The sequence below is a fragment of the Mobula birostris genome, chromosome 30 (genome assembly GCF_030028105.1).
Source record: "Mobula birostris isolate sMobBir1 chromosome 30, sMobBir1.hap1, whole genome shotgun sequence".
In the NCBI taxonomy this organism is placed as follows: domain Eukaryota; kingdom Metazoa; phylum Chordata; class Chondrichthyes; order Myliobatiformes; family Myliobatidae; genus Mobula; species Mobula birostris.
In genome coordinates, this window is record NC_092399.1 from 35,374,529 (window position 1) to 35,518,707 (window position 144,179).

At 44.7% G+C, this 144,179-nt stretch overlaps 2 protein-coding genes across 4 annotated transcripts; both read left to right on the forward strand.

The window, feature by feature from the left end:
* Positions 1–35,897: 35,897 nt before the first annotated feature.
* Positions 35,898–44,509, forward strand: LOC140190500 (C-reactive protein-like). The gene is made up of 3 exons (XM_072247130.1): positions 35,898–35,929; positions 36,007–36,082; positions 43,191–44,509. Exons 2-3 carry the CDS (start codon positions 36,019–36,021, stop codon positions 43,805–43,807), a joined length of 681 nt encoding a protein of 226 aa, XP_072103231.1. The 5' UTR covers positions 35,898–35,929; positions 36,007–36,018; the 3' UTR covers positions 43,808–44,509.
* A 29,097-nt stretch (positions 44,510–73,606) lies between these two features.
* LOC140190439 (1-phosphatidylinositol 4,5-bisphosphate phosphodiesterase delta-4-like) lies at positions 73,607–107,372 on the forward strand. 3 transcript variants are annotated; one of them, XM_072247016.1, is made up of 7 exons: positions 73,607–73,683; positions 84,541–84,704; positions 86,249–86,587; positions 94,938–94,996; positions 103,516–103,645; positions 105,205–105,503; positions 107,129–107,372. In XM_072247016.1, exons 2-6 carry the CDS (start codon positions 84,611–84,613, stop codon positions 105,333–105,335), a joined length of 753 nt encoding a protein of 250 aa, XP_072103117.1. In that variant the 5' UTR covers positions 73,607–73,683; positions 84,541–84,610; the 3' UTR covers positions 105,336–105,503; positions 107,129–107,372. The 3 variants fall into 3 exon arrangements, with proteins under 3 accessions (XP_072103117.1, XP_072103119.1, XP_072103118.1); XM_072247018.1 differs by having other exon boundaries at positions 86,249–86,457; XM_072247017.1 differs by lacking the exons at positions 73,607–73,683; positions 84,541–84,704; positions 86,249–86,587 and adding an exon at positions 89,660–89,909.
* Positions 107,373–144,179: the final 36,807 nt, after the last annotated feature.

Genomic DNA, 144,179 nt, shown 5'->3' on the forward strand with positions numbered 1-144,179 from the left:
CGACTCTGTGGACACATTTTGGAGACCCGGATGGTAGTTTGCCTCCCTGGTGCCAGGGTCCGGGATATTTCTGATCGCGTCCAAGATATCCTGAAGTGGCAGGGTGAGGAGCCAGAGGTCGTGGTACATATAGGTACCAATGACATAGGTAGGAAAAGGGAAGAGGTCCTGAAAGGAGAATATAGGGATCTAGGAAGGGAGTTGAGAAGAAGAACTGTGAAGGTAATAATCTTGGGGTTACTGCCTGTGCCACGCGACAGTGGGAGTACGAATGCAATGAGGTGGAGGATGAATGCGTGGCTGAGGGACTGGAGCAGGGGGCAGGCATTCAAGTATTTGGATCATTGGGACCTCTTTTGGCGCAGGTATGACCTGTTCAAAAAGGACGGGTTACACTTGAATCCTAGGGGGACCAATATCCTGGCGGGGAGATTTGCGAGGGCTACTGAGTTGACTTTAAACTAGAATGGTTGGCGGGGTGGGAATCAAATTAAAGAGACTAGGAGAGAGGAGGTTAGTTCACAACAGGGGAATGGGAACAAGTGCAGAGAGACAGAGGGGTGTAAAATGAGGGTAGAAGCAAAAAGTAGTAAGGTGAAAAGTAAAAGTGGCAGGCCGGAAAATCCAGGGCAAAAATCAAAAAGGGCCACTTTTCAACATAATTGTCTAAGGGCTAGGAGTGTTGTAAAAACAAGCCTGAAGGCTTTGTGTGTCAATGCAAGGAGCATTTGTAACAAGGTGGATGAATTAAAAGTGCAGATAGTTATTAATGAATATGATATAGTTGGGATCACAGAGACATGGCTCCAGGGTGACCAAGGGTGGGAGCTCATCATCCAGGGATATTCAATATTCAGGAGTGATAGTCAGGAAACAAAAGGAGGTGGGGTAGCATTGTTGGTTGGAGATGAGATTAACGCAATAGAAAGGAAGGACATTAGCCTGGAGGATGTGGAATCGATATGGGTAGAGCTGCATAACACTAAGGGGCAGAAAATGCAGGTGGGAGTTGTGTACAGGCCACATAACCGTAGTAGTGAGGTTGGGGATGGCATTAAACAGGAAATTCGAAATGCAGGCAATAAAGGAAAAGCAGTTATAATGGGTGACTTCAATATAGATTGGGTGAACCAAATTGGTAAGGGTGCTGAGGAAGAGGATTGCTTGGAATGCTTGGAACGTATGTGGGATGGTTTTTTGAACGAACATGTCGAGGAACCAACTAGACAGCAGGCTATTCTAGACTGGGTATTGAGCAATGAGGAAGGGTTAATTAGCAATCTTGTCGTGAGAGGCCCCTTAGGTAAGAGTAACCATAATATGGTGGAATTCTTCATTAAGATGGAGAGTGACATAGTTAATTCAGAAACAAAGGTTCTGAAATTAAAGAAGGGTAACTTTGAAGGTATGAGACGTGAATTAGCTAATTTAGACTGACAAATGATACTTAACGGGTTGACGGTGGATATGCAATGGCAAACAATTGTTCATCCCACTTTGGCAAAAGAATAAATCAGGGAAGGTAGTGCACCCATGGCTGACAAGGGAAATTAGGGATAGTATCAATTCCAAAGAAGAAGCATACAAATTAGCCAGAAAAAGCGGCTCACCTGAGGACTGGGAGAAATTCAGAGTCCAACAGAGGAGGACAAAGGGCTTAGTTAGGAAAGGGAAAAAAGATTATGAGAGAAAACTGGCAAAAACTGACTGTAAAAACTTTTATAGATATGTGAAAAGAAAAAGATTGGTTAAGACAAATGTAGGTCTGCTACAGACAGAAACAGGTGAATTGATTATGGGGAACAAGGATATGGCGGACCAATTGAATAACTACTTTGGTTCTGTCTTCACTAAGGAGGACATAAATAAGCTTCCGGAAATAGTAGGGGACCGAGGGTCCAGTGAGATGGAGGAACTGAGGGAAATACATGTTAGTAGGGAAGTGTTGTTAGGTAAATTGAAGGAATTAAAGGCAGATAAATCCCCAGGGCCAGATGGTCTGCATCCCAGATTGCTTAAGGAAGTAGCCCAAGAAATAGTGGATGCATTAGTGATAATTTTTCAAAACTCTATAGATTCTGGACTAGTTCCTAAGGATTGGAGGGTGGCTGATGTAACCCCACTTTTTAAAAAAGGAGGGAGCGAGAAACCAGGGCACTATAGACCGGTTAGCCTAACATCGGTGGTGGGGAAAATGCTAGAGTCAGTTATCAAACATGTGATAACAGCACATTTGGAAAGCTGCGAAATCATCGGACAGAGTCAGCATGGATTTGTGAAAGGAAAATCATGTCTGATGAATCTCATAGAATTTTTTAAGGATGTAACTAGTAGAGTGGATAGGGGAGAACCAGTGGATGTGGTATATTTGGATTTTCAAAAGGCTTTTGACAAGGTCCCACACAGGAGATTAGTGTGCAAACTTAAAGCACACGGTATTAGGGGTAAGGTATTGATGTGAATAGAGAATTGGTTGGCAGACAGGAAGCAAAGAGTGGGAATAAATGGAACGTTTTCAGAATGGCAGGCAGTGACTAGTGGGGTACCGCAAGGCTCAGTGCTGGGACCCCAGTTGTTTACAATATTTATTAATGACTTGGATGAGAGAATTAAATGCAGCATCTCCAAGTTTGCGGATGACATGAAGCTGGGCGGCAGTGTTAGCTGTGAGGAGGATGCTAAGAGGATGCAGGGTGACTTGGAAAGGTTAGGTGAGTGGGCAAATTCATGGCAGATGCAATTTAATGTGGATAAATGTGAGGTTATCCACTTTGGTGGCAAGAACAGGAAAACAGATTGTTATCTGAATGGTGACGATTAGGAAAAGGGGAGGTGCAACGAGACCTGGGTGTCATTATACACCAGTCATTGAAAGTGGGCATGCAGGTACAGCAGGCGGTGAAAAAGCCAAGTGGTATGCCAGCATTCATAGCAAGAGGATTCGAGTACAGGAGCAGGGAGGTACTACTGCAGTTGTACAAGGCCTTGGTGAGACCACACCTGGAGTATCGTGTGCAATTTTGGTCCCCTAATCTGAGGAAAGACATTCTTGCCATAGAGGGAGTACAAAGAAGGTTCACCAGATTGATTCCTGGGATGGCAGGACTTTCATATGATGAAAGACTGGATCGACTAGGCTTATACTCGCTGGAATTTAGAAGATTGAGGGGGGATCTTATTGAAACGTATAAAATCCTAAAGGGATTGGACAGGCTAGATGCAGGAAGATTGTTCCCGATGTTGGGGAAGTCCAGAACGAGGGGTCACAGTTTGAGGATAAAGGGGAAGCCTTTTAGGACCGAGATGAGGAAAAACTTCTTCACACAGAGAGTGGTGAATCTGTGGAATTCTCTGTCACAGGAAATGGTTGAGGCCAGTTCATTGGCTATATTTAGGAGGGAGTTAGATATGGCCCTTGTGACTAAAGGGATCAGGGGGTATGGGGGGAAGGCTGGTACAGGGTTCTGAGTTGGATGATCAGCCATGATCATACTGAATGGCGGTGCAGGCTTGAAGGGCTGAATGGCCTACTCCTGCACCTATTTTCTATGTTTCTATGTTTCTCTGTTTCACCTAATAGTCAGTGAGAATTGGAGGAGCAAATCTGCAGAGAGATAGCAGGCAACTGCAGGAAACATAAAGTTGTGGTCGTAGGGGATTTTAATTTTCCACATATTGACTGGGACTCCCATACTGTTAGGGGTCTAGATGGGTTAGAGTTTGTAAGATATGTTCAGGAAAGTTTTCTAAATCAACATATAGAGCTACCGACTAGAGGAGATGCAATATTAGATCTCCTATTAGGAAATGAGTTAGAACAAGTGATGGAAGTGTGTGTAGGGGAGTACATTGGTTCCAGTGATCATTACACCATTAGTTTCAACTTGATCATGGATAAAGGTAGATCTGGTTATAGGGTTGAGGTTCTAAACTGGAAGAAGGCCAAATTTGAAGAAATGAGAAAGGATCTAAATAGCGTGGATTGGGACAGGTTGTTCTTTGGCAAGGATGTGATCGGTAAGTGGGAAGCTAGCATGAAGTCTATGGAATTAAGGGAAACAAGTAGTGAGATTATGGAAACTGTACAGATTGAAAAGGAGGAGGTGCTTGCTATCTTGAGGCAAATTAAAGTGGATAAATCCCCAGGAGCTGACAGGGTATTCCCTTCGACCTCAAAGGAGACTAGTGTTGAAATTGCAGGGGCCTTGGCAGATATATTTAAAATGTCAGTGTCTATGGATGAGGTGCCGGAGGATTGGAGAATGGCTCATGTTGTTCCGTTGTTTATAAAAGGATCGAAAAACAATCCGGGAAATTATAGGCCAGTAAGTTCGACGTCGGTAGTGGGTAAGTTATTGGAGAGAGTACTAAGTCTCTGTCTATCCTAATGCTTGTAGATTCTGGAGACTTATTAGGGAGAGTCAACATGGCTTTGTGTGTGGTAGGACATGTTTGACCAATCTATTTGCAATTTTTCGAGGAGGTTACCAGGAAAGTGGATGAAGGGAAGGCAGTGGATGTTGTCTACATGGACTTCAGTAAGGCCTTTGACAAGGTCCTGCATGGGGGAGGGTTAGTTAGGAAAATTCATTCGCTGGGTATACATGGAGAGGTGGTAAATTGGATTAGACATTGGCTCAATGGAAGAAGCCAAAAAATGGTAGTGGAGGATTGCTTCTTAGAGTGGAGGCCTGTGACCAGTGGTGTGCCACAAGGATCAGTGCTGGGTCCCTTGTTATTTGTCATCTATATCAATGATCTGGATGATAATGTGGTAAACTGGATCAGCAAATTTGCAGATGATACAAAGATTGGAGGTGTAGTGGACAGTGAGGAAGGTTTTCAAAGCTTGCAGAGGGATTTGGACCAGCTGGAAAAATGGGCTGAAAAATGGCAGATGGAGTTTAATACAGGCAAGTGTGAAGTGGAAGGACAAACCAAGGTAGAACATACAGGGTAAATGGTAAGGCACTGAGGAGTGCAGTAGAACAGAGGGATCTGGGAATACAGATACATAATTCCCTAAAAGTGGCGTCACAGGTAGACTGGGTCATAAAGAGAGTTTTTGGTACATTGGCCTTTATTGATCAAAGTATTGAGTATAAGAGCTGGAATGTTATGATTCGGTTGTATAAGGTATTGGTGAGGCCGAATCTGGAGTATTGTGTTCAGTTTTGGTCACTAAATTACAGGAAGGATATAAATAAGGTTGAAAGAGTGCAGAGAAGGTTTACAAGGATGTTGCCGGGACTTGAGAAACTCAGTTACAGAGAAAGGTTGAACAGGTTAGGACTTTATTCCCTGGAGCGTCGAAGAATGAGGGGAGATTTGATAGAGGTATATAAAATTATGATGGGTATAGATAGAGTGAATGCAAGCAGGCTTTTTCCACTGAGGCAAGGGGAGAAAAAAACCAGAGGACATGGGTTAAGGGTGAAGGGGGAAAAGTTTAAAGGGAACATCAGGGGGGGCTTCTTCACACAGAGAGTGGTGGGAGTATGGAATGAGCTGCCAGATGAGGTGGTAAATGCGGGTTCTTTTTTAACATTTAAAAATAAATTGGACAGATACATGGATAGGAGGTGTATGGAGGGATATGGTCCGTGTGCAGGTCAGTGGGACTAGGCAGAAAGTGGTTTGGCACAGCCAAGAAGGGCCAAACAGCCTGTTTCTGTGCCGTCGTTTTCTAGGGTGGAAGAATTTCATGAAAAGATCCCCTCTCCAACTGTTAAGCACGGGGGTGGATCGATCATGCTCTGGGCTTGTGTTGCAGCCAGTGGCAAGGAGAACATTTACTGGTAGAGGGAAGAATGAATTCAATTAAATGCAAGCAAATTCTGGAAGCAAACATCACACCATCTGTAAAAAAGCCAAAGATGAAAAGAGAATGGCTTCTACACCAGGATAATGAAAACACACCTCAAAATCCATAATGGACTTCCTCAAGAGGTGCAATCTGAAGGTTTTGCCATGGCCTTCACAGTCCCCTGACATAAACATCATCGAGAATCTGTGGATAGACTCAAGAGAGCAGTGCATGCAAGACAGCCCAAGAATCTCACAGAACTAGAAGCCTTTTGCAAGGAATTATGGGTGAAAATCCCCTAAACAAGAATTGAAAGACTCTCAGCTGGCTACAAAATGCATTTAGAAGCTGTGATACTTGCCAAGGGGGGTGTTACTAAGTACTGCAATGCAGGGTGCCCAAACTGTTGCTTCGGGCACTTTTCCTTTTTTGTTATTTTGAAACTGTAAAAGATAGAAATAAAGAAGTTTTCTTGCTTAAAATATTAAAGAAATGTGCCATCTTTAACTTTATGCCTTTTGTAAATCAGTTCTTCTTTTACTCGCTTAGCTGTTCACAGTCACAGAAATTTTGACCAGGGGTGCCCAAACTTCTGCATACCACTGTATACTAAACCCAAATAATAAACCTTTGAATATATTAGCTAAGCATCAGCATTGGCTAGGTTCCCAAATCAGCTTTAAAAAAATGATCTCCCTCCTTCCAAAGAAAGAAAATCGGTCAAAGAACAACCGCTACCTACCCCCACTGAAAACATCCCCTTAAAAACCCTGTTGGAACCGCTCCGAAGAATTCAGGGTTATTTACTGTTTCAACCAAGACTAATTAATATTGAGTAAAAACAAATTTAGACAGGTTTCTCAAACGGAAAGAGGTATTATTCATACTGAGAAATATAAAACAGTCATTTTCATTTTTTATAATATGTAGTATTTCTGTTTTTGTAAGATTTTTAATCTATTCAATATATGTATACAGTCAATTTTTTGAATCTAAAAATTCTTGCACCTGCTCCTTCATAAAAAACCATTTAAATGATTCATCTTTCATTGTGATTCTCAATTGAGCCGGAGAACGAAGGGAGGGTTCAAAATTTTGGCTGTATAGCTCAGCCATGACTTTTTTAAACTTTACACATTGTGCCATAACTTCTGATGAAAAATCTTCAACAATACGAATCTTCTGACCTTGGTAGTCAATCATACCTTTTCCAGGGGCATCACGAATCAGACGGTCCTTTAGTTGAAATTCATGGAAACATATAATATCTGATCTTATTTTGGATTTGGAAGTCAATCCGTAGAGAGGTGATTTGTGAGCATGATAAATCAAAGGCAGAGACTTTATAATATCAGGGAATAATTCCATCAAAAGGTTTGCAAAGAATTCTTTAGGATTATCTCCTTCCGTTTGCTCTTTAAGTCCCAAGATTTGGAAGCTGTTTCTCCTACTCCTCTTTTCCAAATCGATAATCTTCTGTCTCAGTATTTCGTTGGAATTGGATTGTTTTTCATACAGCTTTTGCAAACCATCCATTCTCTCATTATAGTAATAATGTCTTCCTGTTCCTTTCTCTTCTTATCATGTTCAGTTAGAGTTGCTTGAATATCGTCTAATATCGTACCTATTTGTTTAATTTCAGCGCTGATTTGTTGTGAATCAGCTGACGCTTCTTTTCTGAACTGTTTAGACTCCTCAGTAAGCTTTTGAATTGAGCCTGTTATAGCTTCCAACGTTGATTTGGTAGTCATAGTAATATAATAACCCGTCTAACAGTAGTATTTCAACATATTATGGTCACTCTTACCCAAGGGGCCTCACACGACAAGATTGCTAATTAACCCTTCCTCATTGCTCATTACCCAGTCTAGAATGGCCTGCTCTCTAGTTGGTTCCTCGACATGTTGGTTCAAAAAACCATCCTGCATACATACCAAGAAATCCTCTTCCTCAGCACCCTTACCAATTTGGTTCACCCAATCTATATGTAGATTGAAGCCACCCATTATAACTGCTGTTCCTTTATTGCATGCATTTCTAATTTCCTGTTTAATGTCATCCCCAACCTCACTGCTGCTGTTAGGTGGCCTGTACACAACTCCCACCAGCGTTTTCTGCCACTTAGTGTTATGTAGCTCTACCCATATCAATTCCACATCCTCCAGGCTAATGTCCTTCCTTTCTATTGCGTTAATCTCCTCTCTAACCAGCAACGCTACCCCACCTCCTTTTCTTTCCTGTCTATCCCTCCTGAATATTGAATGTCCCTGGATGTTGAGCTCCCATCCTTGGTCACCCTGGAGCTGTGTCTCTGTGATCCCAACTATATCATATTCATTAATAACAATCTGCACATTCAATTCATCCACCTTGTTATGAATGCTCCTTGCATTGACACACAAAGCCTTCAGACTTGTTTTTACAACACTCTTAGCCCTTATACAATTATGTTGAAAAGTGGCCCTTTTTGATTTTGCCCTGGATTTTCCAGCCTGCCACTTTTACTTTTCACCTTACTACTTTTTGCTTCCACCCTCATTTTACACCCCTCTGTCTCTCTGTACTTGTTCCCATTCCCCTGCCACATTAGTTTAAATCCTCCTGAACAACAGTAGCAAACGCTCCCCCAGGACATTGGTGCCAGACCAGCCCAGGTGCAGACCGTCCTGCTTGTAGCGGTCCCACCTCCCCAGAACTGGTTCCAATGCCCCAGAAATTTGAATCCCTCCCCCTTGTACCATTTTTCAAGCCACGTATTCATCTGAAATATCCTCCTATTTCTACTCTGACTAGCACATGGTACTGGTAGTAATCCAGAGATTATTACCTTTGTGGTCCTACTGTTTAGTTTATCTCCTAACTCCCTAAATTCACCTTGTAGGACCTCATCCCGTTTTTTACCTATATCGTCGGTACCTCTGTGCACCACGACCACTGGCTGTTCACCACTTCCTTCCCACTCCAGAATGTCCTGCAGCTGCTCAGAGACATCCTTGACCCTTGCACCAGGGAGGCAACATACCCTCCTGGAGTCTCATTTGCAACTGCAGAAACACCTTTCTATTCCCCTTACAATCAAATCCCCTATCACTATAGCTCTCCCACTCCTTTTCCTTCCCTCCTGTGCTGCAGAGCCACCCATGGTGCCATGAACTCGGCTGCTGCTGCCTTCCCCTGATGAGACATCTCCCCCCAACAGTGTCCAAAACAGTAAATCTGTTTAGGAGGGAGACGACCTCAGGGGACTCCTGCACTACCTGCCTACTGCTACACTGTCTAGTGGCCACCCATCCCCTTTCTGCCTGTGTAGCCTTTACCTGAGGTGAGGCCAACTCACTGAACGTGCTATTCACGACTGTCTCAGCATCGCGGATGCTCCAGTATGAATCCAGTCACAGATCCAGCTGCTCAATGCGGTCTGCCAGAAGCTGCAGCTGGACACATTTCCTGCACACATAGCCGTCAGGGACATTGGAGGTATCTCTGATTTCCCACATGCTGCAGGAGGAACAAACCATGGGGCCGAGCATGTTCTAACAGGAAATATGTCATTTTTGAACACCTGTGAAATTCAATGTTTCAGATACATAACATATTCAGCAGAGAAACATTTGGCACATTTTGTGAGAGCTTGTGTTTCCTCTTCAAGAGAGGAGTTATGTATCAATTACACCTGCCTGCCCTCGGCTGTTTTTCAGATACTTACAGGGGGTGGAAGAGTTAAAGGTGGAGGAACAGGGTGAGTGTAAATTTCCAAATTGATTGAAGCTGACACAATCCATTGTTTGTAAAACCTGTTTAACCACACTGAATTTGATTGCTGAATTCCTTGTTTCTAACTCCTCCTACTCAGCAGCAGAAATAACTGGAGACTTTATAAAACAATAGGTATGACATTTTCAAGTGTATTTAGTTCATTCTTGGAATATTCTTGGGTGGTGTGCTTTTCTTGGTAAGAGATGGAATTACATCTCTAGAAAGAGCTGCTGTAGGGTCAGAGAATGTCAAATCTTTGTGGGTGAGTTAAGAAACTGTAAGGGTAAAAGAACCATAACGAGAATCATAAATAGGCCTCCAAATAGTAGCCAAGATGTGGGGTTAAGATTGCAAAAGGTTGCTGGAAAAGGCATCTAATAATGGTAATGTCACAATTGTAATGGAGGACTTCAATATGCGAGGGGATTGGGAAAATCAGGTTGGTGCTGAATCATAGGAGAGGGAATTTGTGCAATGCCTACAAGATGACTTTTTAGAGCAGATTGTGCTTGAACGTACTCAGAGAAAGGTTATCTTAGGTTGGGTGTTGCGTAATAACCCAAATCTAATTTGGGAGCTTAATGTAAAATAACCCTTCGGAGACAGTGATCATAACATGATTGAATTCATACTGCAATTTGAGAGGGAGAAGCTTAAATCACATGTATCAGTATCACAATGGAATGAAGGGAATTACAGAGGCATGAGAGAGGAGCTTACCCAGGCTGACTGGAGGAGGGTACTGGTGGGGATGATAGCAGAGCATAGATACTGAAGTTTCTGGGAATAGTTCACAAGGCACAAGCTAGATATGTCCTAGTGGAAGAAGTTTTCAAATGGCAAGTGTAGGCAACCGTGGCTGAAAAAGAATTTAAGAACTGTGTAAAAGCCAAGGAAGAGGCATATAAAGTAGCAAAGGTGAGATGAAGTTCGATGATTGAGAAGACTAAAATACAACAAAAGGCAACTAAAAAGCTATAAGAAGGGAAAAGATGAAATATGAGGGCAGACTAGCCAATAATATAAAGCAGGATACAAAAAGTATTTTTCAATTACATAAAGAGTAAGAGGGAAGTGGGAGTTGATATTGGACCTCTGGAAAATGATGCTGGTGGGGTAGTAATGGGGGACAAAGAAATGGCAGATGAACTTAATGGGTACTTTACATCAGTCGATATGGGTAATGTGTGTATTACAGGTTTAGGTCATCATCACAAACAAGGTGACAGCCGAGGTTCAGGATTCCTCTTCAGCAGCCAAGTGTACGAGAGAGCAAAATGATTTGTTACTCCAGATCCAATGTAGCATGAAAAACACATGAAATATAAATATTAAACAAATCATATAAAATGCTGCAGCAGTAACGGAGTGAGGCCTGAAATACATAGCATTATCTTATATTCACAGACTGATTGTACATAAAGTGACGTGAAGTTCAGCAATATCTGTACGTCAGGTGACTCTGACAAGAAATGGTAACGTGACAAAGTGACTCTCGGCAAGTGGAACTCTTCTGGGTGGTAGCAGGACAGGTGAACACAGTAGGACAGTGACTGTCAGTGTAGATATGAGGTGTGGAGTGTCAGGGTAATGTGGTAGTGCTGGAGGGGAAAGGGTGCTGAGGGTCTGGAGAGGAGTGACTGATATGGATGGAGTGGTGGTGAGGTGGAGGTATTGATTAGCGTGATGGTTTGGGGGAAGTAAATTTTTGAGATCAGTGGTCCTGGCGTGGATGTTTGTAGCCTCTTCCCTGACAGGAATGGGACAAACAGACCATAACAGGTTGGGTGGGATGGCCTTTTTCTGACACGTTATATATCCCTGATGGGGGGTAGGCTGGTGTCTGTGATGTGTTGGGCTGTTTAAACTCCCTGTCTGCTGCAGTGCAGTTTCCCTACCACACAGTGATGCAGCATATTAGGATGCTCCCAATTACACATCTGTAGAAAGCTGGGAGTATGATGTGCATAGTCCAGCTCTTTTCAGCCTCCTCAGAAAGGAAAGGCACTGCTGAGCTTTTTCAACGTGGACGATGTGTCCATGAAAGGATTTGAGAGATGTGCACTCCCAGGAATGTAAAACTGATGCAAAAAGGGATGTGCGTGATGTGTGTTCTCCTGAAGTTGATAACCATCTCCTTTGTGTTGCTAACAATGAGGAAATGTCTGTCAGCCTGTCACCAGGCCTCGAGCTCTCTAGGCAGTCCCATTGTTGTTTATGAGCCCCAAGCAGCATTGTGTCATCAATGAACTTAACAATGTGATTGATTGTTTGTCTGTTTGGCCTTTTTTGACAGGAAACAAATGTCCATATAGTTTCTAAACTCAAACAGATTTTGAGATGAGATACTGTACTGTGTTATCAGAAGTTTGTAAATTTTGAAGGATGTTTGGAAGCTGACATTTTGAGAACAATTCCTGAGAAAGCTTTGACACCTGGAGGTACAGATGCTGATGATGCAACTGTTTGGCCTTTGAAATTATTGGGGATATTCTGGAGTCCACTGACAGAGAATTGGAGATGCAGTTTCTCTGAAAAAGATGGGCACAACAGTGGAGGAATATGAGAACCAGGGTGAGGGTTAAATTAGTATTATTGGACCAGGAGTTGTATAGATGATAAACACAAGAAATTCTGCAGATGTTGGCAATTCAAAGCAACACACACAATGTACTGGAGGAACTCAGCAGGCCAGGCAGCATCTATGGAAAGAACAAAGAGTTGACGTTGACCCTTCTTCAGGACTGGAATATGCCAGAATAAACTGGTGGGCAGAGTGGACGTTGGATAGGTAGAAGATGTTAGGTGAAACAAGGTGTGTGGGAAAAGTCAATGGCTGAAGAGGAAGGAATCTGATGGGAGAGGAGAGTGGACCACTGGAGAAAAGGAAGAAGGAGGAGCATCAGGGGGTGGTGATAGGCAGGAGAGAAGAGGAATGGGCATCTTCCCCCTACCTTTCCAGTCCTGAAGAAGGTTTTTGGTCAGAAATGTTGACTGATTCTCCACGGATGCTGCCTGATCTGCTTTGTTCCTCCAGCATTTTGTGTTTTGATCCGTGAACACAGGTGTGAAGTTACAGGTGTAATGCCCTGGATAAGATTTTTACTGCTGTGCTGTAGATATTTCATTTAGCAGTTCTGTAAGAGCAGTCTGTTCTGCTTTCAGCCTGTTCGGGTTTGAGCCGAGATAAAGAGCTTTGTTGGTCAACTGAGGAATGTGGTGTCAGCCAGTCAGGATGGTGGAACTTGGAGAAGGTTCTGGAGAACACTGGGTTGAATGCCTCTGTTGGTGGGAGCTGCGAGAAGACGGGGGAAAGATGGCTGAGGATGCCATCTCTGTTGCACAGGGTGCTTTGTGCAGTTGAATGGCTCAAGGAAGAATGACAAATACTCTTGTGGGAGACCCATTTTGTCAAGAAGGATTTCAAATGACATTTGGAAGGTGATGTGCGCTTCACGCAGACCGAGGGTCCAATGTGTGAGCAACAGACAAGTTCAAGATGAGATCCAACTTAAGTGCACATTTGACTGTTTAAGAATAATGGGCCCTTTTTCATATTTTTTCTTTCTTTCCTTTAATAATTATTTCCTTAAGTTAACATTCTTAAATATACTTCTTCATAATTGCATGCAGCGTACGATCTGTTATTTCTTGCCCACGGGCGATTGCCGGGGGCAGTATTTCACACAGCATTCACAGAAGCCGGGGTTTGGGTTGGTGAGACATCCCAGCCTCGCTGATTTGGTGAGACCAAAGTCGTATACACCCTGACATACAAGGCCTGAGACAGGTGGGTTTCTCACCACACAGTCCAGTGGCTGTCAGCGAGGGGCCAACGAGCCACATTTCTGTAGATGGGTTTCACAGGTGTAACCCTGAGGTTCGGCCAGTATGTTTTTGTCTTGGGTAAGAGAGTCTCTAGCCTGGCCAAACTGAGAAATCTCGTTTGTGTGGATGCTGAGTGATGTGTTGCCCGGTTCCAAACCCAAACCGCAAAAAATCAGACAGTCAAACACAATTAAATGATTGAGCTTTATAAATCTTAATCTGACTACTTGGTTAGTAAAGAAAATAAACAGAAAAAGGGCCCATTCTCATGAAACAGTCTAATGTGCACGTTGGAGCTCACGGTTCCATCCATTCATTCCCCATCGACCCCCTCCGAGTGTCGCTGAACCTTGGCCCCTCCTTCTGAGTCCACTCCGCCCGGCAGTCACCAACTCTTCCAACTCTTTCCATTCGCGTCTTCTCCCTTCATCTCCCCCCGACAAAAGACCACAGAATCCCTGCTCCCAGACCCACAAGAAAGAACAACATGTCTCATTGGCTAGCATACATTCCAAAGCCCCCATTATCTCTGGTCATAACCCAAACATTGCTGCTACAGAGAAACCATTACCTTAGCAGTGAAATAATACAGAGAGGCCATTACATGAGCAGTGAAACCTGACAGTGCATTACACAGGTAACAGGGTTTTGGTTAGACACTCATTTATGGAGGGTGGGAGACCATCGCCTGGAGGTAGGTTAGACGTAGGTGAGAACCTCAGTAGCGATAAGCTGAGGTGAGGATGTCTGGGGGGTGGGGGGAGGTAATTTAGGTGATGGTACAGATACATGGGTAAGAAAGACCCATTGGGACCATATACGACATATATCTCTAAGCAATCAAAGTCATCCTCAGTTGCCAGGGAGATGGGGGTGTACTTTGTTCATTTTTCTTCAATGTTTACTTGAAAGAAACATGAACAGAACAATTGAAAGCAACACACGTAAAAGTTGTTGGTGAACACAGCAGGCAAGGCAGCCACTCTAGGAAGAGGTACAGTTGACGTTTCGGGCCGAGACCCTTCGTCAGGACTAACTGAAAGAAGAGCTAGTAAGAGATTTGAAAGTGGGAGGGGGAGGGGGAGATCCGAAATGATAGGAGAAGACAGGAGGGGGAGGGATGGAGCCAAGAGCTGGACAGTTGATTGGCAAAAGGGATATGAGAGGATCATGGGACAGGAGGCCCAGGGTGAAGGAAAAGGGGGAGAGGGGGAAAACCGCCGATAGGGGGGGGTGCTGTTGTAACTTGGCGTACTGACCTCTACATTGTCGAGACACAGAGACAACTCGCGGATGCCTCCTCTTATTTACCCCTCGATCATGACCCCACTAAGGAGCACCAGGCCATTGTCTCCCACACCATCACCGACTTTATCCGCTCAGGGGATTTCCCATCCACTGCTACCAACCTTATAGTTCCACACCCCGCACTTCCCGTTTCTACCTCCTACCCAAGGTCCACAAACCTGCCTGTCAAGGTAGACCTATTGTCTCAGTTTGCTCCTGCCCCATCGAACTCGTTTCTGCATACCTCGACATGGTTTTATCCCCCCTTGTTCAATCCCTTCCTGCCTATGTTCGTGACACTTCTCACGCTCTTAAACTTTTCGATGATTTTAAGTTCCCTGGCCCCCAACGCTTTATTTTCACCATGGATGTCCAGTCCCTATATACTTCCATCCCCCATCAGGAAGGTCTCAAAGCTCTTCGCTTCTTTTTGGATTCCAGACCTAACCTCTACCACCACTCTGCTCCGTCTAGCGGAATTAGTCCTTACTCTTCATAATTTCTCCTTTGTCTCCTCCCACTTCCTCCAAACTAAAGGTGTAGCCATGGGCGCCCGTATGGGTCCTAGCTATGCCTTTTTGTTGGCTTTGTGGAACAATCTATGCTCCAAACCTATTCTGGTATCTGTCCCCTACTTTTCCTTCGCTACATCGACAACTGCATTGGTGCTGCTTCCTGCATGTATGCTGAGCTCGTTGACTTCATTAACTTTGCCTCCAACTTTCACCCTGCCCTCAAGTTTACCTGGTCCATTTCTGACACCTCCCTCTCCTTTCTAGATCGTTCTGCCTCTATCCCTGGAGACAGCTTATCTACTGATGTCTACTATAAGCCTACTGACTCTCACAGCTATCTGGACTATTCCTCTTCTCACCCTGTCTCTTGCAAAAATGCCATCCCCTTCTCGCAATTCCTCCGTCTCCACCACATCTGCTCTCAGGATGAGGCTTTTCATTCCTCCACCATCAACTCTGCTCTCAAACGCATCCCCCCCATTTCACGCACATCTGCTCTCACTCCATCCTCCTGCCACCCCACTAGGAATAGGGTTCTCCTTGTCCTCACCTACCACCCCAGCAGCCTCTGGGTCCAATACATAATTCTCCATAATTTCCGCTACCTCCAACGGGATCCCACCACTAAGCACATCTTTCCTTCCCCCCTCTCTCTGCTTTCCGCAGGGATCGCTCCCCACGCGACTCCCTTGTCCATTCGCTCCCCCCATCCCTTCCCACTGATCTCTCTCCTGGCATTTATCCTTGTAAGTGGAACAAGTGCTACACATGCCCGTACACTTCCTCCCTTACCACCATTCAGGGCCCCAGACAGTCCTTCCAGGTGAGACGACACTTCACCTGTGAGTCGGCTGGGGTGATATACTGCGTCCGGTGCTCCCGGTGCGGCCTTCTATATATTGGCGAGACCCGATGCAGACTGGGAGATCGTTTCACTGAACATCTACGCTCTGTCCGCCAGAGAAAGCAGGATCTCCCAGTGACCACACGTTTTAATTCCACGTCCTATTCCCAGTCTGATATGTCTATCCACGGCCTCCTCTACTGTAAAGGTGAAGCCACACTCAGGTTGGAGGAACAACACCTTATATTCCGTCTGGGTAGCCTCCAACCTGATGGCATGAACATTGACCTTTCAAACTTCCGCTAATGCCCCACCTCCCTCTCGTACCCTATCCGTTATTTATTTATATACACACATTCTTTTTCTCTCTCTCCTTTTTCTCCCTCTGTCCCTCTGACTATTCCCCTTGCCCATCCTCTGGGTTTCCCCCCCTCCCCCTTTTCTTTCTCCCTAGGCCTCCTGTCCCATGATCCTCTCATATCCCTTTTGCCAATCACCTGTCCAGCTCTTGACTCCATCCCTCCCCCTCCTGTCTTCTCCTATCATTTCAGATCTCCCCTCCCCTCCCACTTTCAAATCTCTTACTAGCTCTTCTTTCATTTAGTCCTGACGAAGGGTCTCGGCTCAAAATGTCGACTGTACCTCTTCCTAGAGATGCTGCCTGGCCTGCTGCATTCACCAGCAACTTTTATGTGTGTTGCTTGAAATTCCAGCATCTGCAGATTTCCTCGTGTTTGCGTTTTTTAAGAACAATTGAGCATACGTTTTCAACAGGAGGCAAATGCACTGAGTTTCATGATCTGAATCTTTAGTTCGGAAAAGCCTCTGCTCATTCTATTCTGATGGCAGGCAGTGTAATAAGCTGGAGACAATGGGGTCAAAAGAGGTATTAATGAGTTAAAACTGGATGTTTTCATAAAGCCGATGTCCATTCAAGGAGTGTTCTGTTTTGAAAATATTAGTTAACAAACTAAACTCAAAGAAGTGAAGTCAAAAGACGAATCAGTCCTCAGCTAACCTCCCTGCAAGAATATTGGTCCCAAGTAGTTCAGGTGTAACTCGTCTCTCTTGTACAGGTCCCACCTGCCCCAAAGGAAGTCCCAATGATCTTGGCTGGTCTCTGGATGAAGTTAGCACTGGGAATTCTCTGAACAATTCCCAGTTTAGCCTTGACATACCGCCTCGAAGGGATTCACATTTTAGCTCTGATTTCTCTCAAACATTGTACATTCACACTAGCCCTGGGATATTGCTGAAACATAGATCTGTTGACCATAGATCTACTTCCATTACATAATCTAGTTTAATCCAGGGAGGAGGCAGTTTATGTTGAATGCCAGGGTATTAAAAAGAGAAAAAGTTCCTTCAAGTGCATTGGCAGCAACCTTGCCTTTTCTTTAGCACTTGTTTGTTTAACGAGATCGAGCTGTGAGCTCGACGCTCAACCCAGCACAGGTGGGACTCGTGCACAGAGCCGCCTGGATTCAAACCCAGGACCTCTCTCTGGAAAATCCCGGTGCAGATACCACTACACCGTGAGCCAGGATGTAGTAAGAGGTTAAATGAAGGTCAGCAAGAGGAGCCAGGGAAAGGAAGTATTGGGGCTCTCAGTACAGAATATTTGGTCAGTAAGACGACACTTGTAATGAGGAGTGTAATATTTTTAATAAAAGTTGAAAAAAAGTAATGCAAATCAATTGCTTCACTCTTGAGACACAGCGGCTGAAATGTAATTCAGGGATCAGACAGAAAGTGCATCTGGCCCCTTAGCTCAGCAAACTGCAGGGCTGGATACAGGTGTAGGGAGGAGAATTGGTGTCATACAGGGGGAGAATGCAGGGGCTGGCTCAGGTAGAGGGAGAATGCAGGGGTGGTGTCTCAGAGGGAGAGAGAAGGCAGGGGTGGGGGCTCAGGTAGAGGGAGAATACAGAGATGAGATGTGGGCTCAGGTAGAGGCAGAATGAATGTTCTAACAGGAAATGCTGTCATTTTTGAACACCTATGAAATTCAATGTTTCAGATTCATAACATATTCAGCAGAGAAACAATTGGCACACTTTGTCAAAGTTGCTGGTGTGTTTTGATGTGTGTTGCTTGAATTTCCAGCATCTGCAGAATTCCTTGTGTTTATGTGGCACATTTTGTGAGAACTTCTGTTTCCTCTTCAAGAAAGGAGTTAACTATCAATTACACCTGTCTGCCCTCGGCTGTTTTTCAGATACTTACAGGGGGTGGAAGAGATAAAGGTGGAGGAACAAGGTGAGTGTAAATTTCCAATTGATTGAAGCTGATTGTAAAACCTGCTTAACCACACTGAATTTAACTGCTGAGTCCCTTGTTTCTCACTCCTCCTACTCAGCGGCAGAAATAACTGGAGACTTTGTAAAACAATAGGTATGAGAGATTCAAGTGTATTTAGCTCATTCTTGGAATATTCTTGGGTGGTGTGCTTTTCTTGGTAAGAGATGGAATTACATCTCTAGAAAGAGCTGATGTAGGGTCAGAGAATGTTGAATTTTTGTGAGTGAGTTAAGAAACTGTAAGGGTAAAAGAACCATAATTGGAATCATAAATAGGCCTCCAAATAGTAGCCAAGATGTAGGGTTAAGATTACAAAAGATTGCTGGAAAAGGCATCTAAAGGCGTGTGACGTCAGGGAGTGAAGCGCGGAAGATTTAGAAGGACACAAATCCTGATTCGGGTTTATTTCTGAGAAGGAAGTCTGAGAATCGGAGCGGGAGTGCGGAGGAAGCCATTTTTGAATTTTTCGGTTTTGTTTCATTGGCGTTCAGAGAGGCAGGACTGCGCAGGCGTGTGACGTTGGGGAGTGAAGAGTGGAAGATATAAAAGGAACACAGCAGAACACAGTGGGTAGCAGAGTGAGCCGGGAGCAAAGTGAAGGCTTAAGGGCTTTAGCTCAATGGGCTTAGGCAGAAACGGGCGAGGCGAGGAAGGTTTGGTATTCATTTTTTGTTGTTATTTGAGGAGAGGGGGAAGCATGAGTGTTAGGGCAACTTGTTGTCCTCATTGCAGGATGTGGGAGGTCGTGGAGTCTCCCAGCCTCCCGGACGTCCACATCTGCACCAGGTGCGTCAAGATGCAGCTCCTAAGAGACCGCGTTAGGGAACAGGAGCTGCAGCTCGATGACCGTCGTCTGGTCAGAGAGAGTGAGGAGTTGATAGAGAGGAGTTACAGGCAGGTGGTCACACCGGGGCCACGGGAGGCAGACCAGTGGGTCACGGTTAGGAGGGGGAAGAGGAAGAATCAGGGAATAGACAGTACCCGTGTGGCTGTGCCCCTTGACATAAGTACTCCTGTTTGAGTACTGTTGGGGGGGGACAGCACACCTGGGGGAAGCGACAATGGCTGTGCCTCCGGCACAGAGTCCGGCCCTGTAGCTAAGAAGGGTAGGGAAAGGAAGAAGAGGGCAGTAGTAATAGGGGATTCAATAGTTAGGGTGTCAGATAGTAAAGCGCACCTTCAATAACTCCAAAAGACTGAAGTTGGGTAAAATACTGAAAGGATTTTATTCGCTGTACAATACGACCTCCATGCTGAGTGTCTGCACCTAGACTATGGGGGAGGGGCAAGGCGAAACACCTTTATACAGGAACTGTGGGAGGAGCCACAGGGGCAGTCAGCAGAGGGTTGTGTCCAGACAGTTAACCCAGTTACAACATATATATGGTTTACCACATTCACCCCTCCTTTTTAAAAAAAGAGTCCCGCGGGGTGAAGTAACTGACAATATTTAAAACAGGTATATTTACAGGTCAAGTCTATCAGGCGGTCGAGTCCGTCGCTGTGATCTACGTAGCACGAGTGGTGATTGCATCGGTGATGGCGGTTGTGCTGGCTCCGGCCTGACTTGAGGTGCCAGCACGTTAAGCATTGGTAATCCCTCATGCGTGTGCATTGCGCCGGGTATGGGAGTGTCGTGTGGTGTCTGTGTAGGGCTTCGAGTGCGCGGTGTCTCGTGGGTATATATATCGGTGGATACGGGATCAATAGTCAGAGTAGGGGCCCGATGCTCCTGCGGGCGCCAGGTCGCGGATGGAGACCGTGTCCTCCCGCCCATCAGGTAAAACCACATAGGCATACTGAGGGTTCGCATGAAGTAAGTGAACCCTCTCAACCATCTGGGAGTATTTATTGCCCCTCACATATTTCCGGAGCAGTACTGGCCCCGGGGACGTCAGCCAAGTTGGTAGGGTGGTCCCAGTGGTCGACTTTCTTGGAAAAGAAAAGAGCCGCTCATGAGGGGTGGCATTGATGGCTGTGCATAACAGGGAGCGGATGGAGTGGAGTGCCTCGGGAAGGACATCCTGCCAGCGGGAGACCGGCAGTCCCTTTGACCTGAGGGCTAAGAGTGTGGCTTTCCACACCGTGTCATTCTCCTTCTCCACCTGTATTTTAGCTCGTGGTCTGACTAGTTGCAATTCCCCTAGCCAGTAGGTATTGGCGCATCTCGTCACTCATAAACGAGGACCCTCTGTCACTGTGGATATAGCATGGGTATCCGAACAGAGTGAGGAGCTTGCGTAGGGCTGTTATAACTGACGTGGTAGTGGTGTCGGGGCAGGGGATGGCGAAGGAGAACCGCGAGTACACGTCAATAATGTACACATTATAAATACAATAAAGTACACATTGCGGTCAGTGGAGGGAATGGGGCCCTTAAAGTCAACACTCAGTTGCTCAAAAGGGCCGGTGGCCTTGATTAGTTGTGCCTTATCGGGTTGGTAGAAGTGCGGTTTGCACTCTGCGCAGACTTGGCAGTCCTTGGTCAACGTCCTGATCTCCTCAAGGGACTAAGGCAGGTTCCGGGCTTTCACAAAGTGGAAAAGCCGGGTGACCCCTGGGTGGCAAAGATTGAAATGTAGGGCATATAGCCGGTCGATCTTGCCAGGGTCCGGGACGTTTCTGATCGCGTTCAAGAGATCCTGAAGTAGGAGGGAGAGGAGCCAGAGGTCGTGGTACATATAGGTACCAATGATATAGGTAGGAAAAGGGGAGAGGTCCTGAAAGAAGAATATAGGGAGTTAGGAAGGGAGTGGTAAAAAGGACCGCAAAGGTAGTAATCTCGGGATTACTGCCTGTGCCACGCGACAGTGAGAGTAGGAATGCAATGATGTGGAGGATAAGTGCGTGGCTGAGGGATTGGAGCAGGGGGCAGGGTTTCAAGTATTTGGATCATTGGGACCTCTTTTGGCGCAGGCGTGACCTGTACAAAAAGGACGAATTACGCTTGAATCCTAGGGGGACCAATATCCTGGCAGGGAGATTTGCGAGGGCTACTGAGGTGACTTTAAACTAGAATGGTTGGGGAGAGGGAATCAAATTAAAGAGACTAGAAGAGAGGAGGTTAGTTCACAAATAGAGAAAGCAGGTCGACAGTGTGTGAGGGAGGACAGGCAGGGGACAGAGATCAGGAGCACCTAGACCAAAGATGTAGGGGACAAGGAAGAAAAAGATAACAAAGTTGTTTGCTTCATTAAGGATAAATGGAGAGTAGGAGGTGGAGAGTTTCTTAAATGCATTTATTTTAATGCTAGGAGCATTGTAAGAATGGTGGGTGAGCTTAGAGCATGGATTGATAGCTGGAAATATGATGTTGTAGCTATCAGTGAAAGGTGGTTGCAGGAGGGGTGTGATTGGCAACTACAATATTCCAGGATTTGCATTCCTTGTCAGAGAATATATAACAGTGGTGCCCTGGCAGGATAGATTAGTGGACTCGTCTAGGGAGGCTATTTGGGTGGAACTGAGGAATAGGAAAGGTGTTGTGACACTTATAGGGCTGTATTATGGACCACCTAATGGGGACTGAGAACTGGAGGAGCAAATTTGTAAGAAGATAGCAGATATTTGTAGTAAGCGCAAGGTTGTGATTGTGGGAGAGAGTTTAATTTTCCACACATAGACTGGGAAGCCCATTCTGTAAAAGGGCTGGATGGTTTGGAGTTTGTCAAATGTATGCAAGATAGTTTTTTGGAGCAATACATAGAGGTACCAACTAGAGAAGGGGCAGTGTTGGATCTCCTGTTAGGGAATGAGATAGGGCAGGTGACGGAGGTATGTGTTGGGGAGCACTTCAGGTCCAGTGATCACAATACCATTAGTTTCAATATAATTATGGAGAAGGATAGGACTGGTCCTAGGATTGAGATTTTTGATTGGAGAAAGGCTAACTTTGAGGAGATGCGAAAGGATTTAGAAGGAGTGGATTGGGACAAATTGTTTTATGGGAAGGATGTAACAGAGAAATAGAGGTCATTTAAAGGTGAAATTTTGAGGGTACAGGATCTTTATGTTCCTGTTAGGTTGAAAGGAAAGGTTAAAAGTTTGAGAGAGCCATGGTTTTCAAGGGATATTGGAAACTTCGTTCGGAAAAAGAGAGGGATCAACAATAAATAGAGGCAGCTTGGAGTTAAAGAGGTGCTCGAGGAATATAAAGAATGTAAAAAGAATCTTAAGAAAGAAATTAGAAAAGCTAAAAGAAGATATGAGGCTGCTTTGGCAAGTCAGGTGAAAATAAATCCAAGGGGTTTCTACAGTTATGTTAATAGCAAAAGGATAGTGAGGGAAAAAATTGCTCCCTTAGAGAATCAGAGTGGATGGCTATGTGCGGAGCCAAAAGAGATGGGGGAGATTTTCAACAATTTCCTTTCTTCGGTATTCACCAAGGAGAAGATATTGAATTGTGTAAGGTAAAGGAAACTAGAAGGGTAGTTATAGAAAGTATGACGATTAGTGAAGAGGAAGTATTGGCACTTTTAAGGAATATAAAAGTGGATAAGTCTCCGGGTCCAGACAAGATATTCCCTAGGACCTTGAGGGAAGTTAGTGTGGAAATAGCAGGGGTCTGACAGAAATATTTCAAATGTCATTAGAAATGGGGATGGTGCCGGAGAATTGGTGTATTGCTCATGTGGTTCCATTGTTTAAAAAGGGTTCTAAGAGTAAACCTAGCAATTATCGGCTGGTGAGTTTGACGTCATTGATCGAATTGATCGGAAGTATTCTTAGAGATGGTATACATAATTATCTGGATAGACAACATTAGGAACAGTCAACATGGATTTGTGCGTGGAAGGTCATTTTTGACAAATCTTATTGAATTTTTTGATGAGATTACTAGGTAAGTTCACAAGGGTAAAGTGGTGCATGTTGTCTATATGGACTTCAGTAAGGCCTTTGACAAAGTTCCACACGGAAAGTTAGTTAGGAAGGTTCAATCGTTAGGCAGTAATATCGGAGTAGAAAAATGGATTCAGAAGTGGCTGGATGGGAGACGCCAGAGAGTAGTGGTGGATAACTGTTTGTCAGGTTGGAGGCCGGTGACTAGTGGTGTGCCTCAGGGATCTGTACTGGGTCCAATGTTGTTTGTCATATATATTAACGATCTGGATGATGGGGTGGTAAATTGGATTAGTAAGTATGCAGATGATACTAATATAGGTGGCGTTGTGGATAATGAAGTAGGTTTTCAAAACTTACAGAGAGATTTAGGCCAGTAAAAAGAGTGGGCTGAAAGATGGCAGATGGAGTTTAATGCTGAAAAATGTGAGGTGCTACATTTTGGTAGGACTAATCAAAATAGGACATAAATGGTAATTGGTAGGGCATTGAAGAATGCAGTAGAACAGAGGGATCTAGGAATAATGGTGCATAGTTCCCTGAAGGTGGAATCTCATGTGGATAGGGTGATGAAGAAAGCTTTTGGTTTGCTGGCCTTTATTAAACAGAGCATTGAGTATAGGAGTTGGGATGTAATGTTGAAATTGTGTAAGGCATTGGTAAGGCCTATTTGGCATATTATGTACAGTTCTGGTCACTGAATTATAGGAAAAATGTCAATAAAACTGAGAGAGTACAGAGCGGGTTTACTAAAATGTTGCCAGGGTTTCATCTCCTAAGTTACAGAGAAAGGTTGAACAAGTTAGGTCTGTATTCTTTGGAGCATAGAAGGTTGAGGGGGGACTTGATAGAGGTGTTTAAAATTATGAGGGGATTGATAGAGTTAACGTGGATAGGCTTTTTCCATTGAGAATGGGGGAGGTTCAAACAAGAGGACATAAGTTGAGAGTTAAAGGGGAAAAGTTTAGGGGTAACATGAGGGGGAATTTCTTTACTCAGAAAATGGTGGCTGTGTGGAACGAGCTTCCAGCAGAAGTGGTTGAGGCAGGTTCAATGATGTTGTTTAAAGTTAAATGGGATAGATATATGGAGAGGAAAGGAATGGAGGGTTATGGGCTGAGTGCAGGTCGGTGGGACTAGGTGAGGGTAAGAGTTCGGCACGGACCAGAAGGGCTGAGATGACCTGTTTCCGTGCTGTAATTGTTATATATGGTTATGGTTAATAAGGGTAATGTCACAATTGTAATGGAGTACTTCAACATGCAAGGGGATTGGAAAAATCAGGTTGGTGCTGAATCACAAGAGAGGGAATTTGTTGAATGCCTACAAGATGACTTTTTAGAGCAGATTGTGCTTGAGTGCACTCAGAGAAAGGCTATCTTAGATTGGGTGTTGCATAATAACCCAAATCTTATTTGGGAGCTTAATGTAAAATAACCCTTAGGAGACAGTGATCATAATATGATTGAATTCATACTTCAATTTGAGAGGGAGAAGCTTAAGTCACATGTATCAATATCGCAATGGAATGAAGGAAATTACAGAGGGATGAGAGAGGAGCTTGCCCAGGTTGACTGGAGGAGGATACTGGTGGGGATGATAGCAGAGCATAGATACTGAAGTTTCTGGGAATAGTTCACAAGGAACAAGGTAGATATGTCCTAGTGGAAGAAGTTCTCAAATGGCAAGGGTAGGCAACCATGGCTGAAAAAGAAGTTAAGAACTGTGCAAAAGCCAAGGAAGAGGCATATAAGGTAGCAAAAGTGAGATGAAGTTCGATGATTGAGAAGACTAAAATACAACAAAAGGTAACTAAAAAGCTATAAGAAGGGAAAAGATGAAAGATGAAATATGAGGGCAGACTAGCCCTCATATAAAGCAGGACACAAAAAGTATTTTTCAATTACATGAAGAGTAAGAGGGAAGTGGGAGTTGATATTGGACCTCTGGAAAATGATGCTGGTGGGGTAGTAATGGGGGACAAAGAAATGGCAGATGAACTTAATGGATACTTTACATCAGTCGATATGGGTAATGTGTGTATTACAGGTTTAGGACATCATCACAAACAAGGTGACGGCCGAGGTTCAGGATTCATCTTCAACAGCCAAGTGTACGAGAGAGCAAAATGATTTGTTACTCCAGATCCAATGTAGCATGAAAAACACATGAAATATAAATATTAAACAAATCATATAAAATGCTGCAGCAGTAACGGAGTGAGGCCTGAAATACATAGCATTATCTTATATTAACAGACTGATTGTACATAAAGTGACGTGAAGTTCAGCAATATCTGTACGTCAGGTGACTCTGACAAGAAATGGTAACGTGACAAAGTGACTCTCGGCAAGTGGAGCTCTTCTGGGTGGTAGCAGGACAGGTGAACACAGTAGGACAGTGACTGTCAGTGTAGATATGAGGTGTGGAGTGTAAGGGTAATGTGGTAGTGCTGGATGGGGAGGGTGCTGAGGGTCTGGAGAGGAGTGACTGATATGGATGGAGTGGTGGTGAGGTGGAGGTATTGATTAGCGTGACGGTTTGGGGGAAGTAAATTTTTGAGATCAGTGGTCCTGGCGTGGATGTTTGTAGCCTCTTCCCTGACAGGAATGGGACAAACAGACCATAACAGGTTGGGTGGGATGGCCTTTTTCTGACACGTTATATATCCCTAATGGTGGGTAGGCTGGTGTCCGTGATGTGTTGGGCTGTTTAAACTCCCTGTCTGCCGCAGTGCAGTTTCCCTACCACACAGTGATGCAGCATATTAGGATGCTCTCAATTACACATCTGTAGAAGGCTGGGAGTATGATGTGCATAGTCCAGCTCTTTTCAGCCTCCTCAGAAAGGAAAGGCACTGCTGAGCTTTTTCAACGTGGACGATGTGTCCATGAAAGGATTTGAAAGATGTGCACGCCCAGGAATGTAAAACTGATGCAAAGAGGGATGTGCGTGATGTGTGTTCTCCTGAAGTTGATAACCATCTCCTTTGTGTTGTTAACAATGAGGAAATGTCTGTCAGCCTGTCACCAGGCCTCGAACTCTCTAGACGGTCTCATTGTTGTTTATGAGCCCCAAGCAGCATTGTGTCATCGATGAACTTAACAATGTGATTGATTGTTTGTCTGTTTGGCCTTTTTTGACAGGAAACAAATGTCCATATAGTTTCTAAACTCAAACAGATTTTGATATGAGATACTGTACTGTTATCAGAAGTTTGTAAATTTTGAAGGATGTTTGGTAGCTGACGTTTTGAGAACAATTCCTGAGAAAGCTTTGACACCTGGAGGTACAGATGCTGATGATGCAACTGTTTGGCCTTTGAAATTATTGGGGATATTCTGGAGTCCACTGACAGAGAATTGGAGATGCAGTTTCTCTGAAAAAGATGGGCACAACAGTGGAGGAATATGAGAACCAGGGTGAGGGTTTTAAATTAGTATTATTGGACCAGGAGTTGTATAGATGATAAACACAAGAAATTCTGCAGATGTTGGCAATTCAAAGCAACATATACAAAGTACTGGAGGAACTCAGCAGGCCAGGCAGCATCTATGGAAAGAACAAAGAGTTGACGTTGACCCTTCTTCAGGACTGGAATATGCCAGAATAAACTGGTGGGCAGAGTGGACGTTGGATAGGTAGAAGGTGACAGGTGAAACAAGGTGTGTGGGAAAAGTCAATGGCTAAAGAGGAAGGAATCTGATGGGAGAGGAGAGTGGACCACTGGAGAAAGGGAGAAAGGAGGAGCATCAGGGGGTGGTGATAGGCAGGAGAGAAGAGGAATGGGCATCTTCCCCCTTCCTTTCCAGTCCTAAAGAAGGTTTTTGGTCAGAAATGTTGACTGATTCTCCACGGATGCTGCCTGATCTGCTTTGTTCCTCCAGCATTTTGTGTTTTGATCCGTGAACACAGGTGTGAAGTTACAGGTGTAATGCCCTGCCAAAGATTTTTACTGCTGTGCTGTAGCTGCTCCCTAGGGATCTGAAAGAGATAGAGTAAGAGATTGTGGCGGCACTAGAAATGATCTTTCAAAAATCATTGGATTCTGACATGATGCCAGAGGACTGGGAAGTTGTGAATGTCACTCCACTATTTAGGAAAGGAGGAAGGCAGCAGAAAGGAAATTATATATCAGTTAGCCTGACCTCAGTGATTGGGAAGATGTTCGAGTCAATTGTTAAGGATGAGTTGATGGAGTACTTGGTGACACAAGACAAGATAGTATGAAGTCAGCATGGTTTCCTTAAGGGAAAATCATGCCTGACGAACCTGTTGGAACTCTTTGAGGAGATTACAAGTAGGATAGATAAAGGGGATGTAGTGGATATTGTATATTTGGACTTTCAGAAGGCCTTTGATGTGCTGCCATACATGAGGCTGCTTACCAAGTTAAAAGTCCATGGTATTACAGCAAAGTTACTAAAATGGTTAGAGCATTGGCTGATTGGTAGGAGGCAGTGAGGGAGAATAAAAGGATCCATGTCTGGTTGGCTGCCAGTGACTAGTGGTGTTCTGCTGTGGTGTTGGGACCACTTTTTTAATGCTGTATATAAACTATTTAGATGATGGAATAGATGGCTTTGTTGCCAAGTTTGCAGGTGATATGAAGTTAGTGTTGAGGAAACAGGTAGGATGCAGAAGGACTTTGACAGATTAGGAGAATGGGCAAGAAAGTGGCAAATGAAATACAATGTTGGAAAATGCATGGTAATGCACTTTGATAGTAGAAATAAATGTGAGGACTATTTTCTAAATCGGGAGAAAATCAAGACATCCTATATGCAAAGAAATTTAGGAGTCCTTGTGCAGAATACCCTTACGGTTAACTTGCAGGTTGAGTAGGCGTTGAGGAAGGCAAATGGAATGTTAGCATTCATTTCTAAGAGGTCCAGAATACAAGAGCAGGGATGTGATACTGAGGCTTTATAAGGCACTGGTGAGGCCTCACCTTGAGTATCGTGAACAGTTTTGGGCCCCTCATCTTAGAAAAGATGTGCTGGCATTGGAGAGGGTCCAGAGGAAGTTCACAAGAATGATTCCAGGAATGAAAAGGTTATCAGACGAGGAACGTTTGATGGCTCTGGGTCTGTACTCGCTGGAATTCTGAAGGATGCGGGGGGGGGGGGGGAGGGGGGAGCTCATTTAATCGTTTCAAATGTTGAAAGACCTGGACAGAGTAGATGTGGAAAGGATGTTTCCCATGGTGGGAGAGTCGAGGACAAGAGGGCACAGCCTCAGGATAGAGGGGCGCCCTTTCAAAACAGATGTGGAGAAATTTCTTTAGCCAGAGGGTGGTGAATTTGTGGAATTTGTTGCCTCATGCAGCTGTGGAGGACAGATCACTGTATTTCAGGCAGAGATTGATAGGTTCTTGATTGGACATGGCATCAAATGGTACGGGGAGAAGGTCGGGAACTGGGGTTGAAGAGGAGGGAAAAAAAGGATCAGCCATGACTGAATGGCGGAGCACTCGAATGGCCAAATGGCCTAATTCTGCTCCTCAGGCTTATGCTCTTATATTCTTCTTGAAATGGAAAAGGCAGGGTAATATTTTCAGTAACAGCTGAAGGCAGCAATAATGAGAAATTACATTGATCCTCTGAGCCAATTTGAGTGCAGCTATGAAACAGCAAGGTATGGAAAATATGAGTCATCTGTAGGTCAAATAGAACTGGTAATTTCAGGGATGGCAGAGGACATAGAGTTGTACATAAACCTTTTTTTCTCATCTACACATCCAATTTGCCATTATTAGGTCCTTATCCTTCTATATCTTGACTATTCAAGTGTCTGTCTAAATGTTTCTTAAAAGTAGTGATTGCACCTGATTGATCCATTTTCTCTGGCAGGAATTTCCAGATATCAATCATTCACTGTGTTTTGAAAAACTTCCATCTCAACTGCTCTTTAAAACTTCTTCCTCTCACCTTAAACCTGCACCTTTTTTTTGATAACTCTACCACAGGAAAAAGATTTTGACTTCCTTCTGTACCTGTGCCTCTGAGTATTTTATAGACGAGGGGTGATTGATAAGTTTGTGCCCGAAGGTAGAAGGAGATGAGTTCTTAACTTCAAACTTTCTACATGATTACTCAAAGAGTTGAACTGCATAGGCATGTAACGAGGGCAGTATAACTCATCTCCTTCTACCTTCGGCCATGAACTTATCAATCAGCCCTGCTGTGGACCACTTCTACAAAGAAGGGATCCGTATGCGCTCTACGACCGCTGGACTAAGTGTGTAAATGTAGGAGGGGCCTATGTGGAAAAATAAATATGCTAGGTTTTCTAAAATTGACTCCTCCTATCTTAGGCCACGAACTTATCAGTCACCCCTCGTATTATTTTATTATGTCTCCCCTCTGCTCCAGGAGAAGCAAGCCCAGGGTATCCAATTTCTCCCCATAACTAAGGTTGTCCAAATCCAGGGCAACACCCTGGTGACTTCCTTGTGCATTCTCTCCAGTGCAACCCTGTTCTTCCAATACTATGGTGACCAGAACTGCACACACTATTCCAGGTGCTGTTTAACACCCAACTCTATGGTGAATTGGGGAAAGGCGATTACAGTGGTGTTAGACAGAAGCTGCGGAGAGTAGATTGGCAGTAGGTGTTCACATCTGATATGGGAGGCATTTGAAGGCCAGCTGGCCCAAATTCTGGATTAACATCTTCCAGTGTGGAAGAAGGACAAGGCAGGCCAAGTTGAAAAACAGGACCTCAAGAAGAACAGGACCTCAAGGGTGACGTTCTCAGAATAGCTGCCAGTGCTACGTGACAGAGACGGTAAGAATTGGAGGAGATGGCAGTTGAATGCGTGGCTGAGGAGTTGGTGCAGGGAGCAGGGTTTTAGATTTTTAGATCACTGGGATCTCTTCTGGAGAAGGTGGGACCTGTACAGATTGAATGTACACCTGAACTCGAGGGGGAGCAATATCCTTGCAGGTAGGTTTGCTAGCATGGTTCGGGAGGGTTTAAACTAATTTGCGAGGGGGATGGGACCCAGAGCGATAGAGCAGTGAAAGAAGTGCGTGGAGTAAAGCCAGGTCTAACATACAGAGAGGCTTTGAGGAAAGAGAAGCAGAATAAACGGTGTAAAGACAGTAAGGTAGAAGGGCTGAAATGTGTGTACCTCAATGCAAGAAGCATCAGGAACAAAGGTGATGAACTGAGAGCTTGGATACATACATGGAATTATGATGTAGTGGCCATTACAGAGACTTGGTTGGCACCAGTGCAGGAATGGATTCTCAATATTCCAGGATTTCAGTGCTTTAAAAGGGATAGAGAGGGCGGAAAAAGGGGAGGAGGGGTGGCATTACTGGTCAGGGATACTATTACAGCTACAGAAAGGGTGGGTAATGTAGCAGGATCCTCTTTTGAGTCAATATGGGTGGAAGTCAGGAACAGGAAGGGAGCAGTTACTCTATTGGGGGTATTCTATAGGCCCCCTGGTAGCAGCAGAGATACAGAGGAGCAGATTGGGAGGCAGATTTTGGAAAGGTGCAAAAATAACAGGGTTGTTATCATGGGTGACTTTAACTTCCCTAATATTGATTGGCACCTGATTAGTTCCAAGGGTTTAGATGAGGCAGAGTTTCTTAAGTGTGTCCAGGATGGATTCCTGTCACAGTATGTGGACAGGCCGACCGGGGGAATGCCATACTAGATCTAGTACTAGGTAATGAACCGGGTCAGGTCACAGACCTCTCAGTGGGTGAGCATCTGGGGGACAGTGACCACCGCTCCCTGGCCTTTATAATTATCATGGAAAACAATAGAATCAAAGAGGACAGGAAAATCTTTAATTGGGGAAAGGCAAATTATGAGACAATAAGGCTAGAACTTGCGGGTGTGAATTGGGATGATGTTTTTGCAGGGAAATGTACTATGGACATGTGGTCGATGTCTAGAGATCTCTTGCGGGATGTAAGGGATAAATTTGTCCCGGTGAGGAAGATAAAGAATGGTAGGGTGAAGGAACCATGGGTGACAAGTGAGGTGGAAAATCTAGTCAGGAGGAAGAAGGCAGCATACATGAGGTTTAGGAAGCAAGGATCAGATGGGTCCATTGAGGAAAATAGGGAAGCAAGAAAGGAGCTTAAGAAGGGGCTGAGAAGAGCAAGAAGGGGGCATGAGAAGGCCTTGGCGAGTAGGGTAAAGGAAAACCCCAAGGCATTCTTCAATAATGTGAAGAAAAAAAGGATGACAGGAGTGAAGGTAGGACCGATTAGAGATAAAGGTGGGAAGATGTGCCTGGAGGCTGTGGAAGTGAGCGAGGTCCTCAATGAACACTTCTCTTCGGTATTCACCAATGAGAGGGAACTTGATGATGGTGAGGACAATATGAGTGAGGTTGATGTTCTGGAACATGCTGATATTACGGGAGAGGAGGTGTTGGAGTTGTTAAAATACATTAGGACAGATAAGTCCCCGGGGCCTGACGGAATATTCCCCAGGCTGCTCCATGAGACGAGAGAAGAGATTGCTGAGCCTTTGGCTAGATCTTTATGTCCTCGTTATCCACGGGAATGGTACCGGAGGATTGGAGGGAGGCGAATGTTGTTCCCTTGTTCAAAAATGGTAGTAGGGATAGTCCGGGCAATTATAGACCAGTGAGCCTTACGTCTGTGGTGGGAAAGCTGTTGGAAAAGATTCTTAGAGATAGGATCTATAGGCATTTAGAGAATCATGGTCTGATCAGGGACAGTCAGCATGGCTTTGTGAAAGGCAGATCGTGTCTAACAAGCCTGATAGAGTTCTTTGAGGAGGTGACCAGGCATATAGATGAGGGTAGTGCAGTGGATGTGATCTATATGGATTTTAGTAAGGCATTTGACAAGGTTCCACACAGTAGGCTTATTCAGAAAGTTAGAAGGCATGGGATCCAGGGAAGTTTGGCCAGGTGGATTCAGAATTGGCTTGCCTGCAGAAGGCAGAGGGTGGTGGTGGAGGGAGTACATTCAGATTGGAGGATTGTGACTACTGGTGTCCCACAAGGATCTGTTCTGGGACCTCTACTTTTCGTGATTTTTATTAACGATCTGGATGTGGGGGTAGAAGGGTGGGTTGGCAAGTTTGCAGATGACACAAAGGTTGGTGGTGTTGTAGATAGTGTAGAGGATTGTCAAATATTACAGAGAGACATTGATAGGATGCAGAAGTGGGCTGAGAAGTGGCAGATGGAGTTTAACCCGGAGAAGTGTGAGGTGGTACACTTTGGAAGGACAAACTCCAAGGCAGAGTACAAAGTAAATGGCAGGATACTTGGTAGTGTGAAGGAGGAGAGGGATCTCGGGGTACATGTCCACAGATCCCTGAAAGTTGCCTCACAGGTGGATAGGGTAGTTAAGAAAGCTTATGGGGTGTTAGCTTTCATAAGTCGAGGGATAGAGTTTCAGAGTCGCGATGTAATGATGCAGCTCTATAAAACTCTGGTTAGGCCACACTTAGAGTATTGTGTCCAGTTCTGGTCACCTCACTATAGGAAGGATGTGGAAGCATTGGAAAGGGTACAGAGGAGATTTACCAGGATGCTGCCTGGTTTAGAGAGTATGCATTATGATCAAAGATTAAGGGAGCTAGGGCTTTACTCTTTGGAGAGAAGGAGGATGAGAGGAGACATGATAGAGGTGTACAAGATAATAGAGGAATAGATAGAGTGGATAGCCAGCGCCTCTTCCCCAGGGCACCACCACTCAATACAAGAGGACATGGCTTCCCACAGGGGTGGGAAGTTCAAAGGGGATATTAGAGGGAGGTTTTTTACTCAGAGAGTGGTTGGTGCGTGGAATGCACTGCCTGAGTCAGTGGTAGAGGCAGATACACTAGTGAAGTTTAAGAGACTACTAGACAGGTATATGGAGGAATTTAAAGTGGGGGCTTATATGGGAGGCAGGGTTTGAGGGTCGGCACAACATTGTGGGCTGAAGGGCCTGTACTGTGCTGTACTGTTCTATGTTCTATGTTCTGAAAAACCTTGGATGATGAGAAATGTAATTTTAATAAAAAAGATGAAGTATCTGAGTGTAGGAAGCTGAAATCAGTGGAATGTGAAGGAAATAGGAAAGAACTTAAACAGGGACTCAGGAGGGCAAAAAGAGCCTGCAGAATGTCCTTAATCCCACCCACGAAGGACACTTTCAAAGGCAATTTAAGCATACATTAAAAACAGAAGGGTAGCTAGGGAGAGAGTATGACAGTTCAAGGATATAGGAGGAAATTATCCATGGAGCCAGAGGAAGTGATCATGATACCAGATGAGTACTTTGGATCACTGTTCCCCAAGCAGAAGGATAAAGACAATGGTGGGATGCTGCCCGGATATGGGACTGTTAGCTATAAGTAGAGGCTGGACAAACCCGCGTTATTTCCTCTGGAGCTTCAGAAGGACACCTGATGGAACTGTGTAAGATTTTGTGAACCATGAATAGGATAAGTGATCAGTCGTTTCAAAGGTAGAAATGTCAGATACTGGGGGGCATAGGTTTAAGGCTGGAATGTGAAAGGTGAAAGGAGATTAAAAGGAAAGATTTTGTTTGACATTGTGTTGTAGGTTTCCAGAATGTGCTGCCATGGAAGGTGATACAAGCAGATTGGATAACAAGGGGTCAAACGGGATAACAATTAGCCGTGATCTAATGGTGGAGGAGACTCGATGGGCTGAATGGCCTAATTCTGCTCCTATGTCTATGGTGTTTAGATCGGCATATGAACAAGAAGTATGTCGACCACGTGCAGACAGATACCAATTCAACATCGTGGTCAGCATAGATGTTGTGGACAGAAGGGCCTGCTCCTGCTCCTGTGCTGTACAGTCCTGTTTCCTATGCTAATCGTCCCATATCCTGTGTCTTTATCATCTACGTGGCCACTTTCAGGACTACGGACCATGTCTTGCCGTCGTACCATTAACTGTAAATGTCTTACCTGAATTTGACTTCTCAGAGTGGAAATGCAGGTAACAAGTCTACTGAAGTCATGTGTGACTTTAATCTGATTATATAAACCATGAACTCCCAGGGGGTAAGGGATTATTTTTGGACTATTGACTGTTTATCTCTGAACAGGTAATCCTAGGCTGAATATTTACACTGAGTTGTTGAAAATCTTGTTCTGCCACAGATAAGGAGGAGAATCTGCAGAATTTGTTGCCACAGAGGGCTGTGGTGTTGTCTTTAGGACCTTGATTGGCATACGGATTAAATGTTACGAGGAAATGTAGGAGGATGGGGTTGATAAATGGGGAAGATAATTCAGTTTAACATATGGCTAAGGAGATGGTACAGGACAAAAGATTTCATATTTAGGGATCATTTGGCTCTCTCAGGGAAGGTGGATCTGCACAGACAACACAGTTTGCACCTGAACTGGAGGGGGACTAATATCCTTGTGGGAAGGTTTCTACTGCTACTCCAGGGGGTTTAAACGAGTTGCTGTGGGAAGGGAACCAGAGTGCCGGGGTAGATAGTGGAAAGAAGTCAAAATGTTCAGCATGGGAGAATAATGTCCCGAGTTGCATCTATTTTAATACAAAGTGTATTATAGGAAAGGCAGTTGAGCGTAGAATTATGACCCTGCAGCCATTAGTGAGATTTGGTTGCGGGAGGGATAGGATTGGCAGCTCAATGTTCCAGGAGTGTTTCCGTTGTTTTGGACATGGTAGAGTGGGAGGGAATAAAGGGAGAGAGATGGCATCATTAGTTCGGGAAAATATCACAGCAGTGCTCAGACAGGATTGGCTGGGTAGCTCATCTACTGAGACTCTGTGTGTGGAACTGAGGAATAAGAAATGTGACTGGGATAATATTATAGGTCACCCAATTGTCCGCATGATGTAGAGGAGCAAATTTGTAAAGAGATCTCACAGCTTCAAGAAACAAGGTTGCGTTAGGTGATTTTAACTTTCCACTATTGACTGAGAATCCCATACTGTAAAAAGGCAGGATGAGATAAAGTTTGTCAAATGTGTTCATGAAAGTTTCCTTAATTAATATTAGACAATAAGGGCACAAGATACAAGAGCAGAATTCGGCCATTTGTCCCATCGAGTCTGCTCCGCCGTTTCATCATGGCTGATCCAATTTTTCTCTCAGCCCCAGTCTCCTGCCTTCTCCTTGTATCCCTTCATGCCCTGACCAATCAAGAATCTTTCAACCTCTGCCCTAAATATACATAAAGACCTGGCCTCCACAGGAATTCCACAGAATCAGGGCTCCTGTTCCCCCTTTACGATGGCAGCATTAAGAAGGGAGCATGGCCTGGATGATGGGGTCTGTGATGATGGATGTTGCTTTATTTTTGGCAGCAATCCGTGTAGATGTGTTCAGAGTGGGGAGAGCTTTTCCTGTGATTGTGAGGCTGTATCTATGACTTTTTGTAGGCTTTTCTATTCTTGGGCTTCACAGCATGCGAAGTACAGACTGTGACAGCTTCCTTCTCTGGGCAAAATGTTGTAGGTCTTTGCTGGTCCATGACTCATGTTTGTTCTGGAAGAGCCAAGGCCTGGCAAGACTCAGTATGAAATTTATCACCTCCCTCATTCTCAGGTGCTGACCGTACAAAGTGCTGATGTAAACACTGAGGCCAGTGACAGTTCTCTGAGTATTGAACGGCAGCAGAGTTTGCTCCGCCCCTTTGTTCCTTCCTACAATTGACTGACCGAGCTCAGCAGAATATAAATTGCAGCCGTTTGTGCCCAGGGTACTGGATGCACCTGAGGTGAGGCTGGCCTGTTGGAGACGGATCACAGTGAGTACCAGAGGGACTATCTGGGTGTTGCTGACACACACGAATGGGAGTTAATTGGGATTGCTTTGTTTTAACAGGCTGGAGACAGGATGAATTACTTCATCCCCATTGTGCTCATGGTCTGCATTTACCTGCCGGAATCTGACAGTGCAGGTATGTACTTGTTCTGATATGAAATATTCCTGTGTGCAAACACCATTCAAGGTGCATCTTAGCACAGTGGTACTGAGGATCACGAGACATAGGAGCAGAATTAAACCATTCAGCACATCCATTCTGCTCTGCCAGTCCATCATGGCTGATTTATTATCCCTCTCAACCCCATTCTCCAGGCTTCTCCCCATGTGGCGCAGCAGATCCCAGATTCCATTCCCAGTCTGCACTGAGGCATCTGACCTCATCTTGTGTCCTGAGATTCCAGCTTCTCCCCCAGCTGGTTAGTTACTACAGGAATGGGACACATACATTTCAAACTCTTGCTGGTTTGTGAACCAGGGTTCTGCATGAAATCATTAGCTGTAGGAAATGAAAAATGGTAACTACAGTGAGTGATCAACTCCCAGAGGTTGTTGTTCTTCAGTACACTGAAATTATTGGGATCTTTTTAAAGTTATTCCCAGTAGTGAAGAATGTCTCGTTTTAGCTGGTTAGGAAGAGGCGATGGGTCAGGTCAACTGGGACAAGATGTATTTTGATCAAATGCTGAAACAGTCACTTAATTGTCTTCAAACCTTCTGGTCAGAACCTGTTTCTTCAGGTTGATGAATGGATTGTACATAGAACAGTACAGTGCAGTAATCGGCTCTTCATCAGATCTACGGCTGGTCTAAACCGATCACATCTGCCTGTGTAAGATGTGTTTGCCTCTACTCCCTGCCTGTTGATGTGTGGCTCTGAATGCCTCTCAGCTTTGCTATTGTATGTGTTTCCACTAACTCCCCTCGCAGGGCATTCCTGGTATCTTATGGTCTGTGTAAGAAGAAAATCTATCTCACAAATCTTTAAGCTTTCTACCTCTTACAGTAAACCTTGGCTCTTTAGTATTTGAAATCTAAACCTTGCATAAAAGACTCTGAGTATCTGCACTATCTATGCCTCTCTTGATTTGACTGACGTCTCAGGAACCTCCTCAGCCTCTGAAACTCCAATGAAAATGATCCAAGTTTCTTTAACCCCTCCTCATGTTGAATAGTTTCTAACTCAGGCAACATCCAGATTAACCTCTTCTGCACTTTCTCTGAAGTTTCCACATCCTTTCTAATGGGACAGCTGGGAATGATGGATCAGTTTGCTCCAGTCTTTACCCATCACCCATTGTGACAGAATGTTCTGCTGATCCAACATGGATTTGGATAGAGTCGGTCACGGCTCATGACCTCAATTGGATGTTTTAAAGTCACACCATGTTGGAGTTTATTCCCTCATGACAGACTGTCAGCTACAGTCAAACCTCATGGAAATGGACAGAATTCATTGGTCTGATCTGGAAACTGCCCTCGTGACAGGAACGGAGTGGGGATAATGAGCAGGTGTTGCTCTTCGATGGGAGTAACGAGTGGTTTTGTGCAAGGATTATGTTGGTCTGTAACTATTCACTGCACTTGTTGACATCTGATCTGATCAGAGGGAAGGACAAATGAGCCAGTTTGCCAACGACACAGGGTGGGGAGTTGCATTGAATGCAGTCTGCAGAGCATTGGACGAGCACTGGATGAAATGAGGAGACAGGTTGGGCTCTGGGTGGAAACCTCAATGTCCATCACACAAAGTGACACGGAGTGTCTACACTTCTTGCTGCCTCAGTAAAGCAGGCAGTAAAAGTAAAGACCTCTCCCACCCCAGACATTCTCTCTTCTCCCCTCTCCCATCAGGCAGAAGATATAAAAGCCCAGGAGCATGTACCACCAGGCTCGAGGACAGCTTCTATCCCGCTGTGATAAGACTATCAAACAGTTCCCTACTATAATAAAACAGACTTCTGACTTTACAATGTTCGTCATCGTGACCCTTGCATGCCTTATTGTTACCTGTACTGCACTCTCTCTGTAACCGTTATACTTCATTCTGCATTGTGTTATTGTTTGACCTTGTTCTAGCTCAATATACTGAACTGATGAATTGTTACTTAGGGACAGTATGAAACACAGTGACCCTCAGTACATGTGACAATAATAAGCTAATTTATCAGTTTACAAGTGACTCTGCCACCCGGAAGGAGAAGGGAAGTGAATACATGTGAGCACCCTCAGCTCCAAGACCCCACAGTCCCCTTTGGGTTTCCTTCACCATCACTGGGTCAGAGTCATTCCCAGTGGAAGGGGTTGCTGCCAGCCACTCTCACCTGGTTTATCCGCCTGTCGAAGTGGTGCACGGAGAGTTGCTGCTGTAGCAGGCAAAGAGCTACTTGGTGCCACAGTTGTGAACCGAGTGTGTAGTGGGGCCAAAGGAGAGTGAACTGGTGTGACAAGCCCCTTCACCAGAAGTGCTACCCTCCCTGGACACCTCATACACCTCTGAGCTCCTTAGATCCATGCAATTAGAGACCACCCCTGTTGTGTTCCCTTCAATATCACGTTCAGTTCTAAACTCAGCTCCCTATTGCACCATCAGATGGAATCTCTCCCACTGCTACTCCTGATGATGCCTGTTCCCATCCCAGGCTATCAAAGGATAATTGGGGAGAACACTCCAAAAACTTCAAAACTTCCGTGGTATATGTTGTAGTGTGGATGAAATCACTGGAGAGACAGAGTTACTGGTAGATACAAAGCAGCTTCTGTATTCGACACAACTAGGTACAGCAGGCATCACAGGGGTGAAGATGGAAAGGTCTGCTAGCCCAATGTGGGCTCAATATTTATTTGCTAAACACAAAAGGCAATGCCTATTTTCAAAGTATAGACAATACATAGACAATGCTTTCTTTTGAAGCTTCATACAAAACATTACACCTTCTGACTTCATCCTTTCCTCCTGACGCCCACATGTCTAGGCTGGTATCCACAGCCTTCAGGAATTCAAGTTAAACCAGAATACATGTATTTGGTATTTTACCTGCTAACAGAGGACAATTCATATCTTTGAAGTATAGATAATGTTGTCTTCAAAACTGCCTGTAAACTTCATCCCAGAGGCGTCAGCAGCATCCGGTATTCACAGCTTTTAGGAAATTCATTGTTATGAACTCAATCCACAGTACTTTGTCAAACAAGACTGGTGGCCAGAGTCATTTACGTGTAAATGAATCATCTACCCAAAAACTCACTCTAACTGTATACATGACATTATCTTCACCCATTCAGTCTCTGTGTAACTATAAGACATTTGAGTATGACTGCCAGGGGTTACTGCGTCGACAAAAGACACCGAATGGGTTATTTCACTCAAAAGACGGCTATGACAAAGCTTTTGATCCTGTCCACTGAATAGTTTGGGGTGGTCTCTATTCGAATGACCTCTCAGCCTCCCTGTGTTCAGGTCTACAGGTGGTGTGAGGAGTTTACAGAATGAGCTGTCCCACTATCACTACAGGCTCGCTAACCTGCACCGCACAACCTAAAGCTGCTGTGTAGTGGGGAACTCCAACAGCAGGGGTCCCTTCTGTCGACTAATATAGCACTGGTTTTCTCGTGTCCCCGGCAATGCACACCTCTACAGCATCGTAATACACTCCATCCTTCTGTGGTAAAGGAGAATGTGGCAGGCCACGTCTGATCACCCTAAACCAGGCGCAGAGACCACAGCTTTTTCAACTCTTTAAAAGCCCCCTCCTCACCCAGCCCCACATTACTTCCTCCAGACGGGGATTCCCCCCTTTGATTAAAACCTGTAAGAGAGCCACTGGGTCTAATAACCCCGGTATGAAATTACAGTTGTAATTAAATAGCCCCATTATCTTCCTCACTCCCCTATCACTGACGGGATGGGGCATACAGTTGATTGTCGAACATCTGTTAGCTGGTAATTCATTCATCCTCTGTGAAATTCTGTGTCCTGGGTACTGTCTATTTGTTTCCCAATGTGAGCCTATGAGAGCTGATCTGAAACCCCTGCTCCGCAGTATTTCTACAACACCTGGCTGTCATCCCTGAGTGACCTCCTTCATCCCCTGAGGCGATCAGTAGATCATCTAAGGTTTTACTGTGTCGGGTGCCAGACTGACTTCCCCAAAGTGTGTGCCGTGGCTTTATGGAATCTGTGGGGAGTCTCATCCATGTGTACTGTTGTGACTGTGACCTGAGTCACTGGAAAACACTGAAACTGGTGGTCTGAAGGTCTGTGTTCATCACAACAAACAGGCACTCTTCTGCAGATCCCCTCTGGAGTCTCTCAGGCTCAATGTACATCACCTTTTATACCCTTAAGATCAAAGGTAACAGCTCATGATTCAATACAATTTCAGTAGTTACAATGACATTGTTTACTTCAATATATTGCGGTGACAATGACTCATTTGAATTGTGTATTACAGTGGGAGACTCCCCTGAATGTTCAAATATCACTGCTGGGACAAATTAATTCACATGGATGGTGTAACAACTTCTGGGGACAGAGATCCCAGACACCCAAAATGAATGTTTTCAAGGGCTGTCTCTGTACACAGCGACACCAGATATTGATTGATCAGCTATGTCGCGTTTGATGTGTTAAGTGATACCATCAGTCTGGTCTACCATTTTGAGCTCAGTCACAATGGTGCAAAATAATGTAATGATGTTAATTGTTAGTAAATGGTTAAAGACTACATTTGCAGCATGTAACCACCCACACTGGACCCCCTACCATTCACCTAGTGATGGAACCGGTCTATCGATGACGCCATAGCCTCACCACTACACACCGTCCTCACTCACCTGGAGAAGAGGGATGCATACATTAGAATTTTGTTCCTGGACTACAGTTCAGCATTCAACACCATAATTCTCTACAGACTTGACAGGAAGCTCAACCAGTCTTGTGCAGCTGGATCCTGGACTTCCTATCAGATCGCCGACAGGTGGTAAGGATGGGCTCCCTCACCTCTGCCCCTCTGACCCTCAACACAGGTGCCCCTGGTATTGTGTCCTGAGTCCCCTCCTCTACTCCCTTTACACCCACGACTGTCCTGCCACACACAGCTCCAATCTGCTGATCAAATTTGCAGATGACACGACACTTATTGACCTTATTTCTAGCTGTAATGAGACAGCCTACAGAGGAGAGGTTAACACCCTAACACAGTGGTGCCAAGACAACAACCTCTCCCTCAGTATCCAAAAGCACAGCAGTGTCTCTTCCACTCAGGCGACTGAAGAAGGTCAGCATGAGCCCCCAAATCCTCAAGAGTTTCTGCAGGGTCCCATTGAGAGCATCCTGACTGGCTGTATCACTGCCTGATACGGGAGCTGCACCAAGCTTGATGGCTGGGCACTGCAGAGAGTGGTACAGACAGCCCACATCATCGGTGGTCGTGAATGTCCCTCTATTGAGGACATTTACAGCAGCAGGTGCATAAAGAAGGCCTGGAAGATCATTCGGAACACCAGTCACTCCAACCATAAACTGTTTCAGCTGCTTCCGTCTGGCAAATGCTATCACAGCATGAACGCCAGGACCAATAGACTACAGGACAGCTTTTTTCTACAAGCCAGTAGACTTAAATATTCACATGTCTGTATATTGCAACAGAGTCATAATACAGAGATTTTAACTCCTTCACGTTGTGGGACAGATGTAAGATGTAAATAAATTCAAATTCACATTCAAATAATAATGTTGCCTGGTTTGATGCAGACAGGTGAATATAACACCATTGTTTTACATTTTCATGATGCAGATGACAATGTCTCATGGTCAGTTCACTTTGCAAACCATATTTCTCAGCATCCAGCCCCCCTGCTGTGGCCAGAAACCTGTGCTTTGTAGACAATGCTGTTTGCAAACCTGTCCTTTTAACTCCAGACTGATTACTGCTTGCAATTGACATTAAGAACTCAAGACTGTTTCTATCTGGAATTAATATCTGCAATATCCACATAAATTCATAATTCCAGAATAATCCCTGACATGTAAAGCAAATTAGGACTTGGGTGCTAATGGGACAGACCTGTGAAAAAAAACACCAGTGACGTCCAGGACTGTGAGCATTTTATGTTCCAGGGACAACTGTTCAGGATTGTGATGGAGAACTGGCCTTGTGTGCTAATGACCGGGACAACTAGCTAGGATCTGCTGGAAAAGACAGAGGGGTAAAGGAGATGATGTCCTCTCAGGCCATGGCTGGAGACAGGGATCTAATAAGGGAAGAAGGTCTAACAGGAGGGGAACATTTCGCGTGAATCATAACCAAGATCAGCACAACAATGTGGGCTGAATGGCCTGTCTAGAGCTGGACTGTTCTATGTTCTATGAAAGTGAGGACAGCTCAGACCCAATGCTCTGCTTCTCTCGGGGGTGAAGGGTTTATGGATTGTAGTGATCAGTGTAAATGCCTGGCAGGGGTTGGCAACATTCTGGGCTGGCTGTTGTCTGACCTCAAGCTGCTTGTTGATTGGTACTGAGGGGATGATGGTGTTGAACAGTTGCAATGGTGCAAGATAGCTTAAAGAGTGTTGGCCGGCTTGATGAAGACCAATTCACATCCCTCCATTACCTTCTGTTTGGTTGATGCAGACAAGAACATCTCATGGTCACTCCACTTTGCAAACTATATCCCTTGTGTATCCAGCCCCCTGCTGTGGGACGCAGTGTGTGCCCTATAGACAGTACTGTTTATAAAAGCTGTCCTTTTGACTTCAAATCAATTACTGCTTGCAATTTATATGAAGAACTGAAAACTGGCTGTTGTTTAAACTCGATTAGTTGCACCTGTAGTATATTCACATAATTCCATACCTCTGTGATTCCCTAAAGGGGAGTCCAGCACATTGTCTATCATACACAAAATTCCAGAGAAACTGAACAGGTCAGGCAGCATCTACGGAGGGAAATGAACATTTCTGGCTGAGACCTTTCTACAGGTCAAAATACTGCCTGACCTGCTGAGTTCCTCCAACATTTTCTGTGTGTTGCTCAAGATTTCCAGTATCTGCGGATTTACTTGTGTCTACTCTGGCCACAAACTCCAGCCAAGTCCATATCACAAACTCCTGCTCTGAGCAAAGGGATGTGTTCTTCCTGAATGCTGGTCACCAGTTACTGCAGTGTCTCACCTCACAAACACAGACCGTTGGTGACACTTCAAACTGTGACTTAACCACATCTAACTCTTCATGTTTTACAGGCCTGAAAGGGAAATCGCTGATATTTGAAAAGGAAACAAGCAACAGCTATGTCAGACTTTCCCCGTCGCATTTCACTGAATTGACTGCCTTTACTGTCTGCCTCAGGGCAGCCTCTGAATTGACCCGTGGTTACAGTTTGTTCTCCTATGCAACGTCGAGGAGTGCCAATGAACTGATGATTTGGTACAAAGCTAATGGACGCATCGCCCTCCATTTATACACAAATATCGCAGAGTTTTCCCTTCCAAAAATGGATGCCTTGCTGAGACACATCTGTGTAACCTGGGAATCTAAAGAGGGTTTGATTACCATCTGGGTAAATGGGAAACGCTCTTTACAGAAGATTGGTAGAAAGGGTTGGGTTGTGAAAGGTTCTGGTCAGTTTATTCTTGGCCAGGAGCAGGACAGTGTTGGAGGAGGTTTTGTCAGATCTGAGTCCTTTGTTGGGGAGATAACTGATGTTAACATGTGGGATTCTGTGCTTGACGCCAGTGAGATTCAGATAGCAAATGAGGGATGGTTATGTACCGGAGGGAACATCATCAACTGGGGAACAACTTCCCATGAATCAGGAGGGATGGTGACGATCAAAGACAGTAATGACTGCATATCTTAATGTCTTGGCTACAAAAAGGATAAAACTGTTCTTACTGAATATGACCTTCCATTGTGATCTTTTCTCTCTAAGTCAGATAATCAGTAGATATAGTGAAGTTGATTCTGGAATAAAGGGCTGTTCATGTCTGGGTAAGGGACCACTCAGTGAGTCCTTCCAGTTGCTCATCAGCCCTCACTGACTGGGGAATGACCTCAGACTCAGTGCAGAAGGGTCTCGGTCATTCTCTGTCACACGTTAGGAGATGGATGGGGTGCAGAGAGCTATGAAGGATGTTTACAGGAGTCAGCAGATGTGAACTCCAGAGTACTATCCCACTCACTGAGCCTCACTTAACACAAGGAAATTACAACAACTGCTCAGGACAGACGAGCCCTCCCTCTTTAACCAGACACCTCTTCTCACCCATTCTGCTGGACCCTTCCTCGGATCCCACTGGGAATAGTTCATCCCAGTTAAAAGGTGCAGCAGCACAGAGCAGTGTCAGGGACATTTTCTGATTTTCTGCCCTCACCCTGACACACACAGGCAGACAATGAAGTGTCTGGGGCAGGGGTGGTGATGGTGATGGGCAGACATGGACTGTGGGGAAATCCCTGTGGTGGAAGGTGATCCTGCCCTTGACTTTGTTTGTGCTGATGTGAATTATTATTGTGACTCTCGCTCTCTCTCTCTCTCTCTCTCTCTCTGTCACATTGTTTGTTACACCAAGCTTCGGAAAGCTCACAGAATGTACTGTGCCTCAAGTGACTGGGATTGAACTGTAACGCTGCTGTTTTTCAGTTTAGTAAATTAACATCAAAACAAAAATGATCTTGTGTGTGGTAATTACTGTGTGTGTGTGGCTGTGTCTGGTCTTCAGTGAAATCTCAGCTCACTCTCCGTTCCCATCATTAAATCAACACGAAAGACCATAAGACATAGGAACAGAATTAGTCTATTAAGCCCATCAAACCTGCTCCACCATTCCATTATGGCTGATTTATTAACCCTCTCAACCCCACTCTCCTGTCATCTCCCCATAAGCTCTGATACCCTTACTAATCAAGAACTTATCAATCCAAGCTTTAAAAATATCCAGTGACTTGGCCTCCACAGCCGTGTGTAGCAACGAATTCCACAGACTCACCACACTCTGAAGAAATTCTTCCTCATCTCTGTTCTAAAGGGATGTCCTTCAATTCTGAGGCTGTGCCCTTTGGTCCTAGTCTCACCATCTCCAGAAAACATCTTCTCCACATCCACTCTATCGTGGCCTTTCAATATTTAATACATTTCAATCAGATTCCCCCTCATTCTAAACTCCAGTCAGTATAGGCCCAGAGCATCGAACACTCATTGTACATTAACCCTTTCATTACCGGGATCATTCTCATAGAACCTCCACTGGACCCTCTCCAATTTCAGCACATCCTTTCTTAGATAAGAGGCCAAAACTGTTCACCACATTCCAAGTGTGATCTGACCAATGCCTTATAAAGCCTTAGTATTACATCCAGTGATGGAATTGGGTTCATTATCCACAAAGCCATAAACTCAAAATAAGATTTCACGTCCTATCCAATATAGGTATCTACAGGTATTCTCACTATCAGAGGCTATATTGTACCAACCTATTCCCCAAGGACTAGCTTACTTCCCTGTCTATTCTCTGTGGTGAGGTCCAGCTGTCAATATCCACTGCTGAGTGATGGCTCCCCCCTCCCATCTCTCAGCAGCAGCTCCCCTCTGTGGGTCAGCGGCCCTTCTGTAACACTATTGTTTGCAAAGCTGTGCTTTTAACTTCAGACTGATTACTGCTTCCAGTTTAAATTGGGAATTGAAGACTAGTTCTTGTTTACAACAAAAAGCTGACCAAAGAATATTTCTTGGAAGTTTACCTTTGCCACCAACACTCTGACCCTTTGGAGAGGTCATGCCAGTGTGTTGGACAGCTGAGGTCAGCAATAAGCCTCCTGGCTCCTGGAAAATGAATATCCATCACGATTGTCCTGCTTTTTTATTCTAGTACTCTCGAAATTAACACTAACTTGTACTTGTCTTCCTTATTACCAGCTCAACCTGCAAGTAAACTTTTAAGGAATCCTACACAAGGACTCCCAAGTGCCTTTACACCTCTGATGTCCGGATTTTCTCTCCATTTAGAAAGTAGTCTATACCTTCATTCCTTCTACCAAAATGCCTGACCATCCACTTCCTTACACTGTATTCCATCTGCCACTTCTTTGCCCATTCTCCTCATCTATCCAAGGGCCTCTGTAGACACTCTGCTTCCTCAACACTACCTGCCCCTCCACCAATATTTGTTTCATCCAAATCTTGGACACAAATCTATGCATTCCATCATCCAAATCATTGACATATAATGTGAAAATGTTCTGGTAAGATGGTGGCATGTTTGTTCGCAACAACTTCTACAAGGTCAACAGAAGCTGCTACTATCCTATGTAAACATGCAGTGTCGAGAGAAAGTATTCACCCTCCCTCTGAAAGTTTTCATGTTTTATTATTTTACAATAATGAACCTCAGTGGATTTAATTTTATGCTGATCAACAGAGAAAAAAACTCTTGCGTCAAAGTGAAAACAAACCTCTACAAAGTGATATAAATTAATTACAAATGTAAAACACAAAATAGTTGATTGCACCCCTTTCAAGTCAGTATTTAGTAGATGCTCCTTTGGCAGCATTTATAGCCTTGAGTCTGTGTGGATAGCTCTCCATCAGCTTTGCACATCTAGACACTGCAATTTTCCCCATTCTCCTTCACAAAACATCCCCACAGCATGATGCAGCCACCATAATATTTCATGATAAGGATGGTGTGTTTTTGATGATGTGCAGTGTTTGATTTGCTCCAAACCTAGTGTTTAGTCTGATGGCCAAAAAGCTCAATTTTGTTTTAATCAGACCGTAGAATCTTCTTCCAGTTGACTTCAGAATCTCCCACAAGCCTTCATTCCATTTCTTGTTGATGGATTTAACTGTACTCCAGGGGATATTCAGCGACTTGGAAGTTTTCTTGTATCCATCTCCTGACTTGTGCTTTTCAATAACCTTTTCGCAGAATTGCTTTTGTCTTCATGATGCAGTTTTTGCCAGGACACTGACTCTCCAGCAGTTGGACCTTCCAGATACAGGTGTATTTTTACCACAATCAATTGAAACACCTTGACTGAACATGGTGATCTCCATTTAACTAATTATGTGACTTCTAAAACCAATTGGCTGCACCAGTGATGATTTGGTGTGTTTTATGTTTGTAAATAATTTAAATTACTTTGTAGAGATCTGTTTCACTTTGACACAAAAAAGACCTTTTTCTGTTGATCAGTGTCAAAAAAATCAAATTAAATCCACTGTGATTCAATGTTGTAAAAGAGTAAAACATGAAAACTCTCTAGAGGGGTAAATACTTTTTATACACAGTGTATTTGTAATGATCACAAGACCCCGATTTACATTTACAACTTGTCCACACCATGCACGTCCACACCGTCAGCGAGTTGCTCATTGGCGGAGAAAATGAAAGAGCTGCACATCGTGCTGCTGCCTGAGTTGATGGAGGTTTACGGTCTAATAGTGAGTGGCCATCATGGTCGCTTTTCTTGTAATCGCATGATCCTTTTGGACATTGTTAATCTGGTAGGCTGCAAGTTTGATTTGCTGATCTATTTTGAGGGCAGGAGCGGATGGCAGGGAGGCTGCACGGCCTCGGTCGTAGTGAGGACGAGGTGTTGCCTGTCAGCAGCCGCCAGGAGAGGGGTGAGAGCCGTCGAAGCTAGTGTGCTCAACCAGGGGGCGGTGTGGTGCGGCATCCAGGACGGAGTCGGTGCTGCCCTCCCGGTGCTTCGCTCGGCAGAAGACAAACTCTATCGTAGTTGACTGCAGTTTCTGTTGGCACTCAATGGCCTCAGGACCTCGAGCCGTGGAGTTGCCTGTTTTGCAGCCACCAGTAGAGAAACATCCGAGCCTGTGTGCTCCACCGGCGGGGTGTGGGGGTGGTGTGTGGGGTGGGGGAGGGTGTGGCACAGAATCAGGGCTGGAGTTGGTGTTGCCCCCAACACTCCACAGCATTTTCTCGGCAGAAGACAAGCTCTATTGTGGTCGACTGGAGATTTCAATGGATTGAAGGATCTGCACTATATACATATTATTTTTAGCGGTTTTATGTGGCTGATATTCTAAATGCTCCTTATGTTTAATATGGGATGACTGGGTCTTGAGCCGTGGTCTCGGCCAGGGCCGATGCACTCCCCCAGAGGCAGTGTCCAGGCTGGAATCGGTGCTGACCCACCCCGCAGTGTTCGCTTGCCGGGAGACGGGCTCAATTGTGGTCAACTGGAGATTTCAATGGGCTGGAAACCGCAGACAGAGACACAACTGAGTTGCAGTCAGGAATGAAAGTGAGCATTAACAAAATTGCAAAGTCCAAAATGAAAATGGCCTGGCTGAACAAATTGTGCTGCTGTTGCATCAGTTATAGTGAAAATAACATGCTGGGCTGAGCCGGGAAGCCATGGTCTCCCGCACCATCACCTCCCTTATCAACTCCGGAGACTTCCATCCTCAGTCATTAAACTCATAATTGCCACACCCCACACCGCTCGGTTTTACCTCCTCCCCAAGATCCACAAGCCTGACTGTCCCGGTAGACCCATAGTTTCTGCCTGCTCCTGCCTCACTGAACTTGTATCTGCCGACCTGGACTCCATTTTGTCACCCATAGTTCAGTCCTTCCCCACCTACATCCGGAATACATCCCATGCCCTCCATCTCTTCAATAACTTCTAGTTCCCCGGTCCCAACCGCTTCATTTTCACGATGGATGTCCAATCCTTATACACTTTCATTCCCCATCAAGAAGGCCTCAAAGCCCTTCACTACTTTCTGGACAATAGACCTCACCAGTTTCCCACCACCACTACCCTCCTCCGGTTGGCGGAACTGGTACTCACACTTAATAACTTCTCTTTTGGCTCTTCCCACTTTCTTCAGACCAAGGGTGTAGCTATGGGCACTCGCATGGGCCCCAGCTATGCCTGCCTCTTCGTTGGATATGTGGAACAGTCTGTGCTCCAAACCTATTTTGGTACTGCTCCCCAACTTTTCCTTTGGTACAATGACGACTACATTGGTGCTGCTTCCTGCACCCATGCTGAGCTCGTCAATTTCATCAACTTTACTTCCAACTTCCACCCAGCCATCAACTTCACTTAGTCCATCTCACACACTTCTTTCCCCTGTCTTGATCTCGCGGTCTCCATCTTTGGAGACAGACTGTCCACTGACATCTTCTACAAGCCCACTGACTCTCATAACTACCTCAACTATACCTCTTCCCACCCTGCCACATGCAAAAATGCCATTCCCTATTCCCAGTTCCTCCGTCTCCACCGCATCTGCTCCCAGGATGAGGCTTTCTGTCCCAGGACATCTCAAATGTCCTCTTGCTTTAAGGATCGTGGTTTCCCTTTTATCGTCATCAATGATGCCCTCACCCACATCTCCTCCATTTCCCACACTTTGGCCCTCACCCCATCCTCCCGCAACCACAACAGTGACAGAGTTCCCCTTGTCCTCACCTACCACCCCACCAGCCTCCAGATCCAGCACATTATCCTCTGCAACTTCCGTCACCTTCAACAGGACCCCACCACTAAGCACATCTTTCCCTCTCCACCCCTCTGCGCTTTCCGAAGGGATCCTTCCCTCAGCGACTCCCTGGTCGACACGTCCCTCCCCGCAGATCTCCCAGCCGGCACTTATCCCTGTAAGCGTAAGTGCTACACCTGTCCCCACACCTCCTCTCTTGCCACCATTCAGGGCCCCAAACAGTCCTTCCAGGTGAGGCAACACTTCACTTGTGAGTCTGTTGGGGTCATCTATTGCATCCAGTACTCCCGGTGCGGCCTGCTCTACATTGGTGAAACCCAACGCAGATTGGGGGACTGCTTTGTCCAGCACCTCCGCTCCGTCTGCCACAACAGACGGGATCTCCCGGTAGCCACCCACTTCAACTCTGCTTCCCATTCCCATTCGGATATGTCCATGCATGGCCTCCTCTACTGCCATGATGAGGCTAAACTCAGATTGGAAGAGCAACACCTCATATACCGTCTAGGTAGCCTCCAGCCCCTTGGTATGAACATAGAATTCTCCAACTTCCGGTAATTCCCTCCCCCTCCCTTCCCCCATCCCAGTTTCACTCTGCCCCCTTCCCCAGCTGCCTATCACCTCCCTCATGGTTCTGCCTCCTTCTACTATCCACTGTATTTTCCCCTATTCCTTCTTTACCTTTCCTGCCTAGCACCTCCCTGCTTCCCCTTCCCCACCCCTTTAACTTTCCCCTTACTGGTTTTTCACCTGGAACCTACCAGCCTTCTCCTTCCCACCCTCCCCCCACCTTCTTTATAGGGCCCCTGCCCCTTCCCTCTTCAGTCCCGACGAAGGGTTCTGGCCCGAAACATTGACTGATCGTTTCCACGGCTGCTGTCTGACCTGCTGAGTTCCTCCAGCGTGTTGTGAGTGTTGCAATGTCCTGCTGTACCCTCTGACAGCCCTCCACACTATCCACAACACCCCCAACCTTTGTGTCATCAGCAAACTTACTAATCCATCCCTCCACTTCCTCATCCAAGTCATTTATAAAAATCACGAAGAGTTAGGGTCTCAGAACAGATCCTTGAGGCACTCCACTGGTGACCGACCTCCATGCAGAATATGACCTGTCTACAACCACTCTTTGCTTTCTATGGGCAAGCCAGTTCTGGATCCACAAAGTAATGTCCCTTTGGATCCCATGCCTCCTCACTTTCTCGATAAGCCTTGCATGGGGTACCTCAACAAATGCCTTGCTGAAATCCATATACACTACACCTACAGCTCTAACTTCATCAATGTGTTTAGTCACATCCTCAAAAAATTCAATCAGGCTAGTAAAGCATGACCTGCCTTTGACAAAGCCATGCTGACTATTCCTAATCATACTATACCTCTCCAAATGTTCATACATTCTGCCTCTCAGGATCTTCTGCATCAATTTACCAACCACTGAAGTAAGACTCACTGGTCTATAATTTCCTGAGCAATCTCTACTCCCTTTCTTGAATAAGGGAACAACATCCGTAACCCTCCAATCCTCCGGAACCTCTCCAGTCCCCATTGATGATGCAAAGATCATCACCAGAGGCTCAGCAATCTCCTCCTTCACTTCCCAAGTATCCTGGGGTATATTCCGTCCGGTCCCAGTGGCTTATCCAACTTGATGCTTTCCAAAAGCTCCATCACATCCTCTTTCTTAATATCTACATGCTCAAGCATTTCAGTCTGCTGCAAGTCATCACTACAATCACCAAGATCCTTTTCCATAGTGAATATTGAAGTGAAGTATTCATTAAGTACCTCTGCTCTTTCCTCGGGTTCCATACACACCTTCCCACTGTCACACTTGATAGGTCCTGTTCTTTCACGTCTTATCATCTTAATCTTCGCATACATGTAGAATGCCTTGGGGTTTTCCTTAATCCTGCCCACCAAAGCCTTCTCATAGCCCCTTCTGGCTTTCCTAATTTCCTTCTTAAGCTCCTTCCTATTAGCCTTATAATCTTCTGGATGTCTAACATTACCTAGCTCTCTGAAACTTTTGTAAGCTTTTCTTTTTTCTTGACTAGATTTATTACAGCCTTTGTACACCACGGTTCCTGTACCCCACCATAACTTCCCTGTCTCATTGGAATGTACCTATACAGAACTCTACACAAATATCCCCTGAATATTTACCATATTTCTTCCCTGGGAACATCTGTTTCCAATTTAAGCCTTCAATTTCCTGCCTGATAGCCTCATAATTCCCCTTAGTCCAATTAAATGCTTTTTTAACTTGTCTGTTCCTATCTCTCTCTAATGCTATTGTAAAGGAGATAGAATTATGATCACCATCTCCAAAATGCTCTCCCACTGAGAGACTTGACACTTGGCCAGGTTCATTTCCCAATACCAGATCAGGTACAGCCTCTCCTCTTGTAGGCTTATCTACATATTGCGTCAAAAAACCTTCCTGAACACACCTAACAAACTCCACCCCATCTAAACCCCTTGTTCTAGGGAGATGCCAATCAATATTTGGGAAATTAAAATCTCCCATCACGACAACTCTGTTATTATTACACCTTTCCCGGATCTGTTTCCCTATCTGCTCCTCGATATTCCTGGTATTATTGGGCGGCCTATAAAAAACACCCAGTAAAGTTATTGACCCCTTCTTGCTCCTAACCTCCACCCACAGAGACTCCGTAGACAATCCCTCCATGGCTTCCACCTTTTCTACGACCGTGACAGTATCTCTGATCAACAGTGCCACGCCCCCACCTCTTTTGCCTCCATCCCTGTCCTTTTGGAAACATCTAAAACCCATATACAAAGGGTATATTTTGTCAAGCAGACAAAAATAAATAGACAGCACAGAGAAGAGAAAAAGATAAAAAGTCAAGTTACCGTTTCAAAAAGAGCGCTAATCTGCACGCTGTTGATGAAAAATCTGACAATGATGAGAGTGAGACAGGATTGTGTGGCTTTGAAATTTACAGTAAAATTTTATCAAGTGACAAGCAATATGGTTTACACCAGAAGTGAATGGCAAACTAATTCAAATGGAATGGGACACTGGTTCAGCTGTTTCAGTCAGTCCACAAAGTAAGTGTAACGGCATTTCAAAGATACTAAACTAAAGCTTGCAGATATCCAACTGAGAAATTATACTGGAGAAGAAATAACGCCTGTGGGAATGACATCCAGAAGTGTGAAACACAACAACCAACAGGCCACATTGAGCTTGCGTTAAGGACCAGCAATGTTGGGGTGTGATTGGGTGAGACAACCACAACTTGACTGGAGATCCCCCCACCATTTGCATGCCACATCACCTGCAATGAAGCCATCCATCTGAAAGTGAATTCAGAAAGGTACTGGATGATGCCACAACTGTCTCCATGCGGAACACCGTGCCCAACTGAGGACAAACAGGTACTGGAGCCAATCTCTGTGCCTCTGGTTGCAAAGCATATTGGACCAAGGAAGGACCTGGCAACTCAGAGGAAGCAGGAAAGTGACAAAAGCATTGGTCCAAATACAAAAATTTTTGTAAGCAACATATTTGAGAAAGCTTCGTTGTGTCACTCAGACAGTTATTTCACTCAGAAATGGGGCTTTGCTTTAGGCTGGAAGAGGGTTCAACAAGCTTCAGGAAAGTTGCAAACATTTGACTTCTGTCAGTATAAAGAACCAGAATCTCCTCTGTGTGCATTAAGTTTATTGCATGAACTTCACGAGGAAGACAAAAAGATGCTTGTAAAAATAGATGCAAAGATCAAAGCCCAGATGGATGAATGGAAGGCCAAAAAGAAAGGAGTCAATGGAGATACAGAAACAGAGGATTCATCAGAAGATGTTGTGGATGTGGAAACCAGAAGGAGAAATCAGATCGTAAAGGGAGAAGTAGAAGGATTAATAAGAGAATATTCCAGGGAACTAAATGCACCTTCTCAACAGCAAGATGCACTAAAAAGAAGAAAAAGGAAGAGATGGAAAGAAGGAATGTGAGAAAGAAAAAGAAAGGAATCAAAGTAGATCCAGAGAGGGAAAAGAGAAGAAAGGAGTCCAGAGCTGACAGAACCACTTCCTGCAGTCTGAGTCAACTCTGACAGCCAACACGGAGGAGGTCCCAGAACCTGAGATTGTATTCACAGCCATAAGTCTCACGTCCCAAGCAGTGTGATCCTCCTTGTCTGGAAAGACATTATCCCACAAGAGTAAAAAATCCTCCACTGTGATTAAATCTTTAAAACTGAACGGGACAATGTAAAATTTACTACGCTGTGGATGTCTGTATATACTGGCTGTGTTACACAATATATTGTATATATATTGTAGATGCACTCTGTAGTGAGATTGAGTTTATAGCTAACCAGGAGGAGTGTTGTGCATTCAATATTTTAGTTATATTTGAATAATCCTGTATATATATTGGCTGATTAAGCATTTTTATTTATTTACATAATTCATTACAGGTTCTATGTAAAATATTTTAATTGCATACATCATCATTCTACCATGTGACACATGCGCGCCTCGTTTAGAGTAAAGACGAAGTCACACCCGTATTTCTGACTCCCTGTGTCTTCCTTTCAATTAATTGAATGTTTTGTATTACAGAACACAACACCAAGTAAGCAACATGTCCTGATTCTCCTTTGTCTATCTTGCTTATTATTTCCTGACAGAATTTTAAGAATTTCCAGCAAGATTTCCCCTGAAAAAAACCATACTGGGCTATTTTATTGTGTGCCTCCCAGTACCCAAACACATCATCGTTAGTAATGGACTCTGTACTGTATGGATTTATTTCTTTTAGAGCAATGACTCCCCTTAGCACTACTGATGGACTGATAACTTACCGATGGGCATTGATTTGTGGTTTCCACGCAGGTGTATTCTGTTGTTCTGTCTCCCTCTCTGCAATGTGAATAAACCAGTTAAAGCCACCTCCCCATGTGTGCTTTATTTTAATGGACAGTTACTGTGCAGACACAACAAATTGGCGAGGAGTACAAACCTGAATGTCTGCAGATATCACCAGCTACTAGATGACCGAATTCAGAGGAAGGAAGAGAGAGACAGCGAGAGACAAGAGTTAAGCTGTATGGAGAGGGTTTTCACAAATGCAAACAAGGGGATGCAGGAGTAACAGTGCACGGTACACAGTGAGAAACACACAACTAGCAAAGTTATAGTGAAAATAACATGCTGGGCTTAGCTGGGAAAGTTGACGAATTTGATAGGGCTTATGAGGACTGGTAATTGCATATCGAGAGGATTGAACTGTATTGTAACACAGATGACATGGTGAGGAAAATAAAGCTTCCATGCTTATTAGCATAAACATGGGTATCCGAACTGAGTGAAGAGCTTGCGCAGGGCTTTTATAACTGATGTGGTAGTGGTGTCGGGGCAGGGGATGGCGAAGGGGAACCGCGAGTACTCATCGATAACGTTAAGAAAGTACATATTGCGGTCGGTGGAGGGAAGGGGACCCTTAAAGTCAACACTCAGTCGCTCAAAGGGGCGGGTGGCCTAGATGAGTTGTGCCAGTTCAGGTCAGTAAAAGTGTGGTTTGCACTCTGCGCAGACTTGGCAGTCCCTGGTCAACGTCCTGATCTCCTCAAGGGACTAAGGCAGGTTCCGGGCTTTCACAAAGTGGAAAAGCCAGGTGACTCCTGGGTGGCAAAGATCTACATGTAGGGCGTATAGCCGGTCGATCTGTGCGCTGGCGCACGTTCCCCAGGATAGAGCATCGGAGGGCTCGTTGAGCTTCCCAGGCCTGTACATGATGTCATAGTTGTAGGTGGAGAGTTCGATTCTCCACCTCAGAATTTTATCATTTTTGATTTTGCCCCGCTGTTGGTTATTAAACATGAATGCGACTGAGCTCTGGTCAGTTAGCAGGGTGAACCTTTTGCTGGTGAGATAGTGCCTCCAGTGCCTAATAGATTCCACTGGGACCTGTACAAGAGAGATGGGCTACACTTGAACTACAGGGGGACCAATATCCTTTCAGGGAGGTTTCTTAGTGCTATTGGGGAGGCTTTAAACTAGATTTGCAGGGGGATGGGAACCAGAGTGCTAGTGCTGACAGTGTGGCTGGGGTGAAAATAAATTATGTTAAAAGTTCAAGCAAATCTGCTAATAGAAAGGTTGTGAGTGGTGGTAAAAATCTTCTGAGGTGTATATATTTCAATGCTAGGAGTATTGCGGGGAAGGCGGATGAGTTGAGGGCATGGATTGACAAGTGGAATTATGACGTTATAACAATTAGTGAAACTTGGATACAGGAGGGGCAGGACTGGCAGCTTAATATTCCAGGGTTCCGACATTTCAGATGTGATCGAGGCAGAGGAATGAAAGGTGGGGGAGTAGCATTGCTTGTTAGGGAAAATATTACAGCAGTGCTCAGGCAGGACAGATTAGAGGGCTTGTCTACTGAGTCCTTATGGGTGGAGCTGAGAAACAGGAAAGGTCTGGCCACATTATTGGGATTGTATTACAGACCACCCAATAGTCAACGAGAATTGGAAGAGTAAATCTGCAGAGAGATAGCAGGCAACTGCAGGAAACATAAAGCTGTGGTGGTAGGGGATTTTAATTTTCCATATATTGATTGGGACTCCCACACTGTTAGGGGTCTAGATGGTGTAGAGTTTGTCAAATGTGCTCAGGAAAGTTTTCTAAATCAATATATAGAGGGACCAACTAGAGGGGATGCAATATTGGATCTCCTGTTAGGAAACGAGTTAGGACAAGTGACAGAAGTCTGTGTAGGGGAGCACTTTGGTTCCAGTGATCATGACACCATTAGTTTCAACTTGATCATGGACAAGGATAGATCTGGTCCTAGGGTTGAGGTTCTGAACTGGAAGAAGGCCAAATTTGAAGAAATGAGAAAGGATCTAAAAAGCGTGGATTGCGTGTTCTCTGGCAAAGATGTGATCCATAGGTGGGAAGCCTTCAAAGGAGAAATTTTGAGAGTGCAGAGTTTGTATGTTCCTGACAGGATTAAAGGCAAAGTGAATAGGAATAAGGATCCTTGGTTCTCAAGGGATATTGTAACTCTGATAAAGAAGAAGAGGGAGTTGTATGACATGTATAGGAAACAGGGAGTAAATAAGGTGCTTGAGGAGTATAAGAAGTGCAAGAAAATACTTAAGAAAGAAATCAGGAGGGCTAAAAGAAGACATGAGGTTGCCTTGGCAGACAAAGTGAAGGATAATCCAAAGAGCTATTACAGGTATATTAAGAGCAAAAGGATTGTAAGGGATAAAATTGGTCCTCTTGAAGATCAGTGTGGTCGGCTATGTGCGGAAGCAAAGGAAATGGGGGAGATCTTAGTTAGGTTTTTTTGCGTCTGTATTTACTAAGGAAACTGGCATGAAGTCTATGGAATTAAGGGAAACAAGTAATGAGATCATGGAAACTGTACAGATTGAAAAGGAGGAGGTGTTTGCTGTCTTGAGGAGAATTAAAGTGGATAAATCCCTGGGACATGACAGGGCATTCCCTCGGACCTTGAAGGAGACTAGTGTTGAAATTGTGGGGGCCCTGGCAGAAATTTTTAAAATGTCGCTGTCTACAGGTGAGGTGCCGGAGGATTGGAGAGTGGCTCATGTTGTTCCGTTGTTTAAAAAAGGATCAAAAAGTAATCCGGGAAATTATAGGCCAGTAAGTTTAACGTCGGTAGTAGGTAAGCTGTTGGAGGGAGTACTAAGAGACAGAATCTACAAGCATTTGGATAGTCAGGGACTTGTTAGGGAGAGTCAACATGGCTTTGTGCGTGGTAGGTCATGTTTAACCAATCTATTGGAGTTTTTCGAGGAGGTTACCAGGAAATGGATGAAGGAAAGGCAGTGGATATTGTCTACATGGACTTCAGTAAGGCCTTTGACAAGGTCCCGCATGGGAGGTTAGTTAGGAAAATTCAGTCGCTAGGTATACATGGAGAGGTGGTAAATTGGATTAGACATTGGCTCAATGGAAGAAGCCAAAAAGTGGTAGTAGAGAATTGCTTCTCCGAGTGGAGGCCTGTGACTAGGTGTGTGCCACAGAGATTAGTGCTGGGTCCATTGTGATTTGTCACCTCTATCAATGATCTGGATGATAATGTGGTAAATTGGATCAGCAAATTTGCTTATGATACAAAGATTGGAGGTGTAGTAGACAGTGAGGGTAGTTTTCAGAGCCTGCAGGACTTGGACCAGCTGGAAAAATGGGCTGAAAAATGGCAGATGGAGTTTAATACAGACAAGTGTGAGGTATTGCACGTTGGACGGACAAACCAAGGTAGAACATACAGGGTTAATGGTAAGGCACTGAGGAGTGCAGTGGGACAGAGGGATCTGGGAACACAGATACAAAATTCCCTAAAAGTAGCGTCACAGGTAGATAGGGTGATAAAGAGAGCTTCTGGTACATTGGCCTTTATTAATCAAAGTATTGAGTATAAGAGCTGGAATGTTATGATGAGTTTGTATAAGGGATTGGTGAGGCCGAATCTGGAGTATTGTGTTCAGTTTTGGTCACCAAATTACAGGAAGGATATAAATAAGGTTGAAAGAGTGCAGAGAAGGTTTACAAGGATGTTGCCGGGACTTGAGAAACTCAGTTACAGAGAAAGGTTGAATAGGTTAGGACTTTATTCCCTGGAGCGTAGAAGAATGAGGGGAGATTTGATAGAGGTATATAAAATTATAATGGTTATAGATAGAATGAATACAAGCAGGCTTTTTCCACTGAGGCAAGGGGAGAAAAAAACCAGAGGACATGGGTTAGAGGTGAGGGGGGAAAAGTTTAAAGAGAACATTATGGGGGGCTTCTTCACCCAGAGAGTGGTGGGAGTGTGGAATGAGCTGCCAGACGAGGTGGTAAATGCGGGTTCTTTTTTAACATTTAAGAATAAATTGGACAGATACATGGATGGGAGGTGTATGGAGGGATATGTTCCGTGTGCAGGTCAGTGGGACTAGGCAGAAAATGGTTCGGCACAGCTAAGAAGGGCCAAAAGGCCTGTTTCTGTGCTGTAGTTTTTCTATAGGTTTCTATGGTTTTTCTATGGCCTGGGCCTCTTTCTCCACTGCGGAGTGCCGAATTTCAGGGCCTTGAAGAGTCCGGGAGAAGAACACCACTGGTCTTCCTGCCTGTTTGAGGGTAGCAGCCAACGCAAATTCGGAGACGTCGCTCTCTATCTGGAGGGGAATGGACTCATCCACCGCATGCATTGCTGCTTTGGCAATGTCCCCTTTTATGCGGCTGAAGGCCGCGCGGGCCTCAGCTGAGAGGGGGATGTGGTGAACTTGACCAGGGGGCGGGCCGTGTCTGCGTGGTTAGAGACCCATTGGGCGTAATATGAAAAGAAGACCAGGCACATTTTGAGAGCTCTGAGGGTGTTGGGAACAGAGAGTTCCAACAGGGGGCACATACGTTCAGGGTCAGGGCCAATGACTCCATTCTCCACGACACACCCAAGGATAGCAAGCCGGGTGGTCCCGAATACACACTTGTCCTTGTTATAGGTGAGATTAAAAGCTTTGGCCGCTTGGAGAAATTTTTGGAGGTGGTTGTTGTGATCCTGCCGGTCGTGACCACAGATGATGATGTTATCCAGATATGGGAACGTGGCCTTCAGTTGGCACTGGTCCACCATCTGTTCCATTGCCCTCTGGAAGACAGATACACCATTCATGATACCGAAGGGGACGCGCAGGAATTGATAAAGCCTACCGTCTGCCTCGAAGGCAGTGTAAGGGCGGTCCTCCCGTCAGAAGGGGAGCTGATGGTAAGCGGATTTTAGGTCTATGGTCGAGTACACCTTGTAATGTGCTATCTGATTAACCATATCCGCGTTGCGGGCTAGAGAGTATACGTCGAGCTGCGTGAACTCATTAATGGTCAGGCAATAGTCCACGACCATCCTATTCTTCTCCCCGTTCCGAACAACGACCACCTGAGCCCTCCAAGGACTTGTGCTTGCCTCAATGACCCCCTCCCTGAGCAGCCGCTGCACCTCCGACTTAATGAAGGCTCTGTCCCCCGCGCTGTACCTCCTGCTTTTAGTTGCCACAGGTTTACAGTCGGAGGTCAGGTTGGTGAACGGCGGTGGGGGAGGGATCCTGAGGGTGGAGAGGCCGCAAGTGGTGTCGGTCGTGCGGCAGTTGGCATGGTGTTGGGTGGGATGTGCGGATCGGTGTGTGTGTGTGGTCAGTAGCGGGGTATGTGACGTATTCCTACAAAACTGGGGATTTACGACAGTAATTGGTGGGAGGGGCCCATCATACTTCATTGTCACACTTTTCAGGTGGCTCTGGAAGTCGAGCCCCAATAGCACAGGGGCACACAGTTCTGTGCCCTGCACCAGTAGCGTCACTACACAACACCCCCCCCGCGAGATATCTGTTGTATGCAACCCGGAAGCCATGACTTACCGGCTGTATCACGAGTCCACAGTGCTGCACCGTGTCCAGGTGGATAAAACTCTCTGTGCTGCCTGTTGTCAAACAGGAGGCTTGTCCTGCGCCGCTCCACCAGGATGTCCATCATTGACCTTGCGAGCCAGTGGGGAGCACTTTGGCCGAGGGTCACGGAGGCCAAGATTGAGTCGCTCTCTTGGTCCAGCGCGGTGGGGTGCCCTGTGAGCACCCGTTGATCGTAGGCAGTGGGAGGGGGTGCCGAATAAGATGGCCGCCCCCATGTCTCACACGTTGTGGCGGCATGCAGGGAAGATGGTGGCAGGCAAGATGGCGACCCCCATGTCTCGCACGTGGTGGCGGCGTGCAGGGAAGATGGCGGCAGGCAAGATGGCCGCCCCCATGTCTCACACGTTGTGGCGGCATGCAGGGAAGATGGCGGCAGGCAAGATGGCGACTCCCACATCTCGCATGCAGCGCTGCTCGATCCCGCTTGCGGTTTGGACTTACAGACATTGGCGAAGAGGCCCTTCTTTCCTCAGCTGGAGCAGGTAGCTTGTCGGGCCGGGCAGCATTTCCGGGGGTGCTTCTCGAGTCCGAAGAAGTAGCACTTCGTGAACTCGCGACTGGCGGCAGCCGAGGTCGAATCGCTGGCGGGTCGCGAGGTCCGTGGCGCCCACGAGGCCATCAGGGGCTCGCGTGCCTGGAGAGCCTCGGATGTTATGCAGAGCGGCCTCCAGCGTGTCGGCCAGCTCGATCGCCGAACTTAAGGTAAGATCGGCTTTTTCCAACAGCCACTGGCGCACATACACTGACCTGGTCCCCGTGACGAAGGCGTCTCTCACTAAGAGTTCTGCATGCTGCGCCACTGTCAGCTCCTGGCAATTGCTGGCCCGCACGAGTGTCTGTAGGGCCTGGACGAACTCAGCACTTGATTCCCCGGGCCGTTGTTCCCATGCCGCTAAGCGATGCTGAGCATAGACGCTGTTTTTCGGCCGCAGGTATTGTCCTTTGAGGGCGCTCATCGCACCAACATAGCTCGGCTGGTCTCTGATCAGCGAATAGACCCGTGGACTGACCCTGGAGAGTAGAACTCCACGCTTCGCTACGGTGCCGGTCGCTTTAATCTCCTCTAGGTACGCTTCGAAGCAGGCCAGCAAGAGTTCAAAAGCGTTTCCAGCTTCAGGCGTATGCGGATTGAGGTCTAACTTGTCGAGTCTCAGCGCATGTTCCATGCTTTAAAATGTACAGCGAATAAAATTGAAGCACCTTCAATAACTCCAAAAGACTGAAGTTGGGTAAAATACTGAAAGGCTTTTATTCGCTGTACAATACGACCTCCATGCTCAGTATCTGCCCCCGGACTGAGGGGGAGGAGCAAGGCGAAATCACCTTTATACGGGGATTGTGGGAGGAGCCACAGGGGCAGTCAGCAGAGGGCCGTGTCCAGACAGTTAACCCAGTTACAACATATATATGGTTTACCACAGTCACTAATGATCACTGGCTCCATCTTGTCAATTTTTGGTAATGCCCCTGCATCAGAACTGGAAAAAGTGAGAAGCTATGCAGGTTTAAGCTGCAGTGATACGTGGAAAGGGAATGTCTGTAACTGGGTAAAGAGTGAGGTTATCTGGGTAACAAGATTCCTTTCAGTTTTGTCTGGGGAATCGATGAATGACTAGAGAGAGAAAAAGAACAAAAGAACATGCTGGAACTGTGTGATGCAGCACACAGGAGTTGCTGGAAATCTGAAACAAAGGTGAATATTGGAAATGCCCAGCAGGTCTGGCAGTACATGGAATTGTTTTATGCTGGCCATCGTTGGATCAGTGTAGACAGCCAAAGACAAAGATCAGGGAAGGAGTGATATGGGATTGGTCCTGTAAAGGAAGTGGGGCTGGTTTAGAATCAGTAAAAGTGGTCAGACATTTGACATGGTCAGTGTTGATACCGATGAAGAGGTTGGTTATAACACGCACCATCATCAGTTGTGCAGACATGGTATGTTGAGTTACAAGTATTTCTGTCTCAGCATCATCTCGATCATGTTAACGTAGGGAGGATGACTGGAGTGGGCCAGGACATTTACCTGTCCATCAGCAATATTCATTTATGGTCACACCAGCCCGACACTGTTGATCATTGCCCGTCTCGAGCTGTGAGCAAGTTAGTGTTTACAGATATTTGGAGATTCTCATCCAAACCCATTCTGTCTGTTCATATCAATTGAATGAAGTCTAGTTCCATCTGAACTGTACCTCTGGACTCCTGAGGGATATTTAATGCACAACCGTTACCAATACAACGCAGGACAGAACAGCACAGGAACAGGCCATTCGGCCCACAATGTTGTGCTAAACCAGCTAAAAAATAAATCAAAACCATCCAAACACCAATTCCTCCTACCTCCATCTTCCTTACATCCATGTACCTATCCAAATGTCTCTTAAAGGCCTCTAATATATGTATGTGTGCCTCAATCACCATACCTGGCAGCCATGACCCTCTAAGTAAAAAACTTATCCCTCACATCCCCCTTGAATCTACCCCTCCTCACCTCAATACTGGCATTAGACATTTCAACCTAGGAAACAGATACTCTCTGTCACCCTATCGATATCTCTCATTATCTTGTAAGCCTTCATCAGATCTCCCCTCGGCTTCTGACGCTCAAGAGAAAACAACCCAAATTTATCCAGCCTCTCATGATAGCACACTCCCTCTAAACCAGGCAGCATCGTGGTAAACTTCTTCTGCATCCTCTCCAAAGCCTCAACATCCTTTCTATAGTGGGGCGACCAGAAGTGCAGGCAATAGTCCAGATGTGTACCAAACAGAGTTTTATAAGCTTCGAGCAACCAAAGTCTGATAGACAATACATTTCCATAGTCATAGTCATAGTCATAGTCATACTTTATTGATCCCGGGGGAAATTGGTTTTCGTTACAGTTGCACCATAAATAATTAAATAGTAATAAAACCACAAATAGTTAAATAGTAATATGTAAATTATGCCAGTAAATTATGAAATAAGTCCAGGACCAGCCTATCGGCTCAGGGTGTCTGACCCTCCAAGGGAGGAGTTGTAAAGTTTGATGGCCACAGGCAGGAATGACTTCCTATGATGCTCTGTGTTGCATCTCGGTGGAATGAGTCTCTGGCTGAATGTACTCCTGTGCCCACCCAGTGCATTATGTAGTGGATGGGAGACATAGTCCAAGATAGCATGCAACTTGGACAGCATCCTCTTTTCAGACATCACTATCAGAGAGTCCAGTTCCATCCCCACAACATCACTGGCCTTACCAATGAGTTTGCTGATTCTGTTGGTGTCTGCTACCCTCAGCCTGCTGCCCCAGCACACAACAGCAAACATAATCGCACTGGCCACCACAGACTCATAGAACATCCTCAGCATCGTCCGACAGATGTTAAAGGACCTCAGTCTCCTCAGGAAATAGAGACGGCTCTGACCCTTCTTGTAGACAGCCTCAGTGTTCTTTGACCAGTCCAGTTTATTGTCAATTCGTATCCCCAGGTATTTGTAATCCTCCACCATGTCCACACTGACCCCCTGGATGGAAACAGGGGTTACCAGTACCTTAGCTCTCCTCAGGTCTACCACCAGCTCCTTAGTCTTTTTCACATTAAGCTGCAGATAATTCTGCTCTCATCATGTGACAAAGTTTCCTACCGTAGCCCTGTACTCAGCCTCATCTCCCTTGCTGATGCATCCAACTGTGGCAAAGTCATCAGAAAACTTCTGAAGATGACAGGACTCTGTGCAGTAGTTGAAGTCCGAGGTGTAAATGGTGAAGAGAAAGGGAGACAAGACAGTCCCCTGTGGAGCCCCAGTGCTGCTGATCACTCTGTCGGACACACAGTGTTGCAAGCTCACGTACTGTGGTCTGCCAGTCAGGTAATCAAGAATCCATAACACCAGGAAAGCATCCACCTGCATCGCTTTCAGCTTCTCCCCCAGCAGAGCAGGGCGGATTATGTTGAATGCACTGGAGAACACTGAAGAAGTCAAAAAACATGACCCTCACAGTGCTCACTGGCTTGTCCAGGTGGCCGTAGACACGGTTCAGCAGGTAGACGATGGCATCCTCAACTCCTAGTTGGGGCTGGTAGGCGAACTGGAGGGGATCTAAGTGTGGCCTGACCATAGGCCGGAGCAACTCCAGAACAAGTCTCTCCAGGGTCTTCATGATGTGGGAGGTCAATGCCACTGGTCTGTAGTCATTGAGGCCGCTGGGGTGCGGCGTCTTCGGCACAGGGACGAGGCAGGACGTCTTCCAGAGCACAGGAACCTTTCTACCCAAATGTGCAGTCTTGTCCACTGCAACAGATGATCTGATTTGCTTAAATTGTCCTCACTGCACCACCCGAGGTTAAACTTCATATCCAATAACTCTCCCAGACGGCATCCCAGGCCACTGGAGATGCCTCACACCCAGCAATGTGTGGAGGCTGATGAGACTGCGGTAAAGAGCTGGGCCCTGAGTCCCAGTCTCCGGCACGCAACGTGCCAGCGTCCGAAACATGGACACCATTCTCAATGTGTCATGCATTGGAAGGTAAACACAAAGTACTCTGCAGATGCTAGGGTCAAAGCAACACTCAACATGCTGGAGGAACTCAGCAGGTCGGGCAGCAACCGTGGAAACGATGAGTCGACGTTTCGGGCCGGAACCCTTCGTCAGGACTGCAGAGGGAAGGGGCCGAGGCCCTATAGAGAAGGTGGGGGGAGGGTGGGAAGGAGAAGGCTGGTAGGTGCCTGGTGAAAAACCAGTAAGGGGAAAGATAAAGGGGTGGGGGAGAGGAAGCAGGGAGGTGATAGGCAGGAAAGATGAAGAAGGAATAGGGTAGTGCCGAGGTAGGGTGTGGCCCCCGGCACATCCACACGGGCCTCCCCAGCGGGACAGCAGGTCCAGGCCAATGGTGCAGGAATCCCGGGTATCGGCTAGCCACACCTCGTACTCTGTTCTCCCTACTGCGATACGCAGCCGCCTCTTCCCTCTCATCGCCACACAGTCACAGTGACCACATGGCCCGCGTCGCCACACTGGTATCAGAGATCGCTCCATGGAACGCGGTGGGGCCAGCGCGGTGCTGGTTGAACGTGACTATCGAGCTCCTCCTCGTCAGTTTCCTCCTCTGCCTCGGTGACACAAGCCCAGGCTGGCGGTGTGCATGGTGACACTGGAACGCCTTCGAGGACTGAAACTGCTCTGCCCTCTCCACCTCTGCCAACGCCTCGGCCAGCGATGACGGTGATGTCAGGTGAAAGTGCTGCCGAAGCCTCCTACAAAGGCGTGGAGGGCAAGCTCTTCCTGGACTGTGGGAGGGAACTGGGGGCAGCCATGCCGAGCACAGCGGCAGAGATCTGTCACAAACGGTCGCAGGCTTTCTCCCAAACAGTGCCGCCTACCGCCCAGTTCTTCCCTCATTTCTTCCTCCAGAGGCCTCTTCTGGAAACGATCGGTTGAGGAGGGCCCTATCGTCAGGCTGCTCAGCCAGCGTTAGGTCGAGGAAGGCCCGTAGGAATCCCCCACCAGTGCCAGGGCAAGGAGCACCACCGTCTCAGTGGGGCTCCACTGTTGTGCGGTGCGGCCAGTTACACTTGTGCCAGGAAAGGCTCCAGGCGGCCGGAACCATTGTATCCAGAGAGATTCTGGGTGGACATTGTGACGTTAATTACTGGGGCTGTTGGTCCTCCTCTTTCTCCTGCGGCGTTCGTGGTGTCTGCTGCATTACCCGTACTCCCATGGCTGCGGCTTCTTGGGTTCCCTGGCTCGGGCCGCCAGGGAGACGGGTGATGCACTCACCATGTACTCAGGGTCGGGGAGCCTGTCCACACTTGCCCCATCGGGTTTCCTTGAAAGGTACGATGCTCGGTTCCTAGGTTCTCCCTGCAGGTTGGTGTCCCATGTTCAGGAACCCGGCCCCGTGGTACGGGGGAGGCTCACCGCTCGGTCCTTTCACTAACTCCCTGGGTTTATGGCACTCCATCTGACATTGTAGCTCTTCAGTTAAACCATCAATTTCTAACCCCACTCCTGACACCAGTGTGGTGAGCATTCAGTCGATGGTGACAGATGACAAAACTTCGTTTATCTCAACTGTCGTTTTTATTTCAGCAAGCACAATAACAGACAGAGTGCAACAGCTCGGTGAGAACTAACTCAGTCACATACAGACGGGGAGGTGATTATCACACACCTCGGTTACAATCAGGGTGACACACAAACACACAAGTGAACAACTGTGTAAACTGAGCTAAAATGTAACAATAAATGAACTTGGACATCTCACCATAATTTTACTGAACACACAAACCACATACACATTTTAAAACAGGAACAATAAGTAGCACCAGTGGGTGAAGATTAACCATCATGTTTGGGCCTCACTGGTAGCTTTTGAGACCCCTGACCATGTTAATGTGGAGCTGGTTTGTCCCCTTCCCCCCTCCTATAGTTTCACACACCTCCCTACCTTGGAGGAACATACCACCAGGTGGCCAAAGGTCATTCCTCTCGCTTTGACGATGGCCACCCTCCTTTACTCTCTGTATCCCCATGACTGTCACCACCCACAGCTCCAATCTGCTATTTAAATGTGCTGACAACACGATACTGATTGGCCTAATCCAAAATAATAATGATAAGTTGGTGGCCTACGGTAGAAGGAGATGAGTTATACAGTTCTCATTACGTGCACGTGCAGCTCAACTCATTGAGTGACTATGCAGAAAGTTTGAAGTTAATAAGTCATCTCCTTCCACCTCAGGCCACAAACTTATCAATCACCTCTGCTGTGGACCACTTTCTGGAGTCACAGACGTGGTTTGGGCTTTCATTACTGCCTTGGTTGCTCGGTTTGGCACCCGTCTGATATTTCCTCTGACTCTGGTCCCCAATCCACACCAGACCCCTCGTGTTAGGCTCCATCACAGCATGATGTGATATCCTCAGTCCAATGTGAGTGGTTTCACTGCTCCTTAAAGGCTTCCCTGACAGATGAGAGATAGTATGTTCATCACCCATGGGTGCTGCTGGGGTTCATGGCTCCAAAGGAAGACCTGCAGTTGTCAGTAACTGAGTTGGTTTCTGGGCAGTTGTTACGAGGGCCGGGTGATTTTATTTCTGATGCCATGACCGCCCGGTCAGCTTATCAGTCGTGTTCCACCCTCCTTTGCACCAATTCCTCCCTCCCATCGTGACATACAGCATTCTTGGGTTCCTGTTGACCTACACACCATCTCGTTCATTTTTCTCCACCATGATAGACACCAATATCCCCTTGGACACATCTACGATGGCCCATTCTGAGTATTGGAATGGTGAGAAAAGATGTTTACCATAGGTACCATAGAAACTACAGCACAGAAACAGGCCGTTTGGCCCTTCTTGGCTGTGCCAAACCATTTTCTGCCTAGTCCCACTGACCTGCACATGGAACATATCCCTCCATACACCTCCCATCCATGTATCTGTCCAATTTATTCTTAAATGTTAAAAAAGAACCCGCATTTACCACCTCGTCTGGCAGCTCATTCCACACTCCCACCACTCTCTTTGTGAAGAAGCCCCCCTAATGTTCCCTTTAAACTTTTCCCCCCTCACCCTTAACCCATGTCCTCTGTTTTTTTTTTCTCCCCTTGCCTCAGTGGAAAAAGCCTGCTTGCATTCACTCTATCTATACCCATCATAATTTTATATACCTCTATCAAATCTCCCCTCATTCTTCTACGCTCCAGGGAATAAAGTCCTAACCTATTCAACCTTTCTCTGTAACTGAGTTTCTCAAGTCCTGGCAACATCCTTGTAAACCTTCTCTGCACTCTTTCAACCTTATTTATATCCTTCCTGTAATTTGGTGACCAAAACTGAACACAATACTCCAGATTCGGCCTCGCCAATGCCTTATACAACGTCATCATAACATTCCAGCTCTTAATACTCAATACTTTGATTAATAAAGGCCAATGTACCAAAAGCTCTCTTTACCACCCTATCTGCCTGTGACGCTACTTTTAGGGAATTTTGTATCTGTATTCCCAGATCCTTCTGTTCCACTGCACTCCTCAGTGCCTTACCATTAACCCTGTATGTTCTACCTTGGTTTGTCCGTCCAACGTGCAATACCTCACACTTGTCTGTATTAAACTCCATCTGCCATTTTTCAGCCCATTTTTCCAGCTGGTCCAAGTCCTTCTGCAGGCTCTGAAAACCATCCTCACTGTCTACTACACCTCCAATCTTTATATCATCAGCAAATTTGCTGATCCAATTTACCACATTATCATCAATGGACCCAGCACTGATCCCTGTGGCACACCACTAGTCACAGGCCTCCACTCGGAGATGCAATTCTCTCCTACCACTCTTTGGCTTCTTCCATTGAGCCAATGTCTAATCCAATTTACCACCTCTCCATGTATACCTAGCGACTGAATTTTCCTAACTAACCTCCCATGCGGGACCTTGTCAAAGGCCTTACTGAAGTCCATGGAGGCAATATCCACTGCCTTCCCTTCATCCACTTTCCTGGTAACCTCCTCGAAAAACTCCAATAGATTGGTCAAACGTGACCTACCACGCACAAAGCCATGTTGACTCTCCCTGATAAGTCCCTGTCTATCCAAATGCTTGTAGATTCTGTCTCTTAGTACTCCCTCTAATAACTTACCTACTACCGACATTAAATTTACTGGCCTATAATTTCCCAGATTACTTTTCGATCCTTTTTTAAACAACGGAACAACATGAGCCACTCTCCAATCCTCCGGCACCTCACTTGTAGACAGCGACATTTTAAATATTTCTGCCTGGGCACCTGCAATTTCAACACTAGTCTCCTTCAAGGTTCGAGGGAACACCCTGTCAGGTCCCGGGGATTTATCCACTTTAATTTTCCTCAAGACAGCAAACACCTCCTCCTTTCCGATCTGTACAGTTTCCATGATCTCACTACTTGTTTCCCTTAATTCCATAGACTGCATGCCAGTTTCCTTAGTAAATACAGATGCAAAAAACCTATTTAAGATCTCCCCTATTTCCTTTGGTTCCACACATAGCCGACCACTCTGATCTTCAAGAGAACCAATTTTATCCCTTACAATCCTTTTGCTCTTAATATACCTGTAAAAGCTCTTTGGATTATCCTTCACTTTGACTGCCAAGGCAACCTCATGTCTTCTTTTAGCCCTCCTGATTTATTTCTTAGTATTTTCTTGCACTTCTTATACTCCTCAAGCACCTTATTTACTCTCTGCTTTCTATACATGTCATACAACTGCCTCATCTTCTTTATCAGAGTAGGATCCGAGCCGGGTGGCTCATCTGGTCTCCGGACAGGCTCACAATGCCGGTTTTGGGGAATTCCGTTGGGTGGTGGGATGTGTCGGGTAATGTAAAGGGTGAAAACATTGGCATAATTCACAACCACCCACATTGAGTTGGGGTTCACGTTAAGAGGCTGGTCTGACGTGATGATATAATGACATAAAGTATTTCCTGTGTTTGGTTGACAAGAAAGGAGATGTTGCAGTTTCCTCAAACATAAAACTCCTCTGCTGTTTTATTTACAAAAACCTACAGTAAAGTGACCACTGAGACCACTCAAGCAGCTAAGAGAAGAAAGACACGCATAGAATAGTTATTGGAAGTAAACTCTTCATATCACATTTACCATTCACAATTCTATCTCCTTTACCATAACACTGGAGAGGGATAGGAACAGACAAGTTAGGGAAATGCTTAACTGGAGTAAGGGGAAATATGAGGCTATCAGGCAGGAACATGGAAGCATAAATTGGAAACAGATATTCTCAGGGAAATGGATGGAAGAAATGTGGCAAATGTTCAGGGGATATTTGCATAGTGTTTTGCATAGGTACGTTCCAATGAGACAGGGAAATGATGTCAGGGTACAGGAACCATGGTGTATAAAGGCTGTTGTAAATCTAGTCAAGAAGAAAAGAAGAGTTTATGAAAGTTCAAAAAACGCGGTAATGATAGAGATCTAGAAGATTATAAGGCTAGCAGGAATGAGCTTAAGAATGAAATTCGGGGAGCCAGAAGGGGCCATGAGAAAGCCTTGGTGGAGAAGATTAAGGAAAATCCCAAGGCATTCTACAAGTATATGAAGAACAAGAGGATAAGGTGTGAGAGAATACTACCAATCAAGTATGGACCCGGAGGAGATAATAGAGGTACTTAATGAATACTTTACTTCAGTATTCACTACGGAAAAGGATCTTGTTGGTTGTAGGGATGATTTGCAGCAGACTGAAAAGCTTGAACATGTGGATATTAAGAAAGAGGATGAGCTGGAGATTTTGGAAAGCATCAAGTTGGATAAGTCACCGGGACTGGATGGGATGTACCCCAGGATACTGTGGGAAGTGAGGGCGGAGATTGCTGAGCTTCTGGCGATAATCTTTGCATCATCAATGGGGGCGGGAGAGGTTCCAGAGGATTGGAGGATTGCGGATGTTGTTCCCATATTCAAGAAATGGAGTAGAGATAGCCCAGGAAATTATAGACCACTGAGTCTTACTTCAGTGGTTGGTAAGTTGATGGAGAAGATCCTGAGAGGCAGAATTTATGAACATTTGGAGAGGTATAATATGATTAGGAATAGTCAGCTTGGTTTTGTCAAAGGCAGGTCGTGCCTTAGGAGCCTAATTGCATTTCTTGAGGATGTAACTAAACACATTGATGAAATATGTAGTGTATATGGATTTCAGCAAGACATTTGATAAGGTACCCCATGCAAGGCTCATTGAGAAAGTAAGGAGGCATGGGATACAAGTGGACATTGCTTTGTGGATCTGGAACTAGCTTGCCCACAGAAGGCAAAGAGTGGGTTTAGATGGGTCATATTCTGCATGGAGGTCAGTGTGCCTCAAGGATCTGTTCTGGGACCCCTACTCTTCGTGATTTTCATCAATGACCTAGATGAGGAGGTGGAGGTTAGTAAATTTGCTGATGTGGATAGTGTGGAGGGCTGTCAGAGGTTACAGCAAGACATTGATAGGATGCAAAACTGGGCTGAGAAGTGTCAGATGGAGTTCAACCCAGATAAGTGTGAGGTGGTTCATTTTGGTAGGTCAAATACGATGGCAGAATATTGTATTAATGGCAAGACTCTTGGCAGTGTGGAGGATCAGAGGGATCTTGGGGTCCGAGTCCATAGGACACTCAAAGCTGCTACGCAGGTTGACTCTGTGGCTAAGAAAGCATACGGTGCACTGCCTTTCATCAACCATGGGATTGAGTTTAGGAGCCAAGTGGTAATGTTGCAGCTATATAGGACCCTGGTCCTGACCACTTGGAATACTGTACTGAGTTCTGCTTGCCTCACTACAGGACGGATGTGGAAACCATAGAAATGGTGCAGAGGAGATTTATAACGATGTTGCCTTGACTGGGGAGCATGCCTTATGAGAATAGGTTGAGTGAACTTGGCCTTTCCTTCTCGGAGCAATGGCGGATGAGAACTCACCTGATACAGGAGTATAAGATGATGAGAGGCATTGATCGTGTGGATAGTCAGAGGCTTTTTCCCAGGGCTGAAATGGCTACCACGAGAGGGCAAGCTTTTACAGTGCTTAGAAGTAGGTAGAGAGGAGATGTCAGGGGTAAGTTTTTTACGTCGAGAGTGGTGAGTGCGTGCAATGGCCTGACAGCTGCGGTCGTGGAGACGGAAATTATAGGGTCTTTTAAAAGACTCCTGGACAGGTACATGGGGCTTGGCAAAATAAAGGGCTATAGGTAAACCTAGGTAGTTCTAAGGTAAGGACATGTTTGGCACAGTTTTGTGGGCCGAAGGGCCTGTATTGTGCTGTAGGTTTTCTACGTTTCTATGTCTCTATTTCAGTCAAGCTGCCGGAGGAAGTGGTAGAGGTGTGTACCATCACATTTAGATGACAGTTGGACTGGAACATGGTTTGGAAAGATTAGAGGGATGTGGTCCGAATGCAGGCAAATGGGACGAGCTTGGATAGACATCTGGGTTTGCATGGACCATTTGGATCTGAGGGCTTGTTTGTGTGTGGGATGACGCTCTGACCCCAATCTGCCGTCTCTTGTGTCTCCAGTATCAGCATTGTCTCAGCCTCAGTGTCATGGTCAAGAGAGAGTGAGGGGTGGGAGTGCCCACAGGAAATGTTGGGGACATGGGCACAAAATAACCAAATCTGCATTAAAATGGACGCCTACCCTTCCTGCAACAGGCCTCAGGCTTCTTTCTTTATTTCCAGTATTTGGTTTTGGGATTGGGATAGGTTTAATATTCTTCCATGTACCGAGATCCAGTGAAAAGCTTGTCTTGCATTTTGTTCAGACAGATTACACAGTGCTTTGAGGTACAAGAAGGTAAAATAATAACAGAAGGCAGGATAAAGTGTATCAGCCCCAGAGAGAGTGCAGTGCAGGTAAACAATAAAGTACAAGATCATAATGCGGTAGATTGTGATGTCATCAGTGCATCTTATGGTACGGGTGTGGGGGGTTTCCATGACGATCTGAGCCATTTCCACAACACTCTTGCATTTTCTTGTCGTCACGCACAAGATCATAATGAGACAGATTGTGATGTCATCAGTGCATCTTATTTTTCTTGGGGACTGTTAAATATTTTGATAACTGCCGGACAGGAGTTGTCCACTACACAGTCCAAGGTCTGTGCTCGTCTCTGTCGAAGAGGGGAGTACCTTCTTACTTTGTGTCTACAGTATTGTTTGAAACTCTATTGTTTTCCCGTGGAACATCCTAATGAACCGCTGTAAAGTTTCTGCACTGCTGCTCCTCGGCCTGTCGGCTGTTGGGGCTGCAGTTGCCTTCAGCCTGTGGGCCCGCAGGAAGAATGCCAGGAAGGGCCCCCTCAGAGGGGAAGCTGAACTAGGAGCAGAGGTGGCCCAGCAGGAAGTTTGGGGAATGGTGCCCAGTGTTGAGCAAGTGGAGCCTGAAAGCGGGAGATGCTCTCGTCTCGCACTCATACTCGAGACAGATCTGGAGTATGAAAGCTCAGATCCAGAGGTTACTGAGTCGGAAGATGAAATGGGAGATCTATGTCCAGGTGAGAGTAATCTGTATTTACAGGCAGGTTATTCAGAGCTCAGCACTGGGAATCTGAATATAGAACCAGGGAGCCAGAATATGGCTGATAATATGGAAGAAAGGGACAAAGGAAAGCAGCATGGAATTAGTCCTCAAGAACAGCCAGGTGGAAAGCCAGGTCACAAGTCAGCCCTCAGGAATTTTCTTCCAGATGTGGCCAGCCCAACAATGACCCAAGTGGGTGAAAATAAGGATACCGGGGATAAGAACATGATAAATGAAAACCACAATGAAGGAATGGTTGCAGAGGAGAAAGTGGAAAATGAAAACAAAGACAATGTAATTGTCACAGAAGAGAAAGTGAGATGTGACAGTGAGGATCAAGCAGTGGGTGGCGAAGAACAAGTGAAGAACTATGAAGAGAGCCCAGATTGTGGAACAGGTGACGCTCCAATGGTGCTGATGGGAGAGAGAAGAGTGCCGTTGAGCAGAAGTCTTGAATCTGTAGGAGAAAAGCCAATATTTGAACAAAGAAGGTCCATGGAGGTGAGATCGGTGGAGCACAGGAAGAAACTGAGCAAGAGAGGAGAGCCACCAAGAGGTCAAAAATTCAATACAGATTGGCAGAGATGTGGACAGCCAGAACGCAGAGATGAGGAAGTGGATTTCACAATTTATAAACCGGTGGCTGAAGATATGACACTACGATCAAGATTCGGGAAAGAGGATTCGGTAGCTGTCACAAACGACACAGAAGTTTCGAATCCAAATTCTTGCATGAAAGCTGCAGGTAAAAGTCATTATATAAGTGTGTGAGTGTGTGTGTGTGTGTCTGAGTGTGTGTGTGTGTGTGTGTGAGAGAGAGAGAGAGAGAGACAGAGAGATAGAGAGAGTGTTTAAGAGAATAAATATCAATGCATAATTGCTGTATCAAGTTTTTATATAAAATGGTGTATTTTCTTGGTCATCTGCTGCTGTAACCCATCCACTTTACGGTTCGATGTGTTGTGCATTCAATGTCTTGTTCTACACACCACTGTTGTAACACATGGTTATTATTGTTACTGGTGTCTTCCTGTCAGCTTGAACTAGTCTGGCTATTCTCCACTGACCCTTTTAATTCACAAGGTGTTTCTGCACACACAACTGCCACTCACTGGATGATTTTTTATTTTGCACCATTTTCTGAAATCTCAAGAATCAGAATCAGAATCAGGTTTATTATCACCAGCATGTGACGTGAAATTTATTAACTTAGCAGCAGCAGTTCAATGCAATACATAATCTAACAGAGAAAAGAAAAAAATGATAAATAAAATTTTAAAATAGTAATAAATAAGCAAATCACTTACTGTATCTGTATATTGAATAGATTTTTATAAAGTGCAAAAACAGAAATACTCCTCATAAAGTATAGCCGCTGTCTTGCCTTCTTTATAACTACATCGATATGTTGGGACCAGGTTAGATCCTCAGAGATCTTGAAACTGCTCATCTCACCACTTCTGATCCCTCTATGGGGATTGGTATGGAGCCTAACCCTACCTCTAACCCTTCCTGAACTCCACAATCAGCTCTTTCGTCTTACTAATGTTGAGTACCAGGTTGTTGCTGCAGCAGCACTCCACTAGTTGGCATATCTCATTCCTGTACGCCCTCTCGTCAACCCCTGAGATTCTACCAACAATGGTTGTATCATCAGCAAATTTATAGATGGTATTTGAGCTATGCCTAGCCACACAGTCTTGTGTACATAGAGAGTAGAGCAGTGGGCTAAGCACACACCCCTGAGGTGCACCAGTGTTGATTGCCAGTGAGAAGGATATGTTATCACCAATCTGCACAGATTGTGGTCTTCTGGTTAGGAGGTCGAGGATCCAACTACAGATGGAGGTACAGAGACTGTTGTGCTTAAAATTTCCTGGAGATCATTAGTTTCTGAAAAACAGAAACCACTCCACATGGCACCAACAATCATTCTGTGGTCAAAGTTACTTCGATCACATTTCTTCCCCATTCTAATATTTGGTCTGAACAACAACTGAACTTCTTGAACATCTCTGTGTGCTTTTATGCATTGAATTGCTGCCAAATAAATGGCTGCTTTGCATAATCTTTCTTTTTTGCTCCCACTCACTTGCCCTCCTCCCTTTTTGAACTCTCATAAAGAAGTAATCTGAGCCAGCCTTTTAAAGTTTAGCTTTATCTGTCACACATTCAGTGAAATTATGGAATTATGATGTAGTGGCCATTACAGAGACTTCACTGGCACCAGGGCAAGAATGGATTCTCAATATTCCTGGATTTCAGTGCTTTAAAAGGGATGGGGGGGGAGGGGAGAAGGGGTGGCATTGCTGGTCAGGGATACTATTGCTAGTAGGCATAAGACAATTCATTTGGAGTACAGGACATCTCAAAGAGAATAGGATAACAACCCCTGTCCGCAAAAGAAGCTTCAATGTTCGATAACTCCTGCTCCTATTTATTAGCCAATACCTCCTGCTAAACATTGTGTGTTTGAGGTCTATGAAGGTATGGTGCTTCCTATGGTTGAATTGTGTTCTAATTATATTTCAGCTCTCACACAAAGAATAGCTACTCTTGTATGAAAATCTGAGAAAACAAACCTCTCGGAGAATTGTCTCAAAGAAGCATATAAGTAGAAGAAGAAAATATGGTGGTGGTAGTGCTATGGGTTCTGATCTGGATCAGGAACTTTCAGTGAGTGGACTTGGTATTGGGAGTTTTTATTTGGAGTCTCCCCAGCAGTTAGGTGAGAGAAGTTATTGGATGCAAGAAGAATGGAAAGTTAACCAAGGGTCTAAAATAGCAGCATTATAATGCCACTGTTCCAATATGAGGCAAAATATTAATGCAAGAACAAACTTGGAAAGAAAAACGAAGAAGGAAAGGGCTGAGAGTGAACTGATAGTGCTTAGAGATTATTTAAAAATACCGAATAGCTCAGTAGATTAAATGTTATTTAAATAACATAATTAAATATTCATTGTAATGCTTTGCTGTCACTGATTCACTTGTGCATTATACCTCATATTATTACCAATATTTTGTTCAACTCTACATTTTACCTTTTTTTCCAACACAATTTCTTTGATATTCACATTCAAAAATGTATTTACACACAGAGAGTGGTGGGTGGGTGGAATGCACTACTGGCAACAATGGTGGAGGCGGATACAATAGGATATTTTAAAGAGACTCTTCGATAGGTACATGGAGTTAAGAAAAATAGAGGGCTACATCATAGGGTAATTCTAGGCAGTTTCTAGAGTAGGTTACTTGGTCGGCACTACATTGTGGGCCAAAGGGCCTGTAATGCACTATGGATTTCTATGTTCTACAGCTACAGAAAGGGTGGGTAATGTAGCAGGATCCTCTTTTGAGTCAGTATGGGTAGAAGTCAGGAACAGGAAGGGAGCAGTTACTCTACTGGGGGTATTCTATAGGCCCCCTGGTAGCAGCAGAGATACAGAGGAGCAGATTGGGAGGCAGATTTTGGAAAAGTACGAAAATAACAGGGTTGTTATCACGGGTGACTTTAACTTCCCTAATATTGATTGGCACCTGATTAGTTCCAAGGGTTTAGATGGGGCAGAGTTCGCTAAGTGTGTCCAGGATGGATTCCAGTCACAGTATGTGGACAGGCCGACTAGGGGGAATGTCATACTAGTTCTAGTACTAGGTAATGACCTGGGTCAGGTCACAGATCTCTCAGTGGGTGAGCATCTGAGGGACAGTGACCGTTAGCATTATCAAGGAAAAGGATAGAATCAGAGAGAACAGGAACATTTTTAATTGGGGAAGGGCAAATTATGAGGCTATAAGGCTAGAACTTGCGGGTGTGAATTGGGATGATGTTTTCCAGGGAAATGTTCTATAGACATGTGGTCGATGTTTAGAGATCTCTTGCAGGATGTTAGGAATAAATTTGTCCCGGTGAGGAAGATAAAGAATGGTAGGGTGAAGGAACCATGGGTGACAAGTGAGGTGGAAAATCTAGTCAGGTGGAAGAAGGCAGCATACATGTTTAGGAAGCAAGGATCAGATGGGTCTATTGAGGAATATAGGGAAGCAAGATAGGAGGTTAAGAAGGGGCTGAGAAGAGCAAGAAGAGGGCATGAGAAGGCCTTGGCGAGTAGGGTAAAGGAAAACCCCAAGGCATTCTTCAATTATGTGAAGAAAAAAAATGACAGGAGTGAAGGTAGGACCAATTAGAGATAAAGGTGGGAAGATGTGCCTGGAGGCTGTGGAAGTGAGCGAGGTCCTCAATGAATACTTCTCTTTGGTATTCACCAATGAGAGGGAACTTGATGATGGTGAGGACAATATGAGTGAGGTTGATGTTCTGGAGCATGTTGATATTAAGGGAGAGGAGGTGTTGGAGTTGTTAAAATACATTAGGACGGATAAGTCGCCGGGACCTGATGGAATATTCCCCAGGCTACTCCACGAAGTGAGTGAAGAGATTGCTGAGCCTCTGGCTAGGATCTTTATGCCCTCGTTGTCCATTCGAATGGTCTGGAGGATTGGAGAGAGGTGAATGTTGTCCCTTTGTTCAAAAAAGGTAGTAAGGATAGTCCGGGAAATTATAGATCAGTGAGCCTGTGGTGGGAAAGCTGTTGGAAAAGATTTTTAGAAATAGGATCTATGGGCATTTAGAGAATTATGGTCTGATCAGGGACAGTCAGCATGGCTTTGTGAAAGGCAGATCGTGTCTAACAAGCCTGATAGAGTTCTTTGAGGAGGTGACCAGGCATATAGATGAGGGTAGTGCAGTGGATGTGATCTATATTGATTTTAGTAAGGCATTTGACAAGGTTCCACACGGTAGGCTTATTCAGAAAGTCAGAAGGCATGGGATCCAGGGAAGTTAGGTCAGGTGGATTCAGAATTGGCTTGCCTGCAGAAGGCAGAGGGTGGTGGTGGAGGGAGTACATTCAGATTGGAGGATTGTGACTGGTGGTGTCCCACAAGGATCTGTTCTGGGACCTCTACTTTTTGTGATTTTTATTAATGACCTGGATGTGGTGATAGAAGGCTGGGTTGGCAAATTTGAAGATGACACAAAGGTTGGTCGTGTTGTAGATAGTGTAGAGGATTGTCGAAGATTGCAGAGAGACAATTGATAGGATGCAGAAGTGGGCTGAGAAGTGGCAGATGGAATTCAACCTGGAGAACTGTGAGGTGGTACACTTTGGAAGGACAAACTCCAAGACAGAGTAGAAAGTAAATGGCAGGATACTTGGTAGTCTGGAGGAGCAGAGGGATCTGCGGGTACATGTTCACAGATCCCTGAAAGTTAACTCACAGGTGGATAGGGTAGTTAAGAAAGCTTATAGGGTGTTAGCTTTCATTAGTCGTGGGATAGAGTTTAAGAGTCGCGATGTAATGATGCAGCTCTATAAAACTCTGGTTAGGCCACACTTGGAGTACTGTGTCCATTTCTGGTCGCCTCACTGTAGGAAGGATGCGGAAGCATTGGAAAGGCTATTGAGGAGATTTACCAGGATGCTGCCTGGTTTATAGAGTACGCATTATGATCAGAAATTAAGGGAGCTAGGGCTTTACTCTTTGGAGAGAAGGAAGATGAGAGGAGACATGATAGAGGTGTACAATATAATAAGAGGAATAGATAGAGTGGATAGCCAGCGCCTCTTCCCCAGGGCACCACTGCTCAATACAAGAGGACATGGCTTTCAGGTAAGGGGTGGGAAGTTCAAGGGGGTTGTTAGAGGAAGGTTTTTCACTCGGAGAGTGGTTGGTGCGTGGAATGCACTTCCTGAGTCAGTGGTGGAGGCAGATACACCAGTGAAATGTAAGAGACTACTAGACAGGTATATGGAGGAAATTAAGGTGGGGGCTTATATAGGAGGCAGCGTTTGAGGGTCGGCACATCATTGTGGGCTGAAGGGCCTGTACCGTGCTGTACTTTTCTATGTTCTATGTTCTGTGAAATGTGTTATCCTGTGTCAATGACTTAATTGAGGCACATGATTTTCATTTTGGGCTGCATTGAAATACCTCTGAAAACCAAGGATTCTCAGCTGGACTGTTCCCTTCCCCTCCCTTCCATATCCCCGACGGTTACCTCGCCTGCAACTGTAAGTGTTGGCATGCATCCATCACCAACATTGCATGCCCACAGCTCACTGCCCTGAACCCGAACAGACTTGGAACTTAGCAGGAAACTGGAGAAGCCAAAGGAAACCCACGCAGCCACAGGGAGAACGAAGAAGCACCGTACTGACAGCAGTGGGAATCGTACCCTGATCCGTAATTGTTGGGGCTGTAAAGTGATTGTGTAAACCGCTACGCTCCTGCAGAGGGATTAGTTTCTTCCACTGACCTGACTGGTACTCTTCAAGGAATTGGTTCTCGTTTCCTTGTTTATTGAGACCATGTTAATGATTCCAGCAATAAATACAGTGATGAGCACAAAACAGCAGAGTGGAATCAAGAATCCTGAGTCACGGTGAAACGCTGGATAAAGACAGATGTAAAGACGAGCTGTATGTCTGCATCTATCCCAACTTGGACAGTCTGGGACTTTACTCCTTGGACTGTAGCAAACTGAAGGGTGACCTTATAGAGGTGTATAAAATCATGAGGGGCACAGGTAGGGTGAATGTACTCAGTCTTTTTCCAAGCAGTGGTGGATCAAGAACTGGAGAGTACATGTTTCAGGTGAAAGGGAAAAGATTTAATGGTTAATTTAAGATTAATTTTGCAAAGTTTAAAGTTCACAGTAAATTTATTATCAAAATCCATACATTCCAGCTTGAGAATCGTTTTCTTGCAGGCATTCACAGTAGAACTAATAATAGTGTAGGGCTCCCGAGGTGAGGTCGACAGCTCGCACCAGCATTCCTATCAGCCAGTGTTCTTGTTTTTAAGATATGTCCATGGTGTGTGTGTTCAATAAAATTATGGTGAGATGTCCAAGTTCACGTATTGTTACATTTTAGCTCGGGTTACACAGTTGTTCACTTGTGTGTTTGTGTGTCACCCTGAATGTAACCGAGGTGTGTGATAATCACCTCCCCGTCTGTATGTGACTGAGTTAGTTCTCACCGAGCTGTTGCACTCTGTCTGTTATTGTGTCTGTCGCAATAAAAACAGCATCTGAGATAAACGAGCTTCTCTCGTTTGTCATTGTGAACCGAATGCTCACCACAATACAATAGAATCAAAGATAATCTACAGAGCCGATAAAACATGTTCACCCCCTTTGGAAGTTTTCACACTTTATTGTTTTACAACGTTGAATCATCGAGGGTTTAATTTGACTTTTTGACACTGATCACCTTTGGCAGCAATTACAGCCTTGAGTCTGTGAGGATAGATCTCTATCAGCTTTGCATCTCTCGACTGTGATTTCTCCACATTCGTTTTTTATAAAACTGCTCAAGCTCTGTCAGATCACATGGGGATCGTGAGTAAACAGTGATTTTCAAGTCCAGACACAAATTCTCACGTGGATTGAGGTCTGAGCTCTTACTTAGACCATATGATCATAAGACATAGGAGCAGAATTATGCCATTTGGCCCATCAACTCTGCTTCATCAATCATGGCTGATCTTTTTTTCTCTCCTCCTCAACCCCGGTCCCTGTAATCTTTGATGCCATTGTCATTAGACCATAAGATATAGAACCAGAAGTAGGCCAATCAGCCCATCATGTCTGTTCTGCCATTCAGTCATGGCTGATCAATTCTTCCAGTCATCCCAACTCCCCTGCCTTCTCCCCATACCCTGTGATGCCCCAGCTAATCAAGAACTGATCTGTCTCTGCCCTAAATGCACCCAATGACTTGTCCTCCACAGCAGCTCGTGGCAACAAATTCCACAGACTTACAACCATCCGACGTCAGTAATTTCCGCATCTCTGTTCTTAATGGACATCCTTCGATCCTGAAGTCGTGCCCGCTTGTTCTAGACTCCCCTACCATGGGGAAGATCCTTTTCACATCTACTCTGTCTAAGTCTTTCAGCATTTGATAGTTTTCAAGGAGATCCCACTTCATATTACTAAATTTCAGTGAGTACAGACCCAGAGACATCAAACGTTCTTTGTATGGTAACCCTTTCAATCTGGGAATTATCCTTGTGAACCTCCCCTGGATTCTCTCCAATGCCAGCACATCTCTTCTAAGATGAGGAACCCTAAACTGTTCACTATACTCAAGGTGAGGCCTCACCAGTGCCTTATAAATCCACAGCATCACATTCCTGCTCTTGCATTCTAGACCTCTTGAAATGAATGTGAACTTTGCATTTGCCTTCCTCACCATCGACTCAACCTGCGTTAACCTTTGGGGTGTTTTGCACAAGGACTCCGAAATCCCTTTGTATCTCAGGTAACTCATGTGTGGCACCTTGTCAAAGGTCTTCTGAAAGTCCAAATATACAACATCCATGACATCCCCTTCATGTATCCTACTTCTAATCTCCTCAAAGAATTCCAACAGGCAGGATTTTCCCTTAAACAAACTTTGATGACTTTATCCAATCTTGTCCTCTGTCACCAAGTACTCCATCGCCTCAAGTTATAAGGGGGCATTGGGAATGGACCCAAATGCAAGACACAGACACTGAAGTACTAGGAACAGGACAAGGAACTTGGAATTAGAAGCCTGGGCTAGGATTCTGAGCCAGAGACTGGATAGGGACCCGGAACCTGGGTCTTGACTCGGGCTTGGACCCCGGATCTAGGCGCGGACAAGATGTGGCTACAGGACTGGACTTGGAACTCCCGCACAGGACGAGGCTCCTGGACTGGACGAGGGATCCCCAGCACCAGGCTGGGCGAGGTACTCCTGGGCAGGACGTGGAACTCCAGGGCAGGACCTGGCTCTTGGACTAGGCTAGGTTTGGCTCTTGGTCTCGGCTCAGTTAGGCCCTTGGGTACGGGCCAGAACCCTTTCCAGGATGCAGGGCTGGGACCCGTTCTAGGACGTAGGGCCGGGATGACTGCCGAGAGTACTTGTCGAGGGAAGTGCCGAGGATACTTGGCGTGGTCACTGCCAAGGATACTTCACAAGGTCACTGCCGAGGATCCTTGATGAAGTGGCAGGTGAAAGTTGCAGGCGAGGTAACCGTCAGGGATATGGAAGGGAGGGGAAAGAAACAGTCCAGCAGAGAATCCTTGGTTTTCACAGGTATTTAAATGCAGCCAACAATGAAAATCATGTGCCTCAATTAAGGCACCCAATGGAATAAGGGAAAACTGAAAAACTGGGAATAAGGATCGATGAACCAGACCATGAACCGGAGTGCAGATTTCACAGACCGCACTATGACAGCTCATCCTTAACAATTGACTTTAACATCTTCCCAACCACTGACGTCAGACTCACGGGTCTATAATTTCCTGTCTGCTGACTTCCTCCTTTCTTAAAGTGTGGAGTGACATTTGGAATTTTCCAGTTCTCTGGCACCATGCCGGAGTCCAATGATTTTTGAAAGATCATTCCTAATGTCACCACAATCCCTAATGCTACCTCTTTCAGAACCCCAGGGTGCAGTTCATCTGGGCTGTGTGACTTGTGCACCTTCAGGTTTTTTAACTTTTTGAGCACCTTCTCTCTTGTAATAGTAACTGCACCCACTTCTCTTCCTTCACACACCACACCAGGCATACTGCTAGTGTCTTCCAGAGTGAAGACTGATACCAGAGTCTGACTACAACTAACTGCTTTCTAAGATGCCTTTAGAGAAGACCTCAGTGATGCTGAAGACCTACACAGGCGAAAAAGTGTCCCGCAAGACAAACTAAAAGTGAAGGTAGTCTGTGGAGGCCAAACACAGCAGTTAGAGCTTTATGTATTGAAAATTGGATGGCCAGCGCTTTCTGGATGTGAATGGTTGAGAAAAATCCATCTAGACTGGTACTCAATCAAAGCTCTCAGTGTGACATCAACAGACAATGGCAACTGTTCACCATGTGGGGATTTCAAGGTGAGCATCAACCCTGTGTTGCGTACTGTGCAGTATCCCCTGCCACAAATAGAAGACATTTTTGCATCTTTGGCAGGCGGGAAGAGGTTGTCAGAGATTGACTTGTCACAAGCCTATCTGCAGATGGAAATTGAGCAGTCAAGCAGGAAGTTCCTCACAATATCACTCACAGGGACTGTTCCAGTCTGTCACGCCAGCCAAGAGCACACCTGAGTCGATTGCATCCAACAAGACGGGCACATTACAGTCACCGGACTTACCTCTCAGTGATGACCATGTCACTGACAGCAAGGTGACACTGGAAACCGAGAATGTTGTAGCAAACAAGACAGCTACGAAACCCAATGTCACTCCATAGGTCCAGAGGCGCTACCCTGAAAGAAATAGAGAGATACCCAAAAGACTGAAACTTTAGAACTGTTAATTAGTTAAAAACTGTTATTGTGAAAGCATCTTTATTTGGAATCTGGGTTTCCGAAAGGGAAACTTAATGTTTTGTACATATAGAGCTCTTTGGTTTTGCTGACGTTGAATGAGAAGTTGTTGTTATGGCACCATTCATCTAGATTTTCAATCTCCCTGTAAATTGATTTCCCACCAGTTTTGATTCAGACAACAACAGCGGTGTTGTCAGCAAACTGGAATACAGCATTGGAGTGATCCTTGGCCTCACAGTCATAAGTATAAAGCGAGTAAAGCAGGGGATGAAGCACACTGCCTCGTGGTGCACCTGTGCTGATGGCGATTGTGGAAGGGATGCTGTTGCCATTCTGAACTGACTGGGGTCTATTAGTGAGGAAATTGTGGACCCATTTACACAGGAGGTGTTGGAATTTATTGATTAGTTTTGATGCAATGATAGTGTTGAACACTGAGCTGTAGTCAATGAAGAGCATCCTGCTGTGTGCATCTTCCCAGTCCAGATGTTCTCAGGCTGAGTGAAGAGCCAATGAAACAGCATCTGCTGTGACCTGTTGTGATGGTGGGCAGACTGGAGTGGATGCAAGTCACACCTCAGGCAGGAATTGATATGTTCCAACACCAGATGAAGTATGGTCTACTGAATGATAATCATTGAATCAGGTTACCTCGTTCTTCTTGGACACCAGTTCGACCCATCCCTTCTTGAAGCAGGTGGGTACCTTAGACTGACACAGCGAAAGGTTAAAGATAACAGTAAGTACCAGCCAGCTGATTCGCACAGATCTTTAGTATTTGGTCAAGTACACTGTCTGGACTGGTTGATTTCCCTGGGTTCACCTTCCTGAAGGATGCTTTCACGTCAGTCTCAAAGACTGAAATCATGGGTCATCAGAGGCTGTGGGAGTCCATAATAGTGCCTCTAGTTCATCTGGGAGTGAAATCTCAATAGTTATTAGAGTGAATTAAACTTTTAGCATAACATTCTCCACCAAAAGGCCTGTACTGTGGTTTAGTGTTTGTTCTCATTTCTGGTAATTTCATGCCCTTTCCTGCACATTAACATCCTTTCCCTGCCCTAGGCACCTGTTCCCTGGCTTCCTAACTCCCAACCATTTACCCCTACTTCACTCTCCACTTTCCCATCCAATTACACCCTCCCTCCCTCTGCCCCTTCATTACCCTCACACCCTCCACTTCCCTTCCAGCAACTCTCTGACTGATGTGTCCTCTCTGTTTTCCTCACAAGACTTGTTCGTGGATGAAGGTATTAGAGCCATACGCAGGGGGAGTCATCTGCTGAAGGTCAGGTCTCCCTCATGGATGAGATTCCGCTTGTACAAGCTGCAGAAGGAATATCAGACAGTTGGTACAGCTCAAAAAAGATCTGCAAGTGGGCCAGGAACCAAACCTGTGAGTGTTGTGCGAGACTTGGAGAGATGGTGGGATAGGAAGTGCACTTAAAGAAAGTTGAGAAACGTATTTGTCCAAGGGGCCACAATGCCAGTGATTAGACCTTGATTCATCGTACCACACCATGTTGAAACCAGTAGATTTGCTGCCCCAAGGAAGCTGTGATCTGGACAAAAGCAGCAGAATAAAGAAAATACAATTTATTTTATTTTATTTTGAGATACAGCACAGTAGAGGCCTTTCAGTCCCAACACCCACCTATTTTACAATAGCCCAATGACTGGACAATTTACAATGACTAATTCACCAACTAACCGGTACGACTTTGGACCGTGGAGGAAAGTGCACCACCCAGAGGGAACCCACTTGATCACAGGGAGTATGTGTAAACCCATTACAGACAGCGTCAGAATTGAAATCTGAACTCCGACGCTCCGAGCTGTAATAGCATCCTGGTAACTGCTACGCGAGAGAGATGCCCATTGATCTCTGTGCTGTCTGTGTGGAGTTTGCACGTTCTCCCTGTGAACGCATGTGTTTGCCCTGGGAGCTTCAGTTTCCTCTCACTATTTAATATTTTTTTTACTGTCACACGTAACGAGATGTAGTGTGAAACTTTGTTTTCTTGATCACTCTACAGTAAATTGGACTTTGCATTTTTTTCCTGTTCACAAAATAGCCTGTGCCTTTACTCCTTAAACTAAAGTGAATGAGCATACCAGTCCCTACCCAATATTCCATCTGCCACTTCTTTGCCCTTCTCCTCATCTGTCTAACTCTTTCTGCAGACTCTCTGCTTCCTCAGTTCTACCAGCCCCTCTGCCTATCTTTGCATTATTGTCTGCAAACTTGGCCACAAAACCATCTGCTACATCATCCAAATCATTGACATTCAATGCGAAAAGGAACAGTTCCAATTCTGTCCCCTGTGGAACAACACTGATCACTGGCAGCCAACCAGAACAGGCCTCCTTTTTCCCCAATCTCACACTACTCAGACAATCTCCTGTCTATGCTTGTGGGCTCGTAGCTTCTTAAACAGCTTCATGTTCAGCACCTTGTCAAATGACTCAAGAAAATCCAAGTAAATAACATCCACTGACTCTTTCGTCTCTCCTGGTTCAATGAACTTACCTACCTCAGACCTTTCAGTTTCCCAAGTACCTTCTTCTTGGTAATATCAACTTTACTCACTTCATCCATGGTTTGCTCAACCTGTCTTCATAGACATGCTCTCTGGTCTAGGCAGCATCCGGGTAAATCTCTGCTCCCTCTCCAAAGCTTCCTATAGTAAGGCAAGCTGAACTGTGTCCGTGGGATAGAAGCTGTCCTTGAGCCTGGTGGTTCGTGTTTTCAGTCTTGTTTATTTTGATGGGAGAGGGGAGATGCATGCATGTCTGGGATGAGGGTGGTCTTTGAGTAGACTGTATGTTTCCAGCAACTACAGAATCTCTTGTGTTTATTAATCTGAATCTGAATATCTCATTCTGATCTCTGCTGCTGTTCTACCTCAAACCCACCCCGACCCACCCGACCCCCTTCAGTCTCGATTTATGACATCGAGGAGGTGAGGGCAGATCACCATTCAGAGGTGACCTTGGAGAATCGCAGTGATTACAACTTCAGCATCATCTTTAAAGGAAGGAAAAAGAACTTGGACCTGGTGGCCAACAGTGCCAAGGAAGCTCAGGACTGGATTAATGGCCTTAATAATCTGAAGAAGTACTATACCAGAAAGGAATGGAGAGAGAAGGTTTGGATGGGACTGTATCCCACTGTTTGGGTTTGGATGGGACCCTATCCCACTGTTTGGGTTTGGATGGGACCGTATCCCACCGCTTGGGTTTGGATGGGACCATATCCAGTGCTACGTGACAGTGATGGTAAGAATTGGAGGAGATGGCAGTTGAATGCATGGCTGAGGAGTTGGTGCAGGGAGCAGGGTCTTAGATTTTTAGATCATTGGGATCTCTTCTGGGGAAGGTGGGACGTGTACAGATTGGATGGGTTGCACCTGAACTCGAGGGGGAGCACTATCCTTGCAGGTAGGTTTGCTAGCATGGTTCGGGAGGGTTTAAAATAATTTGCAAGGGGGATGGGACCCAGAGCGATAGAGCAGTGAAAGAAGTGCATGGAGTAAAGCCAGAACTAACATATAGAGAGGCTTTGAGGAAAGAGAAGCAGAATAAACGGTGTAAAGACGGTAAGGTAGAAGGGCTGAAATGTGTGTACCTCAATGCAAGAAGCATCAGGATCAAAGGTGATGAACTGAGAGCTTGGATACATACATGGAATTATGATGTACTGGCCATTACAGAGACTTGGCTGGCACCAGGGCAGGAATGGATTCTCAATATTCCTGGATTTCAGTGCTTTAAAAGGGATAGGGAGGGCGGAAAAAGGGGAGGAGGGGTGGCATTACTGGTCAGGGATACTATTACAGCTACAGAAAGGGTGGGTAACGTAGCAGGATCCTCTTTTGAGTCAATATAGGTGGAAGTCAGGAACAGGAAGGGAGCAGTTACTCTATTGGGGGTATTCTATTGGGGGTATTCTCTGGTAGCAGCAGGGATACAGAGGAGCAGATTGGGAGGCAGGTTTTGGAAAAGAGCAAAAATAACAGGGTTGTTATCATGGGTGATTTTAACTTCCCTAATATTGATTGGGACCTGATTAGTTCCAAGGGGTTAGATGTGGCAGAGTCTGTTAAGTGTGTCCAGGACGGATTCCTGTCACAGTATGTGGACAGGCCGACCAGGTGGAATGCCATACTAGATAATGAACTGGGTCAGGTCACAGATCTCTCAGTGGGTGAGCATCTGGGGGACAGTGACCACTGCTCCCTGGCCTTTATAATTATCATGGAAAAGGATAGAATCAGAGAGCACAGGAAAAAGGCTAGAACTTGCGGGTGTGAATTGGGATGATGTTTTGCAGGGAAATGCACTATGGACACGTGGTCGAATTTAAGATCTCTTGCAGGATGTTAGGAATAAATTTGTCCCGGTGAGGAAGATAAAGAATGGTAGGGTGAAGGAACCATGGGTGACAAGTGAGGTGGAAAATCTAGTCAGGAGGAAGAAGGCAGCATGCATGAGGTTTAGGAAGCAAGGATCAGATGGGTATATTGAGGAATATAGGGAAGCAAGAAAGGAGCTTAAGAAGGGGCTGAGAAGAGCAAGAAGGGGGCATGAGAAGGCCTTGGCAAGAAGGGTAAAGGAAAACCCCAAGGCATTCTTCAATTATGTGAAGAAAAAAAGGATGACAGGAGTGAAGGTAGGACCGATTAGAGATAAAAGTGAGATGATGTGCCTGGAAGCTGTGGAAGTGAGTGAGGTCCTCAATGAATACTTCTCTTCGGTATTCACCAATGAGGGGGAACTTGATGATGGTGAGGACAATATGAGTGAGGTTGATGTTCTGGAGCATGTTGATATTAAGGGAGAGGAGGTGTTGGAGTTGTTAAAATACATTAGGACAGATAAGTCCCCGGGGCCTGACGGAATATTCCCCAGGCTGCTCCACGAGACGAGAGAAGAGATTGCTGAGCCTCTGGCTAGGATCTTTATGTCCTCATTGTCCACGGGAATGGTACCGGAGGATTGGAGGGAGGTGAATGTTGTCCCCTTGTTCAAAAAAGGTAGTAGGGATCGTCTGGGTAATTATAGACCAATGAGTCTTACGTCTGTGGTGGAAAAGCTGTTGGAAAAGATTCTTAGAGATAGGATCTATGTTCATTTAGAGAATCATGGTCTGATCAGGGACAGTCAGCATGGCTTTGTGAAGAGTAGATCGTGTCTAACAAGCCTGATAGAGCTCTTTGAGGAGGTGAATAGGTATATAGATGAGGGTAGTGCAGTGGATGTGGTCTATATGGATTTTAGTAAGGCATTTGACAAGGTTCCACACGGTAGGCTTATTCAGAAAGTTGGTAGGCGTGGGATCCAGGGAAGTTTGGCCAGGTGGATTCAGAATTGGCTTGCCTACAGAAGGCAGAGGGTGGTGGTGGAGGGAGTACATTCAGATTGGAGGATTGTGACTAGTGGTGTCCCACAAGGATCTGTTCTGGGACTTCTACTTTTTGTGATTTTTATTAACGACCTGGATGTGGGGGTAGAAGGGTGGGTTGGCAAGTTTGCGGACGACACAAAGTTTGGTGGTGTTGTAGATAGTGTAGAGGATTGTCAAAGATTGCAAGAGACATTGTTAGATTAAGGGAGCTAGGGCTTTACTCTTTGGAGAGAAGGAGGATGAGAGAAGACATGATAGAGGTGTACAAGATAATAAGAGGAATAGATAGAGTGGATAGCCAGCGCCTCTTCCCCAGGGTACCACCGCTCAATGCAAGAGGACATGGCTTTAATGTAAGGGGTGGGAAGTTCAAGGGGGATATTAGAGGAAGGTTTTTTATTCAGAGAGTGGTTGGTGCGTGGAATGCACTGCCTGAGTCAGTGGTAGAGGCAGATACACTAGTGAAGTTTAAGAGACTACTACACAGGTATATGGAGGAATTTAAAGTGGGGGCTTATATGGGAGGCAGGGTTTGAGGGTCGACACAACATTGTGGGCTGAAGGGCCTGTACTGTGCTGTACTATTCTATGTTCTATATTCTATGTTCTATCCCACTGTTTGGATGTGGATGGGACCGAATGGCTACAGGGAGGTAGTCACACCTAGGCTGTCGGAAGCAGTTCATTGGGTGACAGTCAGAGGGGGGAAAGTGAAGGTGAGCAGACAGGTAGTGCAGAGCACCCCTGTAGCCATTCCCTTGAATAATAAGTTTACCGTCCTGGATACTGTTGACGGGGACGACCGAACAGGTGTGAGGCACGGTGGCAGGGCTTCTGGCACTGAGACTGACTTAGTGGTGCAGAAGGGTGGGACGGAGAAGAGGAGAGCTGTCGTCATTGGAGACTCTATAGTCAGGGGAGCAGACAGGAGATTTTGTGGATGTGAGAAGGACACCCGCATGGTTTGTTGCCTCCCGGGTGCCAGAGTCCGGGATGTCTCTGACCGGGTGCACGACATCCTGGTACGAAAGGGAAAGCAACCAGAAGTCGTGATACATGTTGGGACCAACGACATAGGCAGGAAGGGGGATGAGGTCCTGAAGTGTGAGTTTCGGGAACTAGGCAGAAGGCTGAAGAACAGGAGCTCAAGAGTGGCGTTCTCAGGATTGCTGCCAGTGCTACGTGACAGTGATGGTAAGAATTGGAGGAGATGGCAATTGAATGCATGGCTGAGGAGTTGGTGCAGGGGGCAGGGTTTTAGATTTTCGGATCATTGGGATCTCTTCTAGGGAAGGTGGGACCTGCACAGATTGGATGGGTTGCACCTGAACTCGTGGGGGAGCACTATCCTTGCAGGTAGGTTTGCTAGCATGGTTCGGGAGGGTTTAAAATAATTTGCAAGGGGGATGGGACCCAGAGCGATAGAGCAGTGAAAGAAGTGCATGGAGTAAAGCCAGATCTAACATACAGAGAGGCTTTGAGGAAAGAGAAGCAGAATAAACGGTGTAAAGACACTAAAGTAAAAGAGCTGAAATATGTGTACCTCAGTGCAAGAAGCATCAGGAACAAAGGTGATGAACTGAGAGCTTGGATACATACATGGAATTATGATGTAGTGGCCATTACAGAGACTTGGCTAGCAATAGGGCAGGAATGGATTCTCAATATTCTTAGATTTCAGTGCTTTAAAAGGGATAGAGAGGGCGGAAAAAGGGGAGGAGGGGTGGCATTACAGGTCAAGGATACTATTACAGCTACAGAAAGGGTGGGTAATGTAGCAGGATCCTCTTTTGAGTCAGTATGGGTGGAACAGGAAGGGAGCAGTTACTCTGTTGGGGGTATTCCATAGACCCCCTGGTAGCAGCAGAGATACAGAGGAGCAGATTGGGAGGCAGATTTTGGAAAAGAGCAAAAATAACAGGGTTGTTATCATGAGTGATTTTAACTTCCCTAATATTGATTGGCACCTGATTAGTTCCAAGGGTTTAGATGGGGCAGAGTTTGTTAAGTGGGTCCAGGACGGATTCCTGTCACAGTATGTGGACAGGCCGACCAGGGGGAATGCCATACTAGATCTAATAATGAACCGGGTCAGGTCACAGATCTCTCAGTGGGTGACCATCTGGGGGACAGTGACCACTGCTCCCTGGCCTTTAGCATTATCATGGAAAAGGATAGAATCATAGTCATAGTCATAGTCATAGTCATACTTTATTTATCCCGGAGGAAATTGATTTTCATTACAGTTGCACCATAAATATAAATAGTAATAGTAATACTTCTATTAGTAAATAGTAATAGTCATGGAAATAATAAATAGTAATAGAATAGTAATAGAGAAATAGTAATAAAGAAGTTAAATAGTAATATGTAAATTATGAAATAAGTCCAGGACCAGCCTATCGGGTCACGTTGTCTGACCCTCCAAGGGAGGAGTTGTAAAGTTTGATGGTCACGGGCAGGAATGACTTCCTATAACGCTCTGTGCTGCATCTCGGAGGAATGAGTCTCTGGCTGAATGTACTCCTGTGCCCACCCAGTACATTATGTAGTGGATGGGAGACATTAACCAAGATGGCATGCAACTTAGACAGCATCCTCTTTTCAGACACCAGCGTGAGAGTGTCCAGTTCCCTCCCAACAACATCACTGGCCTTACGAATGAGTTTGTTGATTCTGTTGGTGTCTGCTACTCTCAGCTTGCTGCCCCAGCACACAACAGTAAACATGATAGCACTGACTCATAGAACATCCTCAGCATCATCTGGCAGATGTTAAAGGACCTGTCTCCTTAGGAAATAGAGACAGCTCTGACCCTTCTTATAGACAGCCTCGTGTTCTTAGACCAGTCCAGTTTATTGTCAATTCGTATCCCCAGGTATTTATAATCCTTCACCATGTCCACACTGACCCCCTGGATGGAAACAGGAGTCACTGGTACCTTAGCTCTCCTCAGGTCTACCACCAGCTCCTTAGTCTTTTTCACATCAGGGAGGACAGGAAAATTTTTAATTGGGGAAGGGCAAATTATAAGGCCAGAACTTGCGGGTGTGAATTATGATGATGTTTTTGCAGGGAAATGAACTATGGACATATGGTCGATGTTTAGAGATCTCTTGCAGGATGTTAGGGATAAATTTGTTCCGGTGAGAAGGATAAAGAATGGTAGGGTGAAGGAACCATGGATGACAAGTAAGGTGGAAAATCTAGTCAGGTGGAAGAAGCCAGCATATATGAGGTTTATGAAGCAAAGATCAGATGGGTCTATTGAGGAATATAGGGAAGCAAGAAAAGAGCTTAAGAAGGGGCTGATAAGAGCAAGAAGGGGGCATGAGAAGGCCTTGGCGACTAGGGTAAAGGAAAACCCCAAGGCATTCTTCAATTATGTGCAGAAAAAAAGGATGACAGGAGTGAAGGTAGGAACAATTAGAGATAAAGGTGGGATGATGTGCCTGGAGGCTGTGGAAGTGAGCGAGGTCCTCAATGAATACTTCTCTTCAGTATTCACCAATGAGAGGGAACTTGATGATGGTGAGGACAATATGAGTGAGGTTGATGCTCTGGAGCATGTTAGTATTAAGGGAGAGGAGGTGTTGGAGTTGTTAAAATACATTAGGACGGATAAGTCCCCGAGGCCTGACGGAATATTCCCCAGGCAGCTCCAAGTAGCAAGGGAAGCGGTTGCCGAGCCTCTGGCTAGGATCTTTATGTCCTCGTTGTCCACGGGAACGGTACCGGATGATTGGAGGGAGGCGAATGTTGTCCCCTTGTTCAAAAAAGGTAGTGGGGATAGTCCTGGAAATTATAGACCAGTGAGCTTTACGTCTGTGTTGGGAAAGCTGTTGGAAAAGATTTTTAGAGATAGAATGTATCTTCCCCAAGGCACCACTGCTCAATGCAAGAGGACATAGCATGGCTTTCTGAAGGGCAAATCATGTCTAACAAGCCTGATAGAGTTCTTTGAGGAGGTGACCAGGCATATAGATGAGGGTAGTGCAGTGGATGTGATCTATATGGATTTTAGTAAGGCATTTAACAAGGTTCTACACCGTAGACTTATTCAGAAAGTCAGAAGGCATGGGATCTAGGGAAGTTTGGCCAGGTGGATTCAGAATTGGCTTGCCTGCAGAAGGCAGAGGGTGGTGGTGGAGGGAGTACATTCAGATTGGAGGATTGTGACTAATGGTGTCCCACAAGAATCTGTTCTGGGACCTCTACTTTTCCTGATTTTTATTAATGACCTGTATGTCGGGGTAGAAGTTTGCAGATGACACAAAGTTTGGTGGTGTTGTAGATAGCGTAGAGGATTGTGAAAGATTGCAGAGAGACATTGATAGGTTGCAGAACTGGGCTGAGAAGTGGCAGATGGTGTTCAACCCGGAGAAGTGTGAGGTGGTACACTTTGGAAGGACAAACTCCAAGGCAGAGTACAAAGTAAATGGCAGGACACTTGGTAGTGTGGAGGAGCAGAGGGATCTCGGGGTACATGTCCACAGATCCCTGAAAGTTCCCTCACAGGAAGATAGGGTAGCAAAGAAAGCTTTTGGGGTGTTAGCTTTCATAAGTCTAGGGATAGAGTTTAAGAGTCGCGATGCAATGATGCAGCTCCATAAAACTCTGGTTAGGCCACACTTGGAGTACTGTGTCCTGTTCTGGTCACCTCACTATAGGAAGGATGTTGAAGTGTTGGAAAGGGTCCAGAGGAGATTTACCAGGATGCTGCCTGGTTTACAGAGTATGCATTATGATCAGAGATTCAGGGAGCTAGGGCTTTACTCTTTGGAGAGAAGGAGGATGAGAGGAGACATGATAGAGGTGTACAAGATAATAAGAGGTCTAGATAGAGTGGATAGCCAGCGCCTCTTCCCCAAGGCACCACTGCTCAATGCAAGAGGACATGGCTTTAAGGTAAGGGGTGGGAAGTTCAAGGGGGATTTTAGAGGAAGGTTTTTTACTCAGAGAGTGGTTGGTGCGTGGAATGCACTGCCTGAGTCAGTGGTGGGGGCAGATACACTAGTGAAATGTAAGACTACTAGATAGGTGTATGGAGGAATTTAAGGTGGGGGCTTATATGGGAGGCGGGGTTTGAGGGTCGGCACAACATTGTGGGCCGAAAGGCCTGCACTGTGCTGTACTATTCTATGTTGTATGTTCTATGTATCTCACTGTTTGGGTTTGGATGGGACTGTATCCCACTGTTTGGGATTGGATGGGATTGTATCCCAGTGTTTGAGTTTGGACGGCAGCCGCATCTCTAAGGCTGCAGTCAGAGACTCTTGGCTGGTTTTTCAGAGGTGAATGGGATAGCAATACCATCCAAGGAGAAATGGAACTTTTCCATGAGTCTACTTTTCTTTAATACCAAACACCTGGAATTCTCCGGCTTAAACCTCAGCCACTCCCTAAAGCCTCCACATCCTCCCTGTAACGGGGCAATCAGAATTGCACACAAAACAGGGTGTTGGTATTTAGCAGGGCCAGAGGTACAAGAATATCCAAAATACAAAGATTACAGGGAGAAGGAGGGAGAATGGAGTTGAGAGGGAATAATAAATCAGCCATAATTGAAGATTGTAGCAGATTTGATGGACCAAATGACTGAATTCTCTTCCTATATCAACTGGAAAACACTTTTAATCCCCTCAAATCCTGTAGACTGAAGGTCAGTCATAAAAGTTTCAACCCATTCTTATCACGACCTTATCATAAATAAGCAGTCATGGTAGCAATCAGCACCAGCGATCACCCATCGGGGTTCAAATCCCACCGTTTTCTATAAGGAATCTGTACCTTCTCCCTGTGACTGCGTACATTTCCTCCGGGAGTTCTGGTTTCCTCCCACATTCCAAACACAGGTGGGTTAGGGTTAGTGAGTTGTGATCTTGCTATGTTCATGCCAGAAGCATGGCGAAACTTGTGGGCTGCCCTCGGCACATTCTCGGATAATGCTGGTCATCGACTGAAAATAACACATTTCACCGCATATTTCTGTATTTCGATATCCTTGTGAAAGATAAAACTAATCTAAAGAAACCATCATCTTGAATCCTGTGTGGATAAATACTGTTTTTGTTGTTTGTGAAGCGTGATTTCGTCATGACCGAGGATGTCTTTCCCTTCATCCTGATGTCACCGGGAGGGAACATTTTCAACCAAGAACACAACAAGGTTTACCCAGTCATGACGAAGCCACTGAATCAAAACCACATTTCTTTTTCTCAGAACTGCTACATGGTCAGATATCAGCTGGAGGGTCCCAACAGAGTCAAGGCCTACGTCAGGTACTGGTGCCAATTCTGCAGATGACATAAAGTGCATATACAATATATTGTTAAACATACAGCAGTATAATGCTGCTGACGCTGTCATAAATAGTGTGCACTGTGTGGTAGCAGAGTGTTCAGAAGTCTCTCAGTACTGGGGAAGAAACTGTTACTGGTCCCAAAGTGAAGTCAGGGGTAGACAGGAGGCATTTGGCCTGCTGGTATTCATCAGTAACTCACTCAGTACAAAGGTTCTGACGTTATGTTTCACCCTTGCTGAGTTTGCACACGGGCTATTGTGGTCACCAGTCTTGGTCACCCTGCTGCGGAAATAATGAAATTAAGTTGCACAGAACGCAGAGGAGATTTACACAGATGTTCTTAGGACTCAAACGTCTGAGTTATAGGTTGGACAGGCTGGGACTTTTTTCCTTAGAAGACAGGAAGCTGAAGGGTGATCCTGGAGAGGTGTATAAAATCATGAGAAGCATAGTTACAGTAAATGTACACAGTCTTTTCTTGAAGGTTGGGAAATCAAGAACTCAAGGACATAGGTTTAAGGTGATGGGGCAGAGATTTAATATATATACAAAGGGCATAACTTTCAACTGGAGAGTGGTCTGTATATGGAACGAGCTGACAAAGGAAGTGTTTAAAGTAAGTACAGTACATTAACCACTCGTACAGCTACACAGACAGAGAAGTTTAAGGGAGATATGGACCAAACGATGACAAATGGGAGTAGATTAGATTGCAGTCTTGGTCAGCATGGACCATTGGATCGAAGGGCCTGTTTCTGTGTGGTGTGACTCAATAACTCTGTGCCATTGCTAAGTCTTTATGGAGTTCAGTAAGGTTTGATAAGATTCCCCATGGTCAACTCAGAAAGTCAGGAGGCCTGGGATCCAAGGAAACTTGGCTTTCTGGATTCTCAGTTGAATTGCTCAAAGAATGCAGAAGCTGGTTGTCGTTGGATTGTAAACTGCCTGTAAGTCGGTGACCAGTGATGTTCCACAGTGATCTGTTCTGAGACCCCTGATAAGAGGCAGAGACAGAGTCCACAACCTGAGACTTTTCCCAGTGCATAAATGTGATGGACAGAACTCTCAGATGACTGGAGGAATGTGTATTTGGGGAGTGGGGAGCATGTCAGAACGCCCTTCCAGGGGTTGTGTGGTTGAGTAGAGGCAGGTACATTAGCGACATTTAGGACACATTTAAATGTGAAATACAAATGGAGGCCTCAAGGACGTCATGGAAGTTATAAATAATTCTGCCTTTACAGTAAGCTGACACTGCTCCATGCAGACCTACTGTTGTAGATTCGGTTTTCCTTTCAGTTGGAAGGTGTGTTTGGAACTGACGGTGAGGGTTTGGCAACTGGTTAACGAGGCGACTGTCACCGATTTTTCACCTGAAGATGTACTCGATGCTGGGGAGGCTAGTGCCTGTGACAGAGCTGGCTGAGTTTACAACTTTCTGCAGTTTTTTCTGATCCTGGGTAATGGCTGCTCCATAGCCGTCAGCAATGCAACAAGCTGGAAAATTCTCCACTGTACATCTGTATGAATTTGCAGAAGCCTTTGATTACACACCGTGTTCCTAGCAACATGCACCACAGAAACAGGCCCTTCTACACGTTAACTCCTGACAAACAGCAGCAAAAATTGAACTCTGACCTTAGATCTGATGCTGCAAAGTGATTGCATGAACTGCTACACCACCATGAGGCGAAGTGAAGATGCAGATTCTAATGCTTTTAAGATTTTCCAGAAGACTGGAAATTTGCAAACATCACTCAACTCTTCAAGAATGGAGAAAGGAAGAAGTAAGGAAGTTGTAGGCCATTTAGTCTGACCTCAGAGGTTGTGAAGATGTTGGCGTTGACTGTTGGGGATGTGGTTTCAGGTCACTTGGCGACACATGATAAAAGTCAGCATGGTTTCCACAAGGGAAAATCTTGCCTGACAAAACTGCTGGAATTCTTTGAAGAAGCAACAAGCAGGTTTGACAAAGGAAAATCAGTTGATGGTTGTGCATTTGGATTTTCTTTTTTTTAAATACTTTATTTACAATTTTCAGTTTTACAAAGACAAAATAAATTAAAGACATTCAAAACAATACAAAGGAAATACAGCTCCAAGTGGAGCACAGACAAAACAAACCAAGACTGAAAAAAAACACAAAACAGAAAGGCTGCCAGACTATTTCCAAGATTACCTAAATAAACTTTCAGAGAAAGAGTTGACACAATAGTGACATCACGGAAGCAATGTAAAGCAAAATGAATAAAGAATCCGGTTAGGCACCACACCCGCTCATGAGACTAGACGGGTCAAGGTCACGATGTATGTGAGGTAAGATGACATGAGCCAGTAAGGGTCCCCATATTCTCTCAAATGTATTCTGTGTACTGGGTTTGTGCAGACGCAGTCTTTCCATTTGTATAATAGACAACATCTGCCTGAGCCAGTGTGCGAAGGTGGGTGGAGTATTAGACTTCCAGGTCAGAAGAATAAGTTTCTTAGCCACCACCATTCCGAGATGCAGAGTAATCTGCATGTCGTGCAGCAACTCAAGAGCCTCTGCAGAGCATCCAAAGATGGCGAGCTCGTGATTGGGCTGAATGTCTCTCGAACAGACTTTTGACAGCCACTCAAAAATTGCAGTCCAAAAGTTGTATAACGTAGGGCAAAACCAGAAAAGATGTGCTAGTGAGCCCTCAGCAGAGTGGCACTTATCGCATTCAGGGGACACAGATGGGAAGATGCGATTCAGTTTTGTTTTTGAATAATGCAATCTATGCATCACATTGTACTGGATTAACCTGTAGCGTGAATTAATAGAACCACAGTGAACCCGGGACATTGCCTCCTCCCAAAATTCCGCTGATATCTCTGAGTTCAAGTCCCTGGCCCAGGCTTCCCTAATAAAATCTGTAGAAACCTAAGGAGTAAAGCAACTCACAAATTTTGATATTAACTGTTTGGAGTCTGGAGGGAGCAAGAGGTTTTCAAGAAAGGGATGGGTGGTGGAAGTAGGCTCGAAGTGTGGGCACTTTTCCTGAACGTAGTGCCTGGCTCGGAGATAGCAAAAAAAATGTGAATTTGGAAAGTTAAGCTTAGGGCTTAATTGTGTGAATGATGCAAACTGGCCGTCGATGTACAGATCTAAGAAAGTTTTGATACCCCTCTCTCTCCAGACTGCAAACACCCCGTCTAATTATCCAGGCTTGAATGAATGATTTTGACAAATGGGAGCGTGTGTGGAAACACCGGGAGTTTGGTAAACCACTTTTATCTGGTTTAGTATTCGTAAAGAATTCTTTAAGGTAAACTTTTGTTGGATTAGCTTGTCTGTTGAAGCATAAGTGGAAAGCAGGAGAGCGGGAAGTGAAGAATATTTAACAACAGAGACTTCCAGCTCTGGCCATAAAGGTTTTTCTTGGGTCTCAGCACCTGCACATTTCCAGTATGTAAGAGCCCTGGAGTTAGCTGCCCAGTAGTAATGTTTGAAATTTGGCAGACCAAGACCGCCCTTCTTAAGAGGTTTGTGTAGGTGACCCTTGGATATCCTGTGTGATTTGTAGCCCCACACAAAGGGCAATATGATAGAGTCAAGTTTCTTGAAAAAGGATGCACTTAAATATATAGGCAGGTTTTGAAAAAGATATAGAAACCTGGGTAGGCTCACTATTTTAATCATATTTACCCGTCCAATCATGGATAAGAGCAGTGTCCTCCAGGACATGATATTTGTTCTGGGTTTTTCTAATGATTCTATAAAATTAAATTTGAAAAGATGCTTTGGGTTCTTAGTCAGTTTAATCCCCAAGTAGGTGAAACAGTCTTTCTCTACTCTAAAAGGCAACTTTCTCAGGGAGTCTTCAGTAAATTAATCCACTAAGGGCATGAATTCGTTCTTTCCCCCATTTATGGTATAGACAGAAATACTCCCGAAGGAATTTATATGTTCTAGTAGGATGGGAATAGAGACCGCTGGGTCAGCTAGACAGACAAGGAAGTCCTCCGCGTACAGAGTCACGCGGGTCTCAATATTGCCCAACTTGATACCTTTAATGTGTGTGTGGCCCCTAATGCCAATTGCCAGGAGTTCTAGCGCTATGTTAAACAGCAGTGGGGACAATGGGTCCCCTTGGCGAACACCACATTGCAGAGAGAACGGATTGGACTTATCCCTATTTGTGAGAATGAAGGATTTTGGATTAGTATATAATATTTTGACCCATTTTATAAAAGTGTCGCTGAATCCAAACTTCTTGAGTGTTGCAATTAGATAGGGCCACTCTATCATATCGAATGCCTTGTGGGCATCTAGAAACAGTATAGCAGCTCTATCTTTCCCATAATCGGCATACAAAATATTGAGAATTTTGCGGATATTACAGAAGGAGTACCTGCCCGGGATGAATCCCGTTTGGTCCGGGTGAATGATATTTGCTATATGCTTACCGAGCCGATTTGCTAACACTTTTGTAATTATTTTCAGATCATAACTTAGCCTATAGCTTCCAGGGTCCGTTTCATCTTTATCTTTTTTTAATAAAACACAGATATTTGCTTCACTGAGAGAGGGTGGGAGCCTCTTGTTTTTAAAGGTATCCCGAACCATTCTGAGCAAAGTCGGTGTAAGGATATCTCGGAAGGCTTTGTAGAACTCTGGCCCGAACCCGTCCGGTCCAGCTGCCTTGTCGGTGGGAAATACTGTGATGGCATCCTGTAACTCAGAGAACAAAAAATCCAAATCCAAATTCTCCCTGAAAGCTGCATCTAACTGTGGGAAGTGAAGCGGATCAAAAAACATCTCAAAATCTTCCTGTGTAGCTGTTGATCTAGAGGTGTAAATTTCTGAATAGAACTCACTAAATTGTTTGCTAATATCCTTTAAGTCTGTAAGCATCAGGCCAGATTTGGATTTTATTTTGTAAATGGCTCGTTTTGCTTGTTCTCCTTTTAACTGCCTTGCCAATAACTTCTGTGGTTTGTCACCAAACTCAAAGCCTCGCTGTTTAAGTTTAAGTAGTATGTTGCCAATTTGTTCCCCTAGAATGGAGTTGTATTCGTATTTTAATTTGAGAATATTATTATAATCTGATTGGAGCAAAGAGTTTTTGTAAGCCTGTTCAGTCGCTAGTAATTCTTCCTCAATCTCTTCCAATCGACCTCGTTTAGCCCTTTTCAGAATTGTTTCATAAGAAATAATTTGTCCTCTGATATACACCTTAAGTGTTTCCCACAGTGTTGAGTAATTGACCTCGCCATTGTTGTTGGTCTGAAGGAACTGCGAGATGTGTGTCGTAATGTATTCTTTAAATGCCTGATCCTTGAGCAAAAAGGGATTAAAGCGCCAGTTATAGGGAGGGACAATTGAAGATTGAGATTGACAGGACTATGGTCAGATATTATTATGCTGTGATATTTGGTGTGGTCAATATTAGAGATTAATCTGGAGTCGACTAAAAAAGAATCCATCCGTGTATATGATCTGTGTACATGGGAATAAAAAGAATAATCACGGTCAGATGGGTGTTGTAGTCTCCAAATATCCACCACCTTCTTCGACTTCATCAAATTGTTAAGAGTTTGCACAGCAAGAATATTGGGTGGGGGGGCAGAGGAGAACCTATCTAAATACGGGTCCAGGTAGCTATTAAAGTCACCCCCGATCAATATGTGGCTGGAATCGTTATCTGGGATCAAGTCAAACACCTTACGGAAAAAAGCTGGATCGTCCGAGTTCGGCCCGTAAACGTTTACCAGTGTAATGGGAAGTAAATTGATATGCCAAGTTAAAATTATAAACCTGCCATTTGGATCAATTGTGGATGAGTGAAAACGAAAAGGCAGTCTTACGGAAGAGAATGACAACGCCTCTGGCTTTGTATGTAAAAGGTGCCTGATAGACCTGTAAAATCCAATTAGCCTTGAGTTTCCAGTACTGAGTGGCTTTAACGTGAGTTTCTTGTAAGAATATAATGTCAGATTTCAATGATTTCAAATGTGCGACAACTTTACCTCGCTTTATTGGGTGACCGAAACCGCGCACATTCCAAGAGACCAAGGACATTTAGTCAAGAGTATTATTCATTTGTGGTACCTTTTGCATTGTAATGAAACACAAACTTAGCATTCAGTCTGGCAGCCAGCAAAAACCAACAAAAAATAACATGAACAATTAACAAATTTGTGAACAAAACCCCCACCTATTGCTTCCCCAAATGAAGCAGAGTTGCCCTCATCCTAATCTGGGACCACCGAACAAAAGCGGAGAAAAACACCCCCAACTAACAGTCCCTCATTGGCACACATAATAAAGAACAAATTGAGGATAGAAAAAAGAACTACCATGATTAAAGTCTGCTCACAGCACGTTTAGACTCTCTTCATTTATGTTGTGAAAAATAGCCTTTCAAAGTTTTTGGTCTACAAAAGTCTTGGCTTCATCCGGGATGCTGAGTACTTTTACTTGCCCTTGGTGATGAACATGGCGCCTGGCCGGGAAACGTAGCAAATGTCGGACCTCCTTCTCCCTCAGCAGTTGCAGCACCTCACGGAAACTCCGCCATTGCTCCATAACCTCCGCAGTGTAATCGGAGAAGATTAAGATTCGATGACCTCTGTAATCCATCGAGAGTTACCTCCCGAGCCGCAGAATCTTTTCTTTGTCCTGTGCGAAATGCACTCGTGCAATGATTGTGCGGGGCCTTGAGCCTTTCGGTGGTTTAGGCTGTTGTGTGCGGTGCGCTCTATCGATAACGACCGGCTTGGTGAAGTTGTTATCCCCCAGCAGATTGGGGATCAGGTTAGTGACCAATTCAGTCAGCCTCCCTTTCTCCTCGCCTTCTGGGACGCCAACAATCTTTATGCTATTGCATCTGGATCTCCCTTGCAGATCTGAAAGTTTGGCCCACAGCCTTTATTTTCTTGCTGCAGCTCAGCGACTGAAGTTTCCACGGCGTGGATTCGCTGCTCGTGGCCGGCGGTCTGATTTTCGGTGCTCGACAGTCTCTCAGTGAGTGATTGCTGGATGGACAACAGACTCTGGAAACTGTGCTCAAACTTGTCAAACCGCTCGTTGAAGGACTGCAAGAGCTTGTTTGATATTTTCTGCCAAATAAGAGGAAGCTCGTCTTCCTCTTCGGCTGACGACATGCCTGGAGGGTTCTTGCTAGCTTGGTCCCGGCTAACAGCTACAGCATCGGGCAGCGGGCGAGCGGCTTCCTTCCCGCCTCGTGCTGTTTTACTGGGCATGTTCATGTTACACTTTTTGGTGGCATAAGAGAGAAGCAAACAATGGAGTTCTTGCAACAAAAATTGAGAGTCAAGTGTTCAAAAAGACAGTTTTAACTCGTAAAGTTTGGTGTGCCATGAGGAGCTCGAAAAACACGTCTATACTGCACGCATCACACTATTTGGATTTGGATTTGCATTTGGATTTTCAAACGACCTTTAACAAGGTGCCACACATGAGATGAGGCTGCGTAACAAGTTAAGAGCCCATGGTATAACAAGAAAGATACTAGCATGGATAAGGCAGTATCTTTATCAGACTGGCAGGAGACAAAGAGTGGAAATAAAGCGAGCCTTTCTGGTTGGCTGCCGGTGGCTCGTGGTGTTCCACAGAAATCTGTGTTGGAACCACTTTTTTTAAACTTCATACATCAATGACCTCCATGAAGGAATTGATGGCTGAAAAGTTTGCAGAAGAGATTTGCTAGTATTCTGCTCAGACTTAGGGGCCGGAGCCACAATGAGAGATTGTATAAATAGATTTTATTCACTGGAATGTATGAAATTAAGGGACAACCGGATGAAAGAGTTGAAGAACATAAGTGGTGTAGACAAAAAAAAAGACTGTTTTTTCCCCCAAGGAGAGAGTGCTGCAACAAGAGGGCATAGGTTTAAGATCAGAGCTGAGAGATTTATAAAGGACATCAGGGGCATCTTTTTCATGCAATGTGTGTACTCAGAATGAGCTAACCAGGATTGTGATTGAGAAGGGGCATTAGCATCATTTAAAAGCGTTGTGATAGATACATAGAAAGGAGAGATCTCGAGGGCCATAGGTCAAACAGAGACAGATAGGACTATCTTGGACAAGATGGGCCAAAAGGCCTGTTTCCCAGCTGTTCAACTATTCCCAGAAGTAGTTCAATGTTTGGCCAGAACTGGAGGTGTGTGGAGATCATGGGAGAGTTGAGGAAGCCTCAGAAGATCTTTTAACAGGCTAAACCCCTGAGACAGACACTCACTGTCCACCTTGATAAGGGACTCAGTTGGCCACAACATTGATTTGCTCAGAATGGGAATCAGGTTTATGATCACTGTGTGGCAGGGGTTCTTAATGATGGATTCCACCTTCTTGAAACACTGCTGAACCAAGGAGAGGACTGGTGTGTGTTCCCTCAATTTCCCATTCCTGAAGTCCACCATCATTTTCTTGGTCTTACTGATATGGAAGGTTACTCAATGAACTGTGGCAGGCTAACCTGTGTGTCTGTTATCTCTTCCTTCAAGCTGTCCGGCCTGCTCACGTGCTGCAAGATCATCCATTGCAGCAGGTTTGAAGGTGCCACCAGCAACCAGCTCCTGGATGAGATAGTGTCCTTCGTGAAAACTACGTTCGATAAACTGGTGCAGGACTCAGGTAATTGGAGACTGGAAATATATCAAAGTTCAAAGTCTTCACTCTGTCAATACAAAAGCTGTTCCATAAAGTTTCTCAGTAAAAGGGCCAACAATGACAGAGCACCCTGTCTGAACTTGATAGTTGGGTGAGTTCTAGAAATGGAGATCTGGGATGGAATTTGCAGTTGCTTGGAAACGTGGTGTTATGGTGTACATTTGTTAAGGTCAAACATTACAGTGAAATAACCACAAAGTTTGATGAGGAAAATGCAGGTATGTGCTATATAAAGGTAAAGTTATAGGTGAATTAAATCAAAGTAAATTTATTATCAAAGTACATATAAACACACCATGTACTACCTCGCACCTTCCCACTATCACCAACTCACAGGGAAGGGAGGCTTCTGTTAAGTAATAACACCCCCAGTGGCTGGTTATGGATGGGACTCTTACCAGCCCTAATCCCCTGGATACCCACCCACAGTTCACCTGCACATTCCCCATCCCTCCCCAACCGTCCTTGCCTAAAACCAATGTTACCTCCTGCTTGATGACAGCATTGAGAACAGGGAGTGGCCTGGATGGTGTTGACCTTGGTCCCTGATCTTGATCATTGCTGGGGTTAAAGGTCAGATGAATCCACCAAATTCAGGGTGGACTCTCCTGGAGCCTTTTTCAGCGATCCTTCCCGTCTCACGCATCCTGCTGTCTAAGGGGACAGACAAGTGTGAGGTAATGCATTTTGTAGTCCAAATTATGACAGAACTTACAGAGTAAATGGCACAGACCTCAGGAGTGTTGACGTACAGAGGGATGATGAGGTGCAAGTCCAGTGCTCCCTAACACAAGTGGAGAGGATGGTGAAGAAGTCATTTTGCTTGTCTTCATAGCCAAGGCATTGAGTGTAAGTACTGGCTGTCACGTTCCTAACTGGCTGTCCCACTACCTCACCCAGCATTCCTTTCTCTCTGAGGACCACCTTCCCTCACTCCATCTCCACCTGCTCTCGCGCACACACACACACACACACACACACACACACACACACACACACACACACACACACACACACACACCAACAGAGATACACACATACAGACACTCATTACACACAAAGCACACACAGTAATGTGTAAGAGGTTGCATCTGAGTCCCTGACTCTCCTCCCAACCCTGCCACATTTCACACCGTCTCTCCATCTCCAATTCACAGGGAAGGGAGGCTTCTGTAAGGCAGTAACACCCCAATCGCTGATTGTAAACCAGACTCTTATCAGCCCTAATCCCCTGGATACCCACCCACAGTTCACCTGCACAATCTCCATCTCTCCCCAACCATCCTTGCCTAACACCAATGTAGTTCCTGATACGTTTGTATCTACGACTTCAAAGAGTCTTTGAAGGAGATTGTCCTAAACCAAACGTGTCTGGTACCACACAGAACAGTAACCCCATTAACCGTTTCAGTGCCTTGTAATAACCGCAGATACTAACACTCCCATTACTTGCTGATATGTAGTGATAATGAAATAAGCTTTAAAATAGTTTCTCATTTTGTCTCTCTCTCTGTGACACACAGACACACACTTTCATCCCATTGCCCATCCTTCCTCTTCTTCCCCGACTCCCACTCTCTGTCCTCCCTCTCACACTCCCACTGTTTCTCCTCCCCACCCTCTTCCTCCTGCCCTCCCACCACAATGCCTGTAGTGACCCTCAATGTTGAGCAGGAGATAGACATGTACCACAGTAAATTGTGACAATGGTTTCGCTGGTGAGAACCTGAAGACAAAGTTCCTGCGACAGAGAAAGCTCACATTTGACCCAAAGAACATCCAGATGGGACCCTGGCTTAACTGAAAGAAGCTGCACGTGAAGGTAAGAGCAGGAAACGTTGAGCAGAATGGAAACAGTCCCTTCAGCCCATCGAGTAACACTGACCCATCACAGGAAGGACGTGGAGGCTTTAGAGAGGGTGCAGACGGGGTTCACTAGGACAGTGCCTGGATTAGAGGGCATGCACGATAAAGAGAAGTTGGGCGAACTTTGGGTGCTTTTTCCTGGACGCTGGAGGCTGGGGGGGGGGTCTGATATGTTTATAAAAGTATGAGAGGCTCAGATAGAGGAGGTAGCATTTAATTACTAGTTTAAATGATTCAGAGAGGCTTGCTGCACAGTGACATAGTGGTTAGCGTAACGCTTCACAACACTAGCTGTAAGATCAGGGTCCAATTTCCGCTGCTGTCTCTAAGGACTTTGTACATTCTCTCCATGACCACATGGATTTCCTCTGGATGCTCTTGTTTCCTCTCAAATTCCAAAGATATATGGCTTACGATTAGTAAATTGTGGGCACATAAACCAAATTATTGACACAAATGAGTAAATAAAATATGATTCAACATGCATGTCGAGTGCAGCACAAGTAAACAGTAAACTGGGGAGTAAACAGGAAATAGTTCACTGTCCTAGAGCTGAAATGTCGGTGGAGACAGGGGATTCAGTAGTCTCTCAGTTTGAGGGAAGAAGCTGGTATCCAGTCTGGCAGTCCTAGTCCTGGTGCGTCTGTACTTTCTTCCTGATGCTAGTGGGTTAGAGAGATTGTGGGATGGGTGGTAGAGATCCTCAACAATGTTTTGGTCCCTGTTCAGGCAGGAGTAAAGTACAGGGAGAAAGCAGTGAAGGGAGAAGGCTCAGAAGGAACTGGCAGGATCTGCAAAAGCACTGAAAACAGAGCCATCTTAGGGTACATGTTAATGGCAGGATTCTCAGCAGTGTGGAGAAACAGAGGGATCCTGGGGTGCACATTCATAGATCCCTCAAATGTACCACACAAGTTGATTTGGATGGTTAAGAAGGTATCTGGTGTGTTGGCCTTCATTAGTCAGAGGATTGAGTTCAAGATCAGTGAGGGAATGTTGCAGCTCTATAAAACCCTGGTTAGACCACACTTGAAATATTGTGTTCAGTTCTGATCACCTCATTATAGGAAGATTGTGGAAACTGTTCAGTGTTCTCAATACAAACTGGTAACTGTGTTGCTATTACTGTGACAGTGATTAGGGTTTTCCCAGTTGGTTAAGGACTGAATGGCTGAAGGGAAGTAGCTGTTCTTGAACCTGGTGGTGTGGGACTTCAGGCTTGTACACCTCCTGCCCGATGGTAGCTGCATGAAGATGGCACGGCCCGGATGCTGGGGACCTTTGATGATGTGTGTTGCCTTGTGTGTTGAAGAGAGACTGATGGTTGGGTGTGTCCGTTGGGGAAGGATGTAGAGTGATGTGGTGGAGAGCAATGAGACGTGGGGAGTAGACAAGGAGTAAAGAAGCTGTGGTGGGGGAGTGTGGACAGTCATTGGAGAAGGGTAATGGACGTAGTGGGGAGAGAGAGTTGAGGTGGGTGGACAGGGATGTTGGGGAGAGGCAACGCTTCTCATAACCAAGGGATGCTGGGTGTTTGAGTTACTGTGTGATGGCTCCTCTCTCACTCTATTCTAACCGCAGGATACCACCACATCCACCATCTGTCTGCAAACGGTGAACTCCTGCCCTCTGCCTTGCTCTTCACCCACATCATGATCGAATGAGTTCTCGTCGTCATCATCTCCTCCGCTGGGATTCCTGACTTACCAGGAGCTGGAACAGAGAACCACCTTGACCAGACGGAGATGGACAGAGGGACAGTGGGAATGGGTTGGGGTCAATTGAAAGAAAGAGGAGGGGGAGGGTGAAAGAGATATTGGGAGATGAGAGGGAAGGGGAGTGGGGGGGCTAGAGATTCATATATAGATGGGGGAGGTGTACATTATTTCTGGGGGGCAGGGGAGAAGGGAGTTTTCAATGCTGCTGCATGTCTTGGTCAAATGTACTTCCTGGCCTTTTCATTATCCACATCTATTCACGTTTAACACTGGTCAGAGGACAGAGAAGAGATTACTCACCAAGTCAGGAACTGATCGATTGCAAGCATTGTGAAAAACTCTCTACATGTTCAATAAAAATAATTTTACAACAGTCACCACCTGTTCTTGTCTTTTTGGGGAGACAGAGATAGGGAGATGAAAATGGAGAAGGGATTATTCTGGAATTGTGTAGAGCACTGTGTACATCATAGCTTGAGGACTGGACACTGTTCCAGTCAGCACATTACAAGGAAGAAGTGACTGCACTGAAAAATCCCATCAGACCTCTCCTCCGTACTAAGTGGCCATGCCTCTACTTTGAGAGCGAGCCCATTAGTCCTGGATTCCCATGATAGAAAATATCCTCTCAACATTCACTATCAAGGTCTTTACTCAGTCGATAGTTTTTTTTAAATGAGATCCCCGGTCACTCTTGGAGATTCCAGCAAGTAACAGCCCAGCGCCATCAATCGCTTCTCATACGATATGCCATTCATTACCAGAATCTTTCTGCTATCTTCTCCTTTGTCTTTTCTGCTTGTTATTTCCCCAAAATATTTTAACAGATTTGTCTGGCACCATTTTCCCCAAAGAAAAGCATGTTAATTTTGGCCTTTGTTATCATGTACCTCCAAGTATCCCGAAACCACATCCATAATCGTCTCCAATATCTTCCCAACCACTGAGGTCAGGTTTATTGACCTGCAACGCATATGAAAAGTATTCACCCACCTTAGAAGTTTTCATGTTTTATTGTTTTACAACATTGAATCACAGTGGATTTTATTTGGCTTTTTTGACACAGATCAATAGAAAAAGACTCTCACGTTAAAGGGAAAACAGATCTCAACAAAGTGATCTCAATTCATTACAAATATAAAACACAAAATACTTGATCACACAAGAATTCACCAACCACCCCCACACTTGATTTAATTTGCTAGTGCTACCGACAGGCAGGTCAGGAGCAAAACACAGGACTCAGAAATCTGCTCTTCTGGATTGTTTAATTCTTAGATTAAATTGTTTAATCGTTATTTTCTTGCTTTAATTACTTGCTCTATCCTATTAGTTTTTATACGCAAGTTTAATATGCTCGAATGAATTTTACATTGAGCTCAAAAAACTTCAGATTAAAACAACAGAAACCAACAGGCTGGAAAAATAGCTGAAAATTGGTTGTTGGAACTTAATGCAGACAAGTATGAGGTGTTGCACTTTGGGAGGACAAACCAGGGTAGGATAAACACAGATAATGGCCTGAGGAGTGCGGGTAAACAAAAGGATCTGTGAAAACAGATCCATAATTCCTGGGTGACATGACAGGTAGATTGGATATTAAGGAAAGCTTCTGGCATATTGGCCTTCATAAATCAGAGTCACCAGTACAGGAGTTGGTATATTATTTGGAAGTTGTTTGAGATTTTGCTGAAAGAATTTTGAGTATTGTGTATAGTTCTGTTCCTATACTCACAAGAAAGATATCAATAAAGTTTAAAGAGTACAGAGACATTTCACAGGGATGTTGCAAGGACTTGAGGGCATGATTTATGGGGAAGGGTTGAATGGGTTAGGACTTTATTCTTTGGAGCGGAGGAGAATGAGGGAAGATTTGTTAGAGGTATATCAAATAATTAGGGGTGTAGAGAGGGTAAGTGCAAGCAGGCTTTTTCCACTGAGGTTAGGTGAGATGAGAATTAGAAGTCATAGGTTAAGGATCAAAGGTGAAATATTTAAGGGGAACCTACAGGGCCATTCCTTCACTCAGTGGAGCAAGTGCGGAACGAGCTACCAGGGGAAGTGGTGAATATGGGTTTGATTACAACATTTAAGATAATTTTGGATAATACATGGATGGGAGTGGATGGAGGGTTATTGTTCAAATGGGACAAAGCAGAATAATAGTTTGACATGAACTATAAACTAAAACTTCATGTTACTTTTTCCAAACAGAATTTGCTACTAACACAATTAAAATCCTTTGCATGGTTGTCTGCATTTGAAGTGTTCATGTAGAGAACTGGAAATGCTTTATTGGAAGAAATGGGATTAGGAAATAAAATGGGAGAATTGACACAACATGGGAGATGGGAAGAAAGGCTGTTGTGTCAAGATAACAATATCAACTAATAATAATAATAAAGGCATCTGTTAGTCTTGCGAGACCATGGATCTGAGCCTGGAAAGTCTTCACTCTCCAGGGCGCAGGCCTGGGCAAGGTTGTATGGAAGACCAGCAGTTGCCCATGCTGCACGTCTCCCCTCTCCACGACACCAATGTTGGCCAAAGGAAGGGCATTAGGACCCATACAGCTTGGCACCAGTGTCGTCGAAGAACAATGTGTGATTAAGTGCCTTGCTCAAGGACATAACACATGTTGCCTCGGCTGGGGCTCAAACTCACGAACTTCAGGTTGCTAGTCCAATGCCTTAACCACTTGGCCACGAGCCCACCACAGTGTCAACTAACAATAACATTTCCTCAATAAATATGCAGGCATAAAGAATCCATCCTCAGTCAACTCTCAGTAAGGTAATGACAGACTTTTTATGACCATCGTCCTGTATGATTTGATTTCAAAAGGGCCAGGCATGAACGTTCCATCAGTGTGGATGTGACTGTTGTCATCAGTGGGAGGAGATGGTGTTCCAACCTGCACTCCAGATCGTTGAGCTTCTTAAAGGCATGAAACGCTCTGTTAGTGTTTACTGAGGGAGTTATGAGGTGTATATCACTGTGATATAGACACTGACAAGTTGTACGGACTGTAGCCATCAGCAGCAAAACACAGTGCAGTAGGAAAACAAAACTCAGCATCTGATTAGAAGGAAACAAGGAGGGAACCAGGCTTCACTCAGAGACCACACTTGCATTGAATTTTGGCAACTTGTGACACGAGTCCTGCAGTTAGTAGCACGACAAGCAGAGCCACTGCTTCAGGTCCAGCATCCCAGGTGTAATCCTGACCTTGGGTGTTGTCTGCCAGGAGTTTGCACACTTCTCCTGTGAATGCCCAGATAGTGGAGAGCACACCTGTGGCTGTCCCCCTCAGCAACAAATATCTTGTTCTGGATGCTGTTGAGGGGGATGACCCACGGTGACCGGGTCTATGGCACTGAGCCTGGCGCTGTTGTGCAGGAGAGAAGGAGGGAGAAGAGAAATGCGGTAGTCGTAGGGGATTCCATAGTCAGGGGAATGGACAGGAGATTCTGTGAGCCTGAACGAGATACCCGCATGGTGTGTTGCCTCCCAGGTGCCAGGGTATGGGATGTCTCGGATCAGGTCCTGTATATTCTGAAGGGGGAGGGTGAGCAACCAGTTGTCTTGGTGCATGTTGGTACCAATGACATAGATAGGACAAAGGAGGAGGTCCTGAAGAGAGATTTCCAGGAGTTAGGGAGGAAGCTGAGATGCAGGACCTCCAGGGTAGTAATCTCGGGATTGCTACCTGTGCCACGTGCTAGCGAGGGCAAGAATAGTAGGATCAGGCAGATGAATATGTGGCTGAGAGACTGGTGCAGGGGGCAGGGCTTCAGATTCTTGGATAATTGGGATCTCTTCTGGGGGAAGTATGACCTTTTCAAAAAGGACAGGTTACACCTGAACCCGAAGATGACCAATATCCTGGCAGGAAAGTTTAACAGAGCTGTTAGGGAGGGTTTAAACTAATTTGGCAGGGGGATGGGAACCGGAATGACAGAGCGGAAGAAGGGGAAAACAGAAATAAATCTAAGATAGTAGGCAGTAAAGATGTCAGGAAAGACAGGCAGGCGATGGGGCAAATTTGTAGCCATTGGGATGAGTTGCAGTGCAATAAAGTTGCAGTGAAATCAAAGCGAAAAGTACCAAATACTGGTCTTAAGGTGTTGTACTTAAATGCACGCAGCATAAGGAATAAGGTGGATGATCTTGTCGTATAGCTACAGATTGGCAAGTATGATATTGTGGCCATCACTGAGACGTGACTAAAGGATGCATGTCTCTGGAGCAGAACATCCAAGGATACAAGGTGTATCGGAAGGATAGGAAGGTAGGCAGGGGGGAGACGTGGCTTTATTGGTAAGAAATGACATTAAATCATTAGAAAGAGGTGATATAGGATCAGAAGGTGCAGAATCTTTATGGGTTGAGCTAAGAAATTGAAGGGGTAAAAGGATCCTGATGGCAGTTATTTATAGGCCTCCAAACAGCTGCAGGGATGTGGACTACAAATTACAACAGGAAATAGCAAAGGCTTGTCAGAAGGGCAGTGTTATGATAAGTGTGGGTGATTTTAACATGCGAGTGGATTGGGAAAATCAGGTTGGCACTGGATCTCAAGAGAGAGAATTTGTAGAATGTCTGCGAGATGGCTTTTTAGAACAGCTTGTTGTTGAGCCCACTGGGGATCAGCTGTACTCGACTGGGTATTGTGAAATGAACTGGAGGTGATTAGAGAGATTGAGGTGAAGGAACCCTTAGGAGGCAGTGATCATAACATGATTGAGTTCACTGTGAAATTTGAAAAAGAGAAGCCGAAATCTGATGTGTCAGTATTTCGATGGAGTAAAGGAAATTACGGTGGCATGAGAGAGGAACTGGCCAAAGTTGACTGGAAAGGGACACTGGCGGGAAAGACGGCAGAGCAGCAGTGGCTGGAGTTTATGCGAGAAGTGACGAAGGTGCAAGACAGGTATATTCCAAAAAAGAAGAAATTTTCAAATAGAAAAAGGATGCAACCGTGGTTGACAGGAGAAGTCAAAGCCAAAGTTAAAGCAAAGGAGAGGGCATACCAGGAAGCAAAAATTAGTGGGAAGACGGAGGATTGGGAAGTTTTTAAAACCTTACAAAAGGAAACCAAGAAGGTCATTAAGAGGGAAAAGATTAACTATGAAAGGAAGCTAGCAAATAATATCAAAGAGGATACTAAAAGCTTTTTCAAGTATACAAAGAGTAAAAGACAGGTGAGAATAGATATAGGGCCGATAGAAAATGATGCTGCAGAAATTGTAATAGGAGATAAGGAGATGGCGGAGGAACTGAATGAGTATTTTGCATCAGTCTTCACTGAGGAAGACATCAGCAGTATACCGGAGACTCAAGGGTGGCAGGGAAGAGAAGTGTGCGCAGTCACAATTACGATAGAGAAAGTACTCAGGAAGCTGAATAGTCTACAGGTAGATAAATCTCCTGGACCAGATAGAATGCACCCGCGTGTTCTGAAGGAAGTAGCTATGGAGATTGCGAAGGCATTAGCGATGATCTTTCAAAAGTCGATAGATTCTGGCATGGTTCCGGAGGACTGCAAGATTGAAAATGTCACTCCGCTATTTAAGAAGGGGGCAAGGAAGCAAAAAGGGAATTATAGACCTGTTAGCTTGACATCAAGTGGCTGGGAGGTTGTTGGAGTCAATTGTCAAGGATGAGGTTACAGAGTACCTGGAGGCATATGACAAGATAGGCAGAACTCAGCATGGATTCGTTAAAGGAAAATCCTGCCTGTCAAACCTATTACAATTTTTTGAGGAAATTACCAGTTGTCTAGACAAGGGAGAGGCAGTGGATGTTGTATATTTGGATTTTCAGAAGGCCTTTGACAAGGTGCCACACATGAGGCTACTTAACAAGATAAGAGCCCATGGAATTACGGGAATGTTACATACATGGATAGAGTGTTGGCTGATTGGCAGGACACAGAGAGTGGGAATAAAGGGATCCTATTCTGGTTGGCTGCCGGTTACCAGTAGTGTTCCACAGGGGTCCGTGTTGGGGCTGCTTCCTTTTACATTGTACATCAACGATTTGGATTATGGAATAGATGGCTTTGTGGCTAAGTTTGCTGACGATACGAAGATAGGTGGAGGGATCGGTAGTGCTGAGGAAACGGAGAGTCTGCAGAGAGACTTGGATAGATTGGAAGAATGGGCAGAGAAGTGGCAAATGAAGTACAATGTTGGAAAGTGTATGATTATGCACTTTGGCAGAAATAATAAACGGGCAGACTATTATTTAAATGGGGAAAGAATTCAAAGTTCAGAGATGCAATGGGACCTGGGAGTCCTCGTACAGGATACCCTTAAGGTTAACCTCCTGGTTGAGTCAGTAGTGAAGAAGGCGAATGCAATGCTGGCATTCATTTCTAGAGGAATAGAGTATAGGAGCAGGGATGTGATGTTGAGGCTCTATAAGGCGCTGGTGAGACCTCACTTGGAGTACTGTCGGCAGCTTTGGTCTCCTTATTTAAGAAAGGATGTGCTGACTTTGGAGAGGGTACAGAGAAGATTCACTAGAAAGATTCCGGGAATGAGAGGGTTAACATATGAGGAACATTTGTCCGCTCTTGGCCTGTATTCCTTGGAGTTTAGAAGAATGAGGGGAGACCTCACAGAAACATTTCAAATGTTGAAAGGCATGGACAGAGTGGATGTGGCAAAGTTGTTTCCCATGATGGGGGAGTCTAGTACGAGAGGGCATGACTTAAGGATTGAAGGGTGCCCATTCAGAACAGAAATGCGAAGAAATTTTTTGAGTCAGAGGGTGGTGAATCTATAGAATTTGTTGCCACGGACGGCAGTGGAGGCCAAGTCATTGGGTGTATTTAAGCCAGAGATTGATAGGTATCTGAGTAGCCAGGGCATCAAAGGTTATGGTGAGGAGGCGGAGGAGTGGGACTAAATGGGAGAACGGATCAGCTCATGATAAAATGGCGGAGCAGACTCGATGGGCCGAATAGCCGACTTCTGCTCCTTTGTCTTATGGTCTTATGGTTTCCCACCGTGTCCCAAAAACACAGGGTAAGTTAGCTGGATTCTGTTAGTCATCTGCAGTGTGGGTGGGTGGTGGGAGATTTGACAAGAGCTCGTGGGCGAGGAAATATTTAATTTTAATTATTTTTTATTTAGAGGGGTAAGTATATTGATAGGATTTTTCTGAGACCTGGTAAAAACCCAATGGCTGAATATCCTCTTGTTGTATATCATAGATATGAGAATTTACTTAAAGCACAATTGTCCTGAATTATTGGGTCAGTTTCTATTCAAGCCATCAACAGTTGGACTTTAGAAGCACTGAACAAAGTGTTTCCAAATATTTCTATGGAAATAGTGACTTTATTTGTAAGAATATGTAATCCTTGATACTGTCAGTAGAGCAATATACAAAAGTAAGGTTTCATTAAACCTTTAATGGCTCTGTGGTTAAGAAGGCAGATGGTGCATTGGCCTTCATCAATCGTGGGATTGAGTTTAAGAGTCGAGAGGTAATGTTGCAGCGATATAGGACCCTGGTCAGACCCCACGTGGAGTATTGTGATCAATTCTGGTCGTCTACAGGAAGGACGTGGAAACCATCGAAAGGGTGCAGAGGAGATTTTCAAAGATGTTGCCTGGATTGGGGAGCATGACTTATGAGAATAGATTGAGTGAACTCGGCCTTTTCTCCTTGGAGTGATAGAGGATGAGAGGTGACTAGATAGAGGTGTACAAGGTAATGAGAGGCATTGATCCTGTGGATAGTCAGAGGCTTTTCCCCAGGGCTGAAGTGGCTAGCATGAGAGGGCATTGTTTTAAGGTGCTTGGAAGTAAGTACAGATGAGATGTCAGGGGTAAGTTGCTTTGTTTTGTTTTGTTTTGTTTTATTTTGACACAGAGAGTGGTGAGTGCATGGGATGGGCTGCCAGCAGTGTTGGTGGAGGCGGAAATGATAGGGTCTTTTAAGAGACTCCTGGATGGGTACATGGAGCTTAGAAAAATAGTGGGCTATGGCTAGAGCTTTGGTAGTTCTAAGGTACGGTCATGTTCGACACAGCTTTGTGGACGGAAGGACCTGTATTGTGCTGTATGTTTTCTATGTTTCTATGTTTTTCAAATGCTGGTCAAGCTTCAGCTGGAGTATGCTGTTCATTCAAGTGTCACACTGGGCTAGACTTGGATAGTGTCAAGGTGAAAGACTTGAGTTATTTGTGTAGATTGGAGAAGCTCAGGTTGTTTTCTTCGAACACAGAACAGCACAACACTGGACAGGCCATTTCACCCACGATGTTGTGCCAATCAATGCCAATTAATGCTAAACATCCTCTGTTCCTCATCCACATCTCCTTAATTCCCTCATTCGCGTGTCTATTTAAAGTCTCTTACTCAACCAGACGGCTTCATTTCACTGCTACTCCTGATAGTCTACTCCAGGTACCTACCACTCTCTTTGTTTAAAATAAAACGGCCCTCCCATCCCCCTAAATCTCCCCATCTCCTCAAACCATAAAGGCATGTCCTCTGGTGTTTGACATTTCCACCCTGGAGAAAAGATTCTGACTGTCTACACTATCTATGTGTCTCTGAATTATAAAAACCTCTGTCAAGTCTCACCTGTTCCTCCGATGCTTAGAGAGAACAACCCAAGTTTGTCCAACCTTTCCTTGTAGTTTATACACTCTAATGCAGTCAGCATCCTGATAAACCTCTTCTGCACCCTCTCCAATCCTTCCATAATGGATCAACCAGAACTGCACGCAGTATTCCAAGTGCGATCTCACTGAAGTTTTGTACAGCTGCAGAAATACTTCCTCAGTCTTATACTCAATGTCCCTCCCAATGAAAGCAAGTGTACCATGTGCTGCCTTTACCACCTTAGCCACCTTCAGTGAACTATGGACCTGAACCCCAAGGTACCGCTGTATCTCATTGCTATTAAAGAGTCTACCATTATAGTAAAAGAGAAATTATACTTTCTCCTTTCATGTGACCTCCCAAAGAGCAACATCTCACACTGCCCAGTTTGTATATGTCACCTTGAGATTCATTTTCTTGCAGGCATTTACAGGAAAATAAAGAAATACAATAGAATCTATTTAAAACTATAAATAGCAAACACTGATAAACAACCTATGTGCAAAAGACGATGAATCAGGCAAACAATAAAACTGTTGTAACCTATGCAGGTTCCAGGAAGCGGCTGGTTATCCCACGCTGGCAGCACAGAGCTGAGAAAGCCGCCGTTCTCCGGCCTCATAAGTCTGGTGTTTCCCCCTACGGTGCCGCCAAATCTGTGAGATTGGGATGTCTCTCCCACCCAAGAACATAGAGCATAGGCCATAGAGCATACACCATAGACCATAGAGCATATACCATAGGCCATAGAGCATACACCACAGACCATAGAGCATACACCATAGGCCATAGAGCATACACCATAGACCACAGAGCATACCCCATAGACCATAGAGCATACACCATAGGCCATAGAGCATACACCATAGGCCATAGAGCCTACACCACAGGCCATTGAGCATACACCACAGGCCATAGAGCTTACACCATAGGCCATAGAGCATATCCATATATCATAGAGGATAAACCATGGAGCATAGATCATAGACCATAGTTCCTGGACCCAAGACCAGAGAGCTTACACTAGACACTGTAGTCTATAGGCCATAGAAAATAGGCCACAGAACATAGAGCATAGAGTATAGATCAGATACATTTGATCAATCACTATAGACCATAGAACATAGAGTACAGACCATAGTGAATGAAGCATATAACAGAGCATACAGCATTAACCATAGAGCATAGGGATAGATCACAGACCACAGATAATAGAACATAAAGCATAGACTATAGAGCATTGAGCATAGAACAATTGTAGAGAATAAACCAGAGCATAGATCATAGTTGCTAGACAGTAGACCATTGAGCTAAGACCAGAGACCATAGCCTATATAGACCATAGTCCATAGACCACAGACCAAAGAGCATAGATGCCAGAACATAAAGCATAGAGTATAGACCATAGATCAGAGACCGTAGAGCATAGATCAGGGATGATTAGAGCATACACCATAGAACACAGAACATAGAACATAGTCTATAGATCATAGACCTATGATCATATTAGAGCTTTGAGCATAGACCATGAAGAGTACACCATAGAGCCTAGAGGATAGGACATAGACCATAGATCCTATGGCATAGACCATTGACCATAAAGATTTGACCAGAGACCATAGACCACAGACCATAAACCCTAGAGCAGTGGTGGCCAACCTTTTACATTCCATGTGGCAATTTTTTCACGCACGAGTTCAGAGGCGCCATACAACTCTTGTACCCCCATTCAATTCTTGTAAAAATATGTTAAAATAGACATACTCAGCATTTTACATGATATATTGATTTAATATAAAAACAATATAAACATTACTCACCTTATTGAGACTTTTAACAATATATTTTGTCTTCTTTTGACTTCTACCTTTTTCTTAATCACATATTCTTTCTGTAACTCAGACCAAAGCACTGGTTTCAGTTTTCCTTCTATTTCAGTCTGATGTTGTGTTTTATAGAGTCTATTAAGATCATGTCTTCTATTATGTGAGAAAGTGTTTTCACAAACAATGCACAACGGTTTTCCTGACGGACCCACTATAAATAAGAACTCATTTTCCCAATGTTCATTGAATTCACGCTTCCTATCACTTTCTGATTTTCCTTTGCTCATTTTCTTTTACACTGTGATGGGTAACTGAATATAAAAACAAGGCTTAATTTTCGAGAAAGTACAAAACTTAAAATGTTCACAAAGGACGAACAAAGCACAACTCCGTAGCACACGAGTGTCAATTGTAAACTGACTGGCAAAAACCTGCGACGCACTGCTGGTGCAGACGCCTGGTGCCTCAGGATCAAACAAGTATCAAACGTGTATTGAGCAGTTATGGAATGACTGCAGAACAAAAGTCCTTCTTTCCTAGTTTGACTCATTGAACATTTTTAAAAATTGAAAACAGATTAATGCAATGCGAAAGAAGATAACATTCGCCAAAAGGCGTGCACGAAATAATAAAATCGCTAAAAATAATTGCTAAGTTTTAGATTTATTCTCAGTAAAACCCATTTCTAGCTCTAAGCTACTTGAATTCCTGTTATAAATGTTTTTTCTACAGAACGGTTTTTGGTTAATACTTTTTGCATGAGTAGGCTCACTTCTTTATTATTATCGCTAGGGTGCAATGCGCCACTTCTAATCATCCAATGTGTTGGCACGTGGCCAAGTGGTTAAGCTGTTTGTCTAGTGATCTGAAGGTTGCTAGTTCAAGCTTTGACTGAGGCAACGTGTTGTGCCCTTGAGCAAGGCACTTAACCACACATTGCTCTGCGACGACACTGGTGCCAAGCAGTATGGGTCCTAATGCCCTTCCCTTGGACAACATCGGTGGCATGGAGAGGGAAGACTTGCAGCATGGGCAACTGCCGGTCTTCCATACAACTTTGCCCAGGCCTGCGCCCTGGAAACCTTCCAAGGCGCAAATCCATGGTCTCACGAGACTAACAGATGCCTAGAATTATCCAATGCACCACTTTTGGCGCATGCGCCATAGGTTGGCCATCCCTGCCCTAGACCATACACCATAGACCATGGAGTATAGACTATAGATCACAGAGCAGAGGCCATAGAGCATAGATGATAGATAATAGACTATAAGGTACAGACTATAGATCATAGAGCACAGATCTCAAACCACAGACCACAGAGCTTAGAGCATAGACCATAACTAGTAGACCATAGAGCATAGAGTTTAGATCATAGACCATAGAGACCATAGAGCATAGAACACAGAGCATAGATAATAGATCAGACTACAGTACCTGGAAAATAGGGCACAGACCATGGAGTATACAGCGTAGACCATAGACCATATAGCTTACACCATTGAACATATACCATTGATCATTGACCATAGACCATATACTACAGGGCATAGACCATAGCGTATACACCATAGATGATACAGCATTGATCAGAGACCATCAGATCATACACCAGAGACAATAGACTGTAGACCATAAGAGTTTATTATCAAAGTTGATTGTGAAAGTTTTTTCAAGTATGTTAAAAATAAAAGAGAAATGAGAGTGGATATAGTACCACTAGAAAATGAGGCAGCAGAAAAACTAACAGAGACAAGGAGATGGCAGATGAACTAAATGTATATTTGCATCAGGCTTCGCTTGGAAGACACTAGCAGTATGCCTGATGTTGTAGTCTGTGAAGTAGCAGTAGAGATTGTGGTGGCATCAGAAATGAACTTTCAAGAATAATTGGATTCTGGCATGGTGCCAGATGACTGAAAAATTATATACATCTCTCCACTCTTTCAGAAAGGAGGAAGGCAGCAGAAAGGAAATTATAGACAAGTTAGCCTGACCACAGGAAGATGTTAGAGTCAATTTTTAAGGATGAGGTGATGGAATACTTGGTGACACTGGACAAGATTGGACAAGGTCACCATGGTTTCCTTCAAGGAAGGTCCTGCCTGACGGACATGTTGGAATACTTTGAGGAGATTACAAGTAGGATAGATAAAAGGAATGCAGTGGATGTTGTATATTTGGACTTTCTGAAGGCCTTTGACAAGCTACCACATATGAGGCTGCTTACCAAGTTAAGAGCCCATGGTATTACAGGGAAGTTACTAACATGATTAGAGTATTGGCTGATTGGTAGGAGGCAGTGAGTGAGAATAAAAGGATCCTTGTCTGGTTGGCTGCCAGTGACTAGTGGTGTTCCGTAGGGGTCAGTGTTGGGACCGCTTCTTTTTATGTTGTATATAAATGATTTAGATATGGAATAGATGGCTTTGTTGCCAAGGTTGCAGATGATACGAAGATTGGTGGAGGGGCAGGTACTGTTAAGGAAACAGGTAGAATGCAGAAGGACTTAGACAGATTCAGAGAATGGGCAAGAAAGTGGCAAGTGAAATACAATGTTGGAAAATGCATAGTCATACACTTTGGTAGTAGAAATAAATGTGTGGATTATTTTCAAAACGGGGAGAAAATCCAAAAATCTGAGATGCAAAGGGACTTGGGAGTCCTTGTGCAGAACACCCTACAGGTTAACTTGCAGGCTGAGTTGGTGGTGAGGAAGGTAAATGTAATGTTAGCATTCATTTCAAGAGGTCCAGAATACAAGAGCACGGATGTGATGCTGAGGCTTTATAAGGCACTGGTGAGGCCTCACCTTGAGTGTAGTGAACAGTTTTGGGCCCCTCCTCTTAGAAAAGATGTGCTGGCATTGGAGACGGTCCAGAGGAGTTTCACAAGAATGATTCTAGGAATGAAAGGTTTATCATACAAGGAATGTTTGTTGGCTCTGAGTCTGTACTCAGTGGAATACAAAAGGATGACGGGGGATCCCATTAAAATCTTTCGAATGTTGATAAGCCTATACAGAGTAGATGAGGAATTACGGTATTGCTTTGCACTGTTGTAACTATATGTTATAATTATGTGGTTTTTGTCAGTTTTTTTAGTCTTGGTTTGTCTTGTGTTTCTGTGATATCATTCTAGAGGAACATTGTATCATTTCTTAATGCATGCATTACTAAATGACAATAAAAGAGGACTGCGTGTCCTCATAATCTAAAAAAAAGCTCAAAAGAATCTAATCTAAATCTAAAGAAAAGAAGTTTCCCGTGGTGGGAGAGTCTAGGGCAAGAGGGCACAGCTGCATAGAGAGGTGCCCTTTCAAAACTGAGATGTAGAGTAAGTTTTTTTCAGCCAAAAGTTGGTGAACTTGTGGAATTTGTTGTCACATGCAGCTGTGGAGGCCAGGTCGGTTGGTGTATCTAAGGCAGAAATTAATCAGTTCTTGATTGAACAAAGGTTACGGGGAGAAGGCCAGCAACTGGGGTTGAGGAGGAGAAAAGAAAAGGACCAGCCAGATTGAGAGGCCAGGCAGACTCGATGGGGCAGATGGCCTAATTCTGCTCCTACATTTTATGGTGCTCGTCTTACGGACCCCGTGATATTTGACCTGACTGACGCCAGAACATCTTTCTAGAAGGTGAACCTTTGTAAGGCGTCATTCCCCGATGGTGCACCTGGTAGGGCTCTGAAAACCTCTGCAGAATACAGGTGGAAATGTTCAAGGATACCTTCAATCTCTCGCTGTTGCAGTCACGGTCCCCTGATTTCCTCATTCGGAGACCACAGTTGTGAGGATCTAAATAACATCTCCTCGTCACTGACATTCAACACAGACACACCTTAATGATATGTGCTTACTCTATCTACAGCCATGATTGTGACTTGGCACAGCACAAACACTGTCTATGAATTCACTGATAGAACAACTATTAGCAGAATCTCAGAGGGTGATCAGGAAACGTACAGGAGAGAGATGGATCATAAACGCGAGAAATCTGCAGATGCTGCAAGTGCAAAGGAACACACACAAAATGCTGGAGGAGCTCAGTAGGTCAGACAGTATCTACGGAAAAGAATAAAGAGTCGACGTTTCGGGATGAGACACTTCTTCAGGACTCTTCTTCAGAAATCGATTGGTTGGTTGCTTGGTCTTGCAACGACAGCCTCACAGATAATGTCAGTAATAACAAGGAATTGATTGTGGTTCTCAGAAAGGGGAAGTCAGGAGAACACACAACAGTCCACATCAAGGGGTCTCTGGTGGAAAGGGTGAACAGCTTCAAGTTGACGGGCAACAATATCTCAAGAATCTATCCTGGGCCCAACATATTGATGCAATTATGAAGAAGGCACACCAGATCTCTTCGTCCTCCTCCTCCTCATTCTTGCTGGTCTGTCAGCATGACATCAAACCATGGATGTCCTTTATCCCAAGTCCAAGTCACTGGCCTTTGAATGCAAAGTGGAGGCTGAGACTCCAGCCTGAGCTCTAACTGCCTCTCATCCCTGTCTGAACCATCCCAATGAACCTAAAAATGTAACAAAATCTGACAATGACCTCAATGGAGTTGGCAGCTCAGTGCCATCTTATCAATCTTTTTATTAATTTCAACATCATACGCATTTTAAAAATTAAGTACAAAGCGATTGGGATTGTACTAATTAATACTAATTATGTTATACAAGTAACACCTAATTAGTAAACCTCCCAAAATCTCACAAATTAGCAATGGAATATATAAAAAGTATACATGAAAATACAAAAATATCATAAAGAAACAGAAATATATGTATATATATCCCATTATTAAAAAAACTAATCTACCCAAACTAAAAGAAAACTGAGGAAAAGATAAAGAAAAGACAGGGTTATTATGATACCTCAGATAGAACTAGTAGTGTCACCACTTCCGCTCCTCTCCCCAAAGATTGAAATCACAAAATAGATTTGGAAAGGGTCTAATTACATCATGTGGAAATGTTGAATAAATGGTCTCCAAGTCTCATCAAATTTAATAGATCGGTCCATAAATGACACTTCTAATTTTTTTTCTAGATTTAAACAAGATACAGTTTGAGAAAACCAATGAAATGTGGTAGGAGGACTAATCTCTTTCCAATTCAATAGTATAGATCTTCTCGCCATTAGAGTAACAAAAGCAATCATCCGACAGGCTGGAGAGGTCAAATGATGTTTTTCTATCATTGGTAAACCAAAGATGGCAGTAATAGGATGAGGTTGTAAATCAATATTCAAGACAGTTGAAATAATATCAAAAATATCATCCCAATATTTTTTCAATAAAGGGCAAGACCAAAACATATGAGTTAATGAGGCTATCTCAGAATGACATCTATCACATACAGGGTTTATATGAGAGTAATGTGCTAATTTATCCTTAGACATATGAGCCCTGTGTACAACTTTAAACTGTATCAACGCATGTTTAGCACATATAGAGGAAGAGTTAACTAGTTGTAAAATTTTTTGCCATTTCTCAGTAGATAAGGTAAGCTTAACTTCCCTTTCCCAGTCATTCTTAATTGTATTCAAAACATCTGGATTTATTTTCATCATATTATAAATAATTGCTATTGAACCTTTCTGAAAGAGATTTAAATCCAAAATTTTTTCCATTATATCAGTAGAATATAAAATCGGAAAGGTAGTAAGAACAGTATTTAAAAAAGTTTCTAATCTGTAAATATCTGAAAAAATGGGATGTAGGTAAATTATATTTATTAGATAATTGTTCAAAAGACATAAAATAAATCAGAAAAACATATTATACCTTTTGTTTTCCAGACCAGATGGGCTTGATCCAATAAAGAGGGATGAAGAAGAAAGTTGGATACAATAGGGCTTGCTAAAATAAATTGATTCAATCCAAAAAAATTTCAAAACTGAAACCATATTCAAAGAGTATATTTAACTATTGGGTTATCCATTTGTTTGTCCAGTTTAGAAAAGTCGAAAGGAAGCGGGGTCCCTAAAATAGAACCCAACGAAAATCCTGAAACAGAATTACATTCAAGATTAACCCATTGTGGACTTGAAACTGTGTCCCAATTCCATGTCCAAAATTTTAAATAACGAATATTAATCGCCCAGTAGTAGAACCTAAGGTTTGGCAATTCTAACCCACCCTCCTTTTTGGGCTTCTGTAAGTATCTTTTACCTAGTCAAGGATTTTTATTCTGCCATATGCATGAGGACATTTTTGAATCAACATTATCAAAAAAAGATTTTGGAATAAGAATTGGCAGTGCTTGAAATAAATATGGAAACTTAGGTAAAATAATCTTAACAGCGTTGATCCAACCAATTAATGACAAAAACATTGTTTACTAAATGGTCACCAAGCCTTTAATCTGATCAAGTAAGGGTAAAAAATTAACCTTTAATAAATCCTTATGCTTCTTAGTAATTTTAACTCCTAAATAGGTAAAGTGATCAGTAACTAATCTAAATGGCAAACATTTATAATTTGGAACCATCATATTTAATGGAAAAAGTTCACTCTTATTAAGATTCAGTTTGTAACCAGAAAATTTACTAAACTTATCCAACAAGGATAGAGTGGCAGGAATGGATTTTTCTGGGTCAGAAATATACAATAGTAAATCATCTGCATATAATGATAACTTATGTATCTCTTTCTCACGAGCAGTACCAAAAATATTTGGTGAATCTCGAATAGCAATTGCTAAAGGTTCTAAAACAATATCAAATAATAAAGGACTTAAAGGACAAACCTGCCTAGTACCACGAAATACTCGAAAAAATGGGGATCTTTGATTATTAGTCAAAACCGAACCTAAAGGAGTATGATATATCAGCTTAATCCAGGATATAAATATCGGACTAAAATTAAACTTCTCAAGCGTACTAAATAAATATGGCCATTTAACGCTGTCAAAAGCTTTCTCAGCATCTAATGAAATAACACATTCTGCAGTTCTCAGTGAAGGAGTATAAACAGTATCCATTAATCTCCTAATATTAAAAGATGAATAACGATTTTTAATAAATCCAGTTTGATCCGCAGAAATAACCTGAGGTAATACCTTTTCTAACCTAGATGCTAATATTTTAGAAAAAATTTTTGAATCAACATTCAATAAGGATATCGGTCTATATGATGCACATTCAGTAGGATCCTTTTTTTTAATTAAGGAAATAGAGGCTCTGTAAAATGATTGTGCTAATTTACCTATAATAATTGCATTTTTAAAAACTCTGCACAACTGGGGAGAAAGAATAGAAGAAAAAAAACTTTAAAAATCCTGCTGTATAGCCATCTAGGCTGGGTAATTTGCCAGAATTCGATGAAGAAATAGCACCCATTATTTCTTCATCCGTAATAGGTGTTTCTAAATTTAGACGTTCTTCGGGTGTTAATTTCGGAAAGTTCAATTTCCTTAAAAAGTCATGCATCTCCCTAGGATCATGAGGAAATTCTGACTGATATGAAGATATATAAAATTCTTGAAAAGATTTATTAATCTCATCATGATCAACTGTTAAAGTATCATTAGGCTTACAAATCTTAATAATTTGACGTTTAAGTGAAGCCATTTTTAATTGATTGGCTAATAATTTACCAGATTTATCACTATGTATATAAAACTCACTTCTTGTTTTGATTAGTTGGTTTTCTATTGACAATGTTAAGAATAAACTATGCTCCATTTGAAGTTCAACTCTCTGTTTGTAAAGTTCCTCATTTGGAGCAGTGGCATATTGTTTATCAATGTCTTTAATCTTATCAATCAACACAAGTATTTCATTCTTAGTGCATTTTTTCAATCCAGCCGGGTAGGAAATGATCTGACCACGGATATAGGCTTTAAAAGTGTCCCATATAACCCCACTGTGAATTTCATCCGTAGCACTAGTTAAAAAAAGTCAATCTGATCCTTGATAAATTTTACAAAATCTGAGTCTTGAAGTATATTGGAATTAAAAGACCATTGTCTGGTATTAGAAGGTATATCCCGTAACTTGATAGAGAGATTCAATGGTGCATGATCAGAGATGGCATTGATGTCATAGTTACACTCAATTACAGATGGAATTAAACGAGAGTCTACTAAAAAAATAGTCAATCCTAGAATAAGTATGATGTACATGTGAAAAGAAAGAAAATTCTTATCCTTAGGATGTAGAAATCTCCAGATTTCGGAGATTCCAGAATCAATCAAAAATGAATTGATAAGAATGGCCGACTCATTCGGTAGTGCCTGAGTAGGTACAAATTTATCCATCGAAGGATTTAAGCAGCAATTAAAGTCACCCCCCATTATCAACATGTAATCACTTAAATTAGGAAAGGAGAGTGTGAAGGTCATGAAGGGGAAGAGGAAGGGAGGGAGGGGATAGGCAAGTGGAGAATGAAAAAGGGGCAAGCAGTAGAAAATTCGGAAGGCAGGGGATGGATGTCTTGGGTGGGAAAAAGGTGTTAATGTGCAAGAGAGAGAAGTTGCAAGAAATAAGATAGAATACTAAACCACAGTAAAGGCACATTGGACCACAATGTTGTGCTACATGTAACTTACTCCAATATCAAGTGTCAGAAAAATTTCACTCCCAGATGAACTCAATGTCTTCTATGCTCACTTTGACTGAGAGAACATGGAGGCATCAATTTGAGTTCCCTCAGCCCCTGACAACCAATGATTTGAGCCTCTGAGGCTGACGTGACAACACCTTTCAGGAGGGTGAAGCCACGAGAAACATCCAGCCCAGACAGTGTTCTTGGCTGAATATTAAAGACCTGTGCTCATCAACTGGCTAGAGTATTTACTGTTACCTTTAATAGCCGTCTGAGCACCCACCTGCCTCAAGCAGGCATCGGTCATATCGGTGTCCAAGAAGAACGAGGAACCTGATTCAATAAATATCATTCAGTCTCCCTTACCTCCACTGGTGTTGGAACATATCAACTCCTGTCTGAGGTGTGACTTGCATCCACTCCAGTCTGCCCCCCATCACAACAGGTCAAAGCAGATGCTGTTTCATTGGCTCTTCACTCAGCCTGAGAACATCTGGACTGGGAAGATGCACACAGCAGGATGCTCTTCATTGACTACAGCTCAGTGTTCAACACTATCATTGCATCAAAATTAATCAATAAACCTCAACCTCCTTGTGGAAATGGGTCCACAATTTCCTCACTAATAGACCCCAGTCAGTTCAGAATGGCAACAGCATCCCTTCCACAATCGCCATCAGCACAGGTGCACCACGAGGCAGTGTGCTTCATCCCCTGCTTTACTTGCTTTATACTTATGACTGTGAGGCCAAGGATCGCTCCAATACTGTATTCCAGTTTGCAGACAACACCGCTGTTGTTGGCTGAATCAAGATTGGTGGCAAATCAACATACATGGAAATTGAAAATCTAGATAAATGATGCCACAACAATGACTTCTCACTCAACATCAGCAAAACCAAAGAGTTGTTCCTTTGACTGCAGGAGGAAAAAAAACTGGTAGTCCTTGAACTAGTCCTCACTGTGGGATGGGAGGCATTATCATTTCAGAGAATCTGTCCTGGAATGAGCACATAGAAACCATAGAAAAACTACAGCACAGAAACAGGCCGTTTGGCCCTTCTTGGCTGTGCCAAACTATTTTCTGCCTAGTCCCACTGACCTGCACACAGACCATGTCCCTCCATACACCTCCCATCCATGTATCTGTCCAATTTATTCTTAAATGTTAAAAAAAGAACCCGCATTTACCACCTCGTCTGGCAGCTCATTCCACACTCCCACCACTCTCTGCGTGAAGAAGCCCCCCCTAATGTTCCCTTTAAACTTTTCCCCCCTCACCCTTAACCCATGTCCTCTGTTTTTTTTTTCTCCCCTTGCCTCAGTGGAAAAAGCCTGCTTGCATTCACTCTATCTATACCCATCATAATTTTACATACCTCTATCAAATCTCCCCTCATTCTTCTACACTCCAGGGAATAAAGTCCTAACCTATTCAACCTTTCTCTGTAACTCAGTTTCTCAAGTCCCGGCAACATCCTTGTAAACCTTCTCTGCACTCCTTCAACCTTATTTATATCCTTCCTGTAATTGGTGACCAAAACTGAACACAATACTCCAGATTCGGCCTCACCAATGCCTTATACAACCTCATCATAACATTCCAGCTCTTATACTCAATACTTTGATTAATAAAGGCCAATGAACCAAAAGCTCTCTATACCACCCTATCTACCTGTGACGCCACTTTTAGGGAATTTTGTATCTGTATTCCCAGATCCCTCTGTTCTACTGCACTCCTCAGTGCCTTACCATTTATCCTGTATGTTCTACCTTGGCTTGTCCTTCCAAAGTGCAATACCTCACACTTGTCTGTATTAAACTCCATCTGCCATTTTTCCAGCCGGTCCAAGTCCCTCTGCAAGCTTTGAAAACCATCTTCACTATCCACTACACCTCCAATCTTTGTATCATCAGCAAATTTGCTGATCCAATTTACCACATTATCATCCAGATCATTGATATAGATGACAAATAACAATGGAACCAGCACTGATCCCTGTGGCACACCACTAGTCACAGGTCTCCGCTCTGAGAAGCAATTCTCTACTACCAATCTTTGGCTTCTTCCATTGAGCCAATGTCTAATCCAATTTACCACCTCTCCATGTATACCTAGCGACTGAATTTTCCTAACTAACCTCCCATGCAGGACCTTGTCAAAGACCTTACTGGAGTCCATGTAGACAACATCCACTGCCTTCCCTTCATCCACTTTCCTGGTAACCTCCTCGAAAAACTCCAATAGATTGGTCAAACATGACCTACCACGCACAAAGCCATGTTGACTCTCCCTAATAAGTCCCTGTCTATCCAAATGCTTGTAGATTCTGTCTCTTAGTACTCCCTCCAATAATTTACCCACTACCGACGTCAAACTTACTGGCCTATAATTTCCCGGATTACTTTTCGATCCTTTTTTAAAGGACGGAACAACATGAGCCACTCTCCAATCCTCCGGCACCTCACCTGTAGACAGAGACATTTTAAATATTTCTGCCAGGGCCCCTGCAATTTCAACACCAGTCTCCTTCAAGGTCCGAGGGAATACCCTGTCAGGTCCTGGGGATTTATCAACTTTAATTTGCCTCAAGATAGCAAGCACCTCCTCCTTTTCAATCTGTACAGTTTCCATGATCTCACTACTTGTTTCCCTTAATTCCATAGACTTCACGCCAGTTTCCTCACTAAATACAGATGCAAAAAAACCATTTAAGATCTCCCCCATTTCTTTTGGTTCTGCACATAGCCAACCACTCTGATCTTCAAGAGGACTAATTTTATCCCTAACAATCCTTTTACTCTTAATATACCTGTAAAAGCCCTTTGGATTATCCTTCACTTTGACTGCCAAGCCAACCTTATGTCTTCTTTTAGCCCTCCTGATTTCCTTCTTAAGTATTTTCTTGCACTTTTTATACTCCTCAAGCACCTTATTTACTCCCTGTTTCCTATACATGTCATACAACATACATGGCAAGTCAAAGAAGACACGGCAGTGTCTCTACTTTCTCAGAAGTTTACGCAGATTCAACAGACCATCAAAACTTTTGACAAACCTCACAGTTGACAATTTCCTGACTGGCTGCATAATGATTGGGTAAGGAAAAACCAATGCCCAAGAATGGAAAAGCCAGCAAATAGTGATGGATACAGCCCAGTCCATCACAGAAAAAGCCCTTCCACCTCCTTTGAGCACATCTACAAGGAGCACTGCCAGAAGAAAGGAACATCCATTATCAAGGACTTCCACCATCCAGGCCAAGCTCTCTTCTCACTGCTGCTGTCCAATAGGAGGCACCGGAGCCTCATTTCCCACACCACCATGTTCAGTAACAGTTATTACCCTTCAACCATCAGACCTCAGAACCAACGGGGACAATTTCACTCACCTTCACATTGAACTGATCACAAGTCTTCAACTCACTTTCAAAGACAGTACAACTCATGCCTCAAAGTTATTTACTTTTTATTTGTTATTATTATGTTGTATTTATGTGGCCTTCTTTTGCACATTGGCCGTTTGTCAGTTTTTGTGCGTAGATTATCTTTTATTCTATTGCATTGTGGCAAGCATTCGGTCCATGATGACAGACGAGAAAAGTTTGTTTATCTCAACTGTCATTTTTATTGCAACAGGCACAATAACAGACAGAGTAGAATCGCTCTTTGAGAACTAACTCAGTCACATACAAATGGGGGAGGTGATTATCACACGCCTCGGTTACATTCAGAATCAGAATCAGGTTTATTATCATTGGAATGTGTCGTTAAATTTGTTAGCAGCAGTTGTTCAATGCAATACATAATATAGAAGAGAAAAAATAAAACAATAATAATAAAATCAATTAGTGTATGCATAGTGAATAGATAAAAAAATCATGCAAAGATCAGAATATGTATTAAAAAAGTGAGGTAGTGTTCAAGGATTCAATGTCCATTTAGGAATCAGATGACAGAGGGGGAAGAAGCTGTTCCTGAATCGCTGAGTGTGTGCCTTTAGGCTTCTGTACCTCCTACCTGATGGTAACAGTGAGAAAAGGGCATGCCCTGGGTGCTGGAGGTCCTTAATAATGGGCGCTGCTTTTCTGAGACACCACTCCCTAAAGATGTCCTGGGTACTTTGTCGGCTAGTGCCCAAGATGAAGCTGACTAGACTTACAACCTTCTGCAGCTTCTTTTTGTCCTGTGCAGTAGACCACCCCCCCATACCAGACAGTGATGCAGCCTGTCAGAATGCTTGCCATGGTACATCTATAGAAGTTTGAGTGTATTTGTTGACATACCAAATCTCTTCAGACTCCTAATGAAGTATAGTCACTGTCTAGCTTTGTTTATAACTGCATCGATATGTTGGGACCAGGTTAAATCCTCAGAGTTCTTGACACCAAGAAACTGCTCACTCTCTCCACTTCTGATCTCTCTTTGAGGATTGGTATGTGTCCCTTCTTCTTATCCTTCTTCAAGTCCACATTCAGCTCTTCCGTTTTACCGATTTTGAGTGCCAGGTTGTTGCTGCAACACCACTCCACTAGTTGCCATATCTTGCTCCTGTATGCCCTCTCGTCACTATCTGAGATTCTACCAACAATGACAGTATCATCAGCAAATTTCTAAATGGTATTTGAGCTAATGCCTAGCCACACAGTCATGGGTATAGACAGAGTAGAGCAGTGGGCTAAGCACACACGCCTGAGGTGTGCCAGTATTGATCGCCAGCCAGGAGGAGATGTTATCACCAACCCGCACAGATTGTGGTCTTCCGGTAAAGAAGCCGGGGATCCAATTGCAGAGGGAGGTACTGAGGCCCAGCTTCTGTAACTTATCAATCAGGATTGTGTGAATGATGGTATTAAATGCTGAGCTATAGTCGATGAACAGTGTCCTGGTTTTTGTGTTGTTCAAGTGGTTTAAAGCAGTGTGAAGAGCCATTGAGATTGCATCTGCCATTGACCTATTGTGGCGATAGGCAAATTGCAATGGTTCCAGGTCCTTGCTGAGGCAGGAGTTCAGTTTAATCATGAACAACCTCTCAAAGCATTTCATCACTGTAGATGTGAGTGCTACCGGGCAATATTCATTAATGTTACTTTTTAGGCACTGGTATAATTGTTGCCTTTTTGAAACAAATGGGAGCTTCTGTCCGTAGCAGTGAGAGGTTCAAAATGTCCTTGAATACTCCCACCAGTTGGCTGGCACAGGTTTTCAGAGCCTTACCAGGTACTCCATCATGACCATCTGCCTTGCGAGGGTTCACTCCGTTTAAAGACGGCCTAATGCCTCTGAGACAGAGATCACAGGGTCATCAGGTGCAGCAGGGATCTTCACAGCTGTAGTTATAGTCTCCCTTTCAAAGTGGGCATAGAAGGTGTTGGGTTCATCTGGTAGTGAAACATCGCTGCCACTCATGCTAGCGGAGCAGAGCGGCAGACACCCCTGCTGAAATTTGGAGGAAAACACACAGAGGATGCAGAGAGGGGATCACAAAGGCGAGGAAGGAGGACTGGGTCAAGACAACAGAGTCTTATGGAGAAGAGGAGTTCGGTGGGTAATAAAATGGACGAGTTCACGGCGCTAGCCAGGCGCCACAGAACATTTCGTAAGTGCAGTGTTATGTGTTTTACTGGAACGAGGCTGCATGAGGACATACCCGATCAAATCTTTTCCATGGACGGCTTCCAGACCGTTCGGGCTGACCGGAAGTGCACTCAGAGTGGTAAGCGTAAAGGAGTTGGGTGCTTACTGTTCTGGTTAACAACAGATGGTGCAATCCAGGTCATATTACAATCGAGGAACGTGTTTGTAGATCGGATATTGAACTTTTGGCTGTTGGACCCCGGCCATATTCCACCAATATACAACACTGGGTGAAACGGGAGGTTGTTCCTACCTGGGGCCATCAAACTTTGCAGCTCCTCCCGTGGAAGGTCAGACACCCTGAGCCAATAGGCTGGTCCTGGACTTATTTCCATCTGGCATAGTTTGCATTTTGTTGTTTGATTGTTGGGGGTTTTTGTATTGCTATATTTACGCTCTATTCTTGGTTAGTGCGGCTGTAACGAAACCCAATTTCCCTCAGGATCAATAAAGTATATCTATCTATCTATTGGGTTTCACTTTGAAGGAAGTAATGTCTTGCAAACCCTGCCAGAGTTGTCGTACATCCAATGTCACCTCCAACCTCATTCGAAATCATACCTCTGCAAATCATATCTGGGTTTCTGGTACAGGCCTGGGTCACCAGACTTGAATGTCACAGATCTAGCCTTCAGCAGACAAAATACCTCCTGGCTCATCCATGGCTTTTGATTTGGGAATGTACAGTAGAACATAGAATAGTACAGTACAGTACAGGCCCTTCAGCCCACAATGTTGTGCCGACCCTCAAACTCTGCCTCCCATATAAGCCCCAACCTTAAATTCCTCCTATACCTGTCTAGTAGTCTCTTAAACTTCACTAGTGTATCCGCCTCCACCACTGACTCAGGCAGTGCATTCCATGCACCAACCACTCTGAGTAAAAAAGCTTCCTCCAATATCCCCCTTGAACTTCCCACCCCTTACCTTAAAGCCATGTCCTCTTGTATTGAGCAGTGGTGCCCTGGGGAAGACACGCTGGCTATCCACTCTATCAATTCCTTGTATCATCTTGTACACCTCTATCATGTCTCTTCTCATCCTCCTTCTCTCCAAAGAGTAAAACCCTAGCTCCCTTAACCTCTGATCATAATGCATACTCTCTAAACCAGGCAGCATCCTGGTAAATCTCCTCTGTACCCTTTCCAATGTTTCCACATCCTTCCTATAGTGAGGCGATCAGAACTGGACACAGTACTCCAAGTGTGGCCTAACCAGAGTTTTATAGAGCTGCATCATTACATCAAGACTCTTAAACTCTATCCCTCGATAGATGAAAGCTATGATAGATGATCGACTAATGAAAGCTAACACCCCATAAGCTTTCTTAACTACCCTATCCACCTTTGAGACAACTTTCAGTGATCTGTGGACATGTACCCCCAGATCCCTCTGCTCCTCTACACTACCAAGTATCCTGCCATTTACTTTTGTTACGTACCCCGTAACTGGGTTGCCAAACCAGCAGAAATGGACCACTTAGTTGGAGTCTGGATTACTGGAACTAAGAAAGTTTTATTAAAGAAATAAGCAACACAGTACTCTAATCAAAAGGATGTAAATGCAATAGTTTAGCAATGATAAAAACACACATGTGCACAGAACTAGGATAACAGGATCAATCAAGCTCTATCGCAGTCTAGGGGTAAATGACCAGTTTCAAGTCACGCAAAGTTCCGTTCAATTGAGTTCAGTTCAGTTCACAGTAATCGCTGTTGTGCTGTTGGGGCGAGGAGAAGAGAGAGAGTGAATGTGAATGAATATTCAAAACGGATTCCACACAGACCTTCGATATTCCTCGCAGTTAGCTTTCGGGCGAGCCCTTTGTAATGTCTTCTGAGGTCACCGACTGTGACCCCTCCGTTCCAGATACGATCGTTCTTCTGCGGTGAACCCGGCACCCAGGCAAGGGTGGACACACACACCGGGTCCCGCCCGACCGTATCTTTCTACCCTGTGCGTCTATGGCTGGTCCCGCGACCAGACCTCCAAAACTCCCAATTTGTGGGGGCACATCGCTTCCAGGGTCTTGCTACCTCGTGGTGTCCTGTGTCTGTTGCCTTAGCGAACCTGTCCCTTTTCATCCCCCTGCTGGGGTATCGCCTGTCCATCAAACTTCAAACAGTTCAGGGTTCAAAGCCACCGGTCTCTGACAATACTCGGAACCGTGTCTCCTTTCGGTAGTCTCTCTCGTCTCTCTCTTATTAGCACCTTGCATGTTCCCCCATTGTCCTCTTATCGGCATCAATCTTCTGATAACTGGTTCTTTTGTCACACTTTGTACTCTGCCTTGGAGTTTGTCCTTCCAAAGTGTACCACCTCACACTTCTCCGGGTTGAACTCCATCTGCCACTTCTCAGCCCACTTCTGCATCCTATCAATGTCTCTCTGCAATCTTCGACAATCCTCTGCGCTATCTACAACACCACCAACCTTTGTGTCATCTGCAAACTTGCCAACCCAGCCTTCTACCCCCACGTCCAGGTCATTAATAAAAATCATGAAAAGTTGAGGTCCCAGAACAGATCCTTGTGGGACACCACTAGTCACAATCCTCCAATCTGAATGTGCTCCCTCCACCACGACCCCCTGCCTTCGGCAGACAAGCCAATTCTGAATCCACCTGGCTAAACTTCCCTGGATCCCATGCCTTCTGACTTTCTGAATAAGCCTACCGAGTGGAACCTTGTCAAATGCCTTACTAAAATCAATATACATCACATCCATTTATACATTGGCCTTCTATACATTGGCGAGACCCCATGCAGACTGGGAGACCGCTTTGCTGAGCACCTACACTCTGTCCGCCAGAGAAAGCAGGATCTCCCAGTGGCCACACATTTTAATTCCACATCCCATTCCCATTCTGACATGTCTATCCACGGCCTCCTCTACTATAAAGATGAAGCCACACTCAGGTTGGAGGAACAACACCTTATATTCCGTCTGGGTAGCCTCCAGACATGAACATGAACATGGCATGAACATTGACTTCTCTAACTTCCGCTAATGCCCCACCTCCCCCTCGTACCCCATCCGTTATTTATTTTTATACACACATTCTTTCTCTCTCTCTCCTTTTTCTCCCTCTGACCCTCTGACTATACACCTTGCCCATCCTCTGGGTTTCCCCCTGCCTGCCTTTCTCCCCGGACCTCCTGTCCGATGATCCTCTCATATCCCCTTTGCCAATCACTTGTCCAGCTCTTGGCTCCATCCCTCCCCCTCCTGTCTTCTCCTATCATTTTGGATCTCCCCTCCCCCTCCCACTTTCAAATCTCTTACTAGCTCTTCCTTCAGTTAGTCCTGACGAAGGGTCTCGGCCTGAAACGTCGACTGTACCTTTTCCTAGAGATGCTGCCTGGCCTGCTGCATTCACCTGCTACTTTGATGTGTGTTGCTTGAATTTCCAGCATCTGCAGAATTCCTGTGGTTTTCACTGACATTGTATTAGGGTTCACATAAAGAGACTGCTCTGACGTGATGACATAATGACGTGGTATTTTTTTACTGCGCTTTATGTTCTGTATTTAGTGACTTTAAAGAGCGGTTACGGTTTCTCTTAAGCGTAAACACCTCTGCCGTACTTGCAATGTGGCAGGAAACCGGAGCACCAAAAGGAAACTGACGTGTCCACTGGAAAAAGTACAAGCCTCTAACAGAGAGCAGTGGGAATCTCACCCTGATGGGTAATTGCTGGGGCTGTAAAGTGATTGCCTCGACCACTACGCTCCTGAAAGTGACCTGACTGGTTCTCTTCAAGGAATTGGTTCTCATGTCATTGTTTGCAGAGACCATGTCAATGATTCCACAATAAATGCAGTGATGAGCACAAAACAGCAGAGTGGAATCAGGAATCCTGAGTCACGGTGAAACGCTCGATAAAGACAGATGTAAAGACGAGCTGTATCTCTGCATTTATCCCAACTTGGACAGTCTGGGACTTTATTCCTTGGACTGCAGCAAACTGAACGGTGGCCTTATAAAGGTGTATAAAATCATGAGGACACAGATAGGGTGAATGTACTCAGTCTTTTTCCTGTGATTGGTGCATCAAGAACGAGAGGGCACATGTTTCAGATGAGGGGAACAGTATTAATGGTTCAGATGAGCTTTATTTGTCAGAAGTTAAAGTTCACAATAAGTTTATAATCAAGTTCTGTATTGGTCACCATATGCTGCAGTCCTTGTCAAACACAGCAGAAGAAAGCAGCAATTGCATTTGGATTAAAAGGAAAGACAACAACTGGGCTGCAAGATGAAGACAGGTGGGTATGGAACTGAGGGGGGTGTATCTGGGACGCCAGGTAGCACCATTGAGCCCTCTGGAGACGTCATGGGCTTATCAACGAAACGTCAAAGAAGGAGGGTGCCCACCTGATGACCCCGATGACGTACCTACCCTCCCTCCTTGTCACCACTCCAAGCGCACTGCCAACCTCCAGAGTGCCGACTTACCATAGGGATTGAAACAGCAAGTCCTAGTAGCTCTACTCTACCGTGAGATTCATTTTCTTGCAGCAGTACCCAGTAAAACTAATAGTGTGGCGAGCCAGGCCCGTGGTCGACAGCTCGCCCCACCATTCCCAATGACAAACGCTACCTCTTGTTTCTGAAATGTGTTTGTTGTGTGCGTGTTCAGAAGAATTACGGTGAGATGTTCAAGTTCATTTTCTGTTCCACGTCAGCCTGGGTTTTACAGTTGCTCATTTGTCTGTTTGTGTGGCACCCTGAACGGAACCGAGGTGCTGATAATCATCTCCCCCATCTGCATGTTACTTCTCACGGAGAGATTACAGTCTATCTGTTACTGTGCTTGTCGCAATAAAAACGGCAGTTCAGATAAACGAGCTTTTCTCGATTGTTATCACAGACCGAATACTTGCCACAATATTTCACCAGCTCGTGGAGTGGAGCGGCGATAGAAATTCTCCATACCTAAAAACTCTTGTTTTTTTGTAGTGCAAGGTGGTGGGAAACCCATAACAGCGGCTACTTTCTTGGAGATGCAAAGGCCAAGAAAGTCAGTGGTTGACACCCCAAACTGATACTTAGAAGGATTAACAATCAACCCATGTTGGTTTACCAAACGAAGATATGATACGTGTTCGGTTTCCGATGCACTGGCGACAAGAATATCATCCAGGGAAACAAAAAGAAAATTTGAATCTTTCAATACTGTGTCCATCACCCGTTGGAAAGTCTGTGCTCTATTTTTCAGCCCAAACCACATGTGCCAGAAACTCAAAGTGGCCAAATGAGGTTTTCACAGCCATTTTGGAAATCTCCTCCAAGCAACTGGCACCTGATGGTCGACCCCAAGTCAACTTTAGAAACAATTAACTTTCCAGGTAAACGTGCCAGAAAGACAAGGATGTGTCTGTCATCGCCACATGAGCGACAACCGTCTTCGGACAGACAGACTATATGGAGGGGCAAAGCCCAGGGTCTATTCGACCAGCAGACAATGCCAAGTGTTTCCATGTTGGCAAACTCAGCCTTCGCAGTGGTGAATGTGGGCTTGGTGATGTTAGGAATTCCCCCAGCAGCCGAATAAACTCACATGCGGTGCTGCATGCGCTTGTCAGAGTCACTGGCGGGAACTTACTGCGGAAGCAGAGTAATGACCCTCATTCGTTGACATCCACAGGCCCACAGTTCTTAAGATCAGTGACAGTCACTGGGCGCAGCAGAAAACCGTGTCGAGCAGAGCTCTGGCCACTTTAGCCACGATGAAGTCCCACGTGTAGCGTAGCCCACTGAAGCAGTCTGTCACCCCTTGTGTCCTTCACGCCTGAATCCTGCTGCTTGGCGGCTCCAGCGAGACCGTGTCGCTCTTTGCTTTCTGATCAGTGGGCGAAGCGGGCAGCTTGCTCACATGAGCAGCCATTTCACACAGGACACGTCACCCTGGAAGGGTGTCTGTCGTGAAAAGTAGACAACGCTGGCAGCTGGAACACAGTTTTCACAGATGTCCTGATGTGCTGGCACTGTCGGAGCAGCAAGGCGATCAGCACTCCCGGGCGAAGTACCAAAGCGAGACTGATAAAAGTACAGACCCATCCAGGGCCGTCTGTTTCTCAGCCGTCGGCAGATGTGTGTTGGAGGCTCTGCTCACTGAGTTTACTGAGAGAAAGCAGAGGCATTATGCACATCTGCCCTGCTGAGTGTAGACTGTCGGACATTTTAGCCAGCCCCCATTGTAATTTACGGGTAAATTGCCAAGGGCTGTGCAAACTGGATAATGTATTTGTTGCATGAAGATTCTTTAGAAATAAAACAAGGATGGTGACTTTCCAGGAGAGACAGCATGTGGCCATTAGCTCCAAAGGCCTGGCAGCCCCGGGTCGGATAGGGACAGCAACGGTTTGGCTTGTTCAGACTCTGATAGTCCAACTGTCTGTAAAAGGTGAGATTTCAGCGATCGGTATTCATCGTCTTCAGGTGAAAGTTCAAGCAGACTGACAAACCTCGCAGCCGTGGGTCTATTGAGCGACGCTAATACATAGTAATACTTGGTGCTGTCCGCAGATATTTCTCACAGCAGTAATTGGGACTCGGCTTGTACAAACCAAGCAAGGGCATTTCGATCCAAAACTCCAGTAGTTTCAAAGCGCCTGCGTTGGCCAACATATTCAATAACTCTGGAATCATCCTCGGGCATGGGGGTAACCAATGTAGGTTTTCGCTAATAAAATGCCTGTTGTATTAATTTAAGGGAAACCGTAGCAAACTCCTTATTTTCTTCCAAACCCTGAGCATAATGCATGAGTTAAAAAAAAACTTCAGGTAATTACGTCATCACATCAGACCAGGCTCTTTAGGTGATCCCCAACTCAATGTCGGTAGTCGTGAATTATTGTTTGGACATTTCCACTAATTCTATTGCTGTACAAAACATTTCGGCTTACACAGCAATATTCATTTAAATCTCCAGAAGGCTACAGTACGACACACCACTGGAATAGTCTGAGTTTTTGACACCACTCCCAGGACGAAGTCCCGCGTGTAAGGTCGGCCTGTGAAGCGGTGCGTGACCCATTGTGTCTCACAGGTCTTGATCCTGCCGCTGTCACTAAAGTATCTCCGAGCTCAGGAGATGTTAGAGCTCTAAGTTTTTCTCTGTGTCTGGAAGACATCCTCAGTCAGAACGCAGAACACAGAACATAGGAATCTACAGTACATCACAGGCCCTTCGGCCCACAGTGTTCTGCTGACCATGTAACCTACTCTAGAATGCCTAGAGTTTTCCTACCGCACAGCCCTCTGTTTTTCTAAGCTCCATGTACCTGTCTACGGGTCTCTTAAAAGACCCTATTGTATCCGCCTCTACGACCTCCACTGGCAGTGCAGTCCACGCACCGGTCGCTCTCTGTGTGAAAAATTTACCCCCGAAATCCCCTGGTACCTACTTCCAACCACCTTAAAACTACGCCCTCTCATGCTAGTCATTTCAGCCCTGGGAAAAAGCCTCTGGCTATCCATACGACCAATGCCTCTCATCATCCCATACACCTCTATCAGGTCACCTCTCATCCTGCATCACTCCAAGGAGAAAAGGCCAAGTTCACTCAACCTATTCTCATAAGGCCATGTTCCCCAATCCAGGCAACATCCTTGTAAATTTTGTCTGCACTCTCTCTATAGTATCCACATCCTCCCTGTAGTGAGGTGACCAAAACTGAACACAGTACTCCAAGTGGGGTCCACCCAAGGTCTTATATCGCTGTAGCATTACCTCACGGCTCTTCTGGTTGCATTGCAGTTTGGAGAGGTCTGTATACAGCTCATCAAGGGAACTCATGTCAACTAACACCACAGGCTGTGAACGTAGAGACATCTGAAACCGCCAATGCCAGGCTGGGAACTTCTACATCCACTCCTATAAAGTTTTTTGGGAATGTAACATTGACTTCTACATATCCCAGGTATGGGGCAGCTGGCCTGTTAGCACCCCTCACTTCTCACAAGTTGGTGAAAGAATGAACTGGTAGATCTGACAAGTTGAGATCATAGTAGGGTTTAGAGATGGTAGTGGCCTGTGATCCTGTATCAAATAAACAATTGCATTTTCCTCCAGCTAGGCTTATGTGAGCAGTGCACTTTGTACCAACCGATCCTGTAGGTAGGTTAATAGTCTGTTTTATTGACTTTGTTTCACCGAAGAGTCTTGGAGCTTTTGGGACATGCTTTGCCAACATCGGTCCCTGTTTGTACGCAACAGAAACTGCTTTGAGTTTAACTGAGGCTTGCCAATACTATAATGCGACTCCCACTCACTCTGTCTCTTTTCTGCTCCTAATGGAGGATTGGGCTCATAGCATCAAGGGCTGGCTATGTCCCCATCTTCGCCACAGTTAAAACTGTACCAAGGTTTTGGTTTGACACTTGGCTGTTTGTCAGTGTTTGTGAGCCCTTGTTTATCTTTTGTGTCAGTCTTTCCTTTCAGTGGCGTCTCACTTGTTGTCTTAGAACTGGCTTTTACCTTCTGCTGTTTTGTGCTTAGAGTAGCTAGTTGACTTTGTAGCTTCGCAATTTGTTTAGTCAGTTGAAAAGTAACTGAAGTTGAACTGTGCTACATTATCGTCTTTACAGGGCCGCAGTCTGAGCCTGTATAACAGCGCGTTGTTTGACTGTTTCTAAATGCTGTTTCATGTGTACGGTTCTGGAAGCATGCTTCTCTTCCTTGGTGCGTAGAAATGTCAATAGTTCGGTAAATGACGGTGGGTTTTGATTTTTTCTCTGTTCCAGATGCAACTCTAAGATCAGGGAGCGGTCACAACATCCCCTACAAAACTGCTTTAAGGGGTGCTTGTCAGCCTCAGTTTTGGCAACTCCACCTCTCTTTACAGTCAGAGTCAACACTAACTGCATCTGCCGTAGGTAGGCAGCCAGCTTTTCACCCGTGTTTGTAATGTGTTCATGAATTTCGGGAATAATTCATCACCATATTCCATAGTAGCAAAAGCTGAATCTGGGAGTTATATGTATTTGGGAGCAGGTGAAGCTCCAGGGCTTATTGACTTGCTGATGTCAGAAACTGGTGGAAGAATACTTTCACATAGTTTTCGTGTTCAGTGAAGATCAGACACACTTGCATCTTGCAAGAGTAGTTCAACACTAACATGCCAAGTTCATAATCCACCGCATTACATAGACGAGGGGTTCTACCAGAGAAGTTCGAAGCCTCACTGCTGGATTGCCATGAGCCATCATCATCACCGAGCCACTGTGACTCTTTGAATGTCTGGTGGGTTAAGATCAATTGGAGAGAGAGAGATGGGTTTATTGCAACTCCATCAGTTTGTATTACTGTACACGATAAGTTAGTCTGCATAGCAGCTTGCGCTGTGTCTGACACATTTGTACCAGAAGAATCTGCTCAGAAATGAGGAGTTGTGGTCTTGTTGCGTACATCTTCAGCAGTTTCCCAATATAAGGAGTTCTAAAGATTTAACACTCTCTCTAACCAGAAATTTCACCTATTGTCGCCAAACCTAAAATACTTTGTAACTCATGTTAAACCAGCATTGACTACATTAGAAGACCAGAAGACCAGAAGACCAGAAGATATGGGAGAAGAATTACATCATTTGGCCCATCAAGTCTGCCCCACCATTTCATCATTGCTGGTCCAATTTCCCTCTCGGCCCTAATCCCCTGCCTTCTCCCCATATCCCTTCAATTCCTGTCCAATCAAGAGTCTACCAACTCTACCTTAAATTTTCGTAAAGATTTGACCTCCACAGCTGCCTGTGGCAAAGAATTCCACAGATTCACTACTGTCTGGCTGAGGAAATTCCTCCTCTCCGTTCCATTCTGAGGCTGCGTTCTCTGGTTTTGGACTCTCCCACCATTGGAAATATCCTCTCCACATCCAGTCTAACAAGCTCTTTCACCATTCAATAGGTTTCAATTAAGTCACCCCTTATTTTTTCTGAATGCTAGTGAATAAATGCTCAGAACTATCAGATGCTCTTGGTATGACAAGCCGTTCAATACTAGAATCGTCCATGCTTTTGTATTTTAGTCCTCTTAAAACGAATGTGAACATTGCATTTCCCGTCATCACCACAGGCTCAACCTGCAAATTAAACTTTAAGGAATTCTGCACAAGGATTTCCAAGTCCCTTTCCACCCCAGTTTTTTTTTTTTTTTGTTTTCACTCCATTTAGAAATTAGTCCAGCCCATGGTTTTGGTGAATTCTGGGGGTGGGAGTGGTGGGAGGTGGAGCCGTGTCAGGTAATGTAAGGGGTGCAAACATATGCATAATTCACAACCACTGACATTGCAACACACACCAAAGTAGCTGGTGAACGCAGCAGGCCAGGCAGCATCTCTAGGAAGAGATACAGTCAACTTTTCAGGCCAAGACCCTTCGTCAGGACTAACTGAAGGAAGAGTTAGTACGATTTGAAAGCGGGAGAGGGAGGGGGAGATCCAAAATGATAGGAGAAGACAGGAGGGGGAGGGATGGAGCCAAGAGCTGGACAGGTAATTGGCAAAGAGGATATGAGAGGATTATGGGACAGGAGGTCCGGGGAGAAAGACAAGGCGGGGGGGGGGAACCCAGAGGTTGGGCAAGGGGTATAGTCAGAGGGACAGAGGGAGAAAAAGGAGAGAGAGAGAAAGAATGTGTGTATAAAAATAAATAACGGATGGGGTACGAGGGGGAGGTGGGGCATTAGCGGAAGTTAGAGAAGTCAATGTTCGTGCCGTCAGGTTGGAGGGTACCCATACGGAATATAAGGTGTTGTTCCTCCAACCTGAGTGTGGCTTCATCTTTACAGTAGAGGAGGCTGTGGATAGACATGTCAGAATGGGAATGGGATGTGGAATTAAAATGTGTGGCCACTGGGAGATCCTGCTTTCTCTGGCGGACAGAGCGTAGGTGTTAAACAAAGCGGTCTCCCAGCCTGCGTCGGATCTCGCCAATATATAGAAGGCCACATCGGGAGCACCAGACGCAGTATATCACCCCAGCCGACTCACAGGTGAAGTGTCGCCTCACCTGGAAGGACTGTCTGGGGCCCTGAATGGTGGTAAGGGAGGAAGTGTAAAGGCATGTGTAAAGAGACTGGTTCTCTTCAAGGGATTGGTTCTCATGTCATTGTTTGCAGAGACCATGTCAATGCAGTGATGAGCACAAAACAGCAGAGTGGAATCAGGAATCCTGAGTCACGGTGAAACGCTCGATAAAGACAGATGTAAAGACGAGCTGTATCTCTGCATCTATCGCAACTTGGACAGTCTGGGACTTTATTCCTTGGACTGCAGCAAACTGAACGGTGGCCTTATAAAGGTGTATAAAATCATGAGGACACAGATAGGGTGAATGTACTCAGTCTTTTTCCTGTGATTGGTGCATCAAGAACGAGAGGGCACATGTTTCAGATGAGAGGAACAGTATTAATGGTTCAGATGAGCTTTATTTGTCAGAAGTTAAAGTTCACAATAAGTTTATAATCAAGTTCTGTATTGGTCACCATATGCTGCAGTCCTTGTCAAACACAGCAGAAGAAAGCAGCAATTGCATTTGGATTAAAAGGAAAGACAACAACTGGGCTGCAAGATGAAGACAGGTGGGTATGGAACTGAGGGGGGTGTATCTGGGACGCCAGGTAGCACCATTGAGCCCTCTGGAGACGTCATGGGCTTATCAACGAAACGTCAAAGAAGGAGGGTGCCCACCTGATGACCCCGATGACGTACCTACCCTCCCTCCTTGTCACCACTCCAAGCGCACTGCCAACCTCCAGCGTGCCGACTTACCATAGGGATTGAAACAGCAAGTCCTAGTAGCTCTACTCTACCGTGAGATTCATTTTCTTGCAGCCGTACCCAGTAAAACTAATAGTGTGGCGAGCCAGGCCCGTGGTCGACAGCTCGCCCCACCATTCCCAGTGACAAACGCTACCTCTTGTTTCTGAAATGTGTTTGTTGTGTGCGTGTTCAGAAGAATTACGGTGAGATGTTCAAGTTCATTTTCTGTTCCACGTCAGCCCGGGTTTTACAGTTGCTCATTTGTCTGTTTGTGTGGCACCCTGAACGGAACCGAGGTGCTGATAATCATCTCCCCCATCTGCATGTTACTTCTCACGGAGAGATTACAGTCTATCTGTTACTGTGCTTGTCGCAATAAAAACGGCAGTTCAGATAAACGAGCTTTTCTCGATTGTTATCACAGACCGAATACTTGCCACAATATTTCACCAGCTCGTGGAGTGGAGCGGCGATAGAAATTCTCCATACCTAAAAACTCTTGTTTTTTTG

Coding starts and splice junctions, on each gene's coding strand:
- LOC140190500 (XM_072247130.1), top strand. CDS start 36,019: ATGAATTACTTCATCCCCATTGTGCTCATGGTCTGCATTTACCTGCCG. Junction 36,083..43,190: donor GCCGGAATCTGACAGTGCAG/GTATGTACTTGT, acceptor CATGTTTTACAG/GCCTGAAAGGGAAATCGCTG.
- LOC140190439 (XM_072247016.1), top strand. CDS start 84,611: ATGGATGAGATTCCGCTTGTACAAGCTGCAGAAGGAATATCAGACAGT. Junction 94,997..103,515: donor AGAGTCAAGGCCTACGTCAG/GTACTGGTGCCA, acceptor TCTTCCTTCAAG/CTGTCCGGCCTGCTCACGTG. Junction 103,646..105,204: donor TAAACTGGTGCAGGACTCAG/GTAATTGGAGAC, acceptor TGTGACACACAG/ACACACACTTTCATCCCATT.